This window comes from Saccopteryx leptura, chromosome 1, assembly GCF_036850995.1.
Source record: "Saccopteryx leptura isolate mSacLep1 chromosome 1, mSacLep1_pri_phased_curated, whole genome shotgun sequence".
NCBI classification, from domain to species: Eukaryota; Metazoa; Chordata; class Mammalia; order Chiroptera; family Emballonuridae; genus Saccopteryx; species Saccopteryx leptura.
The window spans coordinates 328,606,110-328,750,288 of NC_089503.1; the positions used below are offsets into that span (position 1 = coordinate 328,606,110).

At 39.0% G+C, this 144,179-nt stretch overlaps 2 protein-coding genes across 2 annotated transcripts; both read right to left on the reverse strand.

Annotated features, from left to right (window-relative positions):
- Positions 1-28,513: 28,513 nt before the first annotated feature.
- On the reverse strand, positions 28,514-69,439 carry FHL5 (four and a half LIM domains 5). The gene is made up of 6 exons (XM_066358853.1): positions 69,331-69,439; positions 42,542-42,712; positions 41,537-41,711; positions 40,480-40,649; positions 36,560-36,746; positions 28,514-31,887 (listed from the first exon to the last, which is right to left on the reverse strand). Exons 2-6 carry the CDS (start codon positions 42,698-42,700, stop codon positions 31,724-31,726), a joined length of 855 nt encoding a protein of 284 aa, XP_066214950.1. The 5' UTR covers positions 42,701-42,712; positions 69,331-69,439; the 3' UTR covers positions 28,514-31,723.
- Positions 69,440-74,501: 5,062 nt separating this feature from the next.
- UFL1 (UFM1 specific ligase 1) lies at positions 74,502-107,956 on the reverse strand. Its single transcript, XM_066358855.1, has 19 exons — positions 107,692-107,956; positions 106,477-106,622; positions 104,552-104,580; positions 103,804-103,901; positions 103,138-103,252; positions 100,311-100,441; positions 96,213-96,271; positions 94,216-94,362; positions 92,802-92,977; positions 91,491-91,670; positions 90,303-90,423; positions 88,037-88,153; positions 82,178-82,295; positions 80,617-80,783; positions 80,030-80,160; positions 79,246-79,326; positions 78,049-78,134; positions 77,354-77,534; positions 74,502-76,730 (listed from the first exon to the last, which is right to left on the reverse strand). Exons 1-19 carry the CDS (start codon positions 107,766-107,768, stop codon positions 76,512-76,514), a joined length of 2,379 nt encoding a protein of 792 aa, XP_066214952.1. The 5' UTR covers positions 107,769-107,956; the 3' UTR covers positions 74,502-76,511.
- Between the last annotated feature and the right edge of the window lie 36,223 nt (positions 107,957-144,179).

Consider the following 144,179-nt stretch of genomic DNA (forward strand, 5'->3'; position numbering starts at 1 on the left):
GGAAAGAAGAATTTAATTGATTCTAGCAGTTGGGGTGCAAATTTGCAGAGCCTGCATCAACACAGCATCCCTAGACAGCTCTTCTCCAACCAAGCCTGTGAAATTCTTCCAGGCTCTTCCTGGATCTCACATCCACGTGAGAACCAACACCTCTTGCTGGAGACAGCCTAATGTCTACATACCTCTGGAGAATCTGTCCACCGACGTGGTAGACTCTATAAGAGGTAGATGTGACTAGGGTATCTAGATGGGATGATAGTTTGATCCAATCCTTGGGACGTTATTAATGAATTAGGAAGGGCCTCTCTCCTATTTATAAAACAGGATTTCTTAAAAGGGGTTTTCCCAGAGCAGTATGCCTTAGCATCTCCGGGGGGTGCATGTGCAAAGCAGATTCTTTGCCAGACACACTCCATCTCCAGGGGGTGGAGATCTGGAGCCACCTTTTCAGAAAGGTCGCCGGGCAGTTCTGTTAGGTACTAGCGTATGAGAGTCACTGTTAAGGCAAAGGAATAAAACTACCCTGTTTTCTCTTCAATTGCCTTATAATGAACATTTTCTCCCCATTAGTGTTTCCTTTGATGGTGTGTTTTAGTTCCTTCGGACTGTTATAACAGAATAATATAGACTGGGTGCGTATGAACAATAGAAACTTACTGCTCACAGTTCTGGAGACTGGGAAGTTCAAGAATAAGGCGTATTTAGTGTCTCATGAGTTCTTCCTGGTTCATAGCTGCCTCCTTGTTGTGTCCTCACATGAATGACAAAGGGACAAGGGTGTCTCTTGGTGTCACTTTTTTAAAAGGGCACTAATCCCATTCATGAAGGTTCTGCCCTCATGACCTAATCATCTCTCAAAGGCTCCATCTCCCATTACACTAGGGACTAGGTTTCAATGTATGAATTTGGGGGAACACATACTTTCACTTTACAGCAAGGTGTGACAGTGGAGGAAGGTTGGAGGAGGTATGTGGCAGGGAAAGAGGAAGAAAGTTTGATAAAAAATGAACAAAATTCAAGGTCCCTGCCTCTTCATATTCTGATGTTAGCACCTTCAAGCAAATAGATTCTGCCTTGGACATTTTTGAAATATTCTTAACTTTAACACAGAATTCTAATTATCACAATTTTGGTTTCTCAGATTCCTGGAAAGAAATTTATTAAGAGCTGAGGATAGAGAGAGTGGGATGAAAGTTGTAGTTCATTATAAACCATTATGTTTATTTCTGGTCTTATTTCAGTCTATAGATGACTGACTGTATGTGTTGTGTATACTTTAGGGGAACATCAGGATTCTCTGCATAAAGACAGTACATTAATACCCATTCGTTCATTTGTGTATAAGTTTAGTACTTACCTAATTGTGAATAATAGGTGTTCAGTAATTTAGTAAATGCAAGCTCTTTGTTCTGCTTGTCATTTACTTTATGCTGATTGGTTGATCAGGAATATAAACTCAATTATGTTGCCAAAAAGATGGTGTGGTGTTGTTCACCTAAAAGTAAAAGGCCTTTCAAGGTGAGAGGTAACAAACATTTATTGAGATCAGTATGAATGGCTATTCAGAATAATTAATTCAGGTAGAACCCCATATAGGCTTCTGACTAGGAGACAAAGGCAATGGATATTTATGAGAAAGGGAAGGGAACAATCACATCAGTAGGAGGAAGCATTTCTATTGGTGCCGATAACATAACATAGTGATTGATCTCTAAGCAATGCTTTTAATTTTTAGTCCAGTAGTCTTCAGCCCAGTAGTCATCACAACTGCTTTCTTGTTACCTTTGCAGTTATTTTGGGGCACAGTGTTGCTCTAGGCCCAGTCCAAAGGTCATTTTAAAGGTCATTTTGTCCTGTTTTAATGTTCCAAAAATTTGAGACAGAGCAGTGCAAAGCAATTTGACTGGTGTGGCAGCTCCAGCTCTATTTTAAAATTGTTCTATTTATATGATATTATTGTTTACAGCAGGCGTCCCCAAACTATGGCTTGTGGGCCACATGCGGCCCCCTGAGGCCATTTATACAGCCCCTCACCGCACTTCCGGAAGGGGCACCTCTTTCATTGGTGGTCAGTGAGAGGAGCACTGTATGTGGCGGCCCTCCAACGGTCTGAAGGACAGTGAACTGGCCCCCTGTGTAAAAAGTTTGGGGACCCCTGGTTTACAGTATAATAGGAGGGGCTCACACTTATTAGATAGAGGGTTGTGATTAACATGAAACAAGGGAGCCTTGAAAACTATATATGTAGCACAGGCCCTGGCTGGTGGCTCAGTGGATAGAGTATTGGCCTGGTGTATGGACGCCCAGGGTTTGATTAGATTCCTGGTCAGGGCACACAAGAGAAGAAACCATCTGCTTCTTCCCTGTCCCCCACCTTGACTCTCTCTTCCCGTCCTGCAGCCAGTGGGTCGATAGGTCCAAGTGTTGCCCTGGGCGCTGAGGATAGCTCGGTTTATTCGAGCATCAGCCCCAGAGGAGGGTTTTCAGGTGAATCCCAGTTGGGGCACATGAGGGAGTCTCACTATCTCCCTTCATCTCACTTAAAACAAACAAAACAAAACAAAACTATGTAGCACAGTGCTGGGTTCATAATCAGTGGGAAATAAAGTTTGGGTTTCTTTAGCCCAGTCAAAGAAAAATGTAATTCCCATTATAACATATAATCCTGAAAAGCATCTGATAGAAAGCAGAGAGTTTAGACAGCTGAGATGAGCTGATTAAAACGTCTGCGGATCATACGACGGTACTGCTGGATGTACAGGCAGCATGAGACACAAAGGCCTTTATCAACAAGCGCAAAAACAAGTAAGACAACCCGGAAGAACATTTGCACCTCTCTTGTGTGCATGGAGATGAAAAAATAGAACTAACCACACAATTATTGTGTAAAGAATATGCACTTTAGAGATTGTCTCTCTACACAGATAATTTTCCTTTTAACGGTTAGCTCCTGATAACAAAGAAAAATTTATGCATAATTATTTTTCTACTGATCCTTGGATAAAAACAAAGTATGAAAACCTGGTATCAAAGTTATACAGATAAACTGATAACTAGCATCTAAAAATAACCTCAAAGTAAAAATTGTTTAGTAAGTGAAACAGAACTATTCACCTGCTGTTTGACTCTAGACAATTTACTCAGCTTCCTTTTAAGTCTTAGTTTCCATATCTGTAAAAATGGTAATAACACTGAATAGCATCATATAAGCATTAAATAAGAAAATGTATATAAAGCACTTAACACAAAATGAATGCTCAATGGAGAGGAGTTCTTTGTGTTACAGCAGTAATATGGAGTGACTAATAGTCATCGGAAATGTCATTAAAACACGCACCTGAAAATAAGAATGTGAGGGTGGGGCTGATGTTGAGTCTAAAATAGAATTTAGTTCGACAGCACTTTGTAGATATTTCTACTGCAGCATGTGCACTGTCAATTGCCCTTTCCTCCCGCTGACACAAAATATTTTAAATGCTGAGATAGATTTTAAAAAGATTCAAGAAGAGATGTTTAGCTATCCTTTCTGAAGTTACTACAATTACCCATGTACCCCCCGGAGCTGGCAACGTTCTTAATCTGAGAAAATTGCTCAGCAGTAGGTGGCACAGAAATTTCAATCAATGTATTTCATGGGAAAAATCACTTTTGGATAATGAATTTTTCTCTTTATAGATATATAATTTGCAATCGAATTTCAGTCATGCTTAGAATGATACAGTTGCTGTGGATCAATGAAACCAGCCGAGATGAAGAAAAGGGTGGAGTTTTCTTTCTCTCTTGGTTGCTACCTTGCTTTCTTCCTTTTCTTAAAATCTTGTTGCCATTTCAAATAAATACATAAATAAAATATAGGAGTCAGGAAAAATATTTTAAGGTCTTATAAGTTATTATATATTCTTGTCTATTATGGTTTGGAAAGGTTTAATATGAATAAATGAGCTCACATATTTACTGTATGGCTAAGATATAAGACTTAATCCCAACTCTCAAGGAGCTTATATAAAGGAATGAAAGTGGTACAATTAATGTTTTATTTAAAAAATGAGATGTACAATGTATGTTGTATAAAGTAAACAGGCACATTTTTCCTGTGCTTTGAAGTCTGAGAATAATTTGTTTCTAGAAATGGGCATTCCACTCATCAGAAAAGGCATAAGCTAAATCAGAGTGAGAAGGAAATACATGCTTGATGAAAGGAACAAAAAGTAGCTATTCGACTAGAGCGAGGGGCTCTGAGAATCATACATAGTAAGTCATAACGATAGACTAAGGCCATACATGAAGCATCATAACTTTGAGAGCTGTAAGCAAATGTATTATCGTAGTGAGAGATAGTCCTGATAGAAAATTGTTCGTCGGAATAGTGGTGGAGACAATAAACAGATTGAGAACAGCTGCTCTAGTCACTGGAACATGTTGTTTCTAAGTAGACAATGGATATGATCAGGGAGTAAGGAGACTATTAACTTAATAGACAAGAAGAAATGAAAGCAAGTGTCTAGTTACACATTCAAGTCGAATACATGAATTGAACCTCTGCCTTGTCTTCCAAACTACACTAAAGTGACAAGGAAGAGATTTTAGTTTTTAAACCTAAAATGACAAAGGCCATGCAGAGGAGCCAATGGCAAAAACTTTGAAGCTGACAAAGTAGATGGATAAACAAAAACTGATTTAACAGACCTGAGAAATAGGAAGAGGTGAAAAATAACCAAGTAACCAAGTTACACTACAGAATTCTCAATGGCTAAGGAAGTGGTGGCGTCAGGTGACTCTGGCAATGTAAGTGAATTTGGGGCTATAAACAGAAGAATTAATTAAAGTTTGTTTAGATAGAAAATAATCTTGTAGGATAGGTAATATTTTTACCTCTACCCATCTTAGGTTTTCAGCAGTGACTCTAACAAAAAGATAGATTAAAACGAGAAAGAATAACAGTTTATTAACACAGGCTGTGCACAACACATGGGAGAAACCTAAACCGAAAGTAATTCCGAATGGCAGCTCAGAATTCCAGCCAATGCAGCATTCTCAGCGAAGAACAGTGTATCTGTAGAGAAATGACACAAAAAAGGAAGTTTGTTGTAGGCTTCCCAGAGCAGCAAACCGAGGTGGGAAACAATGGGCTGACGTTTGCAGATTCTTCTGCAGTCCTCTCTGCGCTAAGGCCTATGCCAGTAGAAGAATTTACATTCTGCCTTAAAGCAGAAAAGGGGGAGCTTTTTCTGGTTTGGCTGCTTCTAACTGCCTTCAGAGCAAAATAATTTTTATGTTAAAGAGGCATGTTTTAGGGTGATGTTCTCTGATTTCCTTGACCCCCTCTGTTTTTTCTTCAAATTTGTTCTCTGAGGGTTGTAAAATAGAGGGTCTTTAAATTGGGCAATGGTCATCAGATTAAGTCAAGATTAATGAATGAGGCCTGACCTGTGGTGGCACAGTGGATAAAGTGTAGACCTGGAATGCTGAGGTCACCGGTTTGAAACCCTGGGCTTGTCCTGTCAAGGCACATACGGGAAGCAACTACTACTAGGTGATGCCTCCTGCTCTTCACGCCCCCCTTTTCTGTCTCTCTCTTTCTCTCCTCTCTAAAACCAATCAATGAAATCTTTTTTTTTTTTATTTTTATAAAAAGGATTACTGCCTTGGCCGGTTGGCTCAGAGGTGTAGCGTGGGCCTGGTGTGTGGAAGTCCAGGGTTCGATTCCCGGTTAGGGCCCACAGGAGAAGCACTCACCTGCTTTTCCACCCCTCACCCTCTCCTTCCTCTTGATCTCTCTCTTCCTCTCCCGCAGCCAAGGCTCCATTAGAGCAAAGTTGGATGGGTGCTGAGGACAGCTCCATGGCCTCCGCCTCAGGCCTAGAATGACTCCGGTTGCAGTGGAGCAACATCCCAGATGGGCTGAGCATCGCCCCCTGGTGGGCATGCCGGGAAGACCCTGGTCGGGCACATGTGGGAGTCTGTTTGCCGCCCCCCACTTCCCACTTCAGAAAAAAAAAAAGATTACTGTATGAACTCAGGAGCATTAAATAAGAAACTTTTCTGACTCTGAGACTCTCAGCCTTCTTTTTTTCTCATTTATCGTAATGCTGGTAGCTAAGCTAATACGATCCACACAGACATTGGAGGCTTTTCCCAGGGACTCTGCTCAGCCAAGAAGAAAACTTTTAAAGAAATTGATGTCATATTTTCTCCCCATGTCCAGTCTAGCTGTTCAAGATCACCTTTTACTTGATAGTTGCACCTATTGGCTTCTGAAGAGCCCATTTAGTGAGCCATTCTGAAGTATAAGCTGACATCTCAGGACCATGAACTGGAGTAAGATATTTGATATGGAAGACAGAGACCAAAACAAAAACATAGAGAAACAGACTATTCAGGGAGAAAAGAAGCCTCAAAGATATTCATCACTACTATGTTCTGTGAGACAGAAGAGATTGTGTTCATGAAACAGAGTCATTGGTATGAAATGGAAAAGAGAACAACAACAAATATTGAAAATGTACAATGTGACATTAGATATGGAAAAAACTCTACGAATGATTGGAAATAAAAGTTAAGGAAACCTCCCAGAATAAGGCAGAAAAGAACATTCCAGGCAGTTGAACATCCAAATATTAAGAAATTCATAAAGAGAAAACAGGGAAAGTAGAGTGGAATAATTTTTAATTATATATATATATATTCTATTTTATATAATATTTATATATAGTATATAATCTATATAATCTGTACACATGTATATAATATATAGTATGCATATACACACACACACATATATATCAATATCGCTATTAAAAGATATAAGTTTCTGCAAGGAAAGTGTTCTCTGAGTTGACTGCTCAGAAAAATGGATGGAACTAGATTTATACTAATGCACATCACTGTAAAATTTCAGAAGGCTCATGACAGGAAACATCTTGCAAGCTTCCAGAGAGACAGAAAAATAAATAGGAAGAGGAGGAAAAGGAAGTTCAAAAAAAAAAAAAAAAAGATCAAGAATAAAAATGCTACAGGCAATAGCAACAGTGTAGATTAGAAGATACTTTTGTTTTTTCTTTTAATTTAGACATTCTCTCAATCAAGTGGGAGGGTAGAAATTTAAAAGTCTCAAAAGATGCTTCTCATATGCACCTTTTCTCAGGATCCTATGTCAGCAAAATGCGAAGTTACCTTTGGAAAGAAGACATGGCATCCGGAAAACGGAGAACCAACCCAAGAGTTGGAAGGATGATGTGGCTGGAATGATGGAGGAGGAGAGCTACAAGTGGCAGCGATGCAGCCGGCCTGGGGAGGGCTCACAGTCCTCCTGGAGCAGGTCTAAAGTTCCAGTGAGAGATGTCCCCGAGGTGGACCTGGAAGGACAGCTGAGCTCTTTGAATGTATTGAGAAGATACTGACACAGTGAGGGAGAACTCATGGTTGAATTCATGACAGAAAAATTAAGCAAATTAAACTTCAAAAGAAACAAACTGTTCAGCAGAGAAGGAAAGAACATATTATGCTACATAAATCAATAAGAGCATTTATTTAGTCATAATAATGTGATCAATGATCTGATCAAAATTAGAATATGTTTATATTAGAAGGATGGAGATTGCGAAGTGTGTGGTGAAGGCTGGAGAGAAAGATCTAAATCTTCACCCAGATTCAAACACCAGCAAACTCCACCTTCCCAGCCCATTTACTAGCCATGTAGAGGTTGACTGCAAAAAAGTAGGAAAAGCAGGAGTTCAAGACATGTTTGTTTGGATGAATGCCCAATCTCTCTACAGTCCAAGCCATTGGTCTGTGTGCTTGAGGAAAGCAGACATTAAATATAACAGAGTGCGCCGTGGCCGGTTGGCTTAGCGGTAGAACATCGGCCCAGCATGTGGAAGTCCCGGGTTTGATTTCCGGGCAGCCAATCTTAGAGTAAGAGGGACACAGACAAAGAGAGGCACTTAAAGTTCATTGCCCAACAAAAAACTAAGCTCTGTATATGTCTGCTTCCAGTGAACCACAGTGTAATACCAAAGTGTGGAATTCATGCTCTATTTGTACTCTAGACTTATTGCTACTGGCAAGGGTTCATCTGGTTCTAGGTGAACTGATTGCGGTTAAATATTAAACCAATACTCTAACTAATGATTCCTAACCATTAAATGTACCTAAGTGATGTAGCCCACTCTAAGCTAGTCAATAGGATTAGAGTGGCCTCCAGTGATAGGCAATGTTTTGGTCATTATGCAAAGTTTCTTGCAACAAATAATGACTTTCTTAGGTTTAATGAGACAGAAGCAGCATGGCGGGATGGGGGGGGGGGCGTTGGCTTTGCAGGTAGAGAAGTCTTGTGTGTTATGTGTCTTCAGCCAATACTTAAATCATTAGCTCCCTCATCTGTAAAATAATGATACTGATACTTTCCAGTATTATTGTAAAGGTTAAATGATTAAACATAAAAAATGGGCCCAACTCAGGGTCTGACATAGATTTAGAATACAATAATTTTTAGTTGCTTTATTTCTCTGTGAATAAAAAAGAAATGGTCCTGGGTAATTGACTGTAAAATTGATCTTTTGTCTAACTGAAAGTGGAGAGGAGCTCACCCTTGTAATCACATTAGGTCTTTTCTATTTTATTATTGCCAGAAAAGTGGTGGTCTGTCGACCCTGTTAGCTTTAATCTCCATAACTATTTTAGGTGAAAGAAAGCTGAGAAACTCAGTATTGGTAAAGAGCCAGACGCTCTTGATTGTTCAACTGATATTAATTAATCCTCAGTAGCAGCATTTTGGCAACAGATCTTGACTTGTGTGACCTTTCATGCTGGGTTAGAAATTATTCTCCAATGACTCCTTTTCTCAGCCAAGCCCTTCAAAACCTTCTTAGGCTGCTGGCAGAATTCCACAAGCACTACAGTTTCCTGAGAAGTCTGAAGTTGGCACCTTAAATGTGTTATTGCTAAATAAGTGAAATGTGAGACATTACATAGCCAATTTTGGTGATGGAAGATACCCAAATAATCATTTTAAATATGCAAAAATTCCCACTCTGAGCTCTTCAGATCTGCTGAGGCTCAGGAGGATGGATTCAGGAAATAGCCTCCTACCTGCTGCCTCTCATCACTCAGAGGCCTGTGGGTACTCAGCACGTCCACTCACCACGGTAAGGGCTGTCGCTGGCAAAACACATGTTTCTCTCAGAGGACAAGCAGCTTAAACTTAGTGCCTTGGGTAGCATCATTTCTACATTACTTTTTAGCTTCCCAATGTTACTTTTTCTCCTGTTGTACATGAAAAGGTTTCTTAGGTGATTTTATTTTGTATTTGAAATGAAGGCAGCAGGAGTCACAAAGCTGAAACCAGCAGTTGACACTTCTAACCTTACCGGGGCCTCTTACTGTCTGAGGTGATAGCGTCTATGCACCAACTGAGGGCCAGGAAGGCACGTGTAATGTTCTAATCGTCTTTTGCATCCTTACGACTGCATTTTCTAGCGTAAGATGCTTAATACAATTTAGAAACCTACTGTGAGGATGCGTCTCCAGATTTTGATAATAATAGTTATTATTTTGTAATTGGAGATACTGTTACTACTATGAATTCCCTGAGGTCACTGATTTGAAACCCTGGGCTTGCCTGGACAAGGCACATAGGACAAGCAACCAATAAACAGCTAGAGTGAAGCAACTATATATTTCTCACCCTCCTGCCCCTGTAAAATCAGTAAAGAAAATCTTTAAAAAAATGGCCCTGACCAAATTCTGACTAATACAGAATATAAATTACAAAACTGTTTGCTAAAACATTGAATTAAAATTACTATCATGGTCCAGTTAGAAGGACACAATGATAGTAATGACGACAAACAACACTGACTAAGGTGTTTGACAGATTATATTAAGTCCACTTAAGATTTTGCATAAAGAAAACGACAAGTCACAGTCTGAGCACCGAAGAGTTCCATAGCATTTCTATAAATAAAAGAATCTTTAATTTCTTGAAGTTACATGGCCGGAAGAAAGGTCTCCTCCTCTCTTCCTCCCCTCCTTCTAACGCCCACTGTTGGCAGAGCCCAACGTGAAGTTGGCTGGCAAAGAAAGAAAATAACTTGCAGAGTTCAGATCCAGCATTTTAAAGTAGGAAAAGGACAGGTGGGTTTGGCTCTGAAAGGCAACAAGATAAGGGCTTAAAAAGTAAACCTAAATGGGCCCAGATATGCAGCATAAAATAGAAATAAGTAAAACCAAGTCCAACTTAAAAAAGCATAAATTGTTCTGTGAATCAGAAGAGCTTGAACACTTGAGTAGAAAGAAATGAAAGAAGAAATTCATGATTTAACCACTCATTTAATAATCGTTTTTTCTTAGTATAAAAATTGTAACCTTAATGTAATGATACGTGTAGATTACCACTGTAGGATTTCCGAAATTGGAAAATATTGGGGTTTTTTTGCTGTTCTTCTTCTTTTTCAAGCTTTATTTAGAAAATTAACTTTGGCCCCACCGGTTGGCTCAGTGGAAGAGCGTTGGCCTGGCGTACAGGAGTCCCGGGTTCGATTCCCGGCCAGGGCACACAGGAGAGGTGCCCATTTGCTTCTCCACCCTCCCCCTCTCCTTCCTCTCTGTCTCTCTCTTCCCCTCCCGCAGCCAAGGCTCTATTGGAGCAAAGATGGCCCTGGCGCTGGGGATGGCTCTGTGGCCTCTGCCTCGGGCACTGGAATGGCTCTGGACACAACAGAGCGACGTCCCAGAGGGGCAGAGCATTGCCCCTTGGTGGGCATGCCGGGTGGATCCCGGTTGGGTGCATGCGGGAGTCTGTCTGAATGACTCCCAGTTTCCAGCTTCGGAAAAATGAAAAAAAAAAAAAAAAAGAAAGAAAAATAAAAAAGAAAAAAAAAGAAAATTAACTTTAACACAGTGACATTGACCAATAAGAGTACATAGGTTTCAAGTAAACATTTCTATAGCATTTGAACTGTTGATTATGTTGTGTACCTGTCACCCAAAGTCAAATCATTTTCCATCACCTTATATTAGTTCCTCTTTACACCCTTCCTTTGGCCCCCTCCCCCTTCTCCACATCCTCTTCCCTGTCCCCAACATCCCCTTCCCCCTGGTAACCACTTCACTTTTATCTATGTCCATGAGTCTCAGTTTTATGTTTCACCTGTGTGTGAAATCATACAGTTCTTAGCTTTTTCTGATTTACTTATTTCACTTAGTATAACATTCTCAAGACCCATGCATGTCGTAAATGTCACTATATCATCATTTCTTATGGCTGAGTAGTATTCTATTGTATATATGTACCAATCTTCTTTATTCAATCCTCTATGGGGGGGTATTTGGTTGTTTTCATGTCCTGGCCACTGTGAATAATGCTGCAACAAATATATAGGTGCACGTGTCCTTAATTACCAATGTTTTTGAGTTTGGGGGGGTATATACCAGTAGAGGGATTGCTGAGTCATATGGTAGTTCTATTCTTAATTTTATGAAGAACCACCATATGTTCTTCTATAATGGTTGTACTAATTTGCATTCCCACCAGCAGTGAATAAGGGTTCCTTTTTCTCCAAAGCCTCTCTAGCACTTGTTATTATATGTCTTGTTGAGAATAGCCAATCTAACAGGTGTGAGGTGGTATCTCAGTGTAGTTTTGATTTGCATTTCTTGACTAGCAAATGATGGATGAGCATCTTTTCACATATCTGTTGGCCATTTGTATGTCTTCTTGGGAGAAGTGCCTGTTCAGGTCCTCTCCCCATTTTTTATTGGATTGTTTGCTTGTTTGTTGCTGAGCTTTGTGAGTTCTTTATATATTTTTGATATTAACCCCTTATCAGAGCTGTTGTTTGCAAATATCATCTCCTATTTAGTTGCCTGCCTATTTGTTTGGTTGTCAACTTATTTTGTTGTGCAGAAGCTTTTTAGTTTGATATAGTCCCCTTCATTTATTTTTGTCTTTAGTTCCCTTGCCTTTGGGGTCAAATTCATAAATTGTTCTCTATGGCAAAGGTCCATGAGCTTCATACCTATTGTTTTCTTCTATGTAATTTATTGTTTCGGATATTATATTTAGGTCATTGATTCATTTTGAATTCATCTTTGTGCAGGGGGACAAACTGTAGTCAAGTTTCATCATTTTGTGTGTGGCTTTCCAATTTCTTTAGCACTATTTAAAGAAGAGGCTTTCATTTCTCCATTGTGTGTTTTGGTTCCTATGTCGAAGATGATTTGTCCATGTATATGTGGTTTTATTTGTGGGTTCTCGATTCTCTTCCATTGGTCTGTGTGTCTGTTTTTCTGCCAATACCATGCTGTTTTGATTATTGTGGCCCTATAGAATAACTTGAAGTCAGGTAGTGTGATACCTCCAGCTTCATTCTTTTCCTCAGGATTGCTTTGGCTATTTGGGGTTCTCTTATGGTTCCATACAAACCTGGTAATTTTTTGTTCTATTTCTTTAAAAAATGACATTGGGATTTTGATGGAGATTGCATTAAATTGGCATATTGCTTTGGGTTATATGGTCATTTTAACTATGTTGATTTTTCCAATCCATGAACATGGAATATTTTTCTATTTCATTGTGGTTTTCAATTTCTTTCAGTAATGTTTTGTAGTCTTCAGTATATACGTCTTTCACATCCTTTGTTAAGTTTATTCATAGGTATTTTATTTCTTTGCTGCAAATGTTAAAGAAAGGGTTTTTTTTTAGTTTATTTTCCAATGTTTCATCATCACCATATAGGAAAGCAGTGAACTATTTCATATTGATTTTGTGTCCCTCGACTTTACTGTATTGGTTTATTGTTTCTACTAGTTTTCTGGAGGAATCTTTAGGGTTTTATAATATATAAAGGATCATGTAATCTGAAAAGAGTGATAACTTTACTTCTTCTTTCCTGATTTGGATACCTTTTATTTCTTTTTCTTGCCTGACTGCTTTGGGTAAAACTTCCAAAACTATATTGAATAAGAGTGGAGAGAGTGGGCAGGCTTGTCCTGCTCCTGATGTTAGAGGAAAAGCTTTCATTTTTTCATCTTTTAGTATGATATTAGCTGATGATTTGTCATATATGGCCTTTAATTGTGCTGAGGTACATTCTTTCTATTCCAATTTTATTGAGTGTATTAAACATAAAGGCATGTTGTATCTTATCACATGCCTTTTCTGTATCTATTGATAGGATCATATGAATTTTGTTTTCTGCTTTGTTGATGTGGTGTATTATGTTGATTAATATCCATATGTTGAACCATGCTTGTCCTCCTGGAATGAATCCTACTTGGTCGTAATGTATAATTTTTTTAAGGTGGTGTTGTATTCGATTTGCTAATATTTTGTTTAGAATTTTTACAACTGTATCCATTAGTAATATTGGTCTGTAATTTTCTTTTTTTTTGTTATCCTCATCAGGTTTTGGTATGAGGGTATGTTGACCTGATAAAATGTGTTGGGAAGTACTGTTCTATTTTTTTGGAAGACTTTGAGAAGAATATGTACCACATCTTTTTTGAATGTGTGGTTGAATTCAGCAGGGTAGCCATCTGGTCCTGGACTTTTGTTTTTGTGGAAGTTTTTGACAGTTGTTTCTATTTCTTTCCTGCTTATAGGTCTATTCAGGTTTTTCACGTCTTTGTGACTCATTCTAAGAAGACTGTATAGTTCTGGAAATTTATCCATTGCCTTGGTTGTTGAATTTGGAGGCATATAATCTTTCATAATATTCTACTATAATCCTTTGTATATCTATGATGTCTGTGGTAATTTCGCCTCTTTCATTTCAGATTTGTTTATATGATTCCTCCTTCTTTTTTCTTTTGTGACTCTAGCCAATGGTTTGTCCCTTTTATTGATCTTTTCAAAAACCAGCTCTTTGTCATATTAAATTTTTCTATAGTTTTTTGTTCTCTATTTTATTTAGCTCTGCTCTAAGTTTTACTATTTCCTTTCTTCTGCTGACTTTGGGTTGCCTTTGTCCTTCTTTTTCTAGTTCCTTAAAGTGTGTTGTTAGGTTATTTACTTGGGATCTATCCTGTTTCTTGATATAAGCCTGTATTAATTGATATAACCTTCCCTCTTATTACTGCTTTCATTACATCCCAGAAATTTTGATATATTGTGTTATCATTTTCATTTGTCTGTATATATCTTTTGATCTCTGCTTTTATTTCTTCTTTGACCCAGTCATTTTTTAGAAGTATGTTGTTTAATTTCCACATTCTTGTAGGTTTCTTTACTTTCTTTTTATAGTTGAATTCTAATTTCAAAGCCTTATGATCAGATAATATGCTTGGTATCATTTCAATCTTCCTGAATTTGTTGATGTTAGTTTTGTGGCCCAATATATAGTCTATTTTTTTTTTTGTATTTTTCTGAAGCTGGAAACGGGGAGGCAGTCAGATAGACTCCCGCATGCGCCCAACTGGGATCCACCCAGCACGCCCACCTGGGGGCAATGCTCTGCCCATCCGGGGTATCGCTCTGCTGCGACCAGAGCCACTCTAGCACCTGGGGCAGAGGTCAAGGAGCCATCCCTAGTGCCCGGGACATTTTTTGCTCCAATGGAGCCTCGGCTGCGGGAGGGGAAGAGAGAGACAGAGAGGAAGGAGAGGGGGAGGGGTGGAGAAGCAGATGGGCGCCTCTCCTGTGTGCCTTGGCCAGGAATTGAATCCGGGACTTCTGCACGCCAGGCTGATGCTCTACTACTGAGCCAACCGGCCAGGGCCTATAGTCTATTCTTGAGACTGTTCCATGCAAACTGGAGGAAAATGTATAATCTTACATTTTGAGATGAAGTATCCTATAAATGTCTGTTATGTCCATTTGGTCCAGAGTGTCGTTTAAAGCTTATATTTTTTTATTGATTTTCTGTTTGGATGATCTATCTAAAGCCATCAATGGTGTGTTGAAATCTCCAAGTATGATCATGTTTTTGTCTGCTTCTACTTTTAGAGTAGTTAGTAGATGTCTTATATATTTTGGTGCTCCTTTGTTTGGTGCATACATATTAAGAAATGTTATGTCTTCTTGATACAATGTTCCCTTTATCATTAGGAAATGTCCATCCAAATATCTCTGGTTCAACCTTTGCTGTCTTAAAGTCAGCATTGTAAGATATGAGTATGGCTATACCTGCTTTTTTTGTATATTATGTGCTTGGAATCACTTTCCCACCTTTCACTTTGAATCTACTTTGTCCTTTCAGCGTAGATGTGTCTCTTGAAGGCAGTATATGGTTGGGTTTTGTATTTTGATCAAATCAGCTACTCTGTGCCTTTTTATTGAGTTCAGTCCATTTACATTTAGGGTAATTGTTGACATTTAAGGATTTCCTATAGCCATTTTATGTTTTGTTTTCTGGTAGCTCTGTGTCTTGGTTGGTTCTTCTATTTTCTGTTTTAGTTGCTTTTGTTTGGTGATATTCCATGCTTTTTTTGCCCTGTTTCTTCTTTTCTTAAGCTGTGTGTTTTAGTAGTGGCTTTTTTTGTGGGTGATTAGCATTTTAGGTTATTAAGAGAAAAACATCAATATGTACAATAATCCTTTGTCTTATGAGTGTTCCTGCACTCCATCATCCTTTCTTACTGCAGATTTTTGTCTTCTCCCCTTTTAAGTTATTGTTGTTTCAGATTATCCTTGTTTTTATTGTGACCTTGTTGGAGCTTTTACTTGTAGTTTTGTTTTGTTTTGTTCTTTGTATCTGGTCAAATAACCCTCTAGTATTTTTTGCAGTGGGGATTTTTTTCTGGTGATAAATTTCCTCAGCTTCAAAAAAAAAATTCCCTCAGCTTCTGTATGTCTGTAAAAATTTTTGTTTCTCCTTCATATTTAAATAATAACTTTGATAGATATAGTATTCTTGTCTGGTACTTCTCTTCTTTCAGTACTTTGAATTTGGTTCTACTCTCTTCTGGCTTGTAAATTTTCTTCTGAGAACTTTGATGATAAACTAATGAGCTTTCCCTTATATGTTATGGTCTTCTTTTCCCTAGCTGCCTTGAAGATTCTTTCTTTATCATTGATTTTTGATAACCTTTTTCAATGCGACTTGGAGTAGGTCTGTTTGGGTTGACATAACTTGGCACCTGTTTGCTTCTTGGATCCAGGGCTCTAACTCTTTCCATAGACTTGGGAAATTCTCATTAATTATTTGTTTGAATAGGCTCTCCATTGTCTTCTTTCTCTTTTCTTCTTCTGAAATACCCATTATTCTTATATTGCTATTTCTGATGAAGTCAGATAATTCTTACAGAGCTCTCTCAGTTTTATTTAATTCGTGAGTCTCTCTTCTTTTCCTTCTGTAGCATCTCTAGTTGCTTATCTTTGATGTCACTGATTCTTTCCTCTATCTAGCTTGTTGTATTAGCTAAATGTTCTATCTCAGTCTTCAATTCACGTATTGAGTTCTCCACCTCTGTTTTTAAAGTTTTAATCTCCTTTATGAGGTGTTTGTTTTGTTCATTAGTTTGTTTTCTGAGTTAACTAAATTGCCTTGGTGTCTTCCTGCATCTTGTTGAGTATTTTTAGAACTTCAATTTTTAATTCTCTATCATTTATCTCCAAGGTTTCCATGTGATTGATATTTTAATTCTGAACTATGTCTGTTTCTTGTGTAGGCATGGTATTTGATTTAGTCTTCTTTGATGGCATTTGAGAATGATATTGTTAAGAACCCTAACAAAAAAAATAAACAGCAACTAAAAAGATGAAAAATCAACATAAATATAATAAAATTTAAAAAATTATGACAAGAAGGAAACCCACAGAAAAAATATTGAAAGCAAACAAAAAAAAAATCAAAAACAAAACACCCACAAAAAATAAGAATAAAAAGTATAAAAACTAAAGAAAATGAAATTCAAAAGAGGATAAAGAATAAGAGGGGAAAAAAGAGAAAAGAAAAAATAAATTTAGGTTTTGAGAAGTTTCTTCCTGTAGGTGTCGCTGTGTTACAACTTTTAGCTGTGTGAAGTTCCTGGGCTGTCCACTGCTGAGATGTTGCTGTGGCAATGATGCCAGCGGGGCCACAGTTGCTTTGGTGAGTGGGGCTTTTGTGAGAGCTTTCTGGCTTCGGCTTTCTGGCTTCAGCTTTACAGCTTTATGCCTCTAGCAATGGCGATCTCGGCTTTTGGGCACTCCTTCCCGGATCTGAACAGACCTGAGGACCGGATGTGGAGCACCTCTGTTCTCCAGGGAAGAGAGTGGCTCTGGAGAGCTAGCTGTGGGGTTTGTCTCTGCCAGTGTACTGCGAGGTGAGGGAGGCAGGATGTGGGAGGCTGGGGGGCTGCACGTTAGTTTTCCCTGTCTCTGCTGAATGCAGACTGCAGTTAGCGGGAACACTGGCCGTGATCCTGTGCTTTGTCTGCTTTGGTTTATCTCCCTCTCTGCCCCTCTATCTCACTGCTCCACCTGGCAGATGGAGACCCATTCACTCTGAGTTTCTGTCTCTGTACCACTCAGATAAAATCCAGAGAGCCCATAGCTTAAATATTATCACCAATCCTCAGTTTTGGGGACATACAGTAGACTTCTGTGGTTTGTTAAGTCACCATATTTCTATATTTCACACAATTTATCTACTGACATTTGACATAGAAGAAACGATTTTTTCTACAGTAAATGGTTTCTAAGAAGATCACAACTATCTAACAAGAATTAAACAGAGTCTGAACTCTGGACAAAGTGCTAGTGGAAAATAAGGTAAACTTCAGTGCAGTACTGAGACCCTTTACATTTTTCCTGGTTAAAATTTGCCTGATAATCTGCTTCCTAGAAATAAAAATTTAATTCCTCAATACTAACCCACTCTCTTTAGGGCCAGGGCATTCATTAATAAATGGGGTCTAGATAAAATGGGTTCTAATACGGTAATTATTACTTTAAATATCATAAAATGGTGATTTTTTTTTTTACGACAGCCTTTTATTTTAGGGACTCACGCTAAAGTATTTACAAATGAAGTAATATGGTGTCTGGGATTTGCTTCAAAATAATCCATAAGTGGAAGGAACTAAGTAGAGCTATAGATAAAAGGCTAGCCAGGAGTTAACAATTGTTAAATTTGTGTGATGGGTACCTGAGTGTTTATTATACTCTACTTTTGCAAGTTCTCTATCATAAAAAATTAAAAAACATACAGCGATCACCCTTAGCGGCATTAAGTTGTGAACATGATTACTCTCCAAAAGTTCATAGCAACTATCCTTCATGCTTATCACTTTGCTCTGCCCCGAGGTCTTTCTTTAGCAAGCAGTGCTGATTAAAAGCATTAATGACTTTTCAAAGAGAAGCTCCGGAAACTCAGCTTGATTTGTCCTGTGTGGGAGAATCTATACTCCAACTGCCTGTGTTTCTGGGGAAGCCCTTCCTGCTGGGTCAGGAGACCTGCCTGTTCAGATGCTAAAGAAATAAATAAAAAAAATTCTGAAAGGAGAGGAAGAGTGTGGCCACAGTTCAGTTTTTATGAGTCTCTATGAGCCATGGAGTCAATCCATGTCAATTGATGTTTATAAGATTTACTCAAGAGTTTTCCTGAAAATTCTAATAAGTGCATTTCAAATGCTCTTCTCTTGCAAACTACTGAGTTCAATTATAATTTCACCCAGAAAAACAAATTTATTTCTAAATGTATTGACTTCTTTTTTTTTTTTTTTAAGAATTAACCATTGCTATAGCTTAGTTTTCATAATGTGCTATGCCAATTTTCCAACCTGGTAGACAGCAATGGCTTAAATAACAATGTAGAAACCATTAATGTTGGTGCAGGTAAAATTTTAGATACAGTTAGAAAACAAGACAGGAAAATAGATGTAGTTCTTTCATTAATCAACTATTAATGAGGGAATTATGACATAAAGTTATCGGACTCTGGAACCAGACTGCTGAATTGAGTCTCAACTTTCCCTTTTACTGCGTGAACTTGAGCAGTTGTGATACTTTTCTGGGTCTTACTCTTCCCAAGTTTTGTCATAATGTTGTGGATTAACTAAATTAATGTTCATAAAGGATCTAGAACAGAATTGTATCTTGCACTCATGAAGCTTATAGTAATAGACTAGTTGTTAGATATCAATCCTAGAATGTTAGCCCTGGAAAAAAGATTATAATGTCTAGTCTAATCTTTTTATTTTATAGTTGAGAAGCTTTGAAGAAATACTGGTGTCCAGGCTCTACCATCAAAGAACTGAAGTTTAGGGTAGGAGCCCCAGGTGAGTCTAATGTGCAGCCAGGGATAAAAAATGTGACTTGAAAGTTATTGAAATCTATCTTCTAGTACCTGACATCTAGATGGAATATTTTTCTCCCTCAGCTATTCTCCCAATATGTCTGTACATCTGCTCTTACTATGTTAAAGCAGAGCAATACAAGCATATAATAAGTATGCTCATACCTAATATTTATTCCTTTGGAAACCTCTGATTTTTATTTCCCAGTTTAAAAATAGTCATTTGTTTTAGACTGCCATGTGTGAAAAGGCCGGCATTGCTAGGCGTTGAGGTGAAAGCGCTGTGCATCAATCTGAAGCCTAGAAAAGAACCTGGAATCCAGTGAGGTTACTTTGGACAGTAACAATTATCTGCCATCTAGTGGAGAATTCAAAGAATAAACCATGTCTTTATTGTTAGAAAATGAACATTATCACAAAGCTATGACTTCTAAGCCTCCTGCTACTGAAAGGAAATTTTTTTTGTAATAGCAAGATAATTAGTTTTTCACAAACTATGTCTCAAAGGTACTCTTTTATTTTTAATGATTTGACGACTCTTTTTTTTTTTTTTTGTATTTTTCCGAAGCTGGAAACGGGGAGAGACAGTCAGACAGACTCTCGCATGCGCCCGACCGGGATCCACCCGGCACGCCCACCAGGGGGTGACGCTCTGCCCACCAGGGGGCGATGCTCTGCCCCTCCGAGGCATCGCTCTGCCGCGACCAGAGCCACTCTAGCGCCTGGGGCAGAGGCCAAGGAGCCATCCCCAGCGCCCGGGCTATCTTTGCTCCAATGGAGCCTCGCTGCGGGAGGGGAAGAGAGAGACAGAGAGGAAGGAGAGGGGGAGGGGTGGAGAAGCAGATGGGCGCTTCTCCTGTGTGCCCTGGCGGGGAATCGAACCCGGGACCCCTTGCACGCCAGGCCGACGCTCTACCACTGAGCCAACCGGCCAGGGCCGACGACTTATTTTTAATGTAAAAAATTTCATTATGTTATTTCTTTTAATGTTGCCAAGAAACATTAAAATTATAAACCCGCAAAATACAAATGCAGATGTACACAATTCCTAAAAGTTTGCATACTTATAGGCGTGTGACATAGATAGATGTGCTCATACTGGCTCTTATTACAACTTCTCCTTTGGAATGTTAGAGACAGTAGTGTTCAAAGTTAAGACCATGAGCTGCAAAGCCAAACCAGATTTAAAATTTGGGCTCTTCCTTGTACTGCCTGTGAGACTTGGAGAACTTAGCCTCTTTGAGCCTCAATTTCTCCATTGGATAATGACAACACCTGCCTCACAGGGCTGCTGGAGGGATTAACTCCACGAAAAGCACTTAGTGTTCAATGCAGTGGTGGGGTTCAGCCAGTTTGCACCGGTTCGGCTGGACCGATACCTAATTTTTGTTGATGTTAAAATGGCACTTGTAATCAGGGTTCTCTCTAAGGTGGGAGCCTGGGCAGCCGCCCAATGTGGAAATCACAAATTTACATTCCTTACTCTTTTTTAATGTTCATCTGCACAACAGTGTATTCTAAATGCCCGCAGTAATGTTCATTCATCCATAGGTGAAAAATTTGCAAGTGAGGATGCCAATCAAGAAGCAATATGAAAGTATCTTGAATAACAGCTTTACTGTTTTCTGTCGGGTATTATTTAATATCTTTTCATTAATATTTTAAAACCCTTTCTTATAACATAATGTATTGTTCTTACATAAGTATTAAATGAGTGAAATAATAAACTACCTTTCAGTGTATTTTTTTTATTGTTAAAATGTCATTAGGGCAGAGAACCAGTTGTTAAGTTATTTGAATCCCACCACTGGACCTACTGGAGAACCCACAGAGGCTGCTGTGTAAGATGGAGCCATGATCAGGTCCTAGTAACGAAACATTTATCTGGTGGAGGATGTATGAAGGATACATAGAAGGATCTGAGGCCTTTGAGGCACAGAAACATTTCCCTAGGAGGCAATCCCAAGAGGCCAGGTGAGAGGAAATGAAGCCTCAAACTGTGAAAGTGAAAAGCAGAAAACAGACTTAAAACACATCCAACAGGAACAGGGCTGGTACCAGCAGGAAGCGGGCAGCATGTGGAAAACGGGAAATGAGGATGCTAGGCTTGCTGCACAGACGGGAGGAACAGGTGCCCAGACAGTCAGCAAAGCCGGCAGCATGAACTCTGCAGTCAGAACCACCGGTATGGTAATGACTCAAAGAAATCATTTCAATCTCTTTATACCTCAATTTCCTCATTCGTAAAAAGGGAATAATTTAAAAGTACCACTTTATTCAGTTGTTGCGAAAAACAAGGACAAGCACTACTTCTCACATTGCTGGGGACATGGTGAGTGCTCACCCCTTGGGGCTGAGTTTTGAGGCTGTACTAGGGAATGTATGTGAAGAGTAAGGCAGTCCCTGTAGAACCTGCACTGAAGTCAGAAGTGTTTGAAAGAGAGGTTGCTCCCACCTTACGTTTGGCAATTACTCACAAAGAAGATAATTAGCTGAGAATTTTTCAACAATTATTGCACATTAGAAAATGAGCCACAGCCTGACCTGTGGTGGCACTGTGGATAAAGTGTTGACCTGGAACTCTGTGGTCGCCAGTTCAAAGCCCTGGGGCCTGCCTGGCCAAGGCACATATGGGAGTTGATGCTTCCTGCTCCTCTCCCCTTCTCTCTTTCTCTTTCTACCTCTATCTCTCCCCTCTCTAAAAATAAATAAATAAAGTCTTAAAAAAAAGTGAACCACAAATTTTCAGTTATGAAAATACTCATGGGAATGTAAAATACAGTATAGGGAAGGTAGTCAATACTATTGTAATAACTATATGGTATCAGAGAGGTACTAGACTTATTGGAATGCTCACATCATACAGTATGTAAATGTCTAATCACTATGTTCAACACCTGAAACTAATATAATATTGTATGCAACTGTAATTAAAAAATAAATTTAAAAAATTAAAACAAATGAACTATAAATTAAAAAGCCCTATTTTGTATTTGGGAATTAAAATAATGGTACGTTTTGCTATTATCCTCTTTGTAAATTGGCAAAGGCTTCCTTTCAGGAGCTAGAAACATACCTCTTCTGAGGAATAAAGAGAGATTTCATGAAAAACCTAAGAATGTGAATTAGACTAAAGTTTCAACACCTGATGTCAATTTGTTTTATTTCCCCCAGCCTCGGGGCCTGCGTCTGAACACGTGCTAGCTGTAGCCTCCCCAGCTTGAGAAGCCATGTACAGAGTTTGGTATAGACTAGAGGCACCAGGCAGTATGGATCCAGAAATGTGCCTAGATGTTTGCAGTCTGGAATTCCATCCAAGGTAAGAACAGTCTGACTTTATGTGCAGAGGGAATTAATGTAAATTAAGAGAAAGAAAACAATGAAATAGAAATGTGAAATTGTCAAGAAAAGGGGAAATTTAAGGAGGAACAAGAGGAATGCTGTGCCCTGGGAGGACTGAGGCAGCCCGTGGATGCTGGTCCAGTGTGGTAAGAGAATTCAAGATGCCCAAAGTTACACATACTCAGCAATAGGTTCAAGAAAACTTGTCTGCAGTTTTGAGAGACAAAGGGAATGCATTTTGCAGTGTAAGCAAAGTAAGTACAGTTACATTTCTAACTAACTATCTCTAAGTACGTGATTACCTAGCTTGTTGGACAGATTGACTCCAAATTTCACAGGCAGATTTGAGATAGTCTGGCTTAACATAAGAGCTATGAGTGGATGCGACAATCCATGTGGGAAGCCCAAGAAGAGAAACTTCAATATAGGCAGGTATTCTCCAGAGAACCTGAAAATTAAGTGGCTCAAGACAGCCATGTGGATGATGATTGAGAGAAGCATACTGTACAGATTAGTAATCTATGAACAGAGGAAACAGTAATATCACATTCAAAAATTCAAAGCAGTCATTTGAATTTGCAATCTAGCTACCTCTTATATGGGTAGCTTATCAAATAATCAAGGTGAGTAGCAAAAGGGATTTACATATTTATCATGGTTATTGACAATCAACAGAGAGAATATTATATTACAGCAGTTACACTTTCACAACTAGAATTTAATTCAGCAAGTATTTATTGGTTGTCTACCAAGTGCCAGATATTTTGGTAGAAATTAGATTTATAAAGGGTGAGTAAATGCATTATCTCATTCTAGAAAATGGGGTGAGAAGAAAGGTGAAAGTAATTAACATTTAATAACATAATAAGTTAGATATGTTCTAGGTAGATGTGAGGCAAATTTCTTTCATTTCATTTACTATTTACAGCAACTTTTGTAATTTATTTTAGGAAAACTGAAGCTTAGCTAGTTTAGTAACTTCCAAATGTCATACACCCAGGAAGTGGCACACCTGGGAACTGAACCCAGTGTTTCTGGCTCCAAATACCATCATCTTTTAATTAAACTGCCTCCCATGTCTAACTGTAATATAAATCAAGTTGTTTCAGGTGCTCATATAATTGTAAACGAAGTTGCAAAAGTGATCAACTTTTTTTTTTCTTTTAAGAGATGATAGTAAAGATTTCACACAGGAGCTAACTTTGATCTGGGCTTTAGAAGTAGATTAAAATTTTGACAGGCAGGTAAGAGGAGAATCTTAGTTACAGGACAATGAAAAGAAAAGGTATTTTGGGGAAACAAAATAAACCTTGCAAGGCAAAATTCTTAAATTTCGGCTTTTATAAGAGGATTTAGATACAGGGGGTTGGGGGGAGGGAGGAGCCACGGCAGAGTGAAAAACAACGTTATTAAGATACACTTTACATACCATATAATTCATTAAATTTAATTATACAATTCAATAATTTTTAGTAATTTTACCTAGTCTTGCAACTATCACCATCAACCAGTTTAAAAATATTTTTATTCCCTTTCTAAAGATCCCTCACGCCCCTTACAATGGAGCCCGTTACCATTCTCAGCCCCAGGAAACTCAAATCTTTCTATCTCTGTAAATTTGCCTTTTTTGACCATTTCATAAAAATGGAATTATACACATGCGGTCTTTTCTTGTCTGGCTTTTCCCACTTAGCATAATGTCTTTAAAGTTCATCCATTTCTTGGCACTTTTTCCATTTTATCATTGAATCACATTCCATTGTACGGCTATGCTATGTTTTGTTTATCTGTTCATCAACTAAATACTTGGGTTGTTCACTTTTTGCCAATTATGAATAATACTGACATGAACATCTATGTGGACATGTTTTCATTTCACTTGGGTACATATCTAGGTGTAGAAAGGCTGGGTTGCGTGGTAATTTTATATTTAACTTTTTGAGAAACTCCCAAACAGCTTCTTTCTAAAGTGGGTGCTTTGTGCCAATAATGTATTAGGTTACTGTTTCTCTACATCTTAACAGCATTTGTTATTGCCTGCCTTGTATATTATAGCCATTATACATAGTTGGGTGAAATGCTATCTTGTGGTTTTAATTTGCGTTTTCTTAAGAAATAATGGTATTGAGCATCTTTTTTATTTGCCCAAGACATAAATTCTAAAATCTAAAGGCTTTGATTGGATATTGCATTAACTAAGATGGAGAACATAAGAAGATAAATGGAATTCATAGAAAGATAAAGTTATCAGCAGTCCACATTATATATATATATATATTTTTCTTTTTATTTTTCTGAAGCTGGAAACAGGGAGAGACAGACAGACTCCCGCATGCGCCCGACCGGGATCCACCCGGCACGCCCACCAGGGGCGACGCTCTGCCCACCAGGGGGCGATGCTCTGCCCCTCCGGGGGGTCGCTCTGCCGCGACCAGAGCCACTCTAGCGCCTGGGGCAGAGGCCACAGAGCCATCCTCAGCGCCCAGGCCATCTTTGCTCCAATGGAGCCTTGGCTGCGGGAGGAGAAGAGAGAGACACAGAGGAAAGCGCGGTGGAGGGGTGGAGAAGCAAATGGGCGCTTCTCCTGTGTGCCCTGGCCGGGAGTCGAACCCGGGTCCTCCGCACGCTAGGCCGACGCTCTACTGCTGAGCCAACCGGCCAGGGCAGTCCACATTATATTAAGTTGCAGTTGTCCAGAAGACAGAGAAGAACTTGGGTCTGGAACTCAGAAAAAAAATTAAAGCAGGACACACAGATTTGAGCTTAGTTACACAGAAAAGGCAGTTGAACTCATGAGACTAGATGAGTTCACTGGCAGAGAAAATGTAGAGTAAGAAGCTTTAAGAGAGAATATTTAGACGTATCTGTTTCAAATAAATAAGTAAAGGATGGTATACTGGTAGCTTTAGTGGACATGAGAGACTGGTGCTATGGATGTCACTGGGAGAAAAAAAGTTTTTCTAATGTTAATATTTTGTTGTACTATTTTGCAGAGTTTTTCTTTGCATACAAATTAATAAATTTAGCCATGTTAGATAATATCATACATGTTATTTTATTTTTTATTTATTTTATTTTATTATTTTTAGCGAGAGAGAGAGAGAGGGACAGACAGGTACAGATAGGCAGAAAAAGAAAGGGCTTCAATGAAGCATGAATTCTTCACTGAGGTACTTTAGTTGTTCATTGATTGCTTTCTTATATGTGCCTTGACCAGGGAGCTCCAGCAGAGTAAAGTGACCCCTTGCTCAAACCAGCAACATTGGGCTTCAAGTCACTGACCTTTGGGCTCAAGCCAGTGACCATGGGGTAATGTCTATGATACCATGCTCAAGCAGGAGACCCCGTGCTCAAGCCAGTGACCTCAGGGTTTTGAACCGAGGTCCTCAGCATCCCACGACAACACTCTATCCACTGTGCCACCTTAGTTGTTCATTGATTGCTTGTCACATGTTCCATGACTGGGGAGCTCCAGCTGAGTCAGTGACCCCTTGCTCAAGCCATTGACCTTGGGGTCATGTCTATGATCCCACGCTTAAGCCGGTGACCTTGGGATTTTGAATCTGGGCCCTCAGCATCCCACTCTTTCCACTGTACCACTACTGGTCATGTGTTAAATTATATTATTTTTAAAAAATAAAAAATGTATATATTTAAAGTATAAAACCTGATATCAATATATGTATACATAGTGAAATGATTACTACAGTCAGATTTGGAAGGAACAAGGGAAGGCCAACAATACTGAGACACCCCACAAGAGCATGCGAAGCTGAAGATTTTTTACTTTGGTGACTACATAGTCATGATGGCATCCAAAAAAGTAATTTCCCTTAAGTGGAGATGACAGACACCAAATTATAGTTCTCCAATTCAGAATTTTATCAAAACTTTTTATCTTTTGTCCATTTATTTTGCTTTCTTTGAATAACCTTGTAGTTTTGAAATGTTTTTATTATATGGAAAAGGTGTTTTTAAAAATCTACTTAATTTTCTATTTTTTTATTACCACATTTTTCTTCCATTTTTTAAATCCATTTTCTCTCAATTATTTCCTGTTTGAGAACTTAAATTAGAATTCTTAGGTAAACAGCTTTATAAATGATTCTGCAGAGGCAAATCAGGAATAGGCAGTCATTTGTATAAAGAAAAAATAAGCCTTTGGGAGTCAGTGCGTGGACTTCCATAAATATCAGACTTGATTTTTGTTTTGCATGTGGTGGGAATAGCATTTAATGTCACTGTTTGAGTCATTTAATGGATCTCTGTTGAAATCATTATTGTTTCTCATTCAGGGAACCCTTTATGGACATCTATTTCATGAGGTTATTACCATTCGTGGGAAAATATTTGACCCAAATACTCTCTGCTCCTCTGTGACACGGATCATAATTCTCTCATAGTGAGTTGTTCCCTTTCTCAACCAGAGACATATATAATCCAGTCATTCCAGATACACATAAATCCTGTTATTTCTTTAATAGACTCAAACTTGAGCATGAATTTTCTGTTGCTTTTTCATTTTTGATTCCCAACTTGAGAAATATTTCCCCCAACAGTATATCTGGCCCTAAAGCTAGTAATTTAAGAAAATTCTGATTGTTCAGAATTCTGAAAAAGAAATTCTCTAATTCTCTTTTGATGATGCATTTCTAGGAACCTCTAGGAAGCCACATGAATGACTGAGTGTATGGACTCATTTCTTAAGTTCTTTCGAACTGGATGGTTCAAACGAAGACTCTTGGTACCCTTTTTCTTTGGTGCCCTTCATTATGTTGAGATAATGAAATTCACATACCTTCGCTTTGGAAAAGTTGTAAGGTTAATCTATCTTCTGACATTTTCCCCAAGTCTTGACAGATTGCCTTTCTCTCTCCCTAGAAAGAGGATCTCAAAGTTCCTTAAAATTTTTTTATAGTTATCTAAATTGACTCTTGAAATGTTTCTGGCCAAATAATGATCTAAAGGTTTGATGCTCTGGGGGGAGGAGGTGTGGGATAAAAGTAATATCTTAACAAGTATAATTTCTGTTGACTTTCTCTTACATTAGAAAACCTAATCCAAGACATATAGTTTACCTTTTGAGTGCCCATTAGAATTTCATTGTATTTCAAAGCCATGTGATTTTTAAAATAAACTAGAAATGTTTACTGAGCTATGTTCTTCCAAACATTTCACCGTAAAACATGTTCTAACATTCAGTGAGTTCATAATTTAATGCAACTCAGGAGAGGGCCTAAGTAGTGTGGGTTAGCTGAAGTTGCACGAAGGTTTGTTACAGCCACCGATTCTGCTTTAGGTAAAAGGGTCTCAATTACTCCAATGTAGAAATAATAAGATATTAACAAAGACTATCTCAGTCAATACAAGAAAATTTCATTGGAGTTATTTGTGGTATATTTAGAATTATAAAAATGATAATTAAAAATAATTCTTTTAGTTTAGAATATTTAAAAAGTTGATCACTGTAAAAAAGCACAGATGTGATTCACAGAACAGGCATTACTGTTGAGGTCAGACAGAATTGAATTGTTATTCTTTTATTAATGCTCTGAAATGATACTTGAACACATAGCTATTCTGTGTGTTGTTGTAAAAATGAATGAGACAAAGATAAAGGGCATTATGTTGATTTATGTAATAAAAGTAGAAACACTACAACGTTATTCCATACCTATTCTATTTACTACCAAGTTGATTTAAAAAACTAAAATTCTAAAAACAACTTGAGAAATATGCAGTATGCAAATTTATTTGGCATAAAATTTTGAAAACCATAATTTGTAAAATACGTAAAAATTATATTATTACAATAATGAATATCTATAATTGTATTTGAAAATAATTTGTGTTCAATTAATATACTATATCTAAAACAATCATTTTCTTATTTAAAATATGAACTATTATTAATATACTAGGTAGAGTAAAAAAGTATTTTTTCCTTAGATTAAAAAACTGTGTCACTAATGTCAGACATATTTTTGGATTGACTTTTCTTTTGTGGTGATTTTTAACCAAGGTCATTTGTGATCAGTATAATTACATTTTCACAATAGTTGGCCAATCTTTCACTCCAATGTGCAACAGATTATTTTTTACATAGTGACTATGTAAATTTTGAAATCATGAGAATAGCATGAGTTACTTTTATCACACTTTATTTAATCAGTGAACCTGGAATGTTCCAAAGTCCATTGTTTAAGTGAAAATTGAAACCTTGGGTATTCTTCCTGATATCATAGAAGCAGAATTTTTTTTTGCATTTTTTGTCATCTTTAATTCAACATGAAATATTTTGGTTTGTTGTCTTGCATACTCATCTTTATCAACGGATGTAGCTCTCGGCCTGCGTTGCGTTTCTCTTTTCACTTCTATTGCCACTAATCACACTCACTGCTGCATGAGGAGACCTAGCTTTTGGACCTTGCCCTCTTCCATGCCAGGCCCTGGGAGTCATTGGTGTAATTTTTCACAAACACTGTTGTGATGCTTTTTCTTCTCTATTTAAGGCTAGTTGGTAACTTTCTATCGCATGCTATATCAAACATAAACCTTTTATCCTAAGAGTTAACATTCCCCTTTCATCTGTCCCTTCCTATTTTAGCACTCTCATTTCTTCTTGCTCTTTGGTGCAATTTCTTTGTGACTTCCAAACCATCTTGTTTTTAGCACAGGATTTGCTTCTAATTGTTTCCTGCCTGTGCATCGCATCACCGGGAGTGCAAGGCTTCCTTAGGCAGTTAATGCCATCTTTACCTGGGTCAGTTAGAGAGCTTTTCCCTTTACTGACCCGAAATCAACCATAGTTTAAGGGTCTTACTTTTATCATTGTATGCATGTCAGGCGAGTGGAGCCTCCTTTCTTAGTTGTTTTGCATATGTGTGTTGTGTCTGTAGTGGCACTTTTTACAATCTGATTGGAAAGGACCTCTACATCTGACACCCCACATTTCTATAACCTGACCTACCCCCACTTCATCCCAGAACTGTAACAGCTCAAGCTCTAACTGTCCATAGACATGCTTTATATTTGATGACTAAGCTACATTCTAAATGTAGAATTACTTATATGCAAGAGTATATATACTTAAGTATCTATATCAAAGAATAACAAAACCTCTAATTCAGCAATGATTTTGTGAATTATAATTACATAGATAGAAAGCAAGCCTGATCGCGTGCCCTCACCCCATCCCCCACACACAATAAAATGCCTAAATATTACCAATTGTTTAACCAAGAAAACATCACTTTTGTATGTTTTTATATAAGTGGTTAACTGAGACAATGTTACATGTTATATATCCGTCCAAACTTAGAATGGCTTGGTTTTCTTAAAAAGTAATACACTATTATTTTCTAGAACATAGGACAGTTGGCATATTTAGTTCTTTACCTGTTATGTGAAATTTCCAACAAATCAGGAAAAAATATTGATAGTTTTTCCTACATTTTATAAAGTGAATGTGAGAAAATATCTTGGTGTTGTTAATACAAAAGAAAATTATTACTGTCATATAGCCTGTGTAGCATGACCTTTTCTAAGTTGTTAGCATCTCCACATGTCCTTGCATTTTAAACTATCTTAAAAATTGTGTTTCCATAACAATTTTAATTGAATCTCCTGTGATGCTATTTTAATCATGGTAATCAGCCACAGCATATAATTAGATTTCAATCAGAAACTTTAATGCCATGTAATACTCTCAGTGTAGATACATAAAAATGTTATGTCTATGAGTTTCTCCTCCTAACCCCCCCTCCAACTCCACTCAAGTGCACTTAAAAAGGGTGATAATTGACCATAGGGAGCAGAGGTTGCTTTCCATTTGTTCCACCCAATGTGGCAAATATTGTCCAGGGGCAGCTAAACTTTTTACTATGTCCTTTATGGCCAATAAAAACTGACATGTTTGTAGAATGGCTGCTTAGGGTCGAGAGTGCACCTCTGGGTCATACAGGGGACTGGAGCTCTGAGGCATGGTTGGCATGGGCAAGGAGAGTGGCACAGATGTGGGGGAACAGTGGGAGGGCTAGTCTATGGCCCATATTGCTCTATTCTATTGCTTTACAGGTCCTGAATTACCAGCAGTGAATTATTCTTTTTCAATTCTTATTATTACCAGAATTCTTTAAAGCTCCCTTTTATGTCTTTCCATTAATCATCTATGTAATTTTAGAAGTCAAAATGCATGAGGCTCAGAGCTAATTATGCATTCTATTATTCCTTTAGATATCTGGATGAAAGTCATGTTCCAACATTCAATCCCTTACCTAAAACTCATTTCCACAAGTGATGATTTAATGATCTATTTACTTTAAAGGTTTGCCTTTGGGGACAATGATAATCCTGGTTCGCTCATTTGAAAGAATAGTCATTTGCTTTCATGAAATCTGTAAGTCTTCAGAAAAATCATGTGGGCTTTGAAAATGCATTTAATAAAAAATGTGTTGAAACCCACATTTTGACTATGCCTAGGTACATGCAGAGGAACTGTTATATCTATAGAGTGTATGAAAGCCACAGATCCTATGATTCTCTGATCCCATTGCTTAAATACAGGAACCAACTAACTGCAGAAGCAGAGTGGATGAGGACAAATTGCAGTTTTGTTTTTCAAAGTCTGTACGTGTGAGTAATCAAAGAATGATAAAATGACAGAATTCTTAAATGTGATTATTGCTAATCAGTTTTCCCTGATCACTGTTGTTCTACTATTCATATCCTGTTATATATAAATAGCTTGCTAAGAACACAAACATTAGTCTTATGTATGCCTTTTAATTTATCTCTTAATTTCCTTTTTACTCTGCAGCTTTGAAAAACATCTGTCTTCAGTAATAACATCCATGACTTCTAGAATAATATAGGTCATGTACTTGATCACAATAAAGAGACAATTCCTATGTTTCTAACAGCAGAGTGCAGTATTTTGCAAGGAGAGGTGCCTTTGTGATTTAGTGTATATTCATTTGATAGACTGTGCTTTTTCTGTGCTCTTATAATACAGTTCAATCAGAATGTGTGCAAAAAACCCTTCTGCTATGAATTCTACATTAATATTTTCTAAAAATTAAGTCAGAAATATGGCTTCAACCAAGTTCTGGATTTAGTGAGAACACAAGCTGGGTGGATTTTTGGTTGGGGAGGACTACATCCTTCTAGATGTCAGTCTCCACCCCAGAAGCACATTTGCGGCAGAAGATTTCCTCGTTCTGGGTCAGGAAGCCTTCCCCCACCAGGGAGATGGAGCACTTCCCACAGTTAAAGCATTCGCTGTGCCACTGGCGGTTTTGAAAGCAGATAAACTTGGCACCTCTGAGACCTGTAAAGGAATTGGAGAAAAAGAATCACCTCTTCTTTCAATGAATAGATTGACCATTCTATCAGGAACTCTTCCAGGAACTGGAAATACAGCGAGGCTATACCAAAGCAGGTAACCTAAAAGAGAATGCCGCCCGCTGGCTTTCTGTCTAACTGGGAATGACACCCACAGGCAAGTTCCTCCAATGAGATCCAGTCTCTGGTGAGTTTCCAGTGAAATGTTTCCATAATCTGCACAAATAGGTAGAACTTGGATATAAAAAGCGCATATTTTTGGAAACAGATAGGACTGCTGAAACAGAGAAGGGAATACAGTGTAGCGAGTGGGAAGAGCTGTTCCTTACAGAGATCTTGCTCCTTTCTCTCTTTGTGCCCTTCTTTCCTCAGAGCAACGCTAAGATAAAATAAAATAAATGTGTACTTCCTACCCTGATGTCTGATATTTTGATGCCATTTTAGTTTTTTTCCCCCCTCCCTTTTATTCCATGTTTAAATTTTACTTAGAATAAAGTCCCATGGTTATATTGTGGTTTGGGACACATCTCCAAAAGCCCCAAATAGAGAATTTCATACAGATTATCATGTAGCTAGCGTAGCATGATGACCTTATTACCTTGCCTCGAGACAACTACAGCCTAGGCTTGTGAGAAAGACCTTTGATCATTCTGAGACCATGCTATCCAATGATTCGTTTCTAAGAGGTGCCTTGTCAGCCTCCACCACTTGGGCCTCATTTGAGCCGTAGTATTTCTAAGAAAGGTAGAATTTGAGTCTTCAGTGTGACACTATCTCTATATCTCTAGTACAAATCCGGGGCACAGTTTAAAGAATTGATTTTAAGGATTTGTAAAAATGGAAAAATGTCTAAGAATTGGGTCTTTTTTATTAGCCAAGGTTTCTTCTCCGAGTGATCTGGTATTATGAACATCCTGTGATTTGCTTATCACACAATTGAGTGAGGTTAAAATAATTCACGTGCTGATTTCACATATAATTCACAAATATTCCATTTGGGATAGTAAAGCCCTTTATATGTGTTACTTCATATAGCTCCTTCCTCACCTTCATGGGGTAGCTATTATCACTAAGCCTACTTTGTATATGAAAATTGACAGAAGACTTCAACCACTTGCCCAAATCACCCAGCTGGTAAGTGGCAGATCTGGATTCAATCCTAGGTCATCTGGGTTCAGAACCCATGCTCTTAACTCCACCAAATTCAGCTGAAATTTATCTTTTATAAAAAAACATAACCTAGGCCTGACCTGTGGTGGCGCAATGGATAAAGCATTGACCTGGAAATGCTGAGGTCGCCAGTTCAAAACCCTGGGCTTGCCTGGTCAAGGCACATATGGGAGTTGATGCTTCCAGCTCCTCCCCCCTTCTCTCTCTCTGTCTCTCTCTCCTCTCTCTCCCTCTCTGTCTCTCTCTCTCTCCTCTCTAAAAAAAAAAAAAATGAGTTAAAAAAAAACCCAAAAAACATAACCTGAAACAGCATCCCTTTTGAAAATTATAATATTTAAAACCCTTTTCAATTTAAATTAGCAGAACTAAAAGAAAGCTAAAATGTAATCCTGTTCAACTTCTTATTTGGAAAAGAAGACAAATGAGGACCTCAGAGGTGAACGGTTTGCCCACTGTCACAGAGCAGTCAGGCCAGGACCAAGGTGATCTTCCCCTGGTCTGGAGTTCTCGCTCTATCAAGCTGCTTCAATTATTCCAGAAAAGGATTAATCCTATCTTGGAGGAGGAGAAAAAAATAGCTTTACATTGAGTTTGTTCAGATGACTTAAATTCATTGTGATGAGAGTTAAAATAAATTATACCAGGTGACTTAAGATTTAGTTAATATAAAATAGTATTTTGAAAACATTCAACATAGTTCCATATGGTGACATGTTGTTTGCATGAATGTGCAACGTTGAGAAGATAAATATTGTATACATGTCTGCATAAGAATTCCCTATGGTAAATTAGTTCAATAGCTCAGTTTTAAAGAAGCGCTACTGTGGGATTTATATATAAGTTTAAGAATTAAATAAAAAATATTAAAGTGAGTTCAAAGTTTTGTCAGCATTATAGGCTCTGGTATCCCTCAGTCACAGACCCCAAAGAAGATAAAGATAATTAGCAAAAGACTGATTATTCTAAATTAAATATATAATTCTGCATTTGGATTACTTTTGGGTCAACTCTCTGGTTCCTGATCATCCTTATGTTACACGCAGAACAATGCGGTTTTGCTGTCTGAAACCTAAAGAGCTGGGCTCTGCGATCAACCAGCTACAACCCATGAGGAAAAAAATTTCTGAGACACATGGGGTCTATTATGGATCCAAATTGAAACTCATCCAGTCCAGGGCTCAGGGTGGCTCTTTGCAGACTAATATTAGCCATTTAGGTCCCCAGAAAGTTTTAAAATTCATTTTGAGTCATTTAATTTCTCATTTCCTTATGGAAGCTCCCCTTTTTTCTGATGAATTCAAGAAAAATGCTCTAGAATAAGCTGACTGAATCTGTTGGGTTGTGACTGCAGGTTCTACTAAGGAGATAGTGGAACTCCAGGTATTGCATTTCTGGAAGTCCCATATTCTAGACAACATCAGTGACGACAATGGCTTACGTAGTCTCTGGACTGCAGGAGTTGCCAGATGTGTAAAAGGCAGGAAAGTAGATTGGTTAAGAGTCCAAGCTTTGGAGCTTGATTGTCTGGAATTGCCCTAGCAAGGGCTGAAAAGTGATGTAGCTGAAGTGATAAAAACAAGGTGTGAGAAACAGAGAGGACATGCCCTGAGCAATGGGACAACCTCTTCCCTCCATATGACATCGACCTGGCTCTGGAGTGTAAGGGCAGTTTGCGCCCTCGGCAGGATTTTATATTACCTTACGTTACATTACATTGCTTCCAGACATGTGCGGGCTAAACAAAACATGGCTGCTGGCCAGATGCCGCCCGTGGGCCGGTGTGAGATTCTGAACACCACGGTGCCCCAGACAGGCAAGCAGGTGAGGCTTGCTTTCCGCCTGCCAGTCAGTGAAAGACTGCCACGCTGGGTTTGCAGCAAAACTCTGTCCTTTCTCCAAAAATGCTTAATTTTCAACTCTTATTTTGTGATATATTTGAAGATGGAGGAGAAGGAAACCTGGGTTTCTCAGCTGCCATGTTAGCTTTAGTTCTTTCACTATGAGATAAGTATTTTAGAAGCGTCCCTGAGGAAAATATAATGTTTTTTTATTTTTATGTTTTTGCCTTGAAAATCTATTTAACACCGATCTACCATTTATGTTATTTTCAAATCATGTCTCATGTACTTTATTTCTTCCTACAATGCTTTCTTGTTTTACTTTGTCTATTCATAATTAAAACTTATTGCAAAGAAATAGAAAATAATACATGTGTTAGAAGCATCTTAAAATGAACTTTAACTGATTCTAACCTTTGCTCCCCTAATCAGTTCAGATTTAGATTTTTGTTCAATACTTATTATATTTACTTAAAACTATTAAGCAGGATTTTGATATATAGATATTTTTGACAGGGACAGAGAGAGGGACAGATAGGGACAGACAGGAAGGGAGAGAGAGGAAAAGCATCAATTCTTTGCTGTGATGTTTTAGCTTTTTTTTCTGAAGCTGGAAATGGGGAGAGACAGTCAGACAGACTCCTGCATGCGCCCGACCGGGATCCACCTGGCACGCCCACCAGGGGCGACGCTCTGCCCACCAGGGGGCGATGCTCTGCCCCTCCGGGGTGTCGCTCTGCCGCGACCAGAGCTATTCTAGCGCCTGGGGCAGAGGCCAAGGAGCCATCCCCAGCGCCCAGGCCATCTTTGCTCCAATGGAGCCTTGGCTGCGGGAGGGGAAGAGAGAGAGAGGAAGGAGGGGGGGTGGAGAAGCAAATGGGTGCTTCTCCTATGTGCCCTGGCTGGGAATCGAACCCGGGTCCCCCGCATGCCAGGCCGACGCTCTACCGCTGAGCCAACCGGCCAGGGCCTTGTTTTAGCTTTTTATTGATTGCTTTCTCATATGTGCTTTGACTGGGGGGCTTCAGCAGAGTGAGTTACCTCTTGCTCAAACCTAAGACCTTGGGCTTCAAGCCAGTGACCTTTGGGCTGACTCCAGCAACCATGGGGTCATGTCTATAATACCATGCTGAAGCTGACGACCCAGCGCTGAAGCTGGTGACCCCACACTCAACTGGTGACCCTGTGTTCAAGCCGGATATGCCGCACTTAAGCCAGCTACCTTGGGATTTTGAACCTGGGCCTTCTGTGTCCCAGTCTGACACCCCATCCATTGTGCTACCACCTGGTCAGGCAGGATTTTGATTTTTAAGTATCCCTTTCTCCCTCTCAAATCCTTAAAGGTTCACCCTCAGATCAGACCTACTCATAAAGATCTCTGACCTTGCAACTCATCCCGTTCTCCTCTTTTCCTGAACTATTACTTTATTGAGCATCAGTACCATTATGTTTAGCTTTAATTACCCTCTATAAAGCATAGCTACCCTAATTATACTCTATAATTGCCTTTAGTGGTGTGTATAATATGTATATTTGTGTATGTTGGGTTTATCTTGAAAAGATTACCTTTTTTTAACTTGCACTTTCAAAATGAACATATAGCATTCACATAGCCGTAACTGTCTCATGGTAGGGTGGTATTAAACTCACCAGTAATGGGTTTGCTGCAGGCTACACACTTTTTGGCAAAAAGATGGTTGTAGCAGTCCAGGCAGAATGGATAATCATCTCTGGACATAAACTCTTCTTCACAGAGCTCTTTCCTACAGCCACTACACAGAAAACACTCTTTATGCCATGGCTGGCCATGAAATGTTACCCCACCTGAAGTTATCGCCTGCCAAAGGATCAGAAAAAAAGTTAATGACGATGGGAGCCACTGTAATTTAGACCTTTTGTGATTCTCTTCTATGTCCACAAATACTTCTTTGGGCTACTCAATCACCCTGTGTCAGGCTATCTTTTTCCTATGATTTATCTGAGTTGCTATGAGAAGCAATCGGCTCTAGGAATTAGACTGAACTGGTGATAAATATCCTAACTTTTCTCCCATACTGTAACAGAAAAGATGCAAAGCCATAATGAATCCAGAAAGGTAGAAAAGAAGTTGGCTGTTGATTCCTTTGCTTACCTTTCTATGACTTTCTCATTGGTCTTCAAAGATCTGCCATTAGAGCTAAGATATTTTCTATACTGTGTTCTTATTTCCATGTTTACCTTTTAAGGTTGCTGGAGGTGGGGGGGGGGGTCCTGAAGGCTTGACTCCAGGCTCAAGAATACCCACCAGTAACAAACCTGAATGAAATTGATAAGCACCATCATCTGCTAATAATGGCTAAAACTTTTTGAGTGATTTTTCAGAATTCAACCCCGTGCTAAGGAATGACCTTTTTTTTTTTTCTATTCTCAACATCCCTATATAGGAGGGACTATTATCATTTCTGCTTAAGAGATGAGCAGCTACTTGGTGTTAGAGTGGTTGTCACTTGCCAGAATCGCACAAAGTGAGCATTCAAATTGGCATCTGACTCCACAGCCCATGTGATGAAACAATACAATACCAAGGCAACGTAACTTTGATATAGTAAACAATCAGTCCTTGTCAAATGAATGAATAAACACCAAGGGGAAAAAGTGTTGAGAAAGCAATTCCAGCATTGTATTTAGCATAGTTCTGTGTGCAACTATGTGAGTTTTCAGCTTTAGGGCTCTAAGTAATGAGCCCTGGTTGCCAACTGAGCCTTAATGTGTGATGTGCTAAAGTTTTGTCAGAAATGGTTATTATTCTTCCAAAATATAATATCTTTTTCTAGAGTAGTTTAATCTATGGATTCTACTTTTTAAAAGGCAGTGACATCGTCCTTTAGAATCAGATGGGTAAATGCTAGACAACTCTTCTTGTGTAACAATTTATAAGTCATATCATCTTTCAGAACCATGGCTAAAGACCTGGGGTAGATGTGCAATGTGTTCATGTAAATGTCTTATAATGACTGAAGAAATGTTGTATCTCAGGTGGTTCTTGTCATCTTTGTATTTAAATTTACTAGATATAAAAATGTAGAGCCGATTCTAAGCCACCATACTGTTGACAAATTAAAAAATGTTTTGTCTGTGATACAGAGTTTTTGAAAGATTATTCTAAAGATATTGTAAAATATAACAACAAATATCTTAAGAATTAAAGGTATTTGAAAGACAAATTATTTTTCCTAAAAGAAAATGGAACGTGTACTATTCTAAGTAAGTAAATGGGAAACACAACGATGTGTGTGAACACAAGCAATTTAAAATACTCCCTACTGATTTCCAAATGCCTTACGGTAGGCACAGCAGAACTCAAGATTCCTTTGATTTGTTTGTTCAAATGATTAACTTCAATGCTTAAAAGATTCAAACTTGAAAAATGTATTCACAGCAAAATAAAACTTGATATGTACAGCAAAGACTGATTAATTAGGGAGAAGACACTCTGACACATGAAAAATAGTCTGCTTGTGAATATGTTCCTTTTGAAGAATCACGTGGGCTAAGATGAAGTCTAATATCTAAACTTCGTTTTTGCCACTGATTGATCCCAGGATTTAGATCAGATTTCTTCTCTGACAAAGTGGAAGTAATAATAATTATACATTCCGTAGATAACAGCTGATGAATTGTAGAATACTCTCTTTGAAGCTTGAGAAGTTTCAATTCAAAGCATCTGTAGTGTGAGATGCTTGCTTTTAGGTAGAAAATTTTAGTTTCACAAAATAAAATCTATTAAAAATGTTTAAGGGCTTGATTGTCAAATAGTTTCTGTCTATTTTGTTTTAGAGTTAATCTTTGGTTGGATGGAACTATCGATAATTGATTTTCTTCAGCTGAGGTTATCTTGATGAGTGACATTTATATTCAGCTTTTCTGAAGAGACTCATGGCTCAAAAAAATTAAATATAGAAAATAAGCTGGCATGTCATGGCCTGCCTACTACCCAATATAAACATTTCATAAATTTTTGGTGACCTCAAAATATGTCCTAAAAATAGGACAGACTCCTATAACCTGGGAAGTGCCAGTGCTTTGGCCTTAGAGAGTTCTTAGTGGTTGATGTACTAGAGAAGTTTCCCTCTTGAATCTTTATAGTATCGAAAGAAATTATAAATTATGTGCCCAATAGAGGATTTTAAGATAATTCTCATAAATCTCATGAATATCATACTTTAAGGTAAATCTTTAAGAAACAACATACAAATAGCCAGTTTAGTTATCCCTCAAAATAATGAGATAAATCTATCTATTTTTTTTATAGCACCTGTTTCTAAATGTATGTTCTTGACTCTGGTAATTCTTTGGAACTTCACATAGTACAGGGTCATAGGGTCTGACTGTTGCTTTTAACGTTGTTTTCTAAGTCATTGTTCCTGGCAGTGTAATGGAAGTCTCTGGATATAAGATGTTATGTTACGATCATTTTTAATTTTCAGCCATTATTATCAAGCAATTTAGGAATTATAACAGGGGTTTATTGATGCTTCCTCAAATGCAGTTATGGTATTTTAAAAATACCTAGAAAATTACTAAGTGTATGTTTGTGTGCATGTGTGTTTGTATATGCAGTATGTAGAGAAAGTGCAAATGAGACTTCTAGTTGTCCAGATGCAAGTATACAAAAGGTCTTAAAAGACTTAGTAAAGTATCCCATATATCAAAAGTATTCAGAAATCACTGTACTAATTTTTATGATTCAGTTTTATCATAATTTATAGTGCTGTCTTAAACTTATAATGCCTCATAGGTCAAGGATTTCTTTGGTAACATCAATATATATTTTATGGACTACAAACAGGTCTTTATAAAGGTGATAGAAATCAATGACTTTTCACAAAGAAAACTTAGAAGATAAAAAATGGACAAACTTAAAAAAAATGGACAAACTTTACTTAAAAAATGACCTTTTTTTTTTTTTTTTCTATTGGCAAACATGTTTGGAATAGAAATCCACATTGAAAGGCCCTACGTGATACTCGTACTGGAAGTGAAGGAAACCACTCAAAGCTCCTCGTCTTCTTTCTGTCTAATGACTTTCCTTCACGGGGTCCTCACTCTCTGGAGCCTACCTACCTACTCTTTAGAAACAGAAGCTCCATGCCGAGAAAACATTTGTGCTGCTGAGGCATAATGTGTGAGGAGTTAAGCATCTTGTTTATATTGGTTCACTTTATCCCTTTGGGGGACAAATCCACATTTCTCTAAAATTAAATGGATCAAAAAATTATTTTCTTTGCAAAATTTTGTTTAAAGAGAGATATGTATTCTCTACTAGAAGGCATGAAATCTAGTGTAAAGCAGTAACTGGAAGTGAAGGGTCAAGTCACTTGAGATTTTAAAATATTCATGTTCTGGGTGGAATTTCATAGTGAAAAACATAGACGGCCATCCTTACTCTGACAGGTCGTGTGATGGGACATGGTGGAAGTCATACCAGCAGAAATGTATAAAGACAGATAAAACGTGGTGTATCAGTTCATTTCAAATAAAAAGCAGTGGTCTGGAAGTTTCCACAAGCTTCATCCTTTTTTGATAATTACCTTCTTACAAAAGCTGCAGTAGTGAGCCAACTCCTTCTCAAAACACTGCACACAGTAATTGCCACTCTCTTTGGAAATCAACGGTTTAGTTCCTATTGGCTGTCGGCAGTGCTCACACACAAAGCAGGTTTCATGCCAGTAGTTTCCCTTAAATTCCATCTTGCGGGAACCTGTACCCCCAATGTAAGAACCTGTTATTACAGATCAAACATAGCTTTATTTTCTTTTAAGCAAAGTTTTGTCAAATTACTTTAAAATATACTATATGTGAATGTTAAGATGATAAACTACTAGCCTTCATTAAAAAAATGTTTTGTCGGTTTTCAAAATATTTATCTGGGGGAGTAAAAGTAAACAGCATTCAGCCATGATGATGGTTAATACTCTTTCCCTGAAAATTCTTGTGTTCTGTAAGCTACAATGTTGAGATGTGAAAGCATTTTATGTAGAGACTCTGAAAGGCTGCGTGTGGTTTAGATAAGTTGGACCATAATCATCACTACAAGAATATCAGAAAATGCCAGAGACTCAAACTCCTGAGATGGATGATGTGAGTTACGATTTCCTAGAAAGTCTTTGAATCCAATATAAGACAATCAGAGAGAATCGTGTTCTTATCCTGCTATCTATACAGATTGAGAAGAGGACCAAAGCTTAGAGAATCACAGCTTGCCTAAAAGTATAATGATTTATGTGGATCCTTGCTTCCCTCGGAGAGAACGAAGCCTGCCATTGGTTAGATCTAGGACAGGGCGTTTAATGCAGTGTTGGTATTATTAGTATAGATTTTAGCTATATTCTATGACTCACCTTCCAGTTCAAAATGTTTCTATGACTTACTACATATGTTTATGAAAATATATAGAACACTGTAACTAACCCATTCAAGACAAAAATAATATTTTTACTTCTACAGTACACTAAATGAGATCAAGAGCTAGCAAGAAAGGTGTTTTTTTTCAGAAGCGGGTTTTGTTGTTAGCTACTATGCTCTTCCTGAGCTTAATTCAAGGCATCCTGGCATCAGTTAGAGGCCAGAACGCCCTTTTGATCTTACCGGGCATGATGGTCTTCTTGCAGTGGAAGCACTTGGAGGAGCACTCGTTAGAATAGCACTCGGAGCATAGCAGGAGCTCATCCTTGGCAGCGAAAGGCTTTTCCACCAAAGAGTGATTGCATCTGGCACAGTTGAAGCATCTTTCATGCCAGTGCCTGCCTTTATAACAAAGATCCTTTGAGACAGTGAACAAAAGTTAATTAAATGTGTTTGCGCTGAAACAGGGCATTCTATAAGACAGAATTAAACACTTCTGGGTTTCTGGTGCTGGTAGGTAGTGCTGGTAGCTTGAGGAAACGTTGCTGTTAGTACTATTACCCATAGATAAGAGACTTTCTGGAGCAATTAAGAGCTAGAGATTGGGGCTTTCTTGGTTGGTCAATAAAGACAAATAGAAAATAAATAGACCTTTTCCTATCTCTTCATATGTCTGCTGCCTTCTTTTTACAAGAGAGGTTTTTCACTGAACAATCTTTACTTTTAGGTTGCTATATCTTATTATTATTTGAGAATTAACAGAATCTGAACACTACCTAACTAAAACAAAGATAAAAAAAAAATGAAGAAGAAAAGGGAAAAAATACAATAATGTGTTTTGTGGGAGGAATGAGTTGCGCATTTGAAAGGTAGCCGGGCACAGTGGGTGTGGAGATAAGGTTGGTTTGAAGTCAGAAAATATAGATTTTTGAATCTATACACATCTAATTATTTATTTATACTCTTGTGATTTTAGAAATAACTGAATATTTTATCTCTGTAACTTGAGGCAAATAACCTCTTTAATATTTAACATCCCAAACTACTTCCTAAAATCACCATGACGATTAAACTATATTTGAAATCTTATAGTGCTAAGCATAGCGCATGGAACTTAATTGATGGTAACTTTGAATATCCGTTTACCCAGTAGCAGCAGGATTATGAGTTCACTAGAGGAAAAGAGGCATTCCAAGCATCTGTCTGCTGCTCATATGCAATACTTATGTGAACTGAGGTAAGACCTACCTTAGAATCTGATTCAATTACTTCTTTGCACTCCTCACAATAGTTACAAAAAACACGATCATAACATGAAATGCAGTATGGATTGCCATCCTTTAACATAAACTTCTTCCCAAGAAGTGGTTTTGTGCAGTATTGACAGTCAAATCCAGAAGCTGTCATTCTGGCTCAATCCTATGAATAAGAAAATGATTCAAACATATAAAAGCAAATTTTGTTGATAGGAGAAATTACAAAGCCTTAATACAATAAGAATCAAGTACTGGAATAAATTTATATTTTCTTAAGAGAAAATTCATCAATTTAGGAAAGTATGCTGTAGTCATGGTGACACTTGGACTGACTTAGATAGGGCCACACTCCCATCTTAGCAGTTCTTGCATGTTTTGCTAACAAAATGCATCAAGCTAGCAACCAGATTGTGAAAAATACACTGCATTCATCATTCATTAAATGTGGAATTCAATGAGAATGTGATACGTGTTGAAATAGACAGTTTCAGCTCAGGGATATAAATATGAACTGTTGATAAGGGCTTTCACTAACTGTCATCACTATCTTTTTTTTTTTTTTTTGTATTTTGTATTTTTCTGAAGTTGGAAACGGGGAGTCAGTCAGACAGACTCCCGCATGCACCTGACCGGGATCCACCCGGCATGCCCACCAGGGGGCGATGCTCTGCCCATCTGGGGCGTTACTCTGTTGCAACCAGAGCCATTCTAGTGCCTGAGGCAGAAGTCATGGAGCCATCCTCAGCGCCGGGCCAACTTTGTTCCAATGGAGCCTTGGCTGCGGGAGGGGAAGAGAGAGAGAGAGAGAAGAAGGAGAGGGGGAGGGGTGGAGAAGCAGATGGGCGCTTCTCCTGTGTGCCCTGGCTGGGAATCAAACCCGGGACTCCTGCACGTCAGGCCAATGCTCTACCACTGAGGCAACCGGCCAGGGCCATCACTTACTATCTTACTGGAGAGTTCTGGAATGAAATTCCATGGAAATAAGAACAGTCTTTTTTGGATACAAAAGATGGCAGCGGAGTAGGCGGACACACAGACGCCCAGCTCTCAACACCAAACTGGAATACAAATCAATTTAGGAAAAATCAGCATGAAAAACCAACACTGAACTGCAAGAACAGCTCTCAAAAACCAAGGAGCAAAGAGGAAGACACAATAATCCTGGTAAGGAGTGCCTGAATCTCCTCTACTTACAGGAACGGAAGGGGGGGGGTGAGGCTGAGAGCCCAGAGAGGATTTCACAGAGGAAAAAGAACAGAAACTACTGCTCACAGCCACTTACCTGGCGACCAGGGAGCAAGGTGGGTTGAAAAGACCAGCTTATCTCCCAAGTGGAAAGGACAGGGAGAGGGACAGACTGTGAGGGGCTAAGGTATGCAAGAAACGTAATAAAAAAGCTGACTCATTCGTGCTGGAGGCGGCCATAGCTGGGGGAGGGACTGAACCTTTCACAAAACAAAGCTGAAGTGCTTCCGGATCAGAGATCTCTGGACATCTATCCAGCTCCAATCAGCACAACAAGACACAGCTGAAAACAAGAAGTGGGGAGGAGGGGCAGTAACTCAGGTCTCCATGGAGATCTGAGATACACCACCCCCTACTGAAGCTGAGAAAAAACCCTGCCCCCAGTGAGATTAGTTGGTGGAAGAGACCTTCAGCGTCTCAGGTTACACCCACAGCATTCCTGGTTACAGTTTCAAGGAAGCCCCCTGCTGAGATCAGTTAACAAGACTATCACCTGTTAAGAAAACAAACAAATCAAGACTTCAAAGCTGCCCAAATCCAAAAGTGGATTACAAATAATAGCTGATACCAACCCAAGAAGACCTAGAAATAACACAACTGAAATCTGGAGGCAGACTAAAACACCATGATGAGAAGACAAAGGAGTGCAACCCAAATGAAACCACAAGAGACACCTATGAGAGATGAGCTGAGTGATATGGAAATAATTAAACTTCCAGATGCGGAGTTCAAAATAATGATTGTAAGGATGCTTAGGAATCTTAGAACAACAATGGAGGGGCAGTTTGAAAACCTAAATAAAGAAATAGCAAGTATAAAAAAGAACCAGTCAGAGATGACAAATACAATATCGGAAATAAAGACCACAATGGAAGGAATTAAAAACAGGATAGATAGAGCAGAGGATCGAATCAGTGAGTTAGAGGACAACTGGAATGAAGGCATGAAAGCAGAGAAGAAAAGAGAAAAGAGACTCAAAAAGTCAGAGGAAACTCTTAGAGAGCTCTGTGACAACATGAAGAGAAATAACATCCGCATCATAGGGGTTCCTGAAGAAGAAGAAAAGGAACAAGGGATAGAGACTTTGTTCAATCATATCATAGCTGAAAATTTCCCTAAATTAATGCAAGAGAAACTCTCACAAGTCCAAGAAGCACAGAGGACTCCATTAAAGAGAAACCCAAAGAAACCTACACCAAGACACATCATAATTAAAATACCAAAGCTAAGCGATAAAGAGAAAATATTAAAAGCTGCAAGAGAAAAAAAAGTTATCACCTACAAAGGAGCCCCCATAAGGATATCATCCGACTTCTCAACAGAAACACTTGAGGCCAGAAGGGAATGGCAAGAAATATTCAAAGTAATGCAGAACAAGAACCTACAACCAAGACTACTTTATCCAGCAAGGCTATCGTTTAAAATCGAAGGAGATATAAAAAGCTTCCCAGACAAAAAACAACTCAAGGAATTCATTACAACCAAACCAATGCTGCAGGAAATGTTAAGGGGCCTGTTGTAAACAGATCAAAGTGGGAAAAGAATATAGCAAAAAAGGAATACACCTTTAAAGAAGAAAATGGCAATAAACAACTACATATCAATAATAACCTTAAATGTAAATGGATTAAATGATCCAATCAAAAGACATAGGGTAGCTGCGTGGATAAGAAAACAGGACCCATACATATGTTGTCTACAAGAGACACACCTTAGAACAAAAGACACACATAGATTGAAGGTAAAAGGTTGGAAAAAAATATTTCATGCAAATGGAAATGAAAAAAAAAACTGGGGTAGCAATACTTATATCAGACAAATTGGACTTTAAAACAAAGGATATAGTAAGAGATAAAGAAGGCCACTACATAATGATAAAGGGAGTAATCCAACAGGAAGATATAACTATTATAAATATCTATGCACATAATATACGAGCACCCAAATATATAAAACAGACTTTGATGGATTTAAAGGGCGAGATCAACAGCAATACTATAATAGTAGGAGATTTCAATACCCCACTAACATCACTAGATAGATCCTCAAGAAAGAAAATTAACAAAGAAACAGCAGACTTATTGGAAACACTAGATCAACTCGACTTAATAGATATCTTCAGATCCTTTCACCCTAAAGCAGCAGAATATACATTCTTTTCAAGTGCTCATGGTATATTCTCTAGGATAGACCACATGTTAGGGCACAAAAGTGCTCTCAACAAATTTAAGAAAACTGAAATCATATCAAGCACTTTCTCCGATCACAACGGCATGAAACTAGAAATGAATCACAGCAGAAAAGCTCAAAAATTCTCAAACACATGGAAACTAAATAGCAGGGTGTTAAATAATGAATGGATTAAGAATGAGATCAAAGAAGAAATAAAAAAATTCCTAGAAACGAATGACAATGAGCATACAACAACTCAAAATTTATGGGACACAGTGAAAGCAGTGCTGAGAGGGAAGTTCATAGCACTACAGGCACACTTTCAGAAGCTAGAAAAAGCTCAAATAAACAACTTAACCCTGCATCTAAAAGAATTAGAAAAAGAACAGCAAGTAAAGCCCAAATGTAGTAGAAGGAAGAAAATAATAAAGATCAGAGCAGAAATAAATGACATAGAGGCTAAAGAAACAATACAGAGGATCAATGAAACTAGGAGCTGGTTCTTTGAAAAGGTAAACAAGATTGATGAACCTTTAAGTAGACTCACCAAGAAAAAGAGAGAGAGGACTCAAATAAATAAAATTAGAAATGAGAGAGGAGAAATAACAACTGACACAACAGAAATACAAAATATTGTAAGAAAATACTATGAAGAACTGTATGCCAAAAAACTAGACAACCTAGATGAAATGGACAAATTCCTTGAAACATACAATCTTCCAAAAATCAATCTGGAAGAATCAGAAAACCTAAACAGACCAATTACAACAAATGAGATCGAAACAGTTATCAAAAAACTCCCAACAAAGAAAAGTCCGGGCCCGATGGCTTCACAACGAAATTCTACCAAATATTCAAAGAAGAACTAACTCCTATCCTTCTCAAACTATTTCAAAAAATTCAAGAGGAAGGAAGACTTCCAAGCTCCTTTTATGAGGCGAGCATAATTCTGATTCCAAAACCAGGCAAAGACAACACAAAGAAAGAAAATTATAGGCCAATATCTCTGATGAATATAGATGCTAAAATCCTCAACAAAATATTAGCAAACCGGATCCAACAATATATGGAAAAAATCATACACCATGATCAAGTGGGATTTATTCTGGGGAGGCAAGGCTGGTACAATATTCATAAATCAATCAATGTGATTCATCACATAAACAAAAAGAAGGAGAAAAACCATATGATAATTTCAATAGATGCAGAAAAAGCATTTGATAAAATCCAGCACCCATTCATGATCAAAACTCTCAGCAAAGTGGGAATACAGGGAACATACCTCAACATGATAAAAGCCATCTATGACAAACCCACAGCCAACATCATACTCAATGGGCAAAAATTAAAAGCAATACCCTTAAGATCAGGAACAAGGCAGGGGTGCCCCCTTTCACCACTCTTATTTAACATAGTCCTGGAAGTCCTAGCCACAGCAATCAGACAAGAAGAAGAAATAAAAGGCATTCAAGTTGGAAAAGAAGAAGTAAAACTATCATTATTTGCAGATGATATGATATTGTATATAGAAAACCCTAAAGTCTCAGTCAAAAAACTACTGGACCTGATAAATAAGTTCAGCAAAGTGGCAGGATATAAAGTCAATACTCAGAAATCAGAAGTATTTTTATACACCAACAATGAACAGTCAGAAAGAGAAATTAAGGAAACAATCCCCTTCACAATTACAACCAAAAAAATAAAGTACCTAGGAGTAAACTTAACCAAGGAGACTAAAGACTTGTACTCGGAAAATTACAAAGCATTGATAAAAGAAATCAAGGAAGATACAAACAAGTGGAAGCATATACCATGCTCATGGTTAGGAAGAATAAACATCATTAAAATGTCTATATTACCCAAAGCAATCTATAAATTCAATGCAATACCAATTAAAATACCAATGACATACTTCAAAGATATAGAACACATATTCCAAAAATTTATATGGAACCAAAAGAGGACACGAATAGCCTCAGCAATCTTAAAAAAGAAGAATAAAGTGGGAGGTATCACACTTCCTGATATCAAGTTATACTACAAGGCCGTTGTACTCAAAACAGCCTGGTACTGGCATAAGAACAGGCATATAGATCAATGGAACAGAACAGAGAACCCAGAAATAAACCCACAGTTCTATGGACAACTGATATTTGACAAAGGAGGTAAGGAAATACAATGGAGTAAAGACAGCCTCTTTAACAAATGGTGTTGGGAAAATTGGACAGCTACCTGCAAAAAAATGAAACTAGATCACCAGCTTACACCACTCACAAAAATAAACTCAAAATGGATAAAAGACTTAAACTGTAGGCCGTGAAACCATAAGCATCTTAGAGAAAACATAGGCAGTAAGCTCTCGGACATCTCTCGGAGCAATATATTTGCTGATTTATCTCCACGGGGAAGTGAAATAAAAGACAGGATAAACAAATGGGACTATATCAAACTAAAAAGCTTTTGCACAGCTAAAGACAACAAGAACAGAATAAAAAGACAAACTACACAATGGGAGAACATATTTGACAATACGTCTGATAAGGGGTTAATAACCAAAATTTATAAAGAACTTGTAAAACTCAACACCAGGAAGACAAACAACCCAATCCAAAAATGGGCAAAAGAGATGAATAGACACTTCTCCAAAGAGGACATACAGATGGCCAATAGGCATATGAAAAAATGCTCAACATCACTAATCATTAGAGAAATGCAAATTAAAACCACAATGAGATATCACCTCACACCAGTCAGAATGGCGCTTATCAACAAAACAACACAGAATAAGTGCTGGCGAGGATGTGGAGAAAAGGGAACCCTCCTGCACTGCTGGTGGAATGCAGACTGGTGCAGCCACTGTGGAAAACAGTATGGAGATTCCTCAAAAAACTGAAAATCGAACTGCCTTTTGACCCAGCTATCCCACTTTTAGGAATATACCCCAAGGACACCATAGAACGGCTCGAAAAGGAGAAATGCACCCGCATGTTTGTGGCAGCATTGTTCACAATAGCGAAGATCTGGAAACAGCCCAAGTGTCCGTCAGAGGACGAGTGGATTAAAAAGCTTTGGTACATATATACTATGGAATACTACTCAGCCATAAGAAATGATGACATCGGATCATTTACAATAACATGGATGGACCTTGACAACATTATACGGAGTGAAATAAGTAAATCAGAAAAAAAACTAAGATGAATCCATACATAGAAGGGACATAAAAATGAGACTCAGAGACATGAACAAGAATGTGATGGCAACAGGGGCGGGGGGGGGGGGGGTTGGGGGTGGGGGGATGGGGTGAAGAAGGAGAGAGGGGTTAGGGGAGGGGTGGGGCACAAAGAAAACCAGATAGAAGGTGACAGAAGACAATTTAACTTTGGGGGAGGGATATACAGCACAATCAAATGTCAAAATAATCTAGAGATATTTTCTCTCAACATATGTACCCTGATTTATCAATGTCACTGCATTAAATTTAATAAAAAAAAAATAAATAGCAAAAAAAAAAAAAAAAGAACAGTCTTTTTTATTCTAACTGAAATAAAAATTCTTAATCAAGAATTTGATTAATTCTTAATCAAGACTTTGCATCTTCTAGCACTCTTTTAGTTCTTAAATCTTTATTGAGCACCTAATGATTTGGACACATTAGTCCTAAGATCTTCCTTTATCAAATACTCTCCCCTGGGACATGCTCCCTACCTGTGGCTTCAGATATTCTGTTGACTCCAAAATTTCTAGCTTTAGCCTGTTTATGAATTGTCTCCTGGACATGTCCATTTAAATGTCTCCCACCGCCTGACCTCTGGTGGCGCAGTGGATAAAGCATCAACCTGGAATGCTGAGGTTGCCGGTTCGAAACCCTGAGCTTACCCGGTCAAGGCACATATGGGAGTTGATACTTCCTGCTCCTCCCCTTCCTGTCTCTCTCTCTCTCTCTTTCTCTCTACTCTCTCTCTAAAAATAAAATAATAAAAATAAATAAATGTCTCCCACCAAGATAGCCAAATAAAACTCAGCTGGTAGGATTCAATGCAAGTACCACGTCTTTGTGACTGCAGTTGAACAATTGCCCAGGTTATAAAAGTGCACATAATGCCATTAATAGTAGAATTAGCCTTCTTTAGGCTTTAGAGATGAGCTAACATGTATATAAAACAATAATGGCTGCATTTTATAGAATAAAAAACTGATATGAACTATAAAGCCAAAACCAGGACATAAATTCTAGTTATTTTGTAAATTTAGGAAAACCATTAAAGAACAAAATATACAGATTTCCAAAGGTTAAATTAGACACTGAACATGAGTTTTTCATTGTCATCAAAAGCAAGTAGCACTGATATTCTTTGAAAGTGAGATCTGTCATCTTGGGATTTACTGGAAGATAAGAGCTATGAACACTTTTTAATTTTCCATATTAGAATTAAAATGTTTAATCAAAATCAGATAAATTAACTACTCTGATGCTTTTTAAAGCTTATAAATGCTAGTTTTTATTTGCTACATTTGAATTGTATTCCCACACATTTTGCTGCCTTTTATTTATTTATTTATTTATTTTTTGTATTTTTCTGAAGCTGGAAACGGGGAGAGACAGTCAGACAGACTCCCGCTTGTGCCCGGCGCGCCCACCAGGGGCGACGCTCTGCCCACCAGGGGGCGATGCTCTGCCCCTCTGGGCGTCGCTCTGCCGCGACCAGAGCCACTCTAGCGCCTGGGGCAGAGGCCAAGGAGCCATCCCCAGCGCCCGGGGCCATCTTTGCTCCAATGGAGCCTTGGCTGCGGGAGGGGAAGAGAGAGACAGAGAGGAAGGAGGGGGGGTGGAGAAGCAAATGGGCGCTTCTCCTATGTGCCTTGGCCGGGAATCGAACCCGGGTCCCCTGCACACCAGGCCGATGCTCTACCACTGAGCCAACCGGCCAGGGCCTACTGCCTTTTATTTTAATGACACTTCCAGCAATGTCTTGCTGAATATACATTGTCATTGATTCTGTGTATAATAGTTTTGATATATTGTTCTTCACTAGTAAAGAAAAGACTGAGGAGTTAGAATATATGAGCCTTTTCCCAGGGAATATGAAAATTCAGAAAAGAAATTTCCCAATGGAACATCTTAAAATTATCTGCAGAAACATTGAATTCCATATTTGATTAATTTCACAGAAATGCCTCTTCCTAGTGAGTATAAGCATGTTCAGTGTGTTACTAAGGGATTGGAAACAGGAGGAAAATAGATCTGATTCCCTTGAAAGATTTTAAAATGCAAGTTTTATTTCATTGACAGTGGTCAAGTGTTTATCTCTTAATAGTGAAATAGGGCATATAGCTTTAACTTTTATCACTTAATATGGAAAATACAATTTTCATCATGAATATTTAGTTAGTCTTAGATGTATATACCAGCAGCATGAAGCATGGCTCTCATGACTTGGGAACTCCTAGGCTGCTTGCATTTTCTAGGGCTTTTTAGTATACTATAAAATAAACAACGAGAAGGATTACAGAGTTGGTGGAGTTTGGTAGAGGGTTTCAAATATGAAGAGTTTAATTTCTTAAGTCAAATTGTTATTCCCTGTACATTGCATATATATTAGAAGTATTTTTTTCTACATATGTCAGGTTTTTTAAAGGTTTCTAAAAGTGAATGATAAGTAGAAGTAGTATATATTAAACTGTCTTTTCCTTATGTTTGTAAACAGAGAAATAATCCAGATGGGTATAGCATATCCAGGGAAGGGTTTTGTGTGCTAATGGTGGTCATAAAAGTTGTCCAAACAGGATGATCTGGGATGCTGTGGGCTGATGCAGTCAACCACTGAGGGGGACCATTTGAGATGAAAGAAAGAGGAGAGAGAGACAATAGTTCTCCCTCTCTATCTCTAAATACTCACTTATAATGGAAATGAGCAAAGCAGGGACATAGTTGTAATCAATGTACATGAGCTTCATGCATGAGCATTGTGCAAAATGAAGGACAACCTGTATGTGTCCTATTACTTTCCTGCTGTAGATTACAAGTTTCAAAAACGAGAGGGCGCCCTGGCCGGTTGGCTCAGTGGTAGAGCGTCGGCCTGGCGTGCAGGGGTCCCGGGTTCGATTCCCGGCCAGGGCACACAGGAGAGGCGCCCATCTGCTTCTCCACCCCTCCCCCTCTCCTTCCTCTCTGTCTCTCTCTTCCCCTCCTGCAGCCGAGGCTCCATTGGAGCAGAGATGGCCCGGGCGCTGGGGATGGCTCCTTGGCCTCTGCCCCAGGCGCTAGAGTGGCTCTGGTTGTGACAGAGAGACGCCCCCCGGAGGGGCAGAGCATCGCCCCCTGGTGGGCAGAGCGTCGCCCCTGGTGGGCATGCCGGGTGGATTCCGGTCGGGTGCATGCGGGAGTCTGTCTGACTGTCTCCCCCCGTTTCCAGCTTCAGAAAAATACAAACAAACAAACAAACAAACAAAAACAAAAACAAAAAAAAGAGAGGGCTTTTCCTTCTTATGGTGGAATTGAAATATACTAGATTTTCATGTGCATATTTTGGTTTCCAGTGTGTCTATGTGGATGTGTTTTTGAGTAATTTTATTTACAGTACTTGAGGGTACTAAATCATACTGAATCACCATATATCCTTTATTGTAAACATCAATTATAACTTAGAGCAAGGGTCGGAAACCTCTGGCTCGTGAACTAGATGTGGCTCTTTTGATGGCTGTATCTGGCTTGCAGACAAATCTTTAAAAAAGAATAATAACGTTAAAAATACAAAACATTCTCATGTATTACAATCCATTCATTTCCTACCACTCATGTTCATGGTTGCGGGTGGCTAGAGCCAATCACAGCTGTCCTCTGGGACAACACCAAATTTTTATTGGATAATGCATAACGTACACGGGTTGTTTATGGCTCTCATGGAATTACATTTTAAAATATGTGGCGTTCATGGCTCTCTCAGCCAAAAAGGTTCTCGACCCCTGAGTTAGAGCATTGATTTGATTACAGCTTTTTGTCCCCCATGGAGGCAGGTAATACTATATAAAATCACCACATTGATTATGTATCTGAAAATAAAAGGATATACAGTAAATGATATCTAAGATAACTTCTATCTCTAATACATGATCTGTTTTGCTAAATAGATACAAGTGATGTCACAACCACTACTTTTGCAAATATGTCAAAGTTCACTGCTCTTTACAGTTTGCTTTCCGGCTTACTTTTCCTCTGGTTATTCACAGCAGCATCACGCTGCCTGCATAAACGCATCTCTGCTCACCAGAAAGTGCTGCACAGCTATTTCAACTGCCCATTCAGGTCTTTCATTGATTCCATAAAGCAAACTTGATTCTGCTTTACTTTAGGGAAGAACTTGAAAGAATTTAAATCTAAATGGCATAAAGAATATTAAAATGCTCTTGGGGAACATTACTACAACATGCTGCAGTCTTTGAAACCTATCTGATTGATAGACTGAACTTGGATGGAGGCAGAAACTTGGATGCAGAAGCTTAATTTGAACTATACTTAACTGAATTTACCTGTGGTCATTTTCTCATTTAGGATTTCAATTTGAATTGCTTCTCCGAGGGTAGACAGGGGATTGATGGCTCCAGTCAAGATCATTTTGGAAGCCTCATTGAACAGGTTATATTGCTCAATGCTTTATAAGAGCTACAGAAACCATCTACAGCATAGTTACACGAGCCACCTGGTCTCCTAAGGCAACTGTTTCAATCATTCTCTTCTCCTCCTTCCCTGCCTGCACCTCTACACATTTTTTTGGGTGCCACCCGTCTTATTGATTCCACTTCAGAATCATCCCTAAATATTAATTTAGGCTCTCTTCTTATCTCTGATGGACCACAGTGGCTTACATCAAACTGAAGATATTAAAGATTTCTTATTCTGTTGAGTGGAACCAAGCACACTTCTACTGCATGGCTTTTGTTCTCTGATATAAGTTCAGTATCCATAGGGAATTCCAGAACATCCTCCGCAATGCTCAAGAAAAGTCCTTCTCAGACTCATCTGATCACCTCCCTTTCCTGGTAAAATACCTCCAACAGCTCTTTGATTGTGAAACAGTCTAAACTCCATTACTCAGCACAGAGACCCTATACTAGCTTTTCTCCTTTTACTACTATTCCTCTATCCCTTTCCCAACCTTGCACTGTGTGACACACTCACACACCTTAGCTGTGCTTTAGCCACTTCTCATGACTTTTTATTTTTCCTTTTATGCCTTTGAGCCTTCACGTGTGACTTTTCTTTTATCTCTAATGCCTTTCTCCTTGTCTTCCACTGACTTTGTCCACCTAATGATTCCCCTCAATAACCAAAGTCCAGTTAAAAGTCCTCCTCTTAGATTTCTCAAGACAGAGTAGCTGCTCTTATTAGTTCATACAGATGTCTATTTTTCTTGTGCAATGTTTTAAATTGGTCATTTTGCCCTGTGTGTGTCTCTCACTGTTCCTCAAGAGTAAGTATGTTGCTTTATTTTATCTGTGTGGCTCAGGTCTAAGCATAGCAGGACCTCAGGACATGCTTTATGACAAAAAAATGAATGGAGAACTTCCTGTTCTCTAAGAGCTTGGAATCTAACACAAGTGCTAATGAGAACATAAGCAAAAAGGATTAAATCAACAGAATTAAAGATATAAGCAGAAGTATAAACGAGTTAAGAATTTGTATTCTGGGCCCTGGCCGGTTGGCTCAGCGGTAGAGCGTCGGCCTAGCGTGCGGAGGACCCGGGTTCGGTTCCCGGCCAGGGCACATAGGAGAAGCGCCCATTTGCTTCTCCACCCCTCCGCCGCGCTTTCCTCTCTGTCTCTCTCTTCCCCTCCCGCAGCCAAGGCTCCATTGGAGCAAAGATGGCCCGGGCGCTGGGGATGGCTCTGTGGCCTCTGCCTCAGGCGCTAGAGTGGCTCTGGTCGCAACATGGCGACGCCCAGGATGGGCAGAGCATCGCCCCCTGGTGGGCAGAGCGTCACCCCATGGTGGGCGTGCCGGTGGATCCCGGTCGGGCGCATGCGGGAGTCTGTCTGACTGTCTCTCCCTGTTTCCAGCTTCAGAAAAATGAAAAAAAAAAAAAAGAATTTGTATTCTGTATGTTCACTTGAGTAATGAAATAACGTATCTATTATATCTGTGGCAGATATGTCAACAGACTGAGAATAAACATTAGGGAACAGAGGGTAAAGCCCCAAGGGCCAGTCTATAGTGAGGAGAATTCTTTTATTTCCCCTGTGAGGACAGCTGAAGACAGCTAGAATGTCTTTGAATACCAACTGAGGAGGATATCGAAGTAACAGCAGAAGTAGGTGCTTAATCTGTTGACATTCTTAAAGAGTTTTTGTCTAAACTAGTGGCACCAATAAGCTTTCACTAACAATTTTCCAACTGTTTGGTCAGATACTTCAATTCTCTATTGGAAGCTACACCAGCCTTTCTGAGTCTGTGCACATGACATTTCAAGACAAACCATGTCTTTACCAAGATTATAAAATCCCTGTCTTCTGAGAGCTATGGTATTAGATAAAGTGTTTGACTAAAATGTTAGTTGACTGAATTTGATAAAAACTTGAGGAGTTACGATATATAAAAAAATAAATTCAAGTCTGTTTGAACTAGGCCAGATGGGATAAGTATATGTTTTATGGCAGAAACATTTAGAATTCACATATTTTAAGAATAGAAAGGAATTAGAATCACTAGTAAAGAAGTTCTACTTTTACATCTTTCTTTCACTTCTTTTCCTGGTTCTGAAGATGGAGTTGAGCAGACCTGTATGTACTTCCTTATCTGTTGTTTGCATGTAACCAAAGATATCACATGCTAAGAGTATTGGGTTAGAAGTCAGAAGCTGCAAAAAGTTGTACTGGTTACTTTCACACTAGTTAGCGTCTAACGTAGCTGCTGTTATGAAAACCATTTAACCTTTCTGGCCCTTATCGTCCTTAACTGTGTAATGAGAACAATATCAGCTGCTTACAATCGCACTCTAGGATCAAGCGTGAGGCGAGAATGGATGTCAGAGGTCTGTCGCCTCTTGGTATACTTGGACTGGATGGGACAGGCGCCATTATAACTGTAGTTCCCATTTTAAAGAAGGAGGCTCCCCCCCCCAAACATGACATTTTAAAAACTCAACAAACAATGTTAAAAATAGCTAAAGCCATAACTTCAGGCCATCAATCAAAAAGAACCTAAAACAAGCACTATAGAATTGTGGAGGAATGTTTGATACTGGTCTCCAGAGGCAGATCTGTGAGCCCTGCTTGTTGGAAGCGGAATGTCTTGTGTGGTGAGGTCAGATATGAATTCTCCTGAGAGCTGATGAACTATTCTCCCATGAAACAAAAACAGCGGACTGGAGCTTCCCATGTGGTTAACTTGTTCAGTAGACGCTAACAACAACGAAAGTGCTTTGTATGATTTTCTTGGAGGGATTACATTCAGAAGCATGTAATTTTGGCAGCTGTTACAGATATAGATATAGTTCGTGGTAATATGGAAGGATAACCACATTTTATCAAACATTCTATTTTTTATGAAATTAAAAAAAAAGTAGGCCTGGCCAGGTAGCTCAGTTGGTTAGAGTGTTGTTTCCATATGCCAAGGTTGCAGGTTCGATCCCTGGTCAGGTCACATGAGAGAATCAACTGGTGATGGCTTGAATAGGTAAAAAAAAAAAAAAATCAATGTTTCTCTCTTTCTAAAAATCAATCAAAAAATTTTTTTAAATCTAGTTGCGCCTGTATGTATGTATCCTGATTGGAGAATTGAACCAGCAACCTTCAGGCTCTGGAAGGATGCTCTAACCAATAGAGCTATCTGGCCAGGACTTAATTTGTATTGATTTTTGAGAGATAGAGAGTGGAAGGAAGAGGGAGGGTAAGAAGAAGAGAAGCATTCATTTGTTCCACTCAGTTGATCATTCTTTGGTTGCTTCCCATGTAGGTCCTGATCCGGGATTGAATTTGCAACCTTGTTGTTTCAGGATGTTGCTCTTAACCAACTGAGCTAACCGGCCAGGGTCTCAATCAATAAATTTTTTTTTTAAAAATAAGTCTCTTAAATATATGTAGGTTTAATACCATCCTTGATTTTTTTTTTCCTCACTGGCATATAAGAATACTTGCAAGACAAAAAGAATATTGCCTTATTACCTTTTAAGGTGAAATTAGATTATTTAGCTGTCTATCCAGATTCCAACTTTCTGCTTTTAAATTCATGATTAGGCTTGCCTCTACCATTTTGATTCCATGGGAACCGTAATTGTTTCAGTAAGTATATGTCAAATCTTCCCTCCCATTTCTTGAAAACTTGCTGTTATTTCTGTAAAAGGTTTTCTGCACAAGCAAATCTATTTCCCAGATGGCCTCAGGGTCTCCTCAAGGTCTTGTTTGAAGTTATGATTTAGTGCTAGGGTTTGGTACATACAAGCACTAAACTGAGAGAAATAATTTATATAAAACTGTTTTGGTAAGGAGTCAGCTCATGGGAGGGGCAGGTTTTCTTGTATATGAATCCCCCAAATCTATCCCATTTCCTAGAGATGGAGTCGACAAGTTCACTGCAGATGTAATATAAACAGAGAAGTATTTTCCTTGTCTCTAAATTCTTGGAAAATTAAACAAGTGCTCTGTGGAATTCCTCAAAGGTAATGATTTTATAATTTGTTTTTGGTGTTTCATTCTATATGATGATCACCTTATTCATCATTCTCCTTAGTGCTACCAGTATCTGAACCCTAGTTATTGTTTTCTTAACAGTGGAGAAGAAACTCCATGGATCCATTGGTATAACACTGTTTCTACCTGCTTTCCCTTTGTATCTGATAACAAATGGAAGCTTATTTAGCAAAATGTACAATCTATCATTGTCATAACTAAGACTCCTAAGGAAGGACTAAATCTATAATCTGGGCCACATTTCTAATACATGCTAGTCAGCTGAATAAGCCCCCAGGGCCAGGTATTTGAGAGCTAAGGTCACATGAAAAATATGCTATCCAGGGTCAGATACTTCACCAGAGAGGAAAGACAATGTCTTTTGTAACATTTTTTTTTCATTTTTGAATTCAATATCCTGTGATCTGAGATTATAAATTGATCACTATAATCACTGAATTTTATCCTCCAATTTTCTTCCATAATGGCTGATGAGAAAGCTCAATCCTTAATTAGTTTACCTTAGAAGAATGGCAAATCTAGTCTAACTGGCTTAAGAACAGGTTAGGTTAATCACCACAGATCCAAGCACTGAGAGAAGCTATGTTCTAGTCGCCATGGTCCAGTCACTTTAATTTACCTATAAATCTTGAAGCACTAAAAGTACATGCAGATGATGTTATGTTGAGCTTGCACACCTGACCCTGTACCCCAATCAAATCAATTAATAAAAAATATAGGAGAATTGAGCAAAAATTACTTTCTATAATTTTCTTTTAAACAAATATGTTTTTAAATATAAGAAATAAATCATTTCTATTCTGATAATACATAGATTATATTAAAAACTGTCCAATAAAATGAAGAGGGTTCTTTATTTGGAGGGTGGCCAATATAAAATGATAGATGTATTCTTTATCTAATGGAACCTATAAAGTAGTCTTTTAAATCTACGACTTAGCTAACAACTCTAGTTAAACAAATTGGAAGACCTTTCAAACATTTAACTAAGAGCAATAAATATGGTTTCACAATAAATCACATAATACTTTCCTGAGATTAAGCTAAGTCTAACCACCTAATATGTTGGATTTCACATGTTCTGGCAGTAACAAATATTATAAATTCTATTGCTCTATATTCTTCAAAATCATAAAACAATAATAAAAGAAGAGCTCATTTCTGGGCTTCCTAAAATAAGGTGAATTTGTCAACAAGTTCTCTTTTTCTTGACTTAAAGTTTCAAAATTTTTCAATTTTAAGGTATCTGAAGGCACATTTATAAGTTGTATTATTATAAATCTTTGAGAGTTTGTCATATTCTTTAAAAAAAATTTTTTTTTTAATTTTTCCAAGGTTAGAAGTAGGGAGGCAGTCAGACAGACTCCTGTATGCGCCTGACCGAGATCCACCCGGCATGCCCACCAGGGGGCGATGCTCTGTCCATCTGGGGCATTGCTCTGTTGTGGCTGGAGCCATTCTAGTGCCTGAGGTGGAGGCCATGGAGCCATCCTCACTAACCAGGCTTTGCTCCAGTGGAGCCTTGGCTGTGGGAGGGGAAGAGAGAGATAGAGAGGAAAGAGACAGGGAAGGGTGGAGAAGCAGATGGGCACCTCTCCTATGTGCCCTGACCAGGAATCGAACCCAGGTTTTCCACACGCGGGCCAATGCTCTACCACTGAGCCAACCAGCCAGGGCCTGTCATATTCTTTAATCATAATATAAGTTCACTGAGAGCAACCATTATGTCTTACTTATTTCTTTACTCATATTGGAGCTTAAAAGTGCCCAGTACTTACTACTGGGTGACCATGAAAAATGTCTCAGGTAAAACTGATGATAATTTTCAAAGGATTTCTACTTCATTCAAAGTGAGGATGGCTCAAAATCAGGAAAATAAGCTGAAGCACCTCCAGTCTTAGACTTTCCTGCTGAGAGGCATCATTATGATCCCCTAGGTGACCAGAAGCCTTCTAAGTAAACATTCTTTCCTTGATTTCTAGGGAGGATGCTCCAGATCCTCTTTCTTTTCATTTGAACTGGTAGGCCAAGTAAGGATACCAAGCACAGTATCCTTTCTTGATGCAAATTGACCAACAATGTTACAGATGGATGCAGGTGTGAAGTAGGTAATGGCTATCTCTTTGAACTTTCTATCCTGTTTTCAAAAATAGTGGTCATTGCAGCCTTTAGACATCTACTGAGCCTGCAGAGACCTGGGAAGGGGCAGGGCTAGGTCTTCCATAGAAGGAGCGTTCCCTGGCCCTTCACTGACCTGGGGTGAGGCAGGTGGCATCTCAGACACTTCTGTGAACCTAGCAGCTTGTCACTAAGGGCTGTCACATGAGGCATATGTACCCCCTGTCATATGCATGCATACTAATTAGTCTCTAAATTCTTAAATCTCAGTGGATTATTTTCATGCTTTTTTGAGCCAGCTCAATGTAACACTTTATGAAACCACTTCCTTATCATCATCCCACTAGGCATTTTGGCAGCATCTAAGTACATACATTATAAAGAAGAACAGACATTTATATTCTAAAGCCTTTCACGGTAGAATGTGGTGCTTTAGACTAGAGCAAATGAGTTAATACATATCAAAATATGTTAAAAACTAGTTTGAGTTACTTAAATATAAACATTGTTTAGGAAGAAAGTATACAAGAATGAAAATAATGGTAGGTGGAAAATGACAAAAATTTTTACAAAATATATAATTTGTTATCCTAATAGTGCTGTAACAATTGCTACTCATCAAAATTAAACTTGGCTTCCCATTAACTGCCATTTAACTTAAAAACACCCGGGGTCCCTCTTGAACCTGTGAGTAAAGGCCAGGTCAGGAAGTGAGATTTAATTTTCACTGGATAGCCTTTTATCACTTTTGAATTTTGGACCAAATGCACGAATGGCTTATTTTTAAAACATGAAATAAACGAATCAAAAGTCTAAATTTCTTTCCCCTGAGAAAATAAGAAATAAAAGAGTTATAACATTTTAAATTCCTTATTTTACAAAGATCCAAACTAAATCCCCCAAAAGGTTATTATTAATTAGCTAATATTCTTTTGCTGAAAATTTCAGAAAAATGGAATATTATCTTCTAAATAAAATTTTGTAAATACTTAATAGAAAACACCCACAAATGCTAATAAAAATAAATGTGAACAAGCTCCTTTTTAGACTAGATTACTAGTTAATTATGAGCGACCTATATTAGGACGAGTTTGTTAAATGAACATGAGATTTTCTTTTAAGATTGGCCAAAATTGGATGCCAGTTTAGTGATCCAATTAAAGAACCTTACATTTACCATAATTTTGAACAATTTGTTTCTCAGCTTTGCTCTGTGACCTCATTCTCTCAAGGAGAAAAAGAATTGACTTCTACTCTTCAATAAATTGGTGGCACAGCAGTCTCTTCTGTAATAGGTTATTAACAATGAAATTAAATCTCAGCTATTAAGATAAGGAAGACGAGAGGAAGGACGTTGGAGCGGGAGCACAGGGGCGGAGACTTGGTGGGGAAAGCAGGAGCGGGAATCCCCTGTGAACACAGGAAGATATTGAGCGATAAAGCCTCCTGGTACCGCCGTCATTTTGATATATTTTTTCTGTAAAAGCATGCTTTTGATCCATGAATCAACAAAACTAGAAGCTGGGAGGGATTTTTGAAAGTATTTTCTTTCTTTTTCTCATCTATCATCTAACCTCAAAGTGAGGAAAACATAAGTTTAGAAAGACAATTGAGTTGTTTTATTTTTTAGCCCATAAAGTGGTTAATGTAAAAGCGTCAACTAGAATTCAGATTTCTAGGCTCCAAACAGACGCCTTTTGCTGTTGTTTTCACATGTAAACATATGCAAAGCTCGTATGTAATGAAGCTTAGGTTCTTGCTGTGATTTTTTTTTCCAAAAAAGAAAAATATGAAAACTCTCTCCTGACTTCCGTCCGGCACTCTGGGTTTGAATAGCTGACCAGGTGATGGCCTCCCAGGCATAACCAGAGAAGGTCCTCCCGTGCCCGAAGCCAGGCTGTAACTAGCTGTTCAAATGAAGCAATAATCCTCAAAAACAGGTACATCTTCCCTGCGACATTCAAGGCAATTCGGTTTCTATTGGGTTTTGTTTATTATAGTTATTACCGGTTTACTGTGGAGTGGGGAAAAAAGCCCAAAACCACATTTGGCTTTATTTTCTGGGTCCTTACCTAAAAAATGAGGTAGTGATCTGTACGCATGTGTGGTGAGTGTGTTTGGTATGTGTGAGTATGTGTGCCAAGTGGTGTGTGTGTGTGTGGGGGGGTTGGTATTGAAAGTGGGTAGAAGTTGATGTTAACTAGTTTTCCCAGTATTTATGCCTGAAGCAAAATAATCATTTTCTTAATAGAATGTGATTTAAAAAGATTCAAGGCAGAACTATATCCTGTACTTTGGTGATAATACTTATTGATAACTATAAACTACTTTATTGCCAGTTTAAAATTTTTTGGTGATAGAGGGGGTGACCGTTTAAACTACCACATGGTGATATTTCAAACAAGCTTTAATTTAATTTTTATCTGTTCCCAGTCTCAGAGATGTACACAAAGCTGATTTTCAGCTTCTGTCTCAGGAAGAGGACTATTATAGCTGGAGTCCTCACAGCCTTTACTCAGTTGCCAGTTTATAGCTTTGGAAACACAGTGTGTTGATCTCAGGTTGTTTATGCTAATTCAGTGTATAAAGGAAAGGGAAAAAACTGTTATCGTTCTTCTGTAAACCAAATATTGACAGTATAAGCTGACAAATACTGGTTATGTTTTAGTGTTATGTTCATTTTCATCCTAAGCCTTACTCAGTGTGTGAATTTTTAAGGCATATATGAACATGTCGCCAAACAGGAGCAAAGACCTTCCCTGCCTTGTTCAGGGCTGTGTTCCTGGTCCCGAAAACAGAGCCTGGTAACAAATACACATTGAAGGAATGCAGGAGGAAAACAGTCAGATGTTTCATGATACAATATTAAAGGTGTAGAGCCCGACAGCTACTTTCTTTCTATTTAATAAACAGAGGCCAACCTAGAGTCTTTAATGACTCATCTTTTAATCACACTATTTTCTGTGACCCTCATACTCCAAGCTTTTTAGCATAACATTTCAGATCTTTCACAGTCCGGCATGAACCTTGGTCTGGCTTTTTTTTAACTTGGAAACCAAACAGTATGTAGCAGCTAGCTCTCCGACCACAGTGAGCTTGAGTTCTGTAGGTTCACAAAGAGTGGGTGAATGCCAGCGTTGGGCCATCCCTGGACCTTGGCGGGTAAGACCAGTACTCTATCCATGCACAGCTTCCATGCTGGTGTGGGAGAGACTCACAGATAATTTCTTTACTCCATCACTCTTCCACCTGATTAGGACCCTGGCTGTTCAGTTCTTGTGGCCCTTGGTACTTTCACACACATTAACACATTAGCCCCAATCACCTTTCCTGTCAACAGTAAGCTTCCAGCAGGACAGATGCTACGTGACCACCAGACTGCTGGTCCCTAGCATAATACTAGCGTATGCAGAGCACTCAGTAAAGATGGTGGATGGATGGGGAGTGAGGGAAGAAAGGGAGAGGACAGGCGGAAATGCTTGAACATATGCTAAGGGTGCTCTGGAAAGTTCAGGATATTTCTAGAAAACTTCAGGTAAAGCTTCTCCTGGGAGCTCTACCTTGAAGTAAAGTTAGTCTCTAAGAAAAGGTGAGAGGAGGTTCTGAAGCAGTGGGGACTGCCAAGGGCTGCGGCCCACAGCTGGGCGCACTACCAGTACTGCGGGTGCTGTAACTGGAGCGCAGTACTTGTTTCTAGGTGGATAAGAAAAAGGTCACGTATGAAACAAAATATTTGTATATGTCAGAGCTTAAAACACTCAATTACATATTGCTATTTATTTAATTTTGACCAACTGAAGAATACTCTGTAAAACTAAGTCTATAACATATGCTGTCAACCAAAACCTCCTCTCACTTGTCATTTCAACAATTCACATTGATGATCTAAATGATAAGAAACCAAGAATTTTTTTAAATTAAAAATTATATGAACTATCCGGGGGGAACACTTTGTAAAGTATATAATTGTCTAACTACTACGCTGTACTCCTGAAACTAATCCAAAATAACGTTGAATGTAAACTGTAACTGAAAAAAAATAATAATTTTTACAAAGATTAATAACTAAAAACAAAGTACGTGAGAGAACCTCTCATTCCCCCAGATTTCTTTGGCATTGAAAAATTTCTCTCTCCCATTGTGAAAGCGTTGAGGATAAAATGTCCCTCCCTTGGCTCACTGATTCTACTCTGCTTGAGGAGTGGGAACCGGGCAAAGGGACACTCTCAAGTGTAACCTGCTCTCACTCCCCTCACTCCAGTGCGAATCGTTAGTGCACGTGCCCAATCTCTGCTCCCCTCCCTGGAGGGGGCCGCTGCAGCTGCCCTCCCCACGAAGGAGCTGCAGGGGTCCAAGCTCTACCCCACTGGGAAGATGCTCCATTCAGGCTGGGTGGGCTAGGCTTTAGAACAGGGGTCCCCAAACTTTTTACACAGGGGGCCAGTTCACTGTCCCTCAGACCGTTGGAGGGCCGGACTATAAAAAAAACTATGAACAAATCCTTATGCACACTGCACATATCTTATTTTAAAGTAAAAAAATAAAACGGGAACAAATACAATATTTAAAATAAAGAACAAGTAAATTTAAATCAACAAACTGACCAGTATTTCAGCAGGAACTATGCTCCTCTCACTGACCACGAATGAAAGAGGTGCCCCTTCCAGAAGTGCAGCGGGGGCCGGATAAATGGCCTCAGGGGGCCGCATGCGGCCCGGGGGCCGTAGTTTGGGGACCCCTGCTTTAGAAAAAGCTTTGTTTCCCAATCCAGCTATTGATGGGAAACTGATCCAGATATGACACCTGTGTCTATTTTGCAGTTGCGTTAGAACTCTGAAAGGAGGGGCACGTGCTTAAGTGGAACTTTCAACCACACATGTCACAATAAAGGTGGTTTTCTTCTTCAGCTCCTCTGTTGTACTATGTATGTATGTGTAAACGGGAAGAGAGGGAGAGAGAATAATATATACAAAAGCACATTAACCAGGATGTTAGATTACGATTCTTTGATTGTGCTAGCTTTGTAGTTTAAAACTTAACAGAAACAAAATGAAGGAGTGAATAGCATTATTTCTAAGCCCTTGGTTTAGTCAAAAAACAAATATAACAATAAATGTTTTAATTACCTTGATGAGAGTAACAATTAATTCTTTTAAATGCTTTTGGGAATTTAACTTGTTATATATTTTTTCTGTAGGTGATAGTTTATAAGATGTTTGTGTTTTTAGTATCAGTTTCCAATGTGGAATTTTGATAATGGCATACATATTTTTCAATTAATTAGTGGACATGTGCGTGTGTGTGTGTGTGTGTGTGTGTGTGTGTGTTTGGAAAAGAACGTAAAGGCTAAATTACTCGGGATCTTGACAAGTAATAATAATAACTAGAACTTAATACATTAGTTTCAAGTAATTTTAATATAATATGCCTATTTCTCATAACAAACCTAACAAGGTACACCATTAAGAAAGATCACTTTATGTATAAGGAAAACAATACACACAGTGACTAGTGACTTCTCTAAGTTCCCAGACCTAGTGAGTGACACAACTGGGATTTGAGCTTCAGCCAGTTTGGCATGAAAAGTGTGGTCCGTGGACCAGTATTCTCAGCATCATCTGGGGGCTTGTGGAACTCAGGCACCAACCCAGACCCTTCTGAACCAGGGTCTGCATTTTAACAAAGATGCAGAACTGGTTCCCAAGCACCTTCAAGTTTGAATCAGAGATATGCTGCAATTCACTAGACTAATTCTCTTTAACCTTGAGAAGGCATCTGGACATTATCCCAAAGCCAGTGGAGAGTCAGGGGAAAGTACGAAGTAAGAGATTGATAAAATCAAGTTTTTTAGATGAGTTGTTTTAGTTTTATCACTCTAGCTTCCACACTCAGAAGAGGCCGATTCTGGCAGCAGGAGACCAGTGAAAGCTGCTGCTCTCAGACAAGTGAAGGAAGACGCAGCCCAACATGGGTGGCTGCAGGGACAGCAGAGAAGTAGGTGAGTGTGTTAGGGAGTGCTGACGGATTCTCTGGGTGTGTGATTGAGGCAGAAGAGTTAGTTCACCCCAAGTTTCTGGCTTGAGCAATGGGTTGAATCACGCTGTCCCTTTACTGCACAAGAGTATACTTGAGGAAAGTAGGGTGGGGAACAGGGAAAGGGAAATAATGAAGTTACTTTTAAGTTAAAATGATAAAATTTGAGAGGAATGTGGAATAGCCAAGAAGAGCTGTTCACCTGGGGCTAATTAGATGGAGCAGGGAAGCCATACAAAAAACTTGGGCATTTTGGAAAGGGTCCTATGGCAAATTCCATGTCAAAATTTTTGCCTGGCTTGCCTCTGATATTCCTCCCACCTTCCCATTGTATTTACTGGGGTCCAAGTCTGCTCTGGGCAGTCCTGTGATTAACAGGCTGTTAGAAATATGGGTCTGGCCCTGGCCAGTTGGCTCAGTGGTAGAGTGTCGGCCTGGTGTGCAGGAGTCCCAGGTTCAATTCCCAGCCAGGGCACACAGGAGAAGCGCCCATTTGCTTCTCCACCCCTCCCCCTCTCCTTCCTCTCTGTCTCTCTCTTCCCCTCCCGCAGCCCAGGCTCCATTGGAGCAAAGATGGCCCGGGCACTGGGGATGGCTCCTTGGCCTCTGCCCCAGGCGCTAGAGTGGCTCTGGTCGCAGCAGAGCGACGCCCCGGAGGGGCAGAGCATTGCCCCCTGGTAGGCAGAGCATCGCCCCTGGTGGGCGTGCCGGGTGGATCCCGGTCAGGCGCATGCGGGAGTCTGTCTGACTGTCTCTCCCCGTTTCCAGCTTCAAAAAAATACCAAAAAAAAAAAGAAAGAAAGAAAGAAAGAAATATGGGTCTGTGGCTTAGAAAAGATATCTTAGCTAGAAATAAAAAATTTGAATTTATAATCATGGAGAACAGATGATAAGTGAAGCAGTGAAATTGCCCCAGTAAGAGAAAAGGAGGCTAGAATATAGGGGAGAAGGAAAACCTGCAAACCAGACTGAGAACAGAGGTCTTAGAGGTGGGAGGAAAACGAGGAGTTTGATATCAAAGAAATCCCAGGTAAAGAGTGTTTCCAGATGGGAAAAGTGGAGAATAGGGTAAAATGCTTTTGAGACGCCAGGTAGATGGGGAAAGAAATGTCTGCTGGATTTAACAATACACTGGTAATGGATGCCCTCGATGAGCTCTGGGGAAGACCAATGTGGACTGAAGCCAGAGTGCAATGGACTGAGAAGAGTGGGCGGAGTGTCATCGAGTGACAATTCTTTCAAGAGATTCATCTGTGAAGCTGAGGAATGAGGCTAAGTAGAGGAGCCCAGTAACGGAGAAGCTGTTCAAGACAGGAAATGGAACACGTTTAAATGCTGATGGAAGCCAATAAAGAAGAAAAGACTAGAGATTGTGATCTTGAAGAAGAGGGTATAAGATAATGGGAATTAATTTATTAGATCTCCCCTTTTGTGTTTTGATGTACCAATAGGTGTGTACAGGGATTCTGGAGGATGGCCGGAGAAACAGGAAGACCCTCTGCAGCCATGCTTTCCACAGCCCGGGCTCTTTAGAGGCTTAATTCTCTCACCCTTCCATTCTAAAACTTGCTTCTACAAAAGAAACTGTCTGCTACTTAAATCTTCCACTGTTCTTTCCATGACACTCTGCGCAGAACAAGGGTGACCATGAATTCATTAAGCACCAGCTCTGAAAATTAACCCTTAAACTTCCCCTTCAGCTAAAATCCTTGTCTTCAGGTGAGAGAAATTTAGAAAGCGTTTAGGCACACTTCCTCACTAAGCCTTTTAACTAGTTGGTGATCCCACCGGCCCCAGCATGTGTCTTAAGCTGAGGTCTGTGGCTTCATAATGGTCCATAATGAGGACCCCAGAGAATACCCAAGGACAGATTCCATGAGTCTATCCACCCCAGAAATGTCATTGAAATGGACTTTTTGTCAAGAAAGAAGGTCCATTGATTCTCTCAGATTAAGGGGGTCTGTAATCCCAAAATGTGGAGATAGATAAAGGCTCAAGTTGATTATTTTGAAGGATTTGAGATGTTCTTCTCCTCCTTCCCCTCCTCCTCCTCACTGCCCCACCCAGGAGACCAAAAGGCAACAAGAGAAAATGATGACAATCAGACAGGAAAAAGGCAATTACCAGAACATGAAAATGCAAGATTGTTTAACTGACATCTGACTCAGAGCTTCCCCTGTGAACCCAAGTATTTGGTTTTCATTTCTAAAGTGACCATGTTTCCTAGATTGAAAACATAAAAAAGAAATCAAGGTATCTCCAACATGTTCTAGAAAACCATTTATTTTCAAGATTAGAGCAGAAAGTTACCAGGCTTGTCTAAGGAACCCAAATTAATCCAGCTTTACTCAAAATGTTGTTGGCAAGTAAAATGAAAATAAGAGGTAAACTTGTCAGTGAGGTGATGTTACATTAAAACACAAATTGGCTGCTCTTGTTGAGGTAGTAGAGTCCCGGAAATGGCAACTAAATGATAACATGTGGGAATAAACAGAACCAGCATAGAAAACAGACAATAGAGTTTACTTTCCCCATCAAGCAACTTGGACCATGGCTGTAGGCAAACACCATAACAACTACGTTAAGCATCTCTCTCGTATATAACATATGTTTGCAATATTTATGTTATATTTTAATCCACATACTTTGCTAATAAGAATGCTAGAATTTCTGCATGACAGTTTTATGGATGTGAAATGACGGCTAAAATGCCTTGAGGGTTTTCTTACATTTTATTTATAAGAACTACACATCTTATTAATGATTTTTGTTTGTTTGTTTTTACAGTCCTGAAACCCAGATTGACAGCCAAGAAGTTGCATTTGGTTTTCAGATGGATGAAAGACACCAGTGAGGTTCTGACTACAACAGTGAAGGAGAAAGTATAGACATATGGGATGCATGCTTTTGCTTAAGTAACGCTGTCTCAGTTTTCAGAAGCACTGTGTCAGATGCATGTGGTATGTATCTGTGTGGGCCAGACACGCAGTTATTTTAATTTAATCTTAGAATTTTTAAGATTAGGAATTGTCTCTATGCCTGCTTCTGGAAGGTAAGCAGATTTTTCTTCAAAACAGCAGGACTCTCACTTAAAATATGTAAATGACTTCAAAATGTGCTCCAGATATATAAATCCAGCCATAAAATACCCTCAGTGATCAAGTTAGTCATTCAAATAAATTGGTCAAATGAAACCTGGGAATCCCACTGTCCCTTTATGACGACTCTGTGCCCCATGAATAAGGGCCACTCTCAGATTTCAGGAGGCAGCTCCAAAGCGTAGCCTGGACCCTGCTGTTTCCACATGTAGATCATCAAAGTGAGAAATCTGAAAAGCTCAGCATATAAAGTTTGATAACTGTTGGCTCACATGGCTTTTAAAAGGCTTCTAAGGAATTTTAAGATCCATACTTATCTGCCAAGTATGTTTTCTCTTATGCAGTCATTAATGAGTCTCTTCTATTTAAGAAGCGAAAATACTACATAAAAACACATAGAAAAGAGGAAGGAAAAGAAAACAAAACTTACTTTTTTCTTAAAGCTGCTTCTTCCTGTAATTTAAACAGCATGAAAGAGACTATACGATGATTTTTTTTCCCCTCCAACACATTCATAGGTCAACTCCCAAAAGAACAGAGTGAGCCCGCAGAGCTATCTGAGGCCCCTCCTCCCAACAGCGGCTTTCTCAACTTTTAGGAGAAAATAGGAGGGTTAGTTTTTTCCAAGGCTTGTGATATACACGTAGCTGACTCCCCACTGGGCTGAAAAAGCATTCCTTGCCAATTCTTACTTGAAATGACGAGTAACAAGTTCTCTGCAGGACATCCTTAAAGGGCAGTCCTGCCAGAATTAATATTTGAAATATCTGGATAAGCTTCAAAAAGTTTAAAACACAAACTGCACATACACACTCGAAAAATTCCCACTGACTAGGCTAAATTAAGGGTGCATTTACATTTTAAAAATTTCTAAAAGAGTAACGTGTTCTGTGTTTAATCTGTTTTGTGTTTGTTTTGTTTTCTGGTGACTATCAGAACCCTGATTTGGGGTAGAAATGGCTGAGTCACAGAGCTATTATTCTGTTCTCACCTGCAGAGTCGTTGGTAGCTTGAGATAAGCCCTTGGTTGTGGCTTTTATCACCGTCGTCCTGGGAAATCTGGGCACTCTGAGCCTTGGATTTGACTAGAATAACTCAAGGTTGTTACCTGCTTCCTGCACCTGCAGTGTGGAGTAAGCAGTCCCTGTTTCTGCCTGTTTCTCTGTGAGCTGGCAACAATTGTTATGTCACCTGCTGGCTGGATGCATTCACTTAAGCTGTGTGCTTCATTTAAGCACAGACTCCTCTGAGTGTTTGAAATCTTTAATGCAAAACATGAAAAGTAGCTTGAGATTTCAAGAGTTGAATCTAAAGAAATGTTTGAATATTGAACGAGTGAGTCAAACTAATTCATAAAAGCAAGTGGCATTTGCTCCTAGAATCTCTAATAGAAGCCATTTCTTTTTTGGTTTGTAAGTGGGGTGAAAAACTGCCTTAATTCCATTTATTCCCAGAACAAACTTAACTGTCCTTGTTCTAATTGCTAAAGAATGATAAATTAACATTTTCTGAGGTCAAACTCAGATATGTACAAAAAAAAAAAAAATAAAGAAACGAGCTAGGGAAAGACAAAACCAATCAACTCTGTCATTATTCATCTAACTTTGATGGTTAAGATATGAAAATGAAAACATGATTAGCAGCAACAAATTGATTCCGTGAAAAGATGTAAGTGCATTCTATTAGTAATAGATTTTAATCAGGATACTGCTAGACAAGCCTTATTTTTCTTCTTTCAGAAGTGAGGAAGAAGAGTCTTGGAGGTACAGATTGCCTACGTACCCACCAGTTATGGGGTCATTACCCTGTTTGTTTACACCTCTGCCTCCTGAGAGGATAATCTATATCCACTGATTCCACTTCTGATTCTCCTGTTCCCTCCACAAACTGCTGCAATCTGTCTTCCACTCGAACCACTTCACCAAACACTGCTTCATTAAGCTCATAAAAGATCTTAATTAGCACCCCAAAGAGCACTGTGTTTTATTTTACCAGAAATTTCTCATCTTTGGCTATGTTTCTTTCTTCTTGAAATTGTCTCCCCTTGGTTTCACTCAGTTATACTCTTTGGATTCCCCCCTGCTCTTAGAGCCTCAGCCTCCTTCCCCTTTATTCACCTCATCCTTCTCCGGAGCGTCGTCCTCAGTTCAGAACGTTCCTCCGTACCCTCTCCACGCAGTGTGGCAATTAACGATATGACTCCCAAACTGGTACTACTCTCTGTTCTCAACTGATACCACTTTCGAAGGTTCTAGGACAGGATACAGGCAGGCTGAGGCAGACACCATTTGTTTTAACTAAATGAGAAATGTGCGGACCTGAATGCAGGGCGATGACAAATTTGAGAGAACCAACAGAAGTGACGAATGACGATGGTGGAGAGCGAGGGAAGTCTTTAGACATCTTTGTCTAGAGATCTCCAGGCATCTCAAACTCAGTCTCAAATAAACTTCTTCATCGTCTCCCCAGTCCCAACCATCAGCCTGCTGTACTTGCCATCTCGGGGTACGGGACAGTCATCCAGGCTGTCACCTCAGACTTCCCTTCCCTCGCTCTCCACCATCGTCACTCGTCACTTCTGCTGGTTCTCTCAAATTTGTCATCGCCCTGCATTCAGGTCCGCACATTTCTCATTTAGATAAAAACAAATGGCGTCTGCCTCAGCCTGCTCCTCTTCTATTGTTTCTCTATATCACTATGAAATATTTATTTAAAAATATCAGTTTTATTAAATTCTAAAGACATGCTTCTCACAGACAATTGGGGATAAGAATCAAAAAAGAATTTAAGATGACTTGCAAGTTGAGAAATAGCCACATCTCAAATCTTTACCCACATCTCTTTAAAATATTATGTAAGCACCCATATAAACATTCAAGAAAATGTTTATGTAAATGTTTCTATGCAAATCTTATAGACATTTAATTAGAAAACCAAGACTACCTTGTATACAACTCTGTACCTTTTTTTCCTTAATATACTATGAGTGATTTTCCAAATCTTAAATATTTTGAAGTGGTTGTGAATAATGGCTGCAATAGAATGAAATACATTATGCAATAGTGTTCTCTCTTTTATTTTTCTATCTCTCAGATTTGTTTTCTTCAACATCAAAAGTTACCCTGAGCAAGGATTTAATTTAGGTGGGAAAGAAGGTGAAAAAATAGAGAACATTCACTGTAAGTTCATTTGTTTATTAGATACTATTTAAACAGCTATATATTCTGCCCTCAATCAATTATCTAACCTGTAAGTAGATATAACAGTAGGTTAAAGGCTACATTTTAGGTGAATAAAGACTAACTCAGTAGGTAAACAACTTGATAAAGTGTTTTTTCTTCTTTACATTTCCTAACAAGAAATGAAGAAAAACTTTTGGGACCTTTGTCTTGGCTTGATTAGTCAGTTATTCTTGGTGGACTAGCATCTAAATATTGATAAAATTATTTCCAAGCCAAGAAGACTGCCTCCTTTTTGTGCAAGACACATTGTCCATGCTTCTTTTTTACGAGAGGCTGGGGAAAGACCGGGACACATTAACTTCACACCTCTTAGAAAGGGGAAACATTGCTTTCACAAGAATATATATACATTTGAGAAGACTTTGGTTAATTTCAGTCTGCTAGAGTGAGTGATTTTTTGAAAAGACAAACCTAATCACCTTATTTCCCTGGTTAATTGAATCTTCTAAAGGTTCCCATTTGCAGGACAATGATTATACTTTTTAGCTTAGTGTACAAGGCATTTCGTGAGCCCCCTCTGGTTTCTCTAGCTTCATCTTATCTCACTTCCCCAGACCATTTATTTCTCATCCCTTAGAGCAGTGGTCCCTAACCTTTTTTGGGCCACGGACCGGTTTAATGTCAGAAAATATTTTCACGGACCAGCCTTTACGGTGGGACGGATAAATGTATCACGTGACCGAGACAAGCGTCAAGAGTGAGTCTTAGATGGATGTAACAGAGGGAATCTGGTCATTTTTAAAAAATAAAACATCGTTCAGACTTAAATATAAATAAAACGGAAATAATGTTATTTATTCTTTCTCTGCGGACGGTATCAAATGGCCCAGGGACTGGTACCGGTCTGCGGCCCAGGGGTTGGGGACCACTGCCTTAGAGTTTCTCAAATGACTTCACATTAATTCACATCCCGGTACTTCTGAATGCCCTTTCTCTACCCAGACACTCCTGCTGCCCTCCCCCTACTCAACAGGCTGGCCCTGTTTTTCCCTCAGGACTTGGTTCCAGTCATCTCCCTTCCGCTCAGCTCCCTCCCTGCTGTGCAAGGCAGCTTGACTTCCACTTTTCTCCCAGAGCATCCTCTGATAGTCGACTTATCTCAAACACTGTACATATTGAACTATAATTGCAAAATCTTCCCATCTCCTTGAAAGCAACGCAAAATTTTAAGATTTACATTAGTATTCCTGGCACTTAGCTGTCATTAAGGACCCAGATTATTGAGCCAAGGCTTTGCTCCTCCCTTTCTTCCATCACACCACAATACAATCCCTCTTCCTGCTCTTCAAATACACATCCGGGTAAGTTCACTACTAATCACTGAAAAGAAATACAGGCCAAATAGAGGCAAGCCTGGTGAAACAAATACCAGGAACTTACAAAAATTTAATGCCAGTTTAGTTGTTCCTTTTTGTGTGTGATGTAAATAGAAGACTGTGTTTGAAAGCCAGAAAGTCAGGGTTTCTTTCTTAGGTGGTTTTTTTGGAAGAAGTCTCCTCTGGGTTTTATTTATTCTTCTGTCTGCTTAGCATGGCCTTCAAGGTACAGCAGGTTGTGTGAATCGGAGGCCACTTTAGTAGTGCTCCCAGCTTCTGTGGAAGTGTACATCCCAGAGTTTATATATGCATTTTTTACTGTAACTCCATTTACACTGGGGTGAAGGCATCATGGGTATTTAGTCAAGGAAAGCAAACCTTCCATCATTCCCACCCCCACCCACCTCACAGAAGTTTGATAGAAAAAGGCCCCATTTGGCCCTGGGTCCAGCAGCATTTCCGAGGAAGGAATGAACTATTCCTTCTCCATCTACGGGCTGCATTATACTTCAGATCATTTTGTTCTTGGCCTCAACCTTGGTGGTTCATGGTCTGAATAAAGTTCCTTTTCTAAAAGGTTCAATGGTTCTACATTCAAGTTAAGCAACTTCTATATTTGTTTTAATTTAGTCTTAAGATTTTTTCTAAAAATATACTGATTTGGATAAGATATGCCACTCTTCACTGACTCTGATGGTCAAAAGTGGGTTTCTCCTTGATTCTTCAGAAACGTGATCTAGAGGTGGAACCCACGGATATGAACACCTGAGCATGTTATTCAAATATTTCTACTGTAGTTGCAATAGAAGACAGCAGCTGGTAAGAGTATAAATGAACAGTTGCTGAAATCTAGCCAGATGAACAGGTTTACTAACTGGGTTGAAATGGTTCATTAATGGTAAATTTTCAAGGAATTAAAGACACTTGAGAACTATGAAATTATTTTTTTGTAAGAATAATATAGTAAGTTAACAATGTAAATACATAAAATGCATGCATTAATCTAGTAATAATTTTAAAGGAAGCTTCAAAGTTCGATAACGTTCAATAGAAGAAACAGGCAACTTTATTTTAAATAACATTCTTAAATTTGCCCATGAAGATCATAGTAAAGATTTAACAATTTTTTTATTAACAAATCAGATTACATAAAAAAATTAGCCATATAGTTTTATTTACAAAAACAATAAAACTTATTATTTATTATGAATAAGAACCTTATGATAAATGAAAAATACAAACAAAATAAGAATGGTTTTTTTATTTGCTTTGCTTCTTTTATTCTTATTTTCATGAAATAAGAAAGTCAGAAAAATTTTATTTCTTTATTGTCTATAATATAATTTCACAAAAACAAAGATTACTTTGGTATTTGCTAAAATAGAAATGATAATGTTCTTGAGCACAGATTAAATAAAAAATTATGTTGAGTGTTCAATATTTTGAAAGCTGAATAAGCACATAAAACTAATTAGAGTTTGTGGTCAAAGAGGATTTGTCATTTTTCCTCCTTTGACCTATGAAAATACATTAATATAAAATTCCCAGTGGAAAAACATTTTAAAATTTATGTTACACTTCTCTATCAACTTTCATAATAATAATTTGTCAGCAATTATATAATCCCTTTAACTCAGTATTAATACTCTATCTAGAATTAGAGGTAGGAAGATTGATTTTTGTATTCAAACATTTTAAAACATACACTTTTAAATGCCACATAAAGCATTATATAAAATAGTATTTTTTAATATTTGAGATTTAACTTACTATTAAAAATAAATTACTTTTGATATATAATCAATTGTTGCTTAAAACTCATTAAGGTGAAATGATTACTCCAAGGAACTATTTTAGTTTTAATTTGCTTAATTCATGTTTTAACTACTAATGATATTTAGAATACAAGAATACTTTTTTTTTTTTTTGTATTTTTCCTAAGTGGGAAGTGGGGAGGCACAAAGACAGACTCCAGCATGTGCCTGACTGGGATCCACCCAGCATGCCCACTAGGGGGCGATGCTCTGCCCATCTGGGGCTTTGCTTTCTAGTGGCCAGAGCCATTCTAGCACCTGAGGCAGAGGCCATGGAGCCGTCCTTAGCACCTGGGCCAACTTTGCTCCAATGGAGCCTTGGCTGCAGGAGGGGCAGAGAGAGACAGAGAGGAAGGAGAGGGGGAGGGGTGGAGAAGCAGATGGGCAGTTCTCCTGTGTGCCCTGGCCGGGAATCGAACCTGGGACTTCCACACGCTGGGCTGACACTCTACCGCTGAGCCAACCGGCCAGGGAGAATACCTATTTTTTTATAAGGATTTTGCTTTTTGAAAAGAAAATGGTTGCAATGATTTAAATGCACTTGTAAATTCCCTTACAACAAAGTATTAGGTGCTTGAGTGGCTACTGATTAACTAAGTAACATTTAGAAATGCAAACTGGGGTGAAGAAAAATATTTGCATAAAATTTTTAGTTATTCTATTGTTAAAATGTGACATACCTATTAGCAGTAAATATTTTTTTCTCTTTCTCCTGTTAGCATCTTGTTTTAGAGCAGAGCACAGCAGTGCATGGGCCCCTCAGGTGTTCTTCTGCAGCTGTAAAGACATCCCTAAGGACCCCAACCACATAAAAGTTCACTCCTGTGGGGAAGATGGGAGGCCCTCTACTTGCCAGAAATAAGAGTAAGGGCTTAGTGAAAAAAAAAGTTTGCAAATTTTGCTACGTTCTGTTTGAAGTATTCTCTATTAATTTTAAAATAAAATATACAATTAAAAATTTTGACACCAAAAAGATATATTTTAAAAATATGACGATATTGTAAGTTTCTGTCTAATATGTGTAAATATAATGATGCCACTCAAAATATAAAACAAATGAGTCCTTTCCTAGAAATGAAAGATATCAGAAAATTTATTCTTCAGTACATGACAAGCAAATAAACCTAACTGTGTGTGGGAGGGGCTGTGGGGGGCTGGGGACTTGAAGTAAACATTTCTTATACTGCCCACCAGTACTCTGGGAAATGCTTCCTGCAGAGCAAACGGAAACCAACATCCTTACTCTTCCGTCACAGATGATTTTCTGGATTTGAGAACAAGGTCTTTAATGGATGAAGAAAGTTCTTGAAGTTCTTTATGAGTAGTGCTGGTGATATCTTCTTTTTCTCTGTCTAATTCATCACTCAAGGGATCATCACCCTGCCCAGTCTTTTTATTTTGATTAACTAAATGCTTTACAACCAGTCCTTGATACTTCACCAAAAGAGTATGCTGATCCTATGAAAAAAGAAAAAAGCAAAGTTAACAAACATGATTTAATTTTCTGTGGAACAAAGTGAGGTGTGTTCGGCCAAGACACATGGAAGGTCTTGGTCTTGGCGAATCACGGGTCATGTCAGCTGGAAGCTGAATGCAGGAGGGTCCCTCCTCTCAAGTTTACATTTTTGGAGAGAAAACACAAATACAGTTATTTTAATAGTTAATTTAGCTAGGTTCTATCACCAAAGATACAGTCAAATTGACATGGAAGTTCAAAGAATCTAAAGTTACTTTTAGTTGAGGTGCTTCTCAGAAGAATTTATACAGGACAAGACTTTTTTGAGGGGGCCTTGAAGGACAGGTTAACAGTGAGTAAGCTGAAAGGAAAGACTAGACATTATTATATCTTTGCCAAAAGCTTAATTTCCAAACTCAGTGTGTTCTTTACTGTGATCTGATAGGATCCGATTCCTGAGCTATACTGAGTTTTTAAATAGAACTCCTAATTCACCGTTTGCATTCATGGAAACAGGAAGATGATGTTAATATGTCTTGGTATTCACAATGATTCACATCTATCCATTTAAAATATCTGCAATCTAAAATCTCTAAAAGTAACAAGTGCACAGAAAATGTAATACCTCTGGAATTTTACTATTAAGAAACGCAATGATCTGTGGGACACATCTTCCAGGTGCATGGAGCATGGTGTGGGTTGAGAACTGAAACAACAGGACTGATGTGAGGTGCAGAATCAGAGCAGGGTCTTCTGTGACTTTTAGCTGTTCAGCCAGCGCTTGTCGATGCTGGAACAAGATCTGCCTAAACAAACAACAAATACACACAGAATCTCAGCAAGCTCAGTTCTTCCCTTCTGTATTCATTTATAAATTCTCTAGCTTAATTATTTAGTTCAATAAACATGTTAAGAGGCCTTTAAATATGGCATACAGACACATACAACCCTATATGGCATGGGAAAATTATGCTAGAAAGTGAGAAAAAAAACAATATAGCAGGCATACTCAAAGTATGCTTTTTATTTTGAGTTGTAGGGGATCAAACAGAAGAGCACTGATTTACAGGTTTCCTGTAAAGGTCTCAAAGCTAATAAAAAGCTCCTAGGCTTGATCAGCCACGAGATTAAAGAACTCTGCTACCTTACCAAGATGAGTAAGAGAGGGACAATGAAATATATTAAGACTGAATATATGCTTAAAGTTGTACAAAGATTCAGACACAACAGTTCTCTATGCAATATTCTAACAGTCAAATTCCAATTTCAGATACAGCAAATTGAAGAATTTATTAATAATACAGATTAAGTCAATGTTACCTATCCCTTTTTTTGTCTCCCCTTTTCACCATAATATCACAGGTTTCTGATGCAGAATCCAGACAAGAAAGAAAGTCTTCAATGCTCTGAAAAAGTATTTAATACAATGATTAACTTTTATGAACAGGCTGCCTTAAGAAAATACAACCATGGCCCTGGCTGGTTGTCTCAGAGGTAGAGCGTCGGCCTGGCATGCGGAAGTCCTGGGTTTGATTCCTGGTCAGGGCACACAGGAGGAGCAACCATCTGCTTCTCCACCCCTCCCTCTTCTTTCTCTTCTCTCTCTTTCTCTCTCTCTCTTCCTCCTATAGCCAGGGCCAAATGGTTCAAGCAAGTTGGCCCTGGGTGCTGAGGATGACTCCATGGCCTCACCTTAGGCGCTGAAATAGCTCAGTTGCCAAGTAACAGAGCAGTGGCCCCAGATGGGCAGAACATTGCCTTGTAGTGGGCTTGCCGGATAGAACCCAGTTGGGGTGCATGTGGGAGTCTTTCTGTCTCCCTGCCTCTGACTTAATAATAATAATAAAAAAAATACAGCCACTTAATACTGTTTTATAATTTTTTTTCTTTTTTTTTTTTCATTTTTCCGAAGCTGGAAACGGGGAGGCAGTCAGAGAGACTCCCGCAGGTGCCCGACCGGGATCCACCCGGCTTGCCCACCAGGGGGCGATGATCTGCCCCTCTGGTGTGTCGCTCTGTTGCATCCAGAGCCATTCTAGCTCCTGAGGCAGAGGACACAGAGCCATCCTCAGCGCCCAGGCCATCTTTGCTCCAATGGAGCCTCGGCTGTGGGAGGGGAAGAGAGAGACAGAGAGGAAGAAGAGGGGGAGGGGTGGAGAAGCAGATGGGCGCTTCTCCAGTGTGCCCTGGCCGGGAATCGAACCTGGGACTCCCGCACGCCAGGCCGATGCTCCATCACTGAGCCAACCAGCCAGGGCCAAAACTGTTTTATAATTTTACACCACCCTAAATACAATTTTTAAAAAAGGTTATTTTGTCATTAAATTTGAAATTGTGATTTAGGACTTTAAAAAGGGTAAATTGCCCCTAGCTTGGTCACCCTTTGCCTCCTAAAAGTGTATCTGAGTTCAGAATACCAGTTTCAGACTTAGTTTACAATTATTCCGATAAAAATCTCCTCCAAGGTCACAAAGTCTAGCCCTAATATATATCTAAATAGAATCAAACTATACTTACCTTTTCATTCAGAGAGTTATGGAGTTTTGTGAGGGCTACTTTAGTTTCTTCTGATAATTTACTTAAAATTTTTTTTCTTACCTACAGGGAAAAAATTCTTTAGGTATTATGTTTTTGACATGTGGTGGATATAAAAGCAAAGAGAATGAAACAAAACGTATATTTATTATTATAACAGAATTTGAATGGAATTTCTTTGTTCTTGAATTTTATATCTCAAACTAGGGATAATAATATGCTAAAAACATTCTCAAATCAGAGAGCTAGCCAATAGCCAGTCAGCCAAAAACAACAGATAGAGCCCTGTCCCTTCCAGCGGCCTCAGCAGTGTAAGGAAGATGGGATCGGGAGCAGCGGGCACGCACGTTCTCTTCAGAGATTCTAATTCTCTTCAGAATTAGTGTAAATATTGAAATTAGATGGTGGCACTAGATGAAAATTACTGCAAAGTTATGGAATCTGGCATGGATATAGTTAAAGGACTTGCAACTCAGCAGGAATAAGGGCTATGACATAACAAATTAATTAGGAAAAAGTAAAACTGCTGGCTCCCAAATAATTAAGTATCATTACTGTTTAATAGACTGGTTATATTACTAACCCTGCTAGCAACTACATATATAAGTTTAGTATATACACTTGACCTAAAAATCTTGATATTTTTTCCTACAAACTATTTCCTGTACTTTATTTTCTTTTTAGATTACTTCAGATGTGACTAAATAAGTTATGCTCAGATTTCAAACAAAATACATCAAGACTGGCAAGAAAATCACTAACATACATCACTTGTAATGGCTGCAGGATCGTCAACTGCCATCATTAAATCCGAAGCTAAGAAGCTGAAAATGAGATTAGTGACATCGGTACAGACTGTCTTTAGCAAGTGCTTGGTAAGAGCAGTCTGTATATCATCTGAAAAATAAAGGTGCTTTATTAAAATGAATGTCCAAGAAAAAATATGAGAATCAATGAATGAAAAAATAGAATTAGGCCCTGGCTGAATGGCTCAGTGGGAGAACCCTGGCCCAGTGTGTGGATGTTCTGGGTTTGATTCCTGGCCAGGGCACACAGGAGAAGCGACCATCTGCTTCTCCACCCTTCCCGTCTCCTTCCTCTCTATCTTCTCTCTTCCCCTCCCATAGCCAAGGCTCCATTGGAGCAAAGTTGGTCTGGGTGCTGAGGATGGCTCCATGGCCTCTGCCTCAGGTGCTAGAGTGGCTCCGATTGCAGCACAGCAATGGCCCAGATGGGCAGAGCATCACCCCCTCGTGGGCATGCCACGTGGATCCTGGTCGGGTACATGTGAGACTCTCTCTGCCTCCCCGCTTCTCACTTAAAAAAATATTTAAAAAATTGAATTAAGTATACCTGTAAAGAACTTCATCCCTTTTTCAAATAATCGAATATTGTTGAATAGGTTGGAGACCTCCTCTTGCAAGTCCTTGATTGTGCGCTTTCTGCCAGTTCCAGAAGCAGAAGTTGTTGAAGACATGAAGACTGAACGTACCACCTCAAGGTACATTTTATTAAGAGGTCTGTAAACAAGATAAATAGTTAATTAAAATGTACTGGGTTTACATAGATAAAAAATTTTGATTCTATGGAAATAAGGTTTATGAAAACACTTCTATTTTTTAAATAAATAAGATTTGGAGAACAGTTCATAAGAATCTGTCTTCTATCCCAGGAATTGTAACTTATATGGATTATTTTTATTAATTTTAAAATATCCTGCTCACAAAAATTAGGGGATATTTCAAAATAAGTATGAAGCGATAAAAAAAAGCATTTGCTTTTTTTTAAATTAAATAAGAACATCAGAAAAGCAAATGACAAGTCAAAGAAAGTTTGATTATGCAAATGAGATGTAAAACCAACTTTTATTTCTTCTGTGAAAATGCACTCACTATACAAAAGGCTGAAAATACTGGAGTATCCGTACATTCCCTGATCCCAATTTTTGTGAGCGTCTACTTATAGTTATTGTGCTAAAGACAACAAAAACAATAAAAAAGCTTCAATTCAAATGAAACTCAGAATAGCTTTTGAAAGTTAATTTGGAGAATGGTAGTCTATAAACCTGTTACCCATCCTGAGGAATAATACCTTAAATTCTTCATTTCTAAAGTACTATAAAACATAATGTATATAAAGAAAACCCTCCAAAAGCCAAAACTTTCCATGTTTAATTCAGAAAAGATTATTTAAAGATGTAATGGCAAATAATTAGTATCTATTTCAGCTTTTTACATATAAAAATATGATTATGTAATATATTTATGAACAAAAATATTCACTTAAATTAAAAATAAAACCTCATTAGAAAAGCTAAATTTCTAAATTCAAATGGTTAGATGCACTGGGCTCCTAGATTGCATTTATACAGGCTTATTCACTGGGACTACTACTTTGAAAAAAGACCACATTAGGTAGTAATGGTCAAGTGAAAAACACTTTCTTTGACTTCAGTATAAAAGTAAATTTAGCATGATTCATGTTACATTAGTGCTGTCTAAATTTATTCTCTTCCAAGGCAGTTTCTTTCTTCATTTTCTCTCTAAAAGTGCACTATGTACTTTCTGTCATCTCTAGATAGAAAATTATCTTTCTTCCTTTTAGATGTTACTTTCCATGCTATGGAATAGAACAACCAGCCAGTGGTTAGTGCTGGTGGTTTTCTCCCAACAAGGACTGTGAACAAGAACACCTCCACACTCTGGCCTTTATTTCTTGTCTCTCCAAAGCACTGAGATGTTTGCTGAACTACTTCTGTAGGTAAACAGAGCCTGGAATTCGGTGACTAGATTAAACGTTGAGCTTTGAAAAAAAAACACCCAAAATATGTCTTCTATCATCTTGGTGAAAATTTTACTTAATAACTCACTGAATTTCTACCATTAGACAGAAAAAAACACATTTTTATACTTGCTTTATTAAGTACTCAGCAAGTTCAGAAATAAACTCCTCAGGAGCATCTTGTATGCGTTTTCTTAAAAAATCTTCAATCTCATCCTGGAACATAAATGTGATCTCTGGCTTCTTTTTTCCTATAATAGAAATGAACAATGAGAAAAAACAACAAAACAAATAGCAACATAAAGGAAATTATTTCCCATTAACACATTTAATAAGGTGGTAATTCATTCATTGACCACCACAAAACTTCGGATACTTTTTGTCACCAAAATTGCCAATATCGAATAACTTACAAAAATAATTTTAAAAATAGGATCTATAGTGGCATTTTGAAAAATTTTTTCTGTTATATTTTACTAACTTCATTTTATGACTGTTTTCTACAAGTCTATCAGAAAATAATAAAGATAATTTCCCCCTATCTAAAAAGTAGTTAGAAATCCAAACAATCAGGTAAATGGAAATCTTTTAGGAAAGAATAAATTCTCTATTTCTCCTTTCCAAGTGAAAGGAAGGGAGATAGAGAGATGGACTCCCACATATGCCCCGACCAGGACCCACCTGGCAACCCCCATCTGGGGCATCGTGATGCTCTGCCCATATTGGGCCATGCTCACAACCATGCTATGTTTAGTGCCTAAGGCAGAGGCCGCATGGAGTCATCCCCAGTGCCTGGAGCCAGAACCAATCCAGCCAAGGCTATGGGAGTGGAAGAGAAAGAGAGAGAGAGAGAGAGAGAGAGAGAGAGAGAGAGAGGTGGAGAAGCAGATGGTGACTTCTCCTGTGTGCCCTGACCTGGAATCAAGCCCTGGACATCCACATGCCGGGCCAATGCTCTACCACTAAGCCAACTGGGCAGGGTCAAATTCTCTTTTTTGAACAATGGCTTCTCAGCAAAATTTCCTTCTTTAAAAATGAGTATTTACTAAAAATCAAATCATCCTTATAATTTATCTAAGATTCTTCAGGAGAACTCTTTTAATCATGTGAACCACAATTGAAGTAGAATTTAAGCTAAAAATTGTCTTTTTGCAAAGGTTTAGATTAAAAAGAAACCTCAACTTTTATTTTTGCTCTCAAAAATTATTACACACCAAGGAAAATTTGTATGCAGCTATTGTAATGGAAATAATTGTTAATTGTGGAAATGTCATACCTACTCACTTACTTGGAAAAGTACAGATTGCAGACAAAGAAAGCTAACAATATTTTCCTTATTAATTATAAAAGTGATTATTTTTATCTAAATTAGGTACTGACTCTAAAAATTAGACTTTAAAAATAAAAATAGCTCAAAATTCAATTTTTACTATGGTTCAAGATATAAGTAGCTGAGATCACAGCTTTAAAATAGATGAGTACTATCCTTTCTTTTTGAGAGCTGCTATTCTTCCTTTACACAAAGTAGTTTCTGATTTTTTTTTTTTTGGGAGAGACAGAGTCAGAGAGAGGGACAGATAGGGACAGACAGACAGAAAGGGAGAAAGATGAGAAACATCAATTCTTGGTTGCAGTTCTTTAGTTGTTCATCGATTGCTTTCTCATATGTGCCTTGACCGGGGGCTACAGGGGACTGAGTGACCCCTTGCTCAAGCCAGTGACCTTGGGCTCAAGCTGGCGAGCCTTGCTCAAACCAGATGAGCTCACGCTCAAGCTAGTGACCTCAGGGTCTCAAACCTGGGTCCACCACATCCCAGTCCGACGCTCTATGCACTGCGCCACCGCATGGTCAGGCAATAGTTTGATTTCTTTGTTTGCTTCCTGCAAGCATTTAAAATTATTAAATTGTATTTCCTTCTAGTGATCTTTCACACTGAGTTGACCTTCTATTTTAGCTGAGTACCTAGTTATATCCCAATTTCAGTGATTACAACACAATTCTTTTTCAAAAGCAATAAAATTAAATTTTTTAGGTAGAGTGGTAAACTGTACTTTTATAGCCCTTCTCCATAATTTATGTAGGAATTACAAAAGGAATATCACATGCCCCACTGAATAATTACTCAAGGCCACAGATATTAATTAGAGAAGTTTTTTCTTAAATGCACTTTCACTCACACCCCTACTGCATTTGGGGAATAGAGAAATCTATTTATCAATGAAAAATTAAAACCCACATAGGACAGCCTTCATAGTATTTAAAATAAGGGTAGAGTTAGTAATTTCTATGAAGGTAATTTTCCTTTAACTATTATTGTTTTATGCATGATAAGAATAATAGCTATTTTTACCTTTCTTAAAATATTTTAAAGACAGATTTTGGGTAACCATGTTATTACAAGTAGTAGCGTATTAACAGCTGAAGTCATGTCACTTGATCTCTATATCACCTAGCTCTAGCCCACATATAATGAACTCTGTAGAAGAGGTAAAATAAAAATCTCAAATATCATCACTTCAAATTTTTTTTCTTTTTGCTGGAAAAAAGGAAGTGTGAGGTATAGTTTAAGTTGTTCTGTAAAGACAGAAACATATGGGAGGTGACGTCAGAAAAATGGCAGCTTGAGAGATACTCCTGATCTCACCGTTTAAAATGTGAACAAATTGAACAACTATAATGCAGTGAGGGAACCCCAACTGGTCATGCCTGAAAGACCTGCCCACTGAATGGTCTGAAGGGAGGGACGGATTGAAAAGGGGGCTGGAAGATAAAACATATCTGTGGTGACACATTTGCAGTTATATGGAAAGGAGAGAAGCTGGAGAGACTGGATTTTTCTTTTTCCTTGCTGAACTGAGGGAGAGAGGCTCATTCTGCTTGAGTTTTATTTTGAGCTAGGAAAGGTGGAGAGATTAAGGGGCAGAAGAGAAGGTACTAAACTAAGGAGAGCACAATCGAGCATAGGATCATGGCCCTGCTTCCTGTGGACTGCCTGCTGTGCTTCTCTTGCAATCTGCCTGCAGCGCTTGGCACGCACTCGACTGGTGTGCACTGGGCCCACAGTGCTGAGCTCTCGCTGCTCGGCACACGAACTCCTGGTGCATCCTTAGCCCACAGAGTTTGGCCCATGTGGTACTCCACATGTGCTCAACCCACAAAGCTCAACACACACACAGCCCCTGCAGCCGGGACTCTGCCGATAGCCCATACTCTGTGCAGTCACGGAGAAGACCAAAGTGTGGCCCCCCAGGTTCCCAGATCCTGCCTACCTCTCCTCACTGTACGAAGACTGGCAGTGGCGGACCCCCCCACAGCTGACTCTCTGGGGCCACTCTCTCCCCTGAGAGGCAGAGTGCTCCACATCTGATCCCCTGGTCTGTTGAGAAGTGGGGAGGAGCACCCAGAGACCTGAAACCGCCATTGCTAAAGCTGCATATCCAGAGGCATAAAGCTGCAAAGCTGAAACTTGTCAAGTCCTCACAACACGTCCCACCTACCGATGCGACTGCAGCCCTGCCTACATCATTTCAACAGTACTGTCTCAGGGGAGTTCTGCCCAAGATTATACAAAGCCAAAACTTATAGTACAGCGACACCTACTGGGAAAACAGAAGCAACCTTCCAAAATAAATGATATTAAACTAAAAAGCTTCTGCACAGCAAAAGAAATTGACAACAAAACAGGCAGTCAACTAAATGGGAGAGGATAGTTTGCAAACAACAGCTCCCATAAGGGGTTAATATCCAAAATATATAAAGAACTCACAAAGCTCAGCAACAAACAAGCAACCGATCTAATTAAAAATGGGAAGAGGACCTGAACAGACACTTCCCCCAAGAAGACATACAAATGGCCAACAGATATATGAAAAGATGTTCATCTACACTAGCTAGTCAAGAAATGAAAATCAAAACTACAATGAGATACTACCCCACACCTGTTAAGACTGGCTATTATCAACAAGACAGGTAGTAACTGTCAAAGAGGATGTTGAAAAAAGGAGGCCTCATTCACTGCTGGCAGAAACGCAAATTAGTACAACCATTATGAAAGTATGGTGGTTCCTCAAAAATTTAAGAATAGAACTACTGTATGACCCAGCAATCCCCCTACTGGGAATATACCCCCAAAATTCAAAAACACTGGCAATTAAAAACACATGCACCCCCATGTACACCATGCAGCATTGTTCAGTGGCCAAGACTTGGAAACAACCAAAATGCCCCTAGATAGAGGACTGTTTAAAAAAGGTGTGGTACATACACACAATGGAATACTACTCAACCATAAGAAATAATGACATGGATGGACTTTGAGAACATTATACCGAGTGAAGTAAGTAAATCAGAAAGAGCTAAAAATTGTATAATTTCACAAATAGGTGGGATGTGAAACTGAGATTTGTGGACAGATAAGAGTACAGTGGTTACCAGGGGGAGGGAATTGGGGAAAGGGTGTAAAGAAGGACAAATATAAGGTGACAGAAAATGATTTGACCTTAGGTGATGGATTTATTATACAATATAATTGATCAAATACTGTGGAGATGTTTACCTGAAATCTATGTACTCTTGTTGATCAATGTCACCCTGTTAAATTTAATTTTCTAAATAAAAAAAAGAAAAACTATGGTCTCAGGCTGACAAACAGCAAAGGAAAAAAACCCCAGAAACATAAAGTATCATAATTTAGAAAACTAAAGTAAGATGACCCTTGCTAATTTAACCACATCAAACACTAACAAGTGTAGCAAAAAGAATATACATACACTTCCTTTTCCTTTGTACACAGAAGCAACTAACCAGTTAGGTGTTTCATGATAATTAAGTGTGTATAAAATTATTTCCTACTTAAATTTGTAGAAATACACTTTTCATAAAATCATTGCAATTTGTTTTGCAAAGCAGTACAGACTGCAAGCTGAAACTATGCAAAGTGTTCTTAATAATAATGCATAAGTTTATGATTGTTGTGACCTTTTAAAAATGTATGTAAAAACATTAAAATCTCTTACTGGTGATTACAGATGTGTAGGGAAATAAAAAGTAAAACGAGTATTTATATTTTAGTAACTATAATTTAGCTCATCACAGACACTGAGAATGATTTGTGAAAAACTAATCAAGAGCAGTTTGAGCTGGCTTGCCTATTCCTCATCGTGTAATCTACAGTACAGAGAGAGCAAGCGCCTTTTCTATGCCTTGGTAAGTTGTTTTACTCCATTTTTAACTCGACAACGTCTTATCCTTTGTCCTTTAAACACTGTGAAACATCCCTGAGAATTCCTCTAATGTGCAGTTTTTTGCCAACTTCACATCCTCTAAGACATTTTCATCCTTTTTGCACAACTTTCCTCATTTATATCATTAAGTGCACCTTTCCCAAGTTCCTCTGGCTGCACAGCTAGGTCCCCTGAACAGTGGCAATGTCAACATTCCCACAGTCCACTACTTTCTCTATAACTCCATTTATTCTTGATTCATATTTTATTTCTAGTGTTATCACTTTTCATTTATTTGCTGCGCTTTCATCTTTGTTGGACGATTTCCTCTTTTGATTATCCATTCTTGTAAACTGTCACATGAATTTATCACTGGAAAACAATGAGGCAACACAAATACATGCTTCGTTGGTGCATAAAGTGAACAAGAGATGCACAGTGATCTATCACTGACAAACTGAAATAAGTGATGTGATAGTCACAGATCATGGTGCACATCTGCTATTTATGTGCTGATGTGCGGGCTTGGGAGCTAGCAGCAAAGTTAATACTTAATGCAATTAATCAGTTACTATACCTTGATCACTGAAATATGAACCATGTTGTTGGGGGGACTAATGTCATTTAACTTAACTGTGGTAACTGAAATTAATGCCCACTGACGCTGCAAAGCAAGGACTTCTTGTATAAGCATCTACACCTAACTATATTTATCTTAAGAAAAAGTTAAAAGAAATGCGTATACCAAGAGTAAAATAATGCTACAAACCAGTCTGAGATGATTCATCATCACTATCATCATCTTTTCTTCCTTTCTTCTTGACTTTCTTAATCTTGTACTCTCTTGCATTGCCACCACCGCCTCCTCTCATACTTCCACTGCCCTCTGGTGGAAGATGACATCAGTTAGTATTACCTAACTTAATTCTTATTTTTAGAAAATAATGAAACTATGTTGTCATATTTAACTTTAGAGCAGGAAAAATAGAAGCCAAATAATTAAACATAAAGCCAAATAATTAAACATTTAGCCACTTTTTAATGTCACAGTTTCTCTACTAAAACAAAAGGTTTGTAAATAAAATAAAAAAATCAATAATTATAAAATCTCTCAAATTTGAGCAACTCACTTAGAAAGCCTACATGCTTCCAATGCAATCTCTTCCTCCTTCTTTAAAGACTCCTCTTTCCTGTAGCTCTGTCCTACTTTTTCTTGGCCCAATATATTCACTTACCTCCTTTTATATCTTCCCCAAAAGAAATGTACCCTTATTTGCCCTTCTGTTGCCTCATGAATATCCTGTTACAGTAGTTCACAAATTTATTTGGTCTTGTCTTCTTGGCTGAAAAATTACCCATGTTTACAGGAGACATCCTGATTCTTCCCTCATTCAATAAGATAAACTTTTTCAGAGCAGAAAGCATATCTAATATTTGTATCCTTGGGGTTAAAGCAATGCTTGACAATAAATATTTATAGAGCACCTAAAAATGTGGCCCATGAATAATAAATTGGTTTAGTAGGAAAATATAGATATTAATCACCTACTGGTCAAAATGAAGACTAAAGAAACAAAATAAAACACAAATTATAAAACAAATTAAAACACTATAAAGAAAAGTAAACAATGTTGAGGTATTTTTCTATTAGATATTTACATTTAAAGTATCGATTCAACAAAACAATACTTACATAATAGTGGGGTTGAAATACTGAAAATATATTTCTTCATAAAAATTCATTTTTCCAATAATTTATATAAACTAAAGATTTTTTTAAGTTCGAAGTAAAATTACCTCAAATGTTATCATATCATATAATTCTAAGTTCTAATTTATTTTTCTGTACTTTTATGATAGAAAAATACAATTTTTAATAGCACAATTCTAAAGTGAATGTGCTTTTAATAGCATTTGGTAATGTTTCCTATGGGGAAGACATTCATGTCTGGCATCATTCCATGCTTTATAATTCAACTATTATAATACAACAGTACTAGCACTGAGACAAAACACCAAATGACCCTGAATTTTTAGAAGGAAAAAAAAAACTACTTTTACTATCATAAGTGCAACCAATTAATTAAGGTGAATTTATAACTGTATCTTCAAGTAATATGATAAAATATCCACTGCTGTGAATACTACTATGATTTATTGGAGCAATTTACTATATAGTTTTTCTAGAAGAATAGAGAAATTTCAAAATATTATTCAAACTCTGTAGAAAAAGGTTTTTGAAGAGGAAAAGTGATTGCAAAGAAACAGGAGTGAATTCCCACAGCAAATAAAAAATTGTTCCTACCATAAAAAATACAGAAAATATGTTAGTTTCCAAATGCAAGTTATTAATAAACCAGTGCTGCCTACAATAATTTCCAGTAATTCTAAACTAAAAAAGTAAATTTAAAGAAGCAGTATCTCTTTGGAAAATTTATTCTTTCAATAAATACTTATAGAGCACCTAAAGTATGTCAGGGAGGGCTCTAAGATCTAGGGAAAAAACAAGATGGACAAGATTGCCAAACAATGAAACACATAATTACAAAAAGAAAACCGGAAAGATAATATACTGGAGACTGAGTGTGTCCATTACTCTGGGCAATTAGCAGGCCTCTCTGAAGAACTGACATTTAGAGTTGATCTCTACATGACAAGAGGGAACCAGCACCTGAGTTCAGGAGACCACATTCCAGGCAGAGAGAAAAGCCAGTGCAAAGGCCTTGAGGTACACACAAGCTCACCAAATGAGAATGAGACAACGGGCTCCTGGGCTGGGACACAGAGGGGAGGGGGAGAGTGCAGATGGGCCAAGCATAAAATTATCTTAGCTCTCACAAATAAACAGAATAATTACCAATATTTCCACTTGTAGAATTAACATTTAATTCATTAGAAGATTTGGTTAATATTAACAGTCAAATGCAACTAGACCAAATAAAAGGAATTTCAAAGGGCCTAAGAAACGCAGAGTTCACCACGACAAATAAAGAACTCATCTCATATTTGGGTCTTCCGTGTTAATCATTTATTACCTGTTGCTTTCCTTCTCCGTTCATCTTTTTTATCCTTTTTAGTTGTATTAATGTTTTCTAAAATGGAGACTTGTTTCAGATCTTCTTCAGTGATTAAATGAACAGGATTGTTTTTCATTTCCTAAAATAAAACATGCTTTTTTTGATAGGCAAAATATACAACATTACAAAAACTAAAATAAGAGTTGTTAATATACTCACACCCAAACTACCTTTGGTTTCATTGCTAAGAACTAACTTGTCTCGCAGCTGTCACTGAGACTATTTCTCTTTGCCAAAAATTAGTCTCTTCCTTTACTCTGCTTGGATTTTTGTATCTTTATCAGCTAATGAGAAATCTAATCTGGTCACTGAACAATTGGTCACACAGCACCAGATGCAATCCTCTTCAGCTGCTACTGGCTGGTTTTACCCTGCTTACCAAGTGACCCTTACTCCCTTTTTTTTCGAGATTCCCAAGTCCACTGTCATACCTGCATACCTGAAATTACTAGAAAGATAACAAATCTCGAACCTGCCCCACTCTACCATAATGAGCATATATGAATAGCACACTTAGCATACTAACATTTTCCTCTCTGGATTCATTCTTGATTTCTACTTTTATATGTGAAGAACAAAAACAAACTATTTCCCAGTTCAGAAACTGGTTATTCATCATGGAAAAGGATTCTAAATTTCTAATGACAAAAGTCCATTTTCATGTTAAAAATGGTTATTTCCCTTCTGGTTTTCTGAGGAACTAATTAATTTTGATAGTAACAAATATATTCTTTTTTCACTAAGTTATCTGGTTTGTGCACCCTAAATAGGTAAAATTAATGAGGATCTGATAGATTTAGTAAATATATTATGTAGTGATAAATATACTGTATATTCACGGATTTTAATGTTCGACCAATACTTTCATGTAACTTAATTATGAAGTGTATAATTTCATTTATATGATTTCAATTCATAAAATCAGCTACCTAAGTTCTAACTTATATGTCCGATGGGAATAAAGAAGGGAAAAAACAAATCCAGGAGAGAAAATAAAACGGAATAATGCAGTAAAGGAAAATGATGCATAAAACATACTGTTCATTTTTGGGTATTCAGTTCACGCCATTTTTTAAAAAGACACCAGATAATTCTAACTAATGTGAGGATACTGCTAAGATGCTGGTCAAAAGAAATCTGGCATACCTTTTCAGCTTTTTGGTGCATCAGTTCACTGAAGAGTTCTGTACAGTCATTTATAAACTTTTCACTGACTACAACAGTGTCGCTAAAGACTACAGCTGAAGGCTGTTTGCTGAATGCTCTCATCACTTGTTGAAGCAATATTGCAGCATCTTCCACTGATAAAGAACTGGGTAGCAGAGGCTAGAATTACAAACAAAATTAAAAAGTATAAATGCAATACAATACAGATGAAACATCTGTTATATATGTGTTCTCTCTAGCTGGTCTCATTAAGTCCAATGGCTTTTTGGAACCACCTATATGCTGATATCCTCCCTAATTATACTTCTGCTTTCACCGCTCTGAGTTCTAGAATCATATACCCACTGCCTCCCTTACTTTCCTTCTCTGATGCCTAACAGACATCTCAGATTCAACACGTCCACACAATACTGACATGCAGTGCCTGCGCCCAGACTCCCATCTACTCCCCCACTTCGATTCCCCCATCTCAGTTAACAGTACCACTTACACTCTCCACCCACCTGATCGCATCTCAAACCTACACATCACATTCAGTTCCTCTCATAAACCTACAAACAATCCATCATCAAGTCTTGATAACTTCACTTCCAAAATACATTTCTTTTTAGCTCTTTCTAATATCTAAAATGATCATTTTTATTAACGATTTACCCTCAATGAAAGTATCCCTTCCGGAGAGCAGGAATCTTATCTGAATACCGCATTCCCATCAAGTTAAATGGTGCCCAGAACAAACGTAAAATTTGTTCAATGAAAAAAGAAACACATATCTGAAATCTCTGAGAACTCGTGTATTCAAAACAAGAAATGTTCTGTTGTATAGAGTCTGGGTCCTGACTAGTAAATCAGGGATTGGCCTTTTGTTTCATTCTCTTCACCTACATTTTCTTGGCATAATAAAGGCAGGGCAATAATACTGAATAAGGAATAAACAAATGTGACATGATATCTGGATGTTAGTAAAGCTGTAAGTACGTGGATAAGATTGTGAGAAGCCTCATCAGTTTCTGTATGGGAGGAGTAACGCGACTGTTATATTGTTTGCTTGTTTCAGATTTATACAATTCTGGATGTTTACTATCTATATACAAAAGCTCTCCTCACTTGAATAGCTAGAAAATCTTTAAGCATAATATAATTAAGATATTTTTGTTGAACAATGACTGCTAGAATTTGGCTCTAAAGTCAAGACCTTTATGTATACTAATTCTTAAAATGCCATATACTAGTGAAATATCAGTTGTCATTGATTTAAAGAAAAATTAAGAAGAAAAAGAGAAAACATACAGCAATATCAACCCATGTCCCAGAACTGATGGCTTCCTCTACTGATGCTTCCACCTGATCCACAAGTCCTTGACCAACACAAGCTGCTTTCAGAAACAGGAGCTGTGTCGTCTTATATCTTTTCTTTACGTAGCTCAGAGCATCTGGGATCCCAAGTCTGGCCAAAGCATCAAATTCTAGAAATACATCACAAAGTTGGAATAGAAGTGTTACTCTTCACACTTTTTAGAAATCTTAGTAAAAAATTCTACCAAACCCTATTCTTTGTAAATGCACTGTATTCTAATATCTTTTTTAAAATAATAAACCAGCATATTCTTCTTATGTTTCCTTCCTAAGCTTTTATTACTAAACATATTTTTTAAAAAATGGGTTCAAGTACTTCCTCAATCCCAAATGCTTTACTCCTTCTCTAATTGAGGGTTCAAAGAGAAATATGAGAACTACAGAGAAATAAAAGTAGACAGGATGAGGAAAAGGAGAGTATAATGATTTAAGTCAAGTTAAATAAAGGAATGGGATTTATTTTTTCAAATGTTTCATCAGACAACTTAGGACAAAGTACCGGTAATTTTCCAGTCTAATTTAAACTAGTAAGAGATTTAGCATATAAAACAAAAGTAAAAAAGGAAGACTTAAATTTATAATCATTAATGTTATTGAAGCTATCTCCCATCCTCTCTCCATCCCCAAATAATTAAGTTTAAGAAATGTAATTATAACAAAGTCCTAAGCCAAGTCCATGGTTAAAGAAACTAAAAAGTATATTACAGAAAATCAAGAAAACATAAGGCAAACCCTGTATTCTAGCATGTATTTAAAGCATTCAAAAACTAATGACTTACACACAGGCTTATTAATCAGAAAGCAACTAATCTCTTACATGGCTTGACTTGGATTATAAAAATCAAAGTGAGATAGATATATTTACTTGATAATTGCTTTAATGACTAAATTCATCCAATGTACTTCATCGAAATGACAGAACCGCAGAACCAAATTTAGAGTAACGTCAATGTTTCTGAAGTATTGGCTTAACTAATAAAAACAAACATTATAAAGTTGATAGCTGATAAAAGATATTATACCTGAAAAACTGGGCAACTTCATAAAATATAATTACTTTTTATGTATTGAAAAATACTTGAAGTTGTAATAGCGTATCACTAAAAGGTGGTAACAAGTAACACCAGCTTTTGGCCTTTCCACAACGGTTCAGAAACTGGAATTTAACTCAGTTTCCAAGACCCGCGAAAAGCTGCAGTGTGACCACTTTTACACTCAAAGGGAACCGTTATGATTTGCTGGGCAACAGTAAAATATGTGTGTATTCCCAGGGCTAATACAAAGGTTTCTAAGCATGTGGTTAGTATTAGTAAGAAGTTTTAGTTTCAAAGGAAAAAAAACCAGTTACCTAGATAGCCATTCTGCCGAAAAAAGGAATCCACCCAAGTACTTTGTGTTCTAGAGTAAATGTCAGGTACAAACATCGTCTTGGCTTGTCTCCCACCAGCCACAGTGCCTCGTAAGCGTCCGCTATTAACAAGTTCCTCAAGGATAGCTTAAAGCAAAACCAAACAGAAATAAATCAGAGCAGGAATAAATCACAAAACCCCCAAAACTTACCTATTTTACAATTTAGCTATTCTCACACTTTAAGAATCCAATATAAAGTTTAAATTGCATAAAGACATTATATTTTAGACAAAACTTTCCTGCCATTTATGAGAATGCTCAGGTGATAAATTCAGAAATTTTGGCAACCAGCTAAAGATGCTGAACCTATAAAAACTAGTCAATAACATTGTGTTTTTAGTTCGAGTAATCTGGATGGAAAAGGCCATTATTTAATCTCATGATTTGTTTAAAAGGTGATAACTATATACTTTGAGAATAAATGTTACCAATTTCAATTTTCTCATATTTAGAAAAATCATGATACCTAGATCATATTAGAATTAACAGTGTGAAATAAAGCCATAAAAATTGGACCAACATATTTAAACTCTACCTACAAAGAGAAGTATGATTCTGGGATTAACAAATTGGATCTGGACACAGACAGCTTACGTCCAAATCTCAACTCTGCCACTTACTAGCTGACAAACAATGGGCCAGTCATTTTACTCACGTCTTCATTTTCTCATCTGCGAAATGGGGAAAATAATAATGCCTATTTCATGGGGCGGTTGTATTCAAGTAAAATGCTTGGAACTATAGCTAGCATATCATAAGTACTCAATAAATGTTACCTGAGGATCAATACCTGCACCACCACCACCCACCATTATCATCATCATCAAAAAAGGGTTGCCAGTTTGAGAACTTGATAGTACTGTGACTAACACCAAATTTATACTTTTACTTAAAAAATAATAACTAAACTATATATCAAGGTCCCCTAAAAGTAGGTAGTGATAGGAAGGAATTATTTTTAAGTGACTATGCAAGCACATTCAAAGGATGCCTGGCACAAGGAAGGTTTATGAAGACTAGTCTTTAACAGAAATAAAAATCAGTTTACAGATGAATTAAGAATTTCAATACTGAGTACATTAGAATTCATCGAAAAAGTCTAGATCTCTCAATAGACTGCAACACAGAATTTTAAATACTAAATTCAGACCAGTTATCAAGTTATATATAATTACTTGAAGACCTTTATAGTATAATGAAATCCCACCAACCCGCACTTATAGATTCCAAAATGTCATATTTTAATATTAAATACATCTTAAATAATTTAAATTTAACTCTATATTCTGAAAAATATAGTGAATGAAAATTAATTTTTGGTTCTGTACTTGAATTTTTTTCCATTCTTCCTTTTAATTCTTATATTTGCACAAATATCTGGGTCAAAAGATCAAATCATTGATTTTGAAAATGATCCCAGCAAAGCTTTAAAAAATCCTCTAATGCCCTCAAAAAAGCTTCACAGACACAGACACACACACACACACAGACACACAAATAGGTAATGAACCAAGATTATTTTGGAGATACTACTATTCTGTTTGAATGTTAAGAGTATATTTTTATTGCTATAAAATCTTTGTAAAATTTTTGACAAACATTATTTAATTGCATATTAGAGAATGTAGTAAAAATCTGTAAGAAGTAAAAATTACTAACACAACTTTAAATCTCTCTCTATATGGACATACATGTATTTATACATACACATAGTTTTTTTTCATTCCACTCCCCTGGTGGTAGCCACCAATAAATGTTTGGTAGGTATACGAGACAGGTACATGAAAATTGGTATAGATATATTTTTCAACCAGATATTTTATTTACCTAAGTTTTAAGATTAAAAGACATAAAGACATTAAAATAAGTAATGTTTTATATTTATTAATATATTCAGGAGCTATTTAAGTGATATATAATTTAAATTAAACTCACAGTAAAAAAGCTGCTCCTGAAATCCATATTTTGATATCAAAGAATTCACTGCTGTAGGCCTTTATGGAAAGAAAAAAAAAATCACCAAAGTTCTGTTATATAGTTATACATATTTATGAATTAAAAAAAAAATAACTAGAGTAGTTTATAAAAATTAGTAGCCAATTAATTTAAATTAATTAAGGCAAAAACTGCATCAAGTTGTATATCCTTAATGAGAATTATGCTACTGAAACACCAGGGGGATGACTCTGTCTTCCCAATCCAGAATCAGTTTCCTTTCCCACCAAAATTTTTACCTCAGATTTAGTGATATCTGACTATCTGCCTTGTCCTTTATTGTATGTTTGTTTTTTTCATCCTGTCTGTCTGGGAGGCTCTTTCCGTACCTGGGAATGGTCAGGTGAATGTTATATGATTCTATAATATTTCTGAAGAAAAAGGAGATCACAGATACATTGAAGGGAATAGGAAATGATATACTCCCAGATTAGGTGGGTGACTGAGAAGGATCCAGTTAAAATGCTCTCTATTGCTTATCAGTATTTTCTGTAACTACTAGGCATTTTAAAAAAGCTTTAATAAGATATAATTTATGTATCATAAATCCAACCTACTGTAAATATGCAATTAAACATTTTTTTTTTTTAGAAAAAGACAGAGACAGAGGGATAGGCAAGGACAGACAGAAAGGGAGAGAGATGAGAAGCATCAACTCGTTGTTGCAGCACTTTTAGCTATTCACTGATTGTTTTCTCACATGCCTTGACCAGGGGCTTCAGCTGAACCAGTGACTTTTGCTCAAGCCAGTGACCTTGAGCTCAAGCCAATGACCTCGGGCTTCAAGTCAGTGACCTTTGGGCTCAAGCCAGCGACCATGGGGTCATGTCTATGATCTCACGCTTAAGCTGGCAACCCCATCTCAAGCTGGTGAGCCTATGCCCAAGCTGGGTGAGCCCATGCTCAAGCCGGCAACCCTGGGGTTTCGAACCTGGGTTCTCACCATCTCATGCCAACACTCTATCCACTGTGCCACTGCCTGGTCAGGCTCAATTCAACAATCTTAATAAATTCAGAGTTGGACAACCATCACCATGATCCATTTTAGAACATTTCCATCACTCAAAAAGTTCCTTCATTGATGTTTACAGCTAATTCCTGCTGTGACCCCCTAGAGAACCACTGATCTGCTTTCTGTCTAGAAATCTGCCTTTCTAAAGATTTCATATAAATGAAATCAACGTGATCTTTTGTGTCTTGCTTCTTTCACTTAGCATGTTTCTGAGGTTTATACATGATTAAATATAAACCAGTACTCATTCCTTTTTATCAAAGAGCATTCCATTGTTTGGAACATGTCATGTTTTGCTTAAGCATACAACAGTTGATAGACATTTAGGTTGTTTCCAGTGGAGCTATCATAAATAATGCTTCTTTTAAACATTTGTGTTCATGTCTTTGCATAGATATGTTTTCATTTATTTTGCATAGATAGTGTGAGTGCCTTTCTTTTATGATAATCATACATTTTTTTAAGAAAAAGGATCTAGACTTTTTCTGACTATAATTATTTCCCTATTCATTTTAAGCCAATTATGCTTGTCTCTGGTTTAGCTTTTGTTTATGTTTTTATTTTTATGCATATAATTAAGAGACTTTTAAGTTATATTGACTACCCAGCCCTCTATTGTTGATTATTTAGATATTATAAATTTTCTCTTTGACAAATTTGGGAGAGCAGAAACAGTTGGCTGGATAGAAACTGGTATTAAACCCTGTGTTTGGGGATTTTAGACTACCTCATTATTTTTACCAAATTCTTGTATGAACCAATTTGTTTTGTATTAAATTTTTACCCACATTTTTCAGCTAAACTATCTAGAGCCCTCAAACCAATTAGGTCCAGTTAGGCACTCTGCTTTCCTCTGTTTATCTTAAAATGATGAGAGCCTTCTCATGTTGTATTTTTCTGTGTGGTTTCTGTTCCCTTCTATCTGAACATATTCCTACAAAAATGAAAGGGCTCCTTGAAGGACTTTATCTTAAAATTTTGGGGTGCATAATTTATTGTGGGTGTTCAATAAATGTTTAATTGAATTGTACAAAAGTTTCTAGCTTTTTGTACAATGAAACTTAGCTGCTCAATTCTGATTTTAATTTGGAATACAGTATTGTTGAGTATACCTACATATCTTGCTCCTCTCACTAATTACTTTCTGGCTACCAATAATAATAATAAATACAAATCCTTTTTCAATTAGAGATGCAGGTATTTTCTCTGAAGTTAGATTAGAAAAGTGGGATAGTTCCGAATTTCGTTCTTTGTATTATAGTTACCATATATTGGACAACACCCTTGTTTGTAGGACATGAAGACTAAAGTATTCTGACAATGAGACATAGTAACAGCAACTTCCTCTCAAATGGGACAGAAAAACAAAGGTTCTCTTGCAACTTTTCTGTGAGATTAATAAAAATAAAAATAAAAGAAAACTGTTGCATTAGATTGCAAGCTCTCCCTTCTAACCTGCTAGTCTTTTACACCACAGTGCCTTGCGTATAGTAGGTGTTTAATAAATGCTTTTGATTTGTTGAATGATGAAAAGAAATTACTGTGGCTGCTATGTAAAAAATGTCTAAAAAGTAATGAACTCAGATGAAGGGAGACTGGTTAGAAACCTACTAAAACAGGTAAAAAAAACCTGAAATGATGGGAATGGTGATGTCAGAGAAGTAAAGATTAAATAAGTATTTAGAATATAGACTTGAGAAGACTTAGTGTTCTAGAAAGAGGATGTTATAAAAGTTGACTCCTAAATTTCTAGTGAAGTCAATCAGATTATAACATAAACTAGTAATGGAAACACAGTGGAAGAATTAACTCATGTGAGGTGAGGAGTGGGATAGCTCAGGAATCGTGGGAGTGCCTTTAAAAATGTTGCATCTGAGGCACTTGTAGATGTTTCAATAGAGATGCTGTGTAGATAGTGTGAGTCTGGAATTTAAAAGAAAGGTAAAATCACCTAGGAGGTAATACAGAACTGAAAAGATGGCCTGAAACAAATCTTTAAAGGCTAGGGAAATGAAGAAGAACTAGAAAAGATGACTGAGAAGGTACAGCCAACAGTGGTAAGAAGAAACCAGCCAAGGGTGGTGTTTTAAAAAGCGGGGTCGGGAAGTATGAGAACATTTCAAGAATGAAACTGGAGTTAAATGCTGCTGCAAAGTCAAGTAAAGCAAAAACAAAAAGTACCCATTAGATGAAAAGATATTGACAGCATTGCTATGCCAGTGGTAAGCGAGGTGGGAGAGTTGAGAAGTGACAGACGGTAAGAAAACTGAGACAGTAAATGTAAACATAAACTCACAAGGGTCACTTTAAGAAACAAGATAGCAGATGTAGGGGAATAATTGGTTGAGAGAGATTAAGCTGTTTTCACATGGAAGCAAGCTGGACATACTTAAACGCTGGTGGGACTAAAAAACATTCGGATAATGTTAATGACATAGGAGAGAGAAAATAAGAATTTAGGTTTTCTTAACTCCACATTGGAGTTTGTCACACAGGCCCAAAACATTTCAGGAATTTTTATTTTAGAAACGAGCTGATTTTGAAAGTAACACTGTTAATTCATTAGAATTATAGAATAATAGTTAGTAAAAAGAGTTCTAAAATTATCTATCCTCATCTAAGGCCCAAAGAAGTTATGTGACTGACCCATCTGCTCAAACTCATGTGGTTACTGTGTGATTGAGCTATGCCCCAAGAACTTCTGACTTGAAACTGTGTGCTTAAATCTTCTGACTTAAAACCGCATGATCCCAGAGTGACTCTACAGAATGACACGGGTATTCTGCAGAAGTCCACCTGGGGCCATGCGCTTGGTGGAGGTTGGGAGGAGAAGGAGATGCAGGTTAGACAGAGTTCAGCAGCTACATTCCAGGGGTCTGGAATCCCCATTCCTACTTCACAGAAGTTCCACCATCAGTTTAATAAACTAGGGTCCTGAATGAGATTGTGTTTAAAATAAAAGCTGCTAGAAAAAAAATGATGCAAACCATGATCAAAGAAATACACACACTTTAAAACAAGCTTACCGGGTAATAGCACTGAACAGTCCACGGATACGTGCTTTAAGTCGAGCTACGAAAGCTTCCGTATATATTACTCCTCTGTTATCAAGATCAATATGTCCATTAATAATTCTGCCCAGTCGCTGAGTTAGTGCCTTGGGGTAAAAATGCACATTTTTACTAATTTCAAAGAAAAATATTACAAATATACATTTGTATAGTCTTACTAAAGTCATGCTGCATGTTGATACTATATTAATCATATAATTGAGAAATTCCAACAAGCATAAATAAGCTATATAAGTCAAAATCAAGATTTAGGATCTAGTAAATATCATAATCCCATGGAGAGTCAAGAAATGAATGAGTCTAATAGCTGATATGTTAAAAAAGCTTAGCTATTTACTAATAAGTGCTATTTCTAATGTAAAATAAAAATAATTGGTTAACCATTTTTCTAGATATAGGCAATCTGAAACATACAGACAACCAAGACATATACACGAGTCTTAGAGAAGGCCTCTCTGAAGCTCTAACCCTGACAGAGATAAGTATTATTCTAAGATTTTGCAACCTAACGAAATACAAGATGTGAAGTTATCATCTTTGATGTAAATATTAACAAGATATCTGTGCCCAGGAATTTACCCTGGCAGGAAATTTGATTTTTTAGTAACCGCAAGCGAGAAATGTGTGGATATATTTCACATCCCAAGATAAGTTAAATCACCTCAAGTCAGTCTAGCTACGCGATGGCGAACCTTTTTATAAAAACCGCCCACGCCCTGGCCGGTTGGCTCAGCGGTAGAGCGTCGGCCTAGCGTGCAGAGGACCCGGGTTCGATTCCGGCCAGGGCACACAGGAGAAGCGCCCATTTGCTTCTCCACCCCTCCGCTGCGCCTTCCTCTCTGTCTCTCTCTTCCCCTCCCGCAGCCAAGGCTCCATTGGAGCAAAGATGGCCCGGGCGCTGGGGATGGCTCTGTGGCCTCTGCCTCAGGCACTAGAGTGGCTCTGGTTGCAACATGGCGACGCCCAGGATGGGCAGAGCATCGCCCCCTGGTGGGCAGAGCGTCGCCCCATGGTGGGCGTGCCGGGTGGATCCCGGTGGGGCGCATGCGGGAGTCTGTCTGACTGTCTCTCCCTGTTTCCAGCTTCAGAAAAATGAAAAAAAACAAAAACAAAACCCACCCACTTTTGCAGTGCTGGTCAACCTGGTCCCTCCCGCCCACTAGTGGGCGGTCCAGCTTTCACGGTGGGCCAATGGCGGCGCCGTTTGGTTGCTCCGCTACCGCCCAAATTATAACTTAATTTTATGCAATATGGTTCATCAAGTTTTAATAAACTGAATTTTATTTATTTATTTTTTGTGACAGGGACAGAGAGAGACAGATAGGGACAGACAGGAAGGGAGAGAGATGAGAAGCATCAGTTCTTCGTTGTGGTACCTTAGTTGTTTACTGATTGCTTTCTCCTATGTTCCTTGACCAGGGGTGGGGAGACTGTAGCAGACAGAGTGACCCTTTGCTCATGCCAGATGAGCCCACGCTCAAGTTGGCGACCTTGGGGTTTCGAACCTGGGTCCTCTGTGTCCCAGTTTGATGCTCTACCCACTGCACAACCGCCTATTCAGGCTTAAAAAACTGATTTTTTTTTATTCATTTTTTTTTTTTAGAGAGGAGAGAGAGAGAGAGACAGAGAGAGACAGAGAGGAGAGAGAGACAGGGAGGAGGAGCTGGAAATATCAACACCTATATGTGCCTTGACCAGGCAAGCCCAGGGTTTCGAACCAGCAACCTCAGCATTTCCAGGTCGACGCTTTATCCACTGCGCCACCACAGGTCAGGCCAAAAAAAAACAAAACTGAATTTTTAAAAAGTGATATATACCTATAAAGAAATTTGGCTTTTCTCTTATTTATTCTGGTAAATACAAAACAAAACCATCACTTATTGAGTGCCAAATATTTCACTAAATATACAGTGTATATAACCTCATTGAAGTCCATAAAAAAGACAATTATTCCCATATTACAGATATGTAAGTAGAAGAAAAAGAGATGAAATAATTTTTCTAACATTGAATAATAAGCAGTGGCACAAACAGAATTCATATAAAGGTCTAAGAGCTCATGTACTCTCTACTGTATTAAATGGACTTCTATAATTCTACAATGTCAAACTATTTTTAGAAGGAAGAAAACAAACAAAAAAAGTCTCTATTTTCAAGTAGCACTGCTATTCCAGTATAACTCAATATATTTCGAGTACTGACACAGTAACTAAAATGAAGAGACTATGAGATTCTTTTTCTAATCACACTCAGAATAAAGAGGAAGAAAAAAGGTGACAAAAGATATTGGTACTATTGACATTTTGGGCAAGAAAATTCTTTGTTGAAGGACGGTCCTATGTATTGTAGGATGTTTAGCAGCATCCCTGACCTTTACCCAACAAATGCCAGTAGCACCCCTTCCAAATTATAATCTTCACCAGTTATTTCTTAAAATATAACTGGGCAATCGTAATAATAGATATGCTACTTAAACTTTCTGTATAGCTGATATCAGAACCATTAAATAAACCTATGTTCTTATAATATTGTTTGTATCGCATCAAAGCAGGCCTAGACTTGGTCTATTAATTGTTTTTAGGATGTCTATGGGCCCAGGAAGATTATAATCATTTCTAAGTGCTCATCAAAGCCATCAATTTATAAGACGTACACCCTCAAAATGTTGCTACAACATAACAAACACACAAAAAAATCGTTTAAAGGTAAGAAACTATTTTTTTCCTCCCATTAAAATATTTTTTCTAAAAAAAACCACATTTTACTATTAAGAAAAAAATACCTGTGTCAGGAAATTTCCAGGAAGATCATAGGTTTTACACAGTTCTGATATGGTTACCTGACCACTTTCTTGCAATTTATCATTTACTTCTTCTGCTAACTGATCCAAATAGTTTCTAATAGTAAAACAAACAAACAAACAATAACAGCCGATTAGGAATTATAAAATGGTTTTCTTCTATCTTTTATGTTTAATTTCTGTTGCAATAAGGTATGCCCCAAAATTAATGAAAAAGTGTCATTGTCATTTAGGTAAAACACTATTTATTATTCACAGTCTGAAAAATCTTTGTTTTCTTTTCAATGTAGCTAACTGTAAGGTTAATCAAATTATCAATGCTGGAATTTCTTTAAACAGTGGAAATTCTGCAGTCATTTTCCATTAATATTTTTGGAACAAATTTGCTTTCAGATTTAAGATTACATAGAAAGATTGTAAAAATTATATTTTGAATTGCTTTAAGATAATAGAAAAAAATCAAAGTTTATATTATTTCCAAGTATTGTACTCTGTTAAGCACTTACTTTTTTAGTACAATAATCCATATATTGAAAATTAGCATTGTAAGAATTCTGAACAAAATACTGAATTGGCCACAACTGTTCTAAATTTAAACACTATTAAGAGAACAGTACACAACAAAGTGCTCTTAAATATTGTACTTACTCATCTATTAGTTGTCCCAAAACTAGCTGAACATGCTTTTCAGATTTAACAATGTCACCAATTCTATTTTCAATATGAGTCAGATCCACATTAATTACCTGAAAAATAAATACAAGTTCTATTAGTAATAAGTTCACATTGTTCTTTTTAAGTTCAAAATTATATATTTAGAATTACCTTTTTAAAAATTTACTCTTAGTTGATTTCAAATTTATATTAAATATTGTAAAAAGTCTTAGTCAAAAGAGCAGAGGCTTGTTGCTTATTTATTTTTATTTATGAACAATTATACTTATACTTGCTAGGAAAGTTTGTGTTAGGAAGTTACATTTTCATATAATGGGCACCATTTCACATAAAATTTACAAGCTTTTTATATACAGACTACCTTGGTGATAACGTGCACTTATATTTTCTAAAAATAACTCCTTTTAAAAATTTCTCTATACTCCCATATACTAAAAACAAGTGATTTTTATCCCAAATTGTATAAATCCTATAATTATATAAAATAAAGATTTTGAATTTATTTGATAAAGAATAAGCAAGTCAACTCAGAAAGAACTTATCAAATCAATTCAATATATCAGGACTTATTAAATTCATTCAGTGCATTGGTGAAAAATATAACTACTTCACAAACATTATACAAAATCTGATACTTGTATTAGTGAATACTTAAGACATTGAAAATCTTCATAGTATCAAAAAATTGACAAAGGAAAATGTTTATGAATTAAAAATTTACCTGTTGCAGATCAACAATGTTTACTCGACCTTTAAAAGAAAGGCATCCATTTATTTTAAATTATATATAAATACACACTAGCCAAAAACTGTAAATTCTAACAAATTTGCATTTTGGACAGTTGAAGTTCTCCTTCTACAAAGGACATACAGACAATAATAATGTTTTCAAATACAAACCATTAGCTGCATAAGTCTTCAGGGCTAAAGCCTAGGCAATAATAATTCATTTTCAAAGTGTCATTTGTCACATCAGGCCAAATATGTGCATCAACTGATCTACAAGTTGACCAGGCCTATAAAGGCTATTTATCTCTCTTCACTATTTATCAACTGTGACCAAAGAGATATTGACAACTAAATTCAGATGAATTTATTTTCAATTATTTAAAATTAGTATACTTCCATCTATTAGCAAAATAAAATCTGTTAAGCATTTCAAATTATAGCTAATATTTTATTAGCACTATTCATGAAAATAAAACAAACACCAAGCATGTATCTTATAATACCTAATGAAGAGCTGTGCTCATAGTTGTTTCTATTTTAATCAGTCTTCAAATTAGCTCTGTAATTTGTTCAAATTTTTAAAAGACAAAAGGAAACAAAAACTTTCTGTGTGTGCTTGTAATAGTATATCTTACAATACTATTGTATATTGAATTGTTTCCTAATTTGCAATTAACTAAAAGTAACTTAAAAGGTGGGGGGCTGGGAGCATGGTAGCACAGCTTTGGTTTTCAACAATCTATAATCCTTTAATATCTCTGTTCCCCTTCATAATTACCACTCTAATAGGCAACTAAATACCGTCCTCTGGATCATGCAATAAATTCATGAAATGTGAAAAGAAACAACCGATTAACTCAAATACATAAAACTCAAGATAATAATGCTATTTTATAAAGTGACAATATATGACTTCATATAAATTATATAATCATGTTTACCTAAACCAGGGGTCCCCAAACTACAGCCAGTGGGCTGCACGCGGCCCCCTGAGGTCATTTATCTGGCCCCCACCGCACTTTCGGAAGGAGTACCTCTTTCATTGTACTCCTGGAGTACTGTATGTGGCGTAGCTCAGGTAGAGTACTACCTCTGGTGACACGGGACGCACGCATCACGGCTCCGGAAGCGCGTCATATCACTTGTTACAGCTAGCAGTGACAAATATGGAACCAGACATTGACCATCTCATTAGCCAAAAGCAGGCCCATAGTTCCCATTGAAATACTGGTCAGTTTGTGGATTTAAATTTACTTGGTTTTTATTTTAAATACTGTATTTGTTCCCATTTTGTTTTTTTACTTTAAAATAAGATATGTGCAGTGTGCATAGGGATTTGTTCATAGTTTTTTTTTTATAGTCTGGCCCTCCAACAGTCTGAGGGACAGTGAACTGGCTCCCTGTGTAAAAAGTTTGGGGACCCCAGACCTAAACTATTTAAAACAGTGGTTGGGAACCTATAGGTTGCGAGCCAGATGCGGCTCTTTTGATGGCTGCATCTGGCTCGCAGATACATCTTTAATAAAAAAAATAATAGCGTTAAAAATACAAAACATTCTCATGTATTACAATCCATTCATTTCCTACCACTCATGTTCATGGTTGCACGTGGCTGCAGCCAATCACAGCTGTCCTCTGGGACAACACCAAATTTTTATTGGATAATGCGTAACATACACGGGTCGTTGTATGGCTCTCATGGAATTACATTTTAAAATATGTGGCGTTCGTGGCTCTCTCAGCCAAAAAGGTTCCCGACCCCTGATTTAAAATATTAAGTCTGTTACCATATTGACAATTGAGATGGGTGTCTTAAAACCTCTGAGTAATTTATTATTTATGGCTTTAAGGGGCTCCCCCCCCCCCCCCAATGAACCAGAAGGGGACAAAACAACAAAACCCTAAGGAATTACTTACCACCTCGGAGATGCAGCTCATCTCTCATTTCTTTAGTAATTTGGGCTGGAGTAACATACTCCTTCCCATCAAGTGTGTGAACTACTTCTAGCTGTTTCTGAGCAATCAGTTTATTCACAATCTCAATGCAGTTCCGCTCTGACAACCTAAGGGAAACAAGAAAAGTTTTAAAAATTATCTTGATAACATTTGGTGCTCAATAAAATTAACAGAATGTGTGAAGGTGGGCTTTTAAAAAAAAAATGGGTAAAGAGTCACTAGGTTCTATATTACAAAATCTCTGTCTTTTATTATTACAACAACGCTAATTCAATGAATTAAAAAGAAAACACTTGGGAGTAAGCAGGTTCACATGCACTTAAATCATGGACTTAATTGGTATAAATCATTCTATCATGGATTTCAAGTTTGCTCTCTACAGGGCCTGCTTGTGATGCTCAAATCTGAATAGAAAAGTGAAAACATTAAATTGAGTTAGAAAAAACCCCGGCCTGCTTTCAAACGATTGGTCTGCGGGCAGACCTGGCTTAGGAAAACCGAACAGCCAGCGTTAGTGACCCAAGCACTGAAACACTGCATGTGTCCTAGTTTGCTCTGTGCTGCAAAACACAGCATCAAGGGATTAAGGTCTTCAGCCCCGGAAGAAATAAAAACATCGAAGACAAGAAACAAACAACAAACAAGGATTCTATTAGCATTACACGCGTCCTGTTAGAAAGCCGAGTTAGGGTGCTCTGGACATATTTCCCCAAGTTAGTGGCTCTGCAGGAAATGTCAGTATCCAGCAGTCCCTAAAATCACAGATGGAACCGTAGGTCTGGCCTAGCACATCTGTTCTCGTGGACAAAAAGGCGGCGGGGCACTTGCAAAGCAGGGGTTTAGGGGGTGAACCTCTCCTTGCACGCTCATTCTGGGTCAGGAAGCGTATGAAAGGCAGTGATGCCGCAGGTCCGGACGGGGAGCAACACCAGCTCGCGGCCGCCGGCCCCCGGCCGGGGTACGGCCGGGCGATTCCGGGGTAGTTCGGGTTCCGGGTTTCGAGGCCAAGAACGAGACTCGGAACCACGGTGCCGGCTTGGGGAGGGGAGGAAGGTGGACACCGTGACAGAATCTGGGAATGTCCAGGGTCAGGGGCCAGAAACCTGCGGCCACAGATCTTGGAGTGACCACCCAGGGGCTATTTTGGGCGCCACAATGTGAGGGAGGGGCGGGCACCTCTGCGAGGCCTCGGCGAACTGCGCCCGCTGGAAGTCAGCCGCCAACCGCCTGATCTCTTCCCAGGCATCCGCCATCTCGGCCCCACTGGTCAAGCAACCGAGGAACAACAGACACGTCAGCCCCAAGGCAGCGGGAGCCGAGGCGGAACGGGCCGCGCGGAGGGACAAGAAACTCCTCCGCCGATGCAATTACCGAACGCGCGCGTCCAGCGCCGGCAAGACTGGCAGGAAGAGCCGCAGCCCCGCCCACGCCGCGCGGAAGGTGTGTGCTCTGGTACCCGCCGGGCGTGGTTTGCAGAGATCCAGACTGCAGGGCTATGGGTGGGATGCAGGGGGTGCCAAGGTAATAAAGCGTTAACTTTGGTCAATGTTTGCATTATCCCTAATGTTTCCGCGCAGTGATAATCAAATCAACCACTTTTTTTTTTCTTCTGCCCTCCCTTTCTTTGGGGGGTGGGGGGTGGGGGTGGGGAGATGTGCCTGTAATTAGCATCTCCTCTATAGGGAATCAGGTTTAATTTTCACTTGGGCTCAGAGGGAGACAGGTGGGCGACACTACTGAAGGCAGTTACTTTGTTTGCACAAGGTGAATAATTAGAATGCCATAAAGGCTGGAAATGACTTTCATGTATTCTAGAGTCTTTCCTATTTTTCTTATGGGGTTAATTAGCCCCATCAAATAATGAAGAAATATAAACATAAAGTAGTAAGTGTATAAGGTTATGGGTAAAATGGAGGAAGTGAGGGGCATGTTTATTGTGTTTTCCTTTACACTGAAATCAGTTAGAAGTAGATATTTTGCAGGACCTTTTCTTGTTTTTACTTTTATATTGATACCTCACCCTTCACTTAATTTTTTTTCCTTTTAACTGCATGCCTTATAGAGTTTAAGAAAGGGAGTTATTTCAGGTCTTTTTCTATCTCAATATTTTATTCTGGGTGACTCATTCAATACCATACATGTACTTTTCTAGTAAAATTCCCAACTTTCTTTAAAATGCAGAGAATACAGTCATAAAACCTGTCAGTACTGCCACCAAACAGCCACACTGGCAATGTGAGTGCCAACCAAGAGGAAAACCAGAAGTCAAGTCAAGAGGGTAACGTGAATGATGGCAGGTGGTGTGGTTTCAAAGGGCATCAAGCTTCAGAACAAGTAGAAACATTCATTCACACAACACACACTCTCTGATTCTTTACCAATTGCCATGGAGTGCAGTGATAGATAAGGCAGACATATCTTGCCATAAATAACTTGTAACTCTAATAAAGCAGAATTTTAAAAAAGTAATTCATATAGAGCAGTGGTAGTCAACCTGGTCCCTACCACTCACGAGTGGGTGTTCCAGCTTTCATGGTGGGCGGTAGCAGAGCAACCAAAGTATTGAATACAAATAAAAAGATAGATTTAACCATAGTAAGTAGTTTTATAAAGATTTATTCTGCCAAACTTAGTAAAAATCCGACATAAAGTACTTGGTAAGTATTTTTTTTTTTTTTGTATTTTTCTGAAGCTAGAAACAGGGAGAGACAGTCAGACTCCCGCATGCGCCCGACTGGGATCCACCTGGCACGCCCACCAGGAGGCGACGCTCTGCCCCTCCGGGGCATCGCTCTGCTGCGACCAGAGCCACTCCAGCGCCTGGGGCAGAGGCCAAGGAGCCATCCCCAGCGCCTGGGCCATCTTTTGCTCCAATGGAGCCTCGGCTGAGGGAGGGGAAGAGAGAGACAGAGAGGAAGGAGAGGGGGAGGGGTGGAGAAGCAGATGGGCGCTTCTCCTGTGTGCCCTGGCTGGGAATCGAACCCGGGACTTCTGCACGCCAGGCTGACGCTCTACCACTGAGCCAACTGGCCAGGGCCAGTAATTATTTTTATATGCTTTCACTTGCTGTAACTCTGCTTTATAAATTTTATAAAGTAAAGTTACTTCCCTACTTTATAAATCACCATTACTGTGGAACCAGTGGGCGGTTAGAAAATTTTACTAGATACTAACAGAGATACAAAAGTGGGCGGTAGGTATAAAAAGGTTGACTACCCCTGATACAGAGGATAAAAGTTATAACAGTAGGAGAAATATAATGTACTATGTGACAAATTTGCATCTAAATTCTTACTAATCATGTAAGTCTCTCTGGACCAGCCTGAACTCTACTTTCCAGCAGCATCCTCTGCTGCTGCACAGCACATGTGGAATAGCATGCTGCGTTCTAGACATACCAAACCCATTCAGAACTCCATCACATTTCTGAAATGTCTGTCCTCTTCCTCAATCTATCCTGTCCCCCTTTGGTTTGTAACTTATTCTTCTATGATGTTGCTGCTTAATAAAAATTCTTCAGGCCCTGCCGGTTGGCTCAGTGGTGGAGCGTCGGCCTGGCGTGTGGAGATCCCGGGTTCGATTCCCGGCCAGGGCACACAGGAGAAGCGCCCATCTGCTTCTCCACCCCTCCCCCTCTTCTTCCTCTCTGTCTCTCTCTTCCCCTCCCTCAGCCGAGGCTCCATTGGAGCAAAAGATGGCCCGGGCACTGGGGATGGCTCCTTGGCCTCTGCCCCAGGCGACAGAGCGACGCCCCAGATGGGCAGAGCATCGCCCCCTGGTGGGCATGCTGGGTGGATCCCGGTCAGGCGCATGCGGGAGTCTGTCTGACTGTCTCCCCGTTTCCAGCTTCAGAAAAATCCAAAAAAAAAAATTCTTTAGTGAAACCTTTTAAAATCCCCACTATAGCTCTATATATTTTAAATTCACAATTACTTATTCAGATGTCTCTAAGAGCAAGCAAAAATATATAATATTTTAATTTTAACTTATTGCCTTTCAGAGTTCTGAGCTTCTAAATAAGCTCCTAAATTCTTCTTAACATTTAATAAGACAACTAATACATAGTGCCTTATATACTCCATAAATGTTAAAGGGATAAGTCAGTGTAAACGTTTTGCTGTAGCATTAAACTTTGGTACAGTAATAACATTTACATTTATTTCTTAAAAATAAATAATTCATAAAAAAGGAATAATTTATGATTGTATTTTCAGTAGACTAGACTTGTGCTGTCTAAAATGGTAACCACTAGCCAGAGTAAGCTATTTAAATTTAATTAAAATTAAATGAAACTGTGCCAGCAAAAATAAGTGGAATTTTAATTTTTTTGTTTTGACAGAGACAGAGAGAATGTCAGAGAGAGGGACAGATAAGGACAGACAGACAGGAAGAGAGAGAGATGAGAAGCATCAATTTTTTGTTGCAGTGCCTTTGTTGTTCATTGATTGCTTTCTCATATGTGCCTTGATGGGGGAGGGGGCTACAGCAGAGGGAGTGACCCCTTGCTCAAACCAGCGACCTTAGGTTTCAAGTCAGTGACCTTTGGGCTCAAGCCAGCGGCCATGGGGTCATGTCTATGGTCCTACACTCACGCCAGCGACCCTGTGCTCAAACTGGTGAGCCCGTGCTCAAGTTGGATGAGCCTGCACTCAAGCCGGCGACCTTGGGGTTTCAAACCTGGGTCCTCTGCATCCTAGTCCGATGCTCTATCCACTGCAGCACTGCCTGGTCAGGTGGAATTTTAAGTGTAAATCACAAGATCCTTATTAGAACCTCTGCCCCCCTCCAGAATGAAACAGGTATAAACCAAAATAAAAAAATATTTACAAGATCTGTATGAAAAAAAAACTATAAACTCTGATGAACAAATCAAAGAAGTAAATAAGTGGAGAGACATACCCCGTTCATAGATAGGAAGTCTCAATAGTGTGGAGATGCCAGTTCTTCTCAATCTGGTCAATAGGTTCAATGCCATCTCAATCAAAATCCTAACAAGTTATTCTGTGGATAGCAACAAACTGACTCTAAAGTTTATATGGAGTGCTAAAAGATCCAAACTAGCCAATACAATATTGAAGAAGAGGGACAAAGTTGGAGGACTGACATTACCTGATTTTAAGACTTATTACAAAGCTACAGTAATCATGACAGTGTGGTATTGGTGAAAGAATAAACAATTCATTAATGGGACAGAAGAGATAGCCCAGAAATAGACCCACTTAAATATGGTCAACTAATCTTTGAAAAAGAAACAAAGGCACTACAATTGAACAAAGATAGTCTTCTCAACTAATGCTACTGGAATAACTGGGCATTCATGTACAAAAGCAGTGAATCTAGACACAGACCTTAATTCCCTTCATTAAAAGGAACTGAAAATGGACTACAGATTTAAACACAAAATGCAACTATAAAACTCCTAGAAGACAACAGAAGAAAATGTGGGTGACTTCGGGTCTGTCAATGACTTTAGAGATACAATACCAAAGGCAACGCATGAAACATTATAAATAATTTATAAGCTGGACTTCACTAAAATTAAAAACTGCTTTGCAAAAGTAAATGTCAAGAGAACAGAAAACCAACCTCAGACTAGGAGAAAATATTTGCAATAGATATATCTGATAAAGGACTGTTATCCAAAATATATAGCAAGGGTGAGTTCTAATGTAAATTATGGACTTCGAGTGGCTATGATGAGTTAAGGTAGATTCAGCAATTTTAACAAATATACCACTGGGTGGGGGATGTTAATAGAAAGGCGAACATGTGTAGGAGCAGAGAGTATATGGGGAATCTCTGTACCTCCCTCTCGGTTTTGCTGGAAATATAAAACTGCTCCATAAAAGATACAGACTTTTAAAAAGTTAAATGAAATTTTAAAGTTAGTCCTTCAGTCACAAAAGTGCTCACTAGCCAGATGTGGCTCATTACTTATAAAATAGTATGGAGAAACTATTTTCACTTTAACCAAAAGTTCTATTGGATACCTCTGGTTTAGGCCTTTAATGAGGGCACATGGGGCACACATTTGTTCCGATTCTGAGATCATGAGATTTAAAGCATCTGTATCTACCTAGTAACCATATACCCCAACTGAAGTTTTCCTTTTTTAGATGGGGAATCAGAATTTGGATGGGGAAGGATTTAGTGCTGGACAACATCTGATACATATTAGAGAAGCTTTACATAATATATGTATAGCATAATTGTAAACAGCACAAGTGATCTTTGAATGAAAGAAAAGCAATTCCTGTTAAGAGCAAACTGGGTAAACTTGGAAAATGGAGCTTCAATTCCATATAAAATTTTCTATAGCTTATGTCTATACATTTAAGTCAAATTTTGACATGTAAATTATGTGGGAAAGACTCAAGCTCTTTTCAGTTACACTAGGTCCATGATTATGATACCATCCTCAGATTTATTTTTAATTCAAAAGCTAATGAAATATTCTAATATCTATAATGTGGATTGATGATTTCACTGATCTAAGATATGACTCTGTAAATTTACCTCCAAATAAACCTCTTTTAATAAAATTTGAAGAATTTTTCCTTGTTTACCAGGAAAACTAAACAATAAAATTTGAAGTACTTTTCAAACTCAAATTGGAAAATACAACTAACCAATTATAAAATGGGTATTGCAAAACATGTCAGTACAGTAATCCCCCTTTATCTGAAGTTTTTTTTCCCCTGGTTTCAGTTACAGAGGTCAACTGCAGACCAAAAATATTAAATGGGAAATTCCAAGAATAAACAATTCATAAGTTTTATTTTTATTTTTTATTTTTATTTTTGTATTTTTCTGAAGCTGGAAACGGGGAGAGACAGTCAGACAGACTCCCGCATGCGCCCCACCGGGATCCACCCGGCACGCCCACCAGGGGCGACGCTCTGCCCACCAAGGAGCGATGCTCTGCCCCTCCGGGGCGTCGCTCTGCCGCGACCAGAGCCACTCTAGCGCCTGGGGCAGAGGCCAAGGAGCCATCCCCAGCACCCGGGCCATCTTCGCTCCAATGGAGCCTTGGCTGCGGGAGGGGAAGAGAGAGACAGAGAGGAAGGAGGGGGGGGGGTGGAGAAGCAAATGGGCGCTTCTCCTATGTGCCCTGGCTGGGAATCGAACCCGGGTCCCCCGCACGCCAGGCCGATGCTCTACCGCTGAGCCAACCGGCCAGGGCCCACAATTCATAAGTTTTAAATTGTTCGCCGTTATGAGTAAGTAGTGTGTTGAAATCTCGCGTTTGCCCACTGTCATGTGAGATGGAGCTTGGGTTTACAGGTTATCTGATGGGCTGTTGCTATATCACAGTGCTTGTGTTTAAGCAACATTATTTTACTTAGTAATGGCCCCAAAGCACAAGAGTACTTATGCTGCAATTCAGATATGCCAAAGAGAAGACATAAATTTCTTCCTTGAAGTAAAAAGGTAAAAAATTCTTGACTTAAGGAAAAAAAAAGAATTCTGCTGAGGTTGCTAAGATCTAAGGAAAGAAAGATTCCTTTATTTGTTAAATCGTGAAAAAGGAAAAAGAAATTTATGCAAATTTTTCTGTCTCACTTGAAACTGCAAAAGTTACAGCAATAGTCCTGGCCAGGTAGCTTAGTTGGTTAGAGCATCCTCCTGATACACAAAGATTGAAGGTTTAATCCCCAGTCAGGGCATACACAAGAATCAATGAATGAGTGCATAAATAAGTGGAACAACAAATCAACGTCTCTCTCACTCTCTCTAAAATCAATCAATAAAAATTAATTTAAAAAAAGTTCCAGCCACTATGTGTGATAAGTGCTTAGTTAAAATGGAACAGACATTATATTTGTGGGCGAAAAACATGAACAGAAAATGTGTTCCAATTGATGGCAATGTGTTAGGCCAGAAAGCACTGTACATATACAAAAACTTTGGCAAGAGACTCCCTGAAATGAGTGACATAAACTATTTACTGCAAGACAGAAATGGTTATACAGCTTCAGGAACAGTTTTGGAGTGAAAAATATAAAAGTTATTGGAGAAGCTGTATCTGTTGATAAAGAAGCTGGTGCCATGTTTCTGGCAGAGTTGAAGAAACTGATTAAGGAGGAAGGATGTCATCTAAAGCAAGTCTTCAGTTGTGATGGAACGAGGCTCTTCCAGAAGAAGATGCCCAATAAAATCTACATTCATAAGTGTAAAGGTGGCACCAGGGCATAAAATATGGAAGGACAGATTAACTGGTACTACATGGTAACACTTAGGACATACAACAAAGCCAAGTGTAGTATATATACAGAGCGAAGAACTCAAATACTCGCAAAAACAAAAACAAAATTATCTGCTTGGGTTCTGGCTACACAATCAGAAAGCATGGCTGACAGCCATCTTGTCTATGGAATGGTTTCACCAATACACCACAAGAAAAAGGGTGAGTACAGTTATCATAATATATTTCTAGAGACAGATCACATTCACATAACTTTTATCACAGTTTATTGTTATTGTTTTATTTTAGCATTAGTTATTATTGTTAATCTCTTACTATGCATAATTTATAAATTAAATTTCATCATAGGTATATATGTAAAGGAAAAACATAGTATATGTAAGGTTTGACACTATCTATGGTTTCAGGTATCCACTCAGGGTTTTGAAACATATACACCACAGATAAGGGGGACTCTTCACTGTTTGTCATTGTATTTAATATTTATCCCTGTAGAGAAACTACAAAGACAGAGACGATGTAAATTACATTGCTCACATTACTTATTGTGGTAAGAGATGTAACAATCCTATACATAGAAAGCATCAATTCCTTAAGAAAGCACTATTACTTATGAGTGGAAGAAGAGAAAGAAAGTGCTGGCTGGGCAGCTGAATTGGTTCAAGTGTCGTCCCAACACGCTGAGGCTGTGGTTCCATCCCTGGTCAGAGAATATGCAGGAGACAATCAGTGATTGTACAAGTAAACGAAACAGCAAGTCGAACAAGTCCATGTTTCTCTCTCTATGTGTCTCTCTTCCTTCTTTTTTCTCTAAAAAATCAATTTTCTTTTAAAAAAAAGGATCTGAAATTTTTGAAAAAAAAAGTAGAGAAAAAAGATCAGTAAAGGAGAAGATGAAACTGAAAAAAAATAGAAATAAGAGATACAAGAAGGTATAGGGGATAGAATAATTAAGAATCTCTCTACACAAAGAGAATGAAAATAAACGGAAGCCCACTGACTAGTAGAGCAAAGATGTGACTTTTAAGAGGGGATTTACCCCCTTTTTCTTGCAAAGGAAGTCAGATTGTTTAAAACTACCTCATGAGCAAATGAGGATAATAGTAGCAGGAACAAAGAGAGACCTGATAACACATTTCATAAAATGAAAATTAAGTCAGTGAAAAGGAGATTTTGATGATATTGAAGAGAGAGGCAGCAAATCACACAGAATATCAAGTCAGGAAACGGTTCTTCAGATCATCCATGCAAATATCCATTCACAGCGATAATTTTTCTGCAAGGTCCTGGTAAATTATACTTTTTGCTTGAACACTTAAAATGATGAAGTGTTCCCTTCCTTGCAAGGCAGATTAATTCATTTTCAGACAGATCTCTTAGAAATTCTTTCCTTATACTAAAGCAAGATGTTTCCCTGTGGCTTCCATATTCTTTTCTTAGGTGACCCACCGAATGACTCTAATATATCTTTCTCATGACAACTCTTCGAATATTCAAAGCATGTCCTTCTCGTTTTTCCTTTTCCACGTTAAACATCTCAGATCTTTCCATTATATCTCCCAACAAGATTTTCAGATATTTAAATAGCCTGGCCACCATCTCTAATTGCCAAGGTCAGCTTTAGAGAGTGATGCCCAGAAGGAATTTAGAATTTTACACATAGTCTGACCAGAGTCGATGACAGTGAGATTAATTTCCCTAGGTATTATACTTCTGTTAATTGGACTCTCATTTTAAATTGAGCTGGTAATGAACTGTATCTGACCGGTATTTATCTAAATTGCTATCAAAGCAGGCTTAGTTTATCCTGTACCTGAACAAATTAATTTTATTTGTTAAATTTCACCTTGCTAGTTTGACCCACTTATTCATTATTCCTTCAGCAAATAGTGTTTGAGGTCTCCTATGCCAGCCTTTGTAGTAAGCCCCGAAGATACCAAGAAGAACAAACTGTTCTAACCAGTTGAGATTATTTCAGAAATTAAATGTGTCATTCAACCTTGTTATTTCTGCCATTGCTTGTCATCTATAAGTTTGAAAAATATGATTAAGGCTTTATTCAATTAATAACAAAATTTGTTAAGAAGAATAAAGGATATATTCTTGTGATAAGCTAGTGACAATGATACATTAGGATCTTAGATATAAAAATTTTAGAGCTAGATGAGATTTTAGGGACATCCAACAGTCTGATTCATTCATTTTACAAAAGAGAGTTAACATATACCTTTGAGTCTGGTTGTCTTAAATGCCATTTTACTCCTCTCACTTCAAGGGAAGGTCATAGAATGAATGCCACCTTATTTATGGAATTTCAGAATTCAAATTCATCACTCTTAGACGGCATAAAAGTTCCAAGACTTATTCTTAAAAAACTATGCTATTTTGTAATGTTCACCATTTTCTTTATCTAAATTCTACAGATTCATCTATTTAATAATGTATTTTGGAATATTTCTTGCTTTCCTATATATTTAAATGAGATTTAAAATGTCCTTTTGATATTATTTGTAGGTTTTGTTGGGGATTAAGAGAGCAAGTTTTTACTCATTGTGACTTTTCATCTTCATCAATAAAACAATAACTGGCATTGCTTCTGGTTCACATCACTATCTTTGGTACATGAGCTTTGTGGTCTGACCTATGATGCTGAATGCATATAAAAGTAAACTATGAAATTCTATATGTGTTTAGGCCCCCAATTTATTTCTCACTGGCGTTATTTGTGATTATATTGTCAGAATTTCATTTTAGCCTGACCAGGCGGTGGAGCAGTGGATAGAGTGTCGGACAGGGATGCAGAGGATCCAGGTTTGAGACCCCAAGGTCGCCAGCTTGAGCACAGGCTCATCTGGTTTGAGCAAAGCTCACCAGCTTGGACCCAAGGTCGCTGACTCGAGCAAGGGGTTACTCAGTCTGCTGTAGCCCCACGGTCAAGGCACATGTGAGAAAGCAATCAATGAACAACTAAGATGTTACAACGAAAAACTGATGATTGATGCTTCTCATCTCTCTTTGTTCCTGTCTGTCCCTATCTATCCCTCTCTCTGACTCTCTCTCTGTCTTTAAAAAAAAATAAAATAAAAAACTAAAAGAATTTCATTTTAGAGCCATATCTTTGCAGAAATTGTGCTGCAAATATATATATCTCCAAAACACTAAGTATCCTTTTGTTTCCAACAGAACAAATTCTATAATAGTATTTTCTGGTTTTGCTTCCGCCCACCTCCCAATCTCTTCTCAAGGCTGTACTTAGAGCCAGATTTATTAGCACCAGGCATCACTTGCTTTCCTTTGTACACCTCCTCACTGGCAAAATGATAAGAAGGCAAATTCGCAAAGGAACAAGTTAGTGTTCTTGTCAGTTCCTGGGCCTTGTTCTCAAAGAAGCTGAAAATTCTTCTATTTTATCAACAAAATGTAATTTAAAGGACTATATTGTCACCTTGTATCACAGCTAAGGCAGTGGTGTGGAGAATTAATAGTCATAGGAACACATTCTAAAGAAATATATAGTTGTCTGTACTGCCTTCCAAGCATGGAGAAAGTCAGACTGGCAACAGCTTGTGTCCTTCTTCTTTTTCTTCTCCTTCTATTGTTTGCTTTTTATACCTTTTGATCACCTTCACCCATTTTATCTACCCTCAACCCCTCATCTCTGGCCAACATCAGCCTGTTCTCTGTATCTATGATTTTTTTTTCTCCGTGATTAATTACTAAATACACAAACAAGATGATACATTGTAGAGAAATCAAAAACTTGTAGCAAAAGCTACACTTGCAGCAACAGCCATAACATCTGGTAGATGTCAAGAACCACAGCTGGCATCTCTAAAATTCACCTTCTGAAATTTCATTGTAAGGAGATTGTTTCTGAATGTAAGTTCTAGCCGAAGTCCTAAAAGTGCCAAAGTCAAGGGTAGTTAACATCTATCCTAGTTCATGGGAAAGGTAAAAAGAGTCTTCTGATATATAGATACCCGGGATATGCTATTGCAAACCTCTAAGGCAATTCTTACATTCTTCTAAATTTATTTGTTTCTTTGAATATTAAAATCTCTGCTTATATTATAAGTCAACTGAGTTTGTTTATAAGGGTGAATTATTGTTGATATCTGATCATAATAACTTTATTTCTATGTAATTTTTACCTGGGCAATAAATTGTCTTGCTCTACATCTGTTTGACCATAGAAATTCCAATTGATTTCACATAGTAAGCAAATACACAGCACATAAGTTAACACTTTTCTTCTAGAACCGAGGGTAGACCACTAATCAATTATGGCATTTGTCTTGCTAAGCCTGAAATGCCTCAGAATCCTTCTTAAACAGCGTTGCAGCCAACCCCTAACAATATATCAGAGTTAGATAGCACTTGCTATAAAATATATTTGACATTCCAGAGAAAAGCCATACCACTGAGAAATAATAGCCTTATGTAAAAGAGACCTCTGGGGTAGTGGCATTAGAAATATAAGGGTCACAATAGAGTATGCCAGAGATCTGTTTGAATGGGGAATTATACCAGGAGAATCAGATAAAGATCTTAGTTTCTTAGGAACCAGAAATTGCTAGAGGATAATTCTGGTTTGGACTTGGACTAAATGTGGGACGGAAGTGAAAATTGAAAACATAGTTTGGAACTGTATCTATAGATCTATATCCTGTTATTGGTGTCGGCCTCACTCAGAGTCCTCTCTTTCAAAGATGTTGCCTACTGGTGTCATCATGGGTGTTCCCTGGAACTAGGGGTCCACAGGAGTAGTGAAAGGGGAAACATGTGTTTTTGTTTTGTTTTCCTACAATGTAGAGGAAGGAACTCCTTTTCATCTGCTGGTTCTCACATTTTGGTCCCAGAAAATTTTTGTAGTCTTAGACTTTGAGACGCTTCTGAAGAGCTATTGTATATGGGTTTTATCTATCAATATTTATTTACCATGTTAAAAATTAAAACTAAAATAAAATAGTTATTGAAAATGACTATTGTAAAAGCCTGTTAACATAAATAGTATATTTTTGTAAAATTAATCTAGGGGAAAAATTTGGTAAGAAGAATGGCATTGTTTAATGTTCTTGTAAATCTTTTTTTTTTTTTATGACAGAGACAGAGAGAAACAGAGAGAGGGACAGATAGGGACAGACAGACAGGAAAGGAGAGAGATGAGAAACATCAATTCCTCGCTATGGTACCTTAGTTGTTCATTGATTGCTTTCTCATATGTGCCTTTACAGGGGGACCACAGCAGACTGAGTGACCCCTTGCTCAAGCCAGCAACCCTGGGCTCAAGCTGGTGAACATTGCTCAAACCAGATGAGCCCGTGCCCAAGCTGACGACCTCCAGGTTTTGAACCTGGGTCCTCCATGTCCCAGTTTGATGCTCTATCCACTGTGCCACTACCGCGGTCAGGCATAAATCCTTTTAACATTTGGTTAGTCAAAAAAAATCAGCCCTGGCCGGTTGGCTCAGTGGTAGAGCATCGGCCTGGTGTGCAGAAGTCCTGGGTTCGATTCCCGGCCAGGACACACAGAAGAAGCGCTTCTCCACCCCTCCCCCTCTCCTTCCTCTTTGTCTCTCTCTTCCCCTCCCGCAGCCGAGGCTCCATTGGAGCAAAGATGGCCCGGGCCCTGGGGATGGCTCCTTCGCCTCTGCCCCAGGCGCTAGAGTGGCTCTGGTCGCAACAGAGCGACACCCCGGAGGGGCAGAGCATCACCCCCTGGTGGGCGTGCCGGGTGGATCCCGGTCGGGCGCATGCGGGAGTCTGTCTGACTGTCTCTCCCTGTTTCCAGCTTCAGAAAAATACAAAAAAAAAAAAAAAAAAAATCAGAGAACTTTATGTGATATGAATATTTTATTGAACAGTAAAATAACTATTCATGAGCTGGGAGACTCCCAAACTAAAAGTGATAGAAGTTTGACTTTCAGCATTTCCAGTTTTGTTTATAAAGCATGAATGAGGAAATACATTGTTTTGCTATTGTGATCAGTTAAATGTCTATTAAAGATATTTTTATAACATTTGCAATATATACATTTATAATTGACAGTAAGTACTTGCCAGAATTACTGATACAGAAATAATTATTGTATCAAGTACAGTGTGTCCATAAAGTCATGGTGCACTTTTGACCATGGAAAAAGCACTTTCATAGGAAAGCAACAAAAGACGATAGAAATGTGTAATCTGCACCAAATAAAAGGAAAACTCTCCCAGTTTCATACCTATTCAGTGCAGTTCGATGTGGGCTCACACACAGATTTTTTAGGGCTCCTTAGGTAGCTATCCCGTATAGCCTCTACAGACTCGTCACTGACTGATGGCCTACCAGAATGCGGTTTCTCCACCAAACTGCCGGTTTCCTTCAACTGTTTATCCCACTGAGTAATGTTATTCCTATGTGGTGGCGCTTCGTTATAAAGGCGCCGATATTCACGTTGCATTTTGGTCACGGATTCAAATTTAGTGAGCCACAGAGCACACTGAACTTTCCTCTGTACCGTCCCCATCTTGACTGGCATGGTTGTGGGCTGCTCTGCTGTATACACAGTGTTATATGATCATCTGCGCATGCACACATGCTGCCACATCATCCTACAGAAACTGGGAGGGTTTTCCTTTTATTTGGTGCAGATTTCACATTTCTATGATCTTTTGTTGGTTTCCTGTGACTGGTCAAAAATGCACCATGACTTTACGGACACACTGTATAAATAAAAAACAATTATATGCAGAGAAATATAAGAAAAAATAGGAAGCTAAGATCTGGGAACAAAATAACAATGCAGATATTAGGCCATGTAGCCTTATAAAGTTGGCTCATTTGTTTATTTAATAAATGTTCATTGAGCACCTGTACTGGGCATAGGGCATGCATGAATGACTAAGACAGACCTACTAGTTATCCTCATTTAGCTTCTAGTTGTATAACTGGCATCCCAAATATGGCTTTTTAAATTTTAATTTAATTTAATTTAATTTTGTATTTTTCCAAAGTGAGAAGTATGGGGAGGCAGAAAGACAGACTACTGCATGCGCTGGACCGGGATCCACCCAGCATGCCCACCAGGGGGCGATGCTCAGCCCATCTGGGGCGTTGCTCTGCTACAACTGGAGCCATTCTAGCACCTGAGGCGGAGGCCGTGGAACCATCCTCAGTGCCCAGGCCAACTTTGCTCCAGTGGAGCCTTGGCTGCATGAAGGGAAGAGAGAGATAGAGAGAAAGGAGAGGGAGAAGGGTGGAGAAGCAGATGGGCACTTCTCCTGTGTGCCCTGGCCGGGAATTGAACTGGGACTTCCACACACTGGGTGGACGCTCTACCGCTGAGTCAACCGACCAAGGCCCAAATATGGCTTTTAAGCAAAACAAAAACAAACAAATATACATACAAACAAACAAGCAACCAACCCCCCCCCCAAAAAAAAGAAAAACCCAGAAAATACATCATTTACAAGATTATCATTGACCAAAACATGAAAAGGGACCCTCAGGGAAAGCAAAGATTTTTGAAGATGTACTAAATATTTTTTTTATAGTAACTATCATAATAGATTTTAAAAAACTGTTTCTTATATCTCCATTGATATGAAACACAAAATGCAACTGACAATATCACAGAAACTGCTTTTTGTGAAGCAAACATTATAATTCATTTGTTGCCAGTCTTATAAGATGTGATTCAACAATGAAATTACTTTTCTTTTCTATAGCTGCATTTTCATAGTACAGTAGTGCTGCCAACCAAAAATTAGTCCCAAGGCTCTGCCTTATAGCAGGATGGACAGGAAATGTGGAGAGCATAGGGTATTTGATTGATGGGAAGTAAATGACTGGTATAGATGGTATTTTGAGGGAGTAATACTTTAATTTGTGGGGGGAGGGTTACTTCTTTTTTAATTTCATTTTTTTAAAATTTTAATTTATTGTGTTTACATATATTTAAGTGTACCATCAAATATATCTCCCTCTCCCCTGACCCCTGTGTTCCCCTTGATACCCTCTTTGCCCCCTCCCCCTAATGCCCTCCTCCTCCAATGCCCTTCCCCCTTCCCTCCAGGATTTGCTGTCCTGCCCTCTTTGTCTCTGTGTTATGTATACATAAATTCACTAATCCCTTTCCTTTCTCTGATCCCATCCTCTCTTCTCCTTTCCCTCTGGTCCCTTTGACGCCACCTTTTCCTCTATTCCATTCCTTAGTTCACATTGTTCATTAGATTCCTCATGAGTGGGGTCATATGATATTTATCTTTCTCTGCCTGGCTTATTTCACTTAGCCAAATAGTCTCCAGGTCCATCCATGTTGTTGCAAAAGGTAAGATTTCCCTTTTTTTTTTTTTTTTTCATGGCCACATAGTATTACATTGTGTATATGTACCACAGCTTTTTAATCCACTCATCCACTGTTGGGCACTTGAGCTGTTTCCAGATCTTGGCTATTGTAAACAAAGCTGCAATAAACATACTTTTAGATGAAAGGTTTTTGCTGTATTCCAGAATGGGAAAAGATGGTGTTGGGCAGATAAAATGTATTATGCTCACTTTGTTAAAGAGGCCATCGCCCAGGTGATATTAATGTGTGTTGGGGTGGGCTAAAGGCAGGCAGAATCCTTGTAGCCTGGGGCTTGGTTTTGGGATTAAGCCTTTCCTACCCTTTTTGGTGTAAGGTGGTACAATCCTATCATGCCTCAGAGAAGTGACTTTGTATTAAGAGACTTCCCTATTATGTATATTGGATTAAGGGTTTGGATTTCTACACTATAAAATGGGAACGGAGCGGGAGTTTGGCGCTTGGTTCCTGAGATTAGCATGAGAGAGCAGAGAGAGTAGAGCCAGCAGCAGGGGGAGGCCACGTGGAGGAGGCCAGGAAAAGCAGCCAAGATGGCGGAGTGCTGAGTGAGATGCCAGTTTGTGTAGAGTTTGTATCTGGGAGAAGGAAGGAGATGGGGAACTGAGGAGAAAAAGTCTGGTGAGCTAGAAACCTTTGATTCTAGGAAACTCGGATAAATCAGTAGCTTTGTGAGCACTGAATGTGATTGGGTTTTGGAGCCCAGTGTGTATTTTTACTTGCCCGCCGGGTGCAAACTAGGATTAAAGACTATGGCCCACCAGCTTTTGGCTCCACTGTTTCTTTACCGACTGTCCGAATCCAATGCGAACCTGCATGGGTGTTGGGCAGATAAAATGTATTATGCTCACTTTGTTAAAGAGGCCGTTGCCCAGGTGATATTAATGTGTGTTGGGGTGGGCTAAAGGCAGGCAGAATCCTTTAGCCTGGGGCTTGGTTTTGGGATTAAGCTTTTCCTACCCTTTTTGATGTAGGGCGGTACAATCCTATCATGCCTCAGAGAAGTGACTTTGTATTAAGAGACTTCCCTATTATGTATATTGGATTAAGGGTTTGGATTTCTACACTATAAAATGGGAACGGAGCGGGAGTTTGGCTCTTGGTTCCTGAGGTTAGCATGAGAGAGCAGAGAAAGTAGAGCCAGCAGCGGAAGGAGGCCACATGGAGTAGGCCAGGAGAAGCAGCCAAGATGGTGGAGTACTGAGTGAGATGCCAGTCTGTGTAGAGTTTGTATCTGGGATAAGGAAGAAAATGGGGAACTGAGGAGAATAAGGTTGGTGAGCTAGAAACCTTTGATTCTAGGAAACTCGGATAAATCAGTAGCTTTGTGAGCACTGAATGTGACTGGGTTTTGGAGCCCAGTGTGTATTTTTACTTGCCCGCCGGGTGCAAGCTAGATTAAAGACTATGGCCCACCAGTCTTTGGCTCCATGGTTTCTTTACCGACTGTCCGAATCCAATGCGAACCTGCATGGGCCGGGCTGCTGTGATGGTAGCTCTGGCCCTGGCTGCTGGCTTTACAATGGGCCAGAAGGCTGCTGTGATGGTGGCCCTGGCCCTGATTGCTGGCTTTACAGATGGTCTATGTATGGGGTAAATTGTGTTCCTCCCAAATTTATATTAGGAAGTCCTAATCCCCAGTACCTTCGAATGTGACTGTATTTAGAGATAAGGTCTTTGAAGAGGTACTTAAGACAAAATGAGGTTATTAGGGTGAAACTTAATCCAACCTAACTGGTGTAAATACAGGGAATTATGACAATCATATAGAGAAGGAAGAGCATGTGAGGGCAGAGAGAAGACAGCCATCTACAAGCCAAAGAGAAAAGTCTCATAAGACTCAAGCCTGCCAACACTTTGATCTCATACTTTTAGCTTCCAGAATTGTGAGAAAACTTCTGTTGTTAAAAATACCCAGTTTGTGATTGTTGGGCAGATAAAATATATTATGCTCACTTTGTTAAAGATGGTGCTGCCCACATGGAAGCCTGTCGCCCAGGTGATATTAATGTGTGTTGGGGGCGGGCTGTGGGCAGGCAGAATCCTTGTAGCCTGGGGCTTGGTTTTAGGACTAAGCCTTTCCCACCCTTTTTGATGTGGGGTGGTACAATCCCATCATGCCCCAGATAAGCGACTTTGTGTTAGAGACTTCCCTATTTTGTATATTGGATTAAAGGTTTTGATTTCTACACAATAAAATAGGGGCAGAACGGGAGCTTGCTCTCTTGGTTCCTGAGATTAGCATTAGAGGAGAGAGCAGAGAGGAGAGCAGAGAAAGGCCACGTGGAGGAGGCCAGGAGAAGCAGCCAAGATGGCGGAGTGTTGAGTGAGAAGCCAGTTTGTGCAGAGTTTGTGCAGGGAGAAGTAAGGAGATGGGGAACTGTAAAGCCAGCAGCCAGGACCACCATCATGGCTGTAAAGCCAGCAGCCAAGGCCAGGGCTACCATCATGGCCGCCCGGCCCATGCAGGTTCCCATTGGATTCGGACAGTCGGTAAAGAAACAATGGAGCCTGTTGGTCAGATAAAATATATTATGCTCACTTTGTTAAAGACGGTGCTGCCCATGAGGAAGCCGTCACCCAGGTGATATTAATGTGTGTCTCTGTGGGCAGGTAGAATCCTTGTAGCCTGGGGCTTGGTTTTGGGATTAAGCCTTTCCCACCCTTTTTGATGTGGGGTGGTACAATCCAATCATGCCTCAGAGAAGTGACTTTGTATTAGAGACTTCCCTATTTTGTATATTGGATTAAAGGTTTTGAATCTACACTATAAAATAGGGGCAGAAAGGGAGCTTGCGCTCTTGGTTCCTGGGATGATTAGCATGAGAGAGCAGAGAGCAGAGAAAGGCCACGTGGAGGATGCCAGGAGAAGCAGCCAAGATGGCGGAGTGTTGAGTGAGAGGCCAGTTTGTGCAGTTTGACGCTGGAGAAGGAAGGAGATGGGGAACTGTAAGGCCAGGAGCCGCCATCGTGGCCATTCACATGCAGGTTCCCATTGGATTCGGGCAGACGATAAAGAAATGGCGGAGTCAGAGGACGGGGGGCCATCCTATTTATTGGTGTCTCACCAAGACAGGCAAACCACAAAAGAAGACAAGGGAAAAGCAGAAAACCAGCTCTTCCCATGAAGGGCAAGGGATCAGGGAAGCCCCTGCAATTGTGATAGCAGGAACTGTGTGTCCAAGCTCCTGGTCTGTCCCACTTTATAGTGTAGAAAACCAAAATCCCTTAATCCAATATACAAACAAGGAAGTCCCCGATACAAAGTCACTTATCCAAGGCATAATTGGATTCCTCATGAGAGTGCACCACCCAGATCATACAATCAGTCAAGGGTGTGGGGAAAAGCTTAGTCCCAAAACCAAACCCCAGGCCACAACGACCTGGCCTGCCTATAGCCTGTCCCCCACACCCAATATAAGTCACAAGCGAGCAAACATATATATCATATTTACAAACTTATTTGACCAACATTCCACCCCTTTTGCTCGCTTTACAATCTAAACCACAGGCATCTTCCATGATGGTCACTGTGCAAGGAGTAGGATATATTGCATAAACAGAAATAGTACCAACTACAGCAATAGGATTAACAGATCAAAAACTATGGGCGAAATGAGAGAGCTGTCAGTGGCACCAAGAGAGGCAAATCTTTTCCCTCTGGCAGAATACAGGCCAGAGTTTTGTCTGCAGACAGCACCGTAGCTGGCACCAGAGGCCGCCCTGAGCGGGCATACCAAACCTTATTGGCCAATACACCAGCATCTGCTGGTTCTATGTGTAGTAAAATAGGGGAACTCATTATTGGCCATAAAGAAATTACAAAGGTGCCCTTCAAAATGCTGTCCCCTTGAGCACTCAAGGGATAATACACTTCTACCTTAGATGGCCAGGTGCTGGTTGCCCAAGGAGTTAACTGGAGGTCCACCTCTAACCTTTTTCCCCATGGTGCCAACAAGGCCACCCATCTCAGATGGGGGGCCTGTACAGTCCAGGGCCAAGTCCATTGAAGCCGTTGTCCTTTAAGAAGGGCTGTTGGAGCAGGCAAGAGCACGTTGCCCTGCTGTCCGAAACCTGGCTTGAGTAAAATGTCCTTGGTGCGTATCTGCAACTGAATAGGGGCAGCTGTCCGATGCAGGAGGGCCTCTACTGGAGCTGGGCTTCCCCGTCGAAGTCGCTCATTCAAAATCCGAAGTACTGTCCATAAGCGGCGTGTCCATCCAGTAAGAGAGCCGGTGCCCCCCTCCTGTCGCAGTCCCTGCTTTAAGAGTCCATTATACCGCTCAATGATACCAGCAGCCTGGGGGTGGTAGGGAACATGGTACTTCCAGTCCACCCCCAGCTTTTGAGCCCATTGCCTCACCGTTGAACCAGTGAAGTGGGTACCATTATCACTTTCAAGGACCAGCGGTCGCCCGTATGCAGCACTCAGGCGGTCCAGAGCCTGTATGACTGCCCTCTGGTCAGGGTTACGAGCGGGGTAAGCAGCAAGCAGCCCGGTGGCAGTATCTACACAAGTGACTGCATACTGGTACCCTTCTGACTTTGGTAAGGGTCCAATGATGTCTATCTGCCATCGTGTCAGTGGGACATGACCCCTCTGGATCTGTCCAGGTGACACCAGTGGTCTCCGAGGGTGTTCCTTGGAACATACTGCACATTGCTCACAGGCTGCAAGTACCTCTGCATAGGACACAGGCAAGTTCCAAGCCTTAACCGTAGCCCACATAGTTTTCTGTCCTGCATAGAGCAGGCGCCGGTGGAGCCACTGTGCCACATCACCTGCAGGTGCAGTCTCCAGCCATCGTACCCTTGCCAACGTATCTGCCTCATCATTCCCAGGATGGGCTAGAGGGGCATGCCCTGTGACATGATATACTGTCACCTGCTTCTGGTGTCCTATTTCCCATAAGTCCTGCCACATGGCCTGACCCCATAATGGACGGTGCATTACCATCCACTGGTTAATGTGCCAAGTAGCAATCCAAAGGGTCAGTCCACGATAGACAGCCCAACTGTCAGTACAGATCACCAGAGGTGAAGGTTCATCATGGGCAACTAGCCAAACAGCTCTTAATTCTGCCCATTGGCTGCTTTGGCCTGTACCCGTGTCCATCCAAATAGTCTCAGTGGCCAGATGAAAGGTGATAGCTGTCCATTTGGCAGGTTGGCCCCTGCTGGAACCATCAGTATACCAGGCATCTTTGGGGATGGGCACCCGCCCAGGTTCTGCCTCCTGAGCCCCAGTTGCACCTGACTCTAAGGTCGCATAGGTGACTGGACCCAAGACTTCCTGCAGTTCTGCCCTCAATGGGCTGGTGCTAAGAGCACAGCGTTGTTGCAGATAGGCACCCCACTTGGCCAGGGTAGACATTTGGGCCATACCACTACGTGGTTTAGTTGCCCAATCTCTCACCCATCCAGCTATAGGGTATGTTGTTTTGACTGTAACTGGTGTTGTGGTTGTAATACTCTCAGTTGCCAGGAGGGCAGCATACACAGCTGCCAGCTGCTTCTCTACTAATGAGTAACAAACTTCAGCACCTTTCCACAATTGGGACCAAAACCCAATAGGTTGCCGTAGGCGCTCTGTCCGCTGCCACAAGCCCCATCCAAACCCCTCCGAGGTTACATGAACATCCAGCTCACAGGGCCTGGCAGGATCAAACACATTCAAGGCCTGTGCCACCTTGACAGCTCTCTTAGCAGCTGCAAATGAACCTTGCGCCTGCTCAGTCCAATCCCAGCGAACCCCCTTTCGAATAAGGTTGTACAAGGGGCGTAGTAACTGAGCCAAATGCGGTATAAATGCTCGCCAATACCCCAACAGACCTAAGAATTCCTGTAACTGTTTTACCGTAGTGGGCACGGGGTAGGCTTGAATCTTATCTATAACTGTGTCAGGGATAACTTTTGTCTTACCCGACCAGACAACTCCCAAGAATTTAACAGATAACCCAGGTCCTTGTAATTTGTTCTCGTTAACTGCCCAGCCACATGCTTTCAAATGGGATAGCAGGGTAGGGACTGCTTGCTCCAATTCTGGAAGAGAATCACTAGTTAGCATAATATCATCAATATAATGGTACATGCGGACTACCTCTGGCTGTTTCCATTTAGCCAGGTCAGCAGCCACCAGCCCATGGCACAAAGTGGGGCTATGCAAATAGCCCTGGGGTAACACTGTAAAGGTCCATTGTCTCCCTTCCCAACTGAAGGCAAATTGGTCTTGACTCTCTGCGGCTATATCAATAGAGAAAAAAGCATTGGCCAAGTCTGCCACAAAGTGGTATGTCCCCAACTCATGGCTTAGCCGATCCATCATGTTAGCTATCGAGGGAACAGCAGCATGCAAAGGGGGAACAACTTTATTAAGTTCCCTGTAATCTACTGTCATTCTCCAGGTTCCATCTGCTTTGCGCACAGGCCATACTGGGGAGTTGTAAGGACTGTGTGCTGGCCGGATGATCCCCACCTTTTCTAGTTCAAGGATTGTCCCTGTGACTTCTTCATAACCACCTGGCAGGCGGTACTGCTTGGTGTTAGTCACACGCCGAGGGACGGGTAATTGCAAAGGGGAATGTGATGCATGTCCCCGCAATACTGCCTTCACAACCCTGATCCGCAGCCGGAACTCCCCAGCTGTAGTTTCCAACCACAGTCCTTGCAAGACATCTACCCCCAAAATATATTCAGGAATAGGAGATACATACACCTTATATGGCTTAGGAGGCAGTCTCCCTATCCCCAATGGAATAGTTATTGGCTTCACTTGAACAGTTTGGCCCCCATAACCGTCAATGGCCACTGGGGTCCCAGCAAACCGCTCTGGGTTTCCATAGAGAAGGGAACATTCTGCACCTGTATCCACCAAGGCCAACACCTGTTGTACATTGGAAGGGGACCAGTGGATAGCCAGTTCCACATGTGGCCTCCGGTCCCCGCCCATCCCCGTTAGACGGGTCCCTCGGCCTTTTTCCTATTCAAACTGGTACAGTGGGTCTTGGGAGTTCCCCTCTCCCTCGGCCGTCTCTATCATATAATCTTGTAACCGAGCTGTGCGCGCACCAAACGTTTTATTGGTAGCTGCTGGGGCCTTTCGTCTCAGTGGCTGGAACTTCTGTTCTGGTTTAAGCTGCCGCCAAAGCTCCAAAAGAATTTTATTAGACTGGCCATCCAATTTCCCCTTATCTGCTCCAGCCGCAATCAAGTCTACCCACATCTGCGTTCGGGTAACCTTTACAGGCCCGTTTCCCTTGTTAGTTGGGGGGGAAACATAGGCAGCAGCCCTCACTGCTTTATGATCCCGAGCGGCCTCCAGCTCTCCCAAATCTGCTACCATCTGTGTAACTGCATTGATGGGCTGCCCCACATAGGGGCCCAAGATAGCCACAAGTGACCCAAAAAGGGCTGACGGGGCACTAGCAAGGACAAATTCCCTCATTTTGGCCGTAAACACTTCCTCGTCTGGCCCACGAGACCCAGGGTTGAAAACAGCATTCTTCATACCTAGTTCTCGAAGGACCTTTACTAACTCACTGTAGCACTGCCACCGACTCATTGCCCCCGGCAGTTCTCCAGCATTCTGCCAGACCATACGAATGGCAGCCATCACCCATTCTAATAGGGTATGGTCTCCTGGGTTGCCATGGCAGTTCTGAAGACGCTGCCTCAAGGAAGAGTGTGTGGTAATGGCGGCCAATTTCTCCATCTCTGTTCCAGAGAGCATGATGCCATCCACCCCTATATCCCATAATCGTAGTAACCAGGCTACCAGGGATTCAGTAGGTTTCTGCCTAAATTGTGCCCCCAACTCCATCAGCTCTGCCTGGGTATAGGGCCGGACCACAGAGTGTTCCATTACCTGGGCTGGAGGCTGTGGCTGCCCCTGAGGGACTCTTTGTTGCTGGGTTTTTACCTTCTTGGCGACAACTGGTCGGGCTCTCAGTGTGCGTATGGCAGCTTCAGTCTGAGCCTTCTCATCCTCAGAAGAGGAGCCGCAAGCGCCTGCTCCCGCTGAGTCAAAGCCAATCCACCGGCATGGATGCTGCTGCTCCTTTGGTGACCATTTAGGCTCCTGTGGCTGCTGGCTTTTGGCCAGAAGCTGAGACTCGAGCTCTTGAATCCACAGTTGTTTCTCCAACAACTGCCGGTGAACACGTTCAACTTCCAGGGTAAACTGCAACTCGCGAACCTGTAATTCCTTCTCCAGTGCTCGCTCCAATTCCAGCCTTTTCTGGCGTTCTATTTGCAATTCATACTGAAGCTTTTGACCTCGGGCAGTTTCCTCTTGAGTAAAAAACATGTAGCCCATGGCCCCTAAAAGGACAGCCATGGGGAGCCAGAGCAGCAACCAGTACTCTATCCCACCCATCAAGGGTGGTGGCTCCATACCAATCTCTGAATCCTGCCGGAAACTACGCCAGTTGTAAGGCCAGGAGCCGCCATCGTGGCCATTCACATGCAGGTTCCCATTGGATTCGGGCAGACGATAAAGAAATGGCGGAGTCAGAGGACGGGGGGCCATCCTATTTATTGGTGTCTCACCAAGACAGGCAAACCACAAAAGAAGACAAGGGAAAAGCAGAAAACCAGCTCTTCCCATGAAGGGCAAGGGATCAGGGAAGCCCCTGCAATTGTGATAGCAGGAACTGTGTGTCCAAGCTCCTGGTCTGTCCCACTTTATAGTGTAGAAAACCAAAATCCCTTAATCCAATATACAAACAAGGAAGTCCCCGATACAAAGTCACTTATCCAAGGCATAATTGGATTCCTCATGAGAGTGCACCACCCAGATCATACAATCAGTCAAGGGTGTGGGGAAAAGCTTAGTCCCAAAACCAAACCCCAGGCCACAACGACCTGGCCTGCCTATAGCCTGTCCCCCACACCCAATATAAGTCACAAGCGAGCAAACATATATATCATATTTACAAACTTATTTGACCAACAGGAACAGAGGTGAATAAGTCTGGTGAGCTAGAAACCTTTGATTCTAGGAAACTCGGATAAGTCAGTAGCTTTGTGAGCACTGAATGTGAGTGGGTTTTGGAGCCCAGTGTGTATTTTTACTTGCCCGCCGGGTGCAAGCTAGGATTAAAGACTATGGCCCACCAGTTTGTGTCTCCGTTGTTTCTTTACCGACTGTCCGAATCCAATGTGAACCTGCATAGGCCAGAAGGCTGCTGTGATAGTGGCCCTGGCCATGGCTCCTGGCTTTACAGAGCCAAAAACTGATAGGCCATTTTCTTTAATTCTAGCTTGCACCCGACGGGCAAGTAAAAACACACACTGGGCTCCAAAACCCACTCACATTCAGTGCTCTCAAAGCCACTGACTTATCCGAGTTTCCTAGAATCAAAGGTTTCTAGCTCACCAGCCTTATTCTCTTCAGTACCCCATCTCCTTCCTTATCCCAGATATAAACTCTGCACAAACTGGCATCTCACTCAGCACTCTGCCATCTTGGCTGCTTCTCCTGGCCACATGGCCTCTTTCTGCTCTCTGCTCTGCTCCCTCTGCTCTCTCATGCTAATCATCCCAGGAACCAAGAGCAAGCTCCCGTTCTGCCCCTATTTTATAGTGTAGATTCACAACTTTTAATCCAATATACAAAATAGGGAAGTCTCTAATACAAAGTCACTTCTCTGAGGTATGATTGGATTGTACCACCCCACATCAAAAAGGGTGGGAAAGGCTTAATCCCAAAACCAAGCCCCAGGCTACAAGGATTCTCAACATACATTAATATCACCTGGGCAACGGCCTCACGTGGGCAGCACCATCTTTAACAAAGTGAGCATAATACATTTTATCTGCCCAACAGGTACAGAGGTGAATAAAGTCTGGTGAGCTAGAAACTTTTTATTCTAGGAAACTCGGATAAGTCAGTAGCTTTGTGAGCACTGAATGTGAGTGGGTTTTGGAGCCCAGTGTGTGTTTTTACTTGCCCGCCAGGTGCAAGCTAGGATTAAAGATGATGGCCCACCAGTTTGTGTCTCCATTGTTTCTTTACCGACTGTCTGAATCCAACGCAAACCTGCATGGGCCGGGCTGCTGTGATAGTGGCCCTGGATATTGGCTTTACAGTGATACTTTGTGATGGCAACTCTAGGAAATGAATACATACAGTGTGATTATATGATGATTACACAATGAAGGGGGAGGAATTAAAGGTAAGAGGGGAAAGAAAGAGGTAGGCAGAAGGATGGGTATCAGAAGGAGAAAATCTCAGATGTGGCAGAAAAATAGGAGATAAAAATCCTAGCTAGAGAATGTATGGTGGGCTGAAAAATAGGACCCACAGATATCTGTGTCAATTCCCTGAAACCTGTGAATATTATTTTACATGACAAAAGATATGATAAAGGTAAAGCTCCTGAGAGGAAATGTGACCTTGGATGATCAGGTTGGGCCCTAACCACAATCACTTGTATCCTTATGCTAGAGAGGCAGAGAGAATTTTGGGACAGACACACAGCAGAGGAGAAGGGAATAAAATGCAACCTTGAACCAAGGTGTGCCTGGAGCATGGAGAGGCAAAGAGAAAATAAACTGCTGTTCCTGTAAGTCATGATTTTGTGGTCGTTTGTTAAAGCAGCCACAGGAAAATAATAAAGCTGAACTAAACTTGAATATCAGAGGGAATAGTCTGCCTTCCAGACACGAGGTACAAACAGAAGTAAGGATGTTTATGTACTGATTATCTTGTGTGTGTTGGTGATACAGTATTTGAAGCAATTGGAGAATATCTTTTCTGACTTTGCATTTGTTAGAGAACCCAGAATTTAGATTAAACTGCAACTTTAATAGAAAGCATTAAGGTTTTTAAAAAATGTTTCCTCTTTTACACTAACAAACAGTAAAGATTATTTTGCTTTTTTTTTTTTTTTGTATTTTTCTGAAGCTGGAAATGGGGAGAGACAGTCAGACAGACTCCCGCATGCGCCCGACTGGGATCCACCCGGCACACCCACCAGGGGCGACGCTCTGCCCACCAGGGGGGATGCTCTGCCCCTCCGGGGTGTCGCTCTGCGGCGACCAGAGCCACTCTAGCGCCTGGGGCAGAGGCCAAGGAGCCATCCTCAGCGCCCGGGCCATCTTTGCTCCAATGGAGCCTTGGCTGCAGGGAGGGGAAAAGAGACAGAGAGGAAGGAGGGGGGGTGGAGAAGCAAATGGGCGCTTCTCCTATGTGCCCTGGCGGGGAATCGAACCCGGGTCCCCTGCACGCCAGGCCGACGCTCTACCGCTGAGCCAACCGGCTAGGGCCTTATTTTGCTTCTTTAAGTATTTAGTTACAAATTTAGGAATCAGACAGTAAACAAAGGGTCAGCAATGAAAACCCAACTCATCAAGGTGTTTCATTAGTTAGAGATTTCCAATTGCTTTTTCTGAAGACAAAACAACTACTATAATATGATTGCTTCTTTGACATACTGTAACAATACAATGTTCCAGATTGGGAGATACTGTGACATATTAAAGTCTAATGGATTTTCCTCATAAACAAAAATTTATACTCTTGCTGTGATTAAATACTGGTCCAGAACTTGGTAAATATATGTTTTTATAAAATCTTATATATGTTATCATACTCATTCTGGCACATGGGGAGAAATTTGGGAGAGTGTTTGTTGTTAGCAGAAGGATAAATTAGTTTTGCAGCATGAGTTAATATTCTGTTAAATACATTCACAAAATAATTGCTTACTGGAGCTTTTCATCATTATATCTGAGAAGGAGAGGCACATCTGTGCTTCTTACAATATAAGATATTTGTCTGTCAAAGCAAATGATATACATTAGAATAGATGGAGATATGGGAGAAAAAAATATTCAGTGGTTCTACTTGACACCATGATTTCAACACTAAAGGCAGAATTGAGATTAAACCATACTGTAGCTATACCATGAAAAGCCACAATAACCATATGGAGGCATCACACCTTTTACTTCTGTCTATGATAGCTTTTGGATAATTTGGTAGAGAAAACCAATAATGAAAAACATGTTAAGAAATCTGTAAGGTATTACTAGTTGTGTATGGACTGGTTTTAGAATGATGGTATGTTGCCGTCTTAAGCAAATAAGAAATACTCTAATCAGACAGCATGAGATCATGTTCTAAACCCATCAAGCGCCTGACCTGTGGTGGCGCAGTGGATAAAGCACCGACCTGGAATGCTGAGGTCACCGGTTCAAATCTCTGGGCTTGCCTGGTCAAGGCACATATGGGAGTTGATGCTTCCTGCTCCTCCCCCTGTTCTCTCTCTATCTCTCCCTCTCTCTCTCTCTCCCCTCTCTCTCTAATAAAAATGAATAAATAAAATCTAAAAAAAGTAAATAAATAAAAAATTAAAAAAAATAAAAAAAAATAACTTTAAACCCATCAAGGAAAAGTGGCCCCAAATATAGAGTTCTATTTTTTTATGTCACCCCCTATATCTTGGTCTTTTAATTCATTCCTGTCTCTTTATTTAAGCAGTTTTAAAAAATATATTTAGCCAGTTTTAAGAGTTATATTAGCATAACGATTGATCAGATTTACTTTGGTTAGAATTACTGGATATGAAAATCAGAAGCAATTGCTGGGTTTTTCATTTTATAAGTTTTATTTTATTCTTTGAAAAATTAGCTTAAATTAAAAAAATTTTGGTAGTCTCCTTTTTTTTAGTATGTTTTAGAGTCCTTTGATTTGTCTTTTATTTTTATTCTAAAAATAGTTGTTTTATTGTGTTAATTCAATAACTACATTAATAGAAGTTCTTATGATATAATCCTGTTGTTTAGTGTGGGTTTGAAAAAAGGGGAGTTTATTCTTTAATTGTTGTGTGATCTGAGGCAGTTTGCTTTTTTTTTTTTTTTTTAGTGAGAGGAGAGGAGATACAGAAACAAACTCACACATGCAACACATCTGGGATACATCTGGCAACCACCTTCTGGGGCCGATGCTTGAATCAACTGAGCTATCTTCAATGCCTAACCAATCGAACCACTGGCTGTAAGAAGGGAAGAGAAAGAAAAGGGGGAGCAGGATGGGGAGAGAAGCAGATAATCACTTTTCTTGTCCGCCTTGACCAGAAACGAACCTGGGACATCCATACACCAGCCGATGCTCTATCCACTAAGCAAACCAGCCAGGGTGCTTAAATTTTTAAGGTTTAATTTTTTTTCCATCTATTTGAGGTGGCAATTGTGTCCAAATATAATTTTAATAGTCGTGTAATGTAGATTTTTATTTTTACCTCTTCTGGTACTATAAAGGTGAAGAATCTAAGACTAAGTTTTTGCTTATCAGACAATGTTATAATATAAATGTTTTGTTCTATAGATAGAGCAAATTCAGCATTTTGAAGCTTCCTGCAATCACAATTTTGCATCTGACATTACCTTGACAAAGGACTCAAATTTTTCTGCTAGAGAAACTTGGGAATTTTTGCTTCCAGTAGGGTTGAGGGCTAGATCACCAATGTCAAAAGGTGCTATATACAATGCAACAATTTGTAAATGTTCACAAGGGAATTCTTCATTGTCCAAAAATAAAGAAAAGCAGGAATCTTGTGTGGTAAGCCAATACCTGATTTGTGGCTACATGAAGGAATTTTCTGATATGAGACTTGTGTTTTCCTGGTTCAATAATGCCTTGTTCTTGTGCAAAGTGATTCCTATTTGCAAAGTTTCTTCAATGGTATTCTTCTTTCACAGTGGAAAGATAGGTTACGGGGAAAAGAGAGTCTTCCCACCAACAAAGATGCATGATGAGGTTACTTCTTTGTTCTTAGCTTTGGCCCTTTGTATGGAAAAAATAGTGCATTTCTTAAGAATTCCTAAATATAACCCTGACCTAATGTGGAATTGGTACTTGGATTTATATAATCCTGATTCTAGAGATTAAAATAATGTGCGCACGGGTATCTAGCAGAAGCAAATAAAATTACTCTAGGAAAATTCACATTTAACTCAGATCCACTCATTATTTCCATAGGTTTAGGTTAATTGAGGTCAAAATTTATAATTATAGAATACTCAAGAAACAAGCCATCATGAATCAGTATGAACAACAAACCATGGAATTTAAAATGTGGTACAGCATCAGTAGGAGTTTTTGTTTTGCTTTGCTTGGTTTTTGCTTTTCAAGATGGAACAGACTTAAGTATATTTCTAGGTTAAGAGGAAAAACAGATTTAAGTTGGAAGAGTTAGGGAATATAATTGATGGAAATCCTGGAGTGTACCAGAAGAAAGATTGAGAGCAGAGGTTGAAGGGAGAGAGCCCATTTATCCCTTGAGGAAAGGAAGCTGATGTTGAAATGTTGAATTAAGAATGAAAAAGATCGCCCTGGCCGGTTGGCTCAGCGGTAGAGCGTCGGCCTGGCGTGCAGGAGTTCCGGGTTCGATTCCTGGCCAGGGCACACAGGAGAAGCGCACATCTGCTTCTCCACCCCTCCCCCTCTCCTTCCTCTCTTTCTCTCGCCGAGGCTCCATTGGAGCGGAGATGGCCTGGGCGCTGGGGATGGCTCCTTGGCCTCTGCCCCAGGCGCTGGAGTGGCTCTGGATGCAACAGAGCGACACCCCAGAGGGGCAGAGCACCACCCCCTGGTGGGCATGCCGGGTGGATCCCTGTCCGGCACATGTGGGAGTCTGTCTGACTGCTTCCCCGTTTTCAGCTTCGAAAAAATGAAAAAAAAAAATTGACAAGATCTTGACAGATTTGTCGTTATATTTTCTCTTTGTAATAGGAAGACTGAAGGCGGTAACAGTAGGTAGTGGAATTGGAAGATGAGGACATGGGTACAACTTAAGATTTTGCATAAAAAGGAGAGAAAGATGATTATAAAGAAAAAAAGGGAGTGCTAATCAGTGTTGGAGCCTGAATGTGGACATGAGAATTTGAACTATATTCATTTTGAGAGGTTGTGGCATTTTCTGTCAGCCATGGAAAGATGGAAACACTGTAAAAACCACAATTAAGGCCCTGGCCGGTTGGCTCAGTGGTAGAGTGTCGGCCTGGTGTGCAGGAGTCCCGGGTTCGATTCCCGACCAGGGCACACAGGAGAAGCGCCCATCTGCTTCTCCACCCCTCCCCCTCTCCTTCCTCTCTGTCTCTCTCTTCCCCTCCCGCAGCTGAGGCTCCATTGGAGCAAAGTTGGCCCGGGCGCTGAGGATGGCTCTGTGGCCCCTGCCTCAGGCACTAGAATGGCCCTGGTTGCAACAGAGCAATGCCCCAGATGGGCAGAGCATCGCCCCCTGGTGGGCATGCCCGGTGGATCCCAGTCGGGTGCATGTGGGAGTCTGTCTGACTGCCTCCCCGTTTCCAACTTCAGAAAAATACAAAAAAACAACAACCAAAAAACCACTATTAAAACTAAAGACACATTTAGAGCAAGAACAAATGAGTAATTGGAATCTTGCATCAAGGAAAAAAATAAAATTCCATTCAATATTCAAATTTTAAGAAAGAAAGGAATTATGTATAGGAATTTTGAAAGCTTTCATTGAAGTTGAAATGATTTTAAGTTTTAAAGTTTTATGCTAGAAAGATGAAATATTAGCTAACAAAAAACTTACTTACATGGACAAATACTGGACAAATAAACTTACTGAATTTCTTTATTTTTAACCTGATTAAATTGATTGTCAAAACACTTAAAATGGCTTTTTTTTCTTTCTCTAAAAGTGTATAGGAAAGCATAAAACACAAAAATCATCCTTAAAACTCCTTCAAACAATATATGCAGAAACGGTAGGGACTATGCATGTTATGTTTGAAATCTTGACAACCGAAGAACCAGTGCATGTATAAATCTAGGTGGTTTCCTGTATCATCATTTCAGGGCTGCTGCTGGAATCATTCTCGGTGGTAGGTGTTCTAATCATTTATTGATCTTCTCGTAAGTAGCATGGCAGCTGCAACAAAAGCCTCACCACATTTCTGTCCGGAATGCTTCTGCACCACAGCACCTGTTGTGAAGAAAATTAAGCATGAATGACAGATCTTTGTTGATTTCACTCCCAGCAGGTTCCACATGGGGAAAAAAAAAAGAAACAACAACAAACACTTTGGGAGATCCTGAAATAAAAGAGACAATAAGGAGAAATTGAGGGGGATCTGAAACAATAAAAGGTAAAATGAGTTGGAAAAAAGTGAAGAAGACATAATTTTTTAAAGATGTGAAATTTAGTGACAATACAAAGAAAGATCGTCTCCAATAATGGTTTGGTGAGGGAGTTAGACTTAGGAAGCGCCAGAGTCAAAGGAAGCAAGGACGTGATCTGATTATCAGTGGTCTTGGCAACTCACACAGTTTTCGGCAAACAAGCCTCCTCTGAAGGTAGCTAATTGCTAGTACATGTCTGGGGGAGTTTATGAGAAACATTAGATAAGATAACACCTTATTTAACTTAGTAGCTACATTTAATTTTGTACTAAGGATTTCGTAGGTGGCCAAGATATTCTTTTTTGTTAATTTAACATTGTGGTTTGTTTTGAAAGACAGTGAGAATTAGGATGAGGTGTGTTTTAGGCCTGACTGAAATAGTTTCAGGGCCAATAAACTTCCTACCAAAAAAAAAAAAAAAATCTCCGAAAGTTATTACTTTGACTCAACCTAAGAAGCCCAAGATATATGCGGATCCCACACCACCCAGTTGTTTCATGCTAATCCCTGGAGAGCATGCTGCTTCAGTTCCTCCATCCTCCGCTTCTGTTCCCGCCTGGGGAAAGGACGCGCCTAAGGCCAGGTGATAAAACCAACAGAGACACGCTCCCTGGAGAGAGGGCTAAAGGAAGTCTTTAATTTATGAATGTGACAAATGTTACTGCTTCTTACAAAATGATAAGGCTATACATAGAGAGTCTACAGAGAAAGGAAATAAACACCTCAGGGTTGAAGCTTCACGTCATAGAGCTCCTGTACTTTATTTTGTAGGAAATTTTCTAAGGCTTTCTAGTAAGTAATCTACCTACTGCAGTTTATATAACATTCTCAGAGGCCTGATTATCTACTTTTTCAGTTTACAAATGGTATTTGGAATAGGTAAATGTAGATAACTTCTAAAAATCCACTGGATTGCAACCTGCATGAGGGCAGAGACCGTAAGGATGTTATTTAATTTCTGATTTCCAGTGCCCAGCCTATGCTCCCATGTAGATGCAGCACGAGAAATATTTGCTGAATAAATGAGTGATGAAAATTAATTAGGGTCATCAGGAAACCTAGGTCTTTCTTATGAACCAGATGCATGATACCTATTATCCCAATTGTGATGAATGTTAACAGTGTTGACTTTTAGAGATCATTGGAATGGAAAGTATTTCACTTTTATTCTGAGGCCTGTCAGCTTTGTCTTCAATGACCGAAACTGTGAAGTTTATTACTGAGAACATTGTCAACTACTTAGATTGAAAACGAACTCAGCCATATTCAAATCAGTGACTTCCAAGTGGAAAACTTACATCCTTTTATTAGTTTCTTAAGCCTGGCTTTTTTTTTTTAAAGCCAGGCTTATTTTTAACATGTTCCACATGTTCAAAACACAGACCTTATCAAACTTAACTCTAATTTACAATGCATATAATATAAGCATTGTCTGAACCAAGAACCTTTTAGTCAAAGTAACAAACTACTTATATATAGTCTTAATTCAACATAAGGAAGCTAGTGTGTCTAAACCAGTGGCTAATCACATGTAACCACAGTCCCAGCGTAGTGTAGATTCCCATGCTTCTGTTTCTGAAAAAAAATAAAATATTAAGGCAACTGAAAACAGTAGAAACCTTCTGCTTTAAAATGTGATTTAAAATGAATTTGAACACATGTCAGAACATTTGTATGTGTTATAATCGGGATGTGCCAGGGAATAATCCATTCACCTAGAATGAGAAAGCTAATCCTAAAATATATTGATTAAGAGCACAAGCACTGGAGCCAGACTAAGGTTCTTCATCCTGGCTACATCCCTGAGCAGCTATGTGACTTAATATTTTGGGGCTTCAGATTCTTTATGTATAAAATGGTGGTAATAATATTTTCTATTCAATACGGTTGTTGGGAAAATCAAATGAGTTAATACAAAGCTCACAAAAAGTACCTGGAATAAAATTAGTGCTAAATAATTGTTTGGTCTCCTATCCTTTCTAACAAGTAACACAGGACTTTAGACATCCTTTGGAGGAACTTATGTGAAAAGAATGGCTCTTCTCAACCTTAATCCCATCAGCACCTTGGCTGCATTCTCTGTGCAATTGGGCAATCAGTTTTTTTACTGGTCCTGTACTAAGTGGACCTGGAAGAGATATAATGTTGCTTCCTTCAACACCTGTAATAGTTTAATGGATTCTTTGAAGACCAAAATTTTTGGTGTGGCTCTCTCTTGGCTTAGACTAATATACTGTATTCAAGCAGTCACTCTCTCAAATAGAACAGTTAACCTCTAGGAGTGTGTCTGTTCATCTCCAACTTCTCCTCCTCTGAGGCCTGTTTTTTCTCTTAGATGATATTTTTGTATAAACCTAAGATAGCTCCTAAGCTTGTTCTTTTTAATATGTTGCCACAGCTATCCACAGAAAAACAGACATGCATCTTTCTGAAGCTAATCCTAAAGCAGTAGTATCTCTCTCTTTTGCCATCACCAGAGCAACCTGCCAGCATGCTCCAGCCCTCCAGCATTCCGGGCAAGAGTCAGTCACTGGTCCACTGGGCCCTCCTGACTCTGGGGCAGAGATCAGGCTCTCTTAGTGCTTCCACTGAATATCCTCTGCACCCCCTTTGCAATAGCACCCCAGCAACTGTCCCCAGAGTAATCCTTCTTTCAAATTCTTTCTCTATTGCCTCTGGTAACCCTTTAATACTCTCTGTGTCAATTGTAGAGCTGTCTAGTTAGTTCTCAGTCACACCACTTTGAAATGTTTAAGTTTTACTGGATGTTGCTCCTTGTTTTCATATTTAATGATCATCATATATTTGAGCCTCAGTTAAAATTTTCTATTATATATTGTTACTGAGAAAAGCTTAGTTCTATGGGGACATTAATGATAGATTTAAAAAAAAGTTTTTATCTAGAATTTCTGTTTCCTGTAGATTCATTTTTACAGGATTTATTGTTCTCTGTACTTCATTTTTGGCCTTTACTCAACAGTCTGGTGGTCTGTAATTGTCTGCTCACATTTCAGAGTGAGATACTAAAAGCTGAGTATAAGTTCTCTCTGCATGTGTGTAGATGTTACTGTCAACTGGCCGGCTTCTCTGTAGCCCAGCTCAACCCCACAGTTTCACTGCAGAACGCTAGTGATAAGGGATCTGTTAAGTCTTTCTTCTAGGTATGGTCACCCCAAGAAAGTAATCCTTCGGTCTCCTGCTTTTGAGGTGTGGTAGTGGATTGAAACTGTTTTGCCAATTTTTCCAAACCAAAAAGAAAGGTACTGTGGTTTCATCACTCATAATGTAGTACTTGGCTAACATAATCTACGTAGTCAGTTCTACTGTCTTTGTGGAAGTGACATTTATGTGAAAACCTGAGGTTAGATAAGGTGATCCACAGAGGGATTAGGAGAGACACTGGTCTAGTAGAGGAAACAATACATCTGAAATTCCTAAACAGGTATATTGTTTGCTAAGTTCAAGGATCTGAGGAATTACCAAAACTGAATGGACGAGGAGGTAAGATGGGATGGAAGAGATAGACAGGAGACAGATTATGTAAAATGTTAAAGGCTATATTTACAATTATAAATATGGTTCTAGGTGTAATGAAAACTAATACCAGGGTGTTAAAAAAAGTGAATAGATTAAAATTGGGTTTCTAATAAAATAACTCTGGTTGTTTCAGCGAGAGTACATTTCATATGGCAAAATTGTGAGTCAAAGAAGAATTAAAGACTCTTGGAAACTAGCTAGAGGCTCTTGCTATAGTTCAGAGCGATGGCTTGAAAATGAATGCTAAGCATAGAATTCTAATCTCAATAATGGCAGAAAACTCAACTGACCCTTCTACACTTATGATACACAAGTGCGTGTGTATGGGTGTACATGTATTTGTGCGTGTATAATTTGAAGGCATTAAAGAGTATCCAGAAGCAGACAGAACTTAGAGAGGATTTAACCCTCAAAAGAAAACAACATACACTGGTTGAGGTTCACATCTATATGACATTTTTAAAACACAAGCCATTCTGCTGTCTGCATGATATAAAACATTTGAACCTAAACAGAAAGCCAGAATCTCATTGGCTTAAGAAATGAGAGAATGAAGTTTAAGGATTCCAGGGTGACTGAAAACTTAGATAGATATCCTGTAAAAGAAGATTTATGGAAAGGGAGATGAAAACCAAAAGTCAAAATATGAAGATGAATTCTCTTCAAATTCTTGGCTGACTGCTGCCTTTTTTATTATGCATGGGTGAGACTAAAAAAAAAAAAAAATCCCTGGAAAAGCAATAACTGAAAGGATGGGAAACTGATTTTAGATGCTTCTCAAGGCAGAGAAACTAGTTTAAATTAGGAAGCTTGGCAAACCCCAATGATCTTCCACTCACCCACCCTACCCAACCTCCACAAATTGTAGGTGATTTAACTCGCTTCCAGAGTGAAAATCACCACTTTTATGGGAAAGAAAATAGATCCCAGCATTTCTACAATAAAACACAGTTTCTGATATATGATAGAAATTTGTAGACAGGCAAAAACAAAGGAATGTGACCCATAATCAACACAGAAACAAATAAAGCAGATGAATCAGATGTGATCAGGTATGAAAAATAGCATATCAAGTCTTTAAACTTAAGTTTATAAATATATCAAATGACTTAAAGGAAACACTGATTTTAAAGAGTAAACAAATGAGAAGTCTCAGTAAATGCTGGTTCTCACCTAGCATGTTCCCAGGTAAAATTCAAAGCTGGCTCCTATATGTGGAAGCCAAGGAGAGACCAAAGAAAGAGGCAAGAGACAGACCACTCCAGATTTTTAGGTGGCAATTTTAAGAAGCAAGGAAACTTACCCATACCTTGGTAAGTATTGGGTGACCCTGACATGTGTAGATCTATGCGTCTACCTGCAAGGATATTAAAGTTTATATAGAGGCCTTAATAAAATTCAGTATATAAGGAGCCCTTAAT

What these genes read in the sequence shown, in the direction of transcription:
- UFL1 (XM_066358855.1), bottom strand. Translation starts at nt 107,768, where the DNA reads ATGGCGGATGCCTGGGAAGAGATCAGGCGGTTGGCGGCTGACTTCCAG. An exon ending in GGACATGGGTTGATATTGCT is followed by an intron (nt 91,671 to 92,801) that starts GTATGTTTTCTC and finishes TTGTAATTCTAG; the next exon opens with CCTCTGCTACCCAGTTCTTT. An exon ending in TGCACCAAAAAGCTGAAAAG is followed by an intron (nt 90,424 to 91,490) that starts GTATGCCAGATT and finishes GTTTTATTTTAG; the next exon opens with GAAATGAAAAACAATCCTGT.
- FHL5 (XM_066358853.1), bottom strand. Translation starts at nt 42,700, where the DNA reads ATGACAGCTTCTGGATTTGACTGTCAATACTGCACAAAACCACTTCTT. An exon ending in CAAGAAGACCATCATGCCCG is followed by an intron (nt 40,650 to 41,536) that starts GTAAGATCAAAA and finishes TTGGGGGTACAG; the next exon opens with GTTCCCGCAAGATGGAATTT. An exon ending in ACTGCAGCTTTTGTAAGAAG is followed by an intron (nt 36,747 to 40,479) that starts GTAATTATCAAA and finishes ATCCTTTGGCAG; the next exon opens with GCGATAACTTCAGGTGGGGT.